At 50.2% G+C, this 141,713-nt stretch overlaps 3 protein-coding genes across 7 annotated transcripts; 2 read left to right on the forward strand and 1 right to left on the reverse strand.

Moving 5' to 3' along the window:
- The first annotated feature begins 7,240 nt into the window (after positions 1 to 7,240).
- DSTN (destrin, actin depolymerizing factor) lies at positions 7,241 to 32,023 on the forward strand. Its single transcript, NM_001015586.1, has 4 exons — positions 7,241 to 7,294; positions 26,999 to 27,306; positions 29,831 to 29,907; positions 31,728 to 32,023. The coding sequence occupies exons 1-4, from the start codon at positions 7,292 to 7,294 to the stop codon at positions 31,835 to 31,837; spliced, it is 498 nt and encodes a 165-aa protein (NP_001015586.1). The 5' UTR covers positions 7,241 to 7,291; the 3' UTR covers positions 31,838 to 32,023.
- A 4,757-nt stretch (positions 32,024 to 36,780) lies between these two features.
- RRBP1 (ribosome binding protein 1) lies at positions 36,781 to 84,986 on the reverse strand. Of its 4 annotated transcripts, XM_025001027.2 has the most exons (25): positions 84,775 to 84,986; positions 78,291 to 78,398; positions 61,494 to 63,882; positions 52,378 to 52,526; positions 51,215 to 51,337; positions 50,510 to 50,662; positions 49,801 to 49,919; positions 48,808 to 48,961; positions 47,240 to 47,378; positions 45,589 to 45,758; positions 45,428 to 45,462; positions 42,768 to 42,858; positions 42,303 to 42,395; positions 41,847 to 41,939; positions 41,681 to 41,764; positions 41,470 to 41,559; positions 40,960 to 41,052; positions 40,552 to 40,623; positions 39,992 to 40,087; positions 39,486 to 39,569; positions 38,923 to 39,009; positions 38,317 to 38,400; positions 38,058 to 38,156; positions 37,585 to 37,728; positions 36,781 to 37,320 (listed from the first exon to the last, which is right to left on the reverse strand). In XM_025001027.2, the coding sequence occupies exons 3-25, from the start codon at positions 63,859 to 63,861 to the stop codon at positions 37,285 to 37,287; spliced, it is 4,656 nt and encodes a 1,551-aa protein (XP_024856795.1). In that variant the 5' UTR covers positions 63,862 to 63,882; positions 78,291 to 78,398; positions 84,775 to 84,986; the 3' UTR covers positions 36,781 to 37,284. The 4 variants fall into 4 exon arrangements, with proteins under 4 accessions (XP_024856795.1, XP_024856794.1, XP_024856797.1 ...); XM_025001026.2 differs by lacking the exon at positions 78,291 to 78,398; XM_025001029.2 differs by lacking the exons at positions 78,291 to 78,398; positions 84,775 to 84,986 and adding an exon at positions 76,903 to 77,075.
- A 21,455-nt stretch (positions 84,987 to 106,441) lies between these two features.
- On the forward strand, positions 106,442 to 132,659 carry BANF2 (BANF family member 2). Of its 2 annotated transcripts, XM_025000758.2 has the most exons (4): positions 106,442 to 106,720; positions 117,933 to 118,003; positions 126,707 to 126,838; positions 132,369 to 132,659. In XM_025000758.2, exons 3-4 carry the CDS (start codon positions 126,713 to 126,715, stop codon positions 132,513 to 132,515), a joined length of 273 nt encoding a protein of 90 aa, XP_024856526.1. In that variant the 5' UTR covers positions 106,442 to 106,720; positions 117,933 to 118,003; positions 126,707 to 126,712; the 3' UTR covers positions 132,516 to 132,659. The 2 variants fall into 2 exon arrangements, with proteins under 2 accessions (XP_024856526.1, NP_001035649.1); NM_001040559.2 differs by lacking the exon at positions 117,933 to 118,003 and having other exon boundaries at positions 106,659 to 106,720.
- The last annotated feature ends 9,054 nt before the right edge of the window (positions 132,660 to 141,713 follow it).

Genomic DNA, 141,713 nt, shown 5'->3' on the forward strand with positions numbered 1-141,713 from the left:
AAAAAAATGCTGGAATCCAACACAGCATTTACCAGACCACATACACACTTTCTTCTGCATTGAGGGTCCTTCTCTGAGACGTCAAAGCCATTTAAGCTGTGCGGCCTGCTGCCTGGACCCTTCCTGCTCACCAGTTCAGAGCCCTGGCTGGAGAGTGCGGGGGGAGATGGGCGGGAGGGAAGGAGAGCAGGCTGGGGCTGGGAAACAGAGGAAGCTGAAGTTTGAAGCCAGGAAGTGACTCACTGGCTCACAGCACGAGAAATACAAATGAGCAAGTGATTCCTTCCAGCTCCAGCATGGAAAACCTTGCCAGGGGACCACCTCTCAATGACTGAGCCTGAATTTACTGACCAAAAAAATAAAAATAAACAAATGACTGTATGATGTGACATGTCAGCCTCTCACTGACATGGATGAGTACGTGACATTAATGCTATTTTCTCCCTTTGTGCCAATCAGCTCCCTCCCCCTAGGTGTGGCTGCCTGAGAGAAGCCCATGAGGCCACCACCTGGACAATTATAACAACTTGTTGATTTTGCTGTAAAAATAGGCCCTGTGTCAAGAGCCCAAGGCCGAGTTTCTCAACCAAAATTCAAGGGTCTGCCTTAGTAACACCAGAACAGGATATACTCTACAAATGGCTGATACTGCACCAGACGCTCAATAAATCTTCTGTTTAGTGTAGGCATCACATTTTTGAGCTAAAGAAATTAAACTAATCAATACCTTGTTTGCAGGTGAGGACAAGGCAGCCCGGAGAGGGGCACTGTGCAAGGGGTTACACAGCCAGTCACAGCTGGAGCTGGCCACAATGGTATCAAACACCGCACTGAGAGACTGATGGCAGAAATACCGGTGTCTTACAGTAAAAGACCCTCGAATGTCACATCACAACTACGGTCCCTCAGCTGTTTCCCGTATGGGAGCTGTCATAGAGCCTGCCGCAAGCTCCTCATTGGGCAGACCTGGGTATCTTTGGCTGAATTATCAGCTGGCATCCTTCTTCCCATCCCCAAAGGAAGGGAAAACTAGGAAGCACAGCAAAGCATCCCCTCGGTGGGGGGGAAATCACATTTATATCTATCTAGGTATCTTGGTCTGTGGAGTCTAACATTTTGGTAGAAAGGCTTTGTGTTTTTTCCTTCCAAACATCAATCTCTGAGCGTCCCCTCTGGACTCGTGTTCCCCAACCTCAGTAAGAAATCATGTTGGGAACAAATGCTTTCTTCGTCTCTCTCTGGATGCCTTTGCTCATTAAGCTCCAGTAACATCTCCCTGCTATGATCTGCCTCATCAGTGGGAGTTTGAGAATTCCCAAGAGATCCTGGGTGGCGTTTATCTTGGCATCGATCTGTTCGCACTCGTGATCTCCTTGTGGCAGGGCCCATGACTTATTCATCTTCTTGTTCCTGGTGGCAACATGGCCACAGCTGGCAAAGAGTAGGACCCCAGTTGTCAAATCTAACTGAAAAAAATGCAAAGTGGTGTCCTGCTGTGAATGCAATGTTTTGCCTCCAAACACAAACTTTCATTTTTTAACACCTCTTTTTCATGAGAAATTCAGGTGGTGAAAACAGATGGGATGGTGCAAACATCCTTTCAAAAGGCCGGCTGCTAGGACTCCTACTTGGTTGGTGTGCATTAGGCTGAACCATAAGAAAGTTCTGTTTTTGTAAGTCAGAGGTAGTTGAGTGTTGCCCATTTTCTTTGTTTAGACTAACAGAAGTGAAAAGAATATAACTGCAGATACATTGCTTTTTACTTTTCACCAGACTCTTGAAGGGAATGTATAGGCCAAGAGGGATGAAAACTCACTGATCAGAATAATTGTGTGACATTCTACCCCATTTTCTCTAGTAGTACACTATCATCTGAAAAACACATGTCATAGGTGTTCAAATTTTATGTTATATAGCAGTATATGACTTTAAGGATTAACAGAGAAATCGATAGTGTTACCATGTGGGACTATCCTGTTCCGATGAATACACAACAATATATTTAGCGCTTTTCTAAAATAGGCCCTTGGGGCTGCCTGGACCCGCAGAACTAGGCTACGGTAAAGGAATGCCCAGAATGCCATTTGCCTTGGTTTGTATACCCCCACCCCCTGTGGTATTTAGGAAGCAGCAAAGAGTCCCCAGTTCTCTTGTTGGCACCACTGTGAGTGATGTCATGTGGCCTGATGATAATAAACAGACAACTTACTCCTCTGGGCTCCTAGAGACCATCTCCTCCCCTCACCACATCTGTAGAACAGGACTAACAATTGTTTCTACCTGTGCCCATCACCGCTGTCACCTCCCAATGTTCCCTTCTTCCTCAGGAAAGGAACTCCAGCTTCTTAGCCAAGCGCATTGCTGCTCAAAGAAAAGACCACACTTCCAGACTCCCTTGTAGCCATACAACTGAGTTCTCGTTGGTGAGATAAAAGGAGAAGCCCCGCCTGGCACTTCTGGGAAGTTTCTTTAGAAGGCAGAGGTAGATGTCACATTTCTACTTCTGCCCTTAAGGAGCCTGGAGGCTGCCACTCTGTCCTAACCACAAGTCAGAAGCTGGACAGACTACTCTCCTTGGATCCATAAGAGAGAGAACTGGGGCAAACCGCTGCCCCTCAAACTGGAGACAGACAGGAAAACACAGGGAGCTGTGGCTTCCAGATCAGAAACTCACAAGGGGAAACCGCCGTGGGAACCAGTGCCATGTGGGAAGCTCTGAACTGTGATGGACATGTTGCTGGAGGCTCAGGGTGGACAAGTCTGACAGTGAAAAACTCCAGAGACACTCAGTCACAGGGGGACCCCCACACCCTCTGTTTGCCTCCTGGAGCTCCACCAGATTCCCACAGTAAATATCAGAGAGAAATTCCCTCCTGCTTGCAGTTGGGGATGGGGAAAGGAGCCACTCTGAAATCCTTCAGAGCAGCGGTCCCCAACCTTTTGGGCACCAGGGACCAGTTTCATGGTAGGCAATTTTTTTCCATGGACTGGGGAGATTTGAGGATGCTTCAGCACACTACATTTATCGTGCACTTTATTTCTATTATTATTACATCAGCTCCACCTCAGATCATCAGGCATTAGATCCCCAAGATTGAAGCAGATCCTTGCTCCAGAGCATTTTCTTCTTCTTTTTTAAAACATTTATTTTGGCTGCATTGGGTCTTATTTGCAGCATGTAGCACAGGGGCTTCTCTTTAGTTGCCTTGCGGCATGTGGGATTCCAGTTCCCTGACCAGGGATTGAATCCAAGTCCCCTGCACTGGAAGACAGATTTCTAACCAATGGACCACCAGGTAAGTCCCACTTTGTTCTTCTTCACAAGGCCTGCCCTCAGGGTAAACTAGTTAACCAGACCTTAACCAATCAGGATTGTACTGAAGCCTAACTCCTCTGGGTTAGGGAAATACCTAACTGGACACAGCTGAGCTAGAGAACACAGCAACAAAATCCTCAAAACCAAAAAGGAAAAAGAACTAAGACTGAAAAATACAGAACAGATAATTCAAGGACAGAGGGACAACAGCAAAAGGTGACTTACAGGTAATGAGAAAACCAGAAGGAGAAGGAAAAGAGAAAGGAATACAAGAAACAATAGAGACTGAGAATTTCCCCTAATTATTTTCACCAAACCACAGACCCAGAAAGCTAAGAAAACACCAAGTGGGATGAATAACAAAAAAAACAAAACCAAAAACCTACATCTAGGTCTATCATTTTCAACTTACAGAATATCAAAGACCAAAAACAAAACAAAACAAAACACAACACACTGAAAGAAGCAAGGAGGATAAATCTTATCTGTAGAGGAAGAAAGATAAGAATTACTTTTTCCACAAAGCTCATTCAAGCAAGAAGAGGGTAAAGGGAAATATGTAAAAGTGTTGAGAGAAAAAAGCCCACCAACCTCAAATTCTGGACCTTGCAAAATTATCCTTCAAAAGGGAAAGAGAAGGGATTCCCTGGCAGTCCAGTGGTTGACTCTGCACTTTTTCACTGCTGAGGGTCTGGGTTCAATCCCTGGTTAGAGAACTAAGATCCTGCAAGCCATGAGACACAGCCAAAAAAGAAAAAAGTGAAGCAGCAATAGACTTCCTCAGACTAACAGAAATTAAGAGAACCTGTTGCCAGTAGATCTGCCTTGAAAGAAATGTTACAAGAAATTCTTTAATGAGAAGGTACAGAATAGAGGTCAGGAACTTGGATCTATATGAAAAAAGAACATCAAAGAAGTGAAGGGAAAATAAAAGGTTTTATTTTTCTTATTCTTAATTTGATCTAACGATTGTCTGAAATAATAGCAACAATGTATTCAATTAAACATGCTTTTGTATATATCATATGCATGCCTATCTATGAGTATCTACAGATGAGATGAATCACAGGAATAATATAAGAGGCGAAGGGCAGCAGGATTGTTACTGCCAGGTGCTCGGTGTGGCTTTACTTGAAAGCAGACCTCACTATGTGTCTTCTGAGGACGAGTACCATGTGAATCACCTGGGGCATATGAGACCCCACTTCTAAACACCTGAACTTGCATTTTAACAATATCTTCAGGTGGTCTGGATGCTTATCAAGATTTGAGAAGTGATGAACTGTGGTACTAAAGAAGGACCCTCTTTTTTTTTTTTTAATTTCAATCTTTTAACACCAAAAAATATTTTGTATGGGGGCATAGCCAATGAAGAATATTGTGGCAGTTTCAGGCGAACAGCGAAGGGACTCCGCCATAGGTATACGTTTATCCTTTCTCCCCCAAACCCCCCGCCCCCGCATCCACACAGGCACATCATCACACTGAGCAGAGTTCCCTGTGCTATACAGTAGGTCTTTGCTGGTTATCCATTTTAAATATAGCCGTATGTACATGACCTTCCCAAAGTCCCTAACTATCCCTTCCCCCTGGCAACCATAAGTTCATTTTCTAAGTCTGCGAGTCTCTTTCTGTTTTGTAAGTAAGTTCATTTGTATCACTTACTAAGGACCCACTTTTGATCCCTTGGAAAGTGGTCAGAGATCTCCAGACTCCTGGAAACATTCCAGGATGAGACTGGCAGGCCTGTGATCATGACAGAGTAAGAAGAGTTCTGGAATGAGAAGTTTAGTTGGGAAGGAAATTGGGAAATTTGCAAAATGTGGAAGACAGGACAGAAAAGGTAGGCTGAGGCCAGAGGCAGGAGGGCCGGACTGACCTGCTGAGATTTCTGGAGGAAGTCACAGAAAATTTTAAGCATTAAAGAAACAGGATCAAATTCTTATTTCTGGACGGAACTCTGGTGGCAGCGTGGAGGACAAAAGACATAAGAGAGGCCGGAGCAGGCCTGACTTGTGTCCTTAAATGAACACGATTCAGTTTGGGACTAGAAAGGAAGTCTTCGAGGACTCAGAGGTGGAGGGTGACTCCAAGTCCCAGGCCAACAGGGTTCCAGACACAGGTTCCAGTTTCAGGTGGATACAGGTGGGTTCTTTCCTCTCAAAGTGCTAATACCCAACAGCCACATCAGCATCACCCAAGAATCCTTAGAAATTCCTGGGTCTCACCTGAGATATACTATCAAGAAACTCTGGGATAGGGCACACAAATCTGATTTTAAGTTCTCTTTCACGTTGAAACCCACTGCTCTAACCTGCCAAAAATTCTGCAGTAGCTGCTAAGGCTTAAAAATTGCCACTTTTAAAAACTTTTCCTTAAAAACAAAACCAAACAAAAAAACAGAACAGTAATGAGAAATGGGTTTCTATGCCAAATGGGCAGAATAAAAAGCTACATATTATCTAGACCTTATATAGTGCCCAGGAAAAACAAAAAGCGTATTGATTATCTCGTCCAAAAACCTAACATTGGGAGAATTAAAATAGTTCTGGTAGAGGCCTGCTGGGGCTTCTCTTGTGGCTCAATAATAAAGAATCTGCCTGCCAATGCAAGACGTGCGGGTTTGATCCCTGGGTTGGTAATGGCATGGCTGAGCGACTAAGCATAGCAAAGCACATAGCTTCCCTGGTGGCTTAGATGGTGAAGAATACGCCTGCAACGCAGGAGACCTGGGTTCAATCCCTAGGTCAGGAGGATCCCCTGGAGATGGCAATGGCTACCCCTTCCAGTATTTTTGCCTGGAAAATCCCATGGATAGAAGAAGCTATTGGGCTACAGCCCATGGGGTCGCAAACAGTCGGTGGCGACTGAGCACAAAGCACATAGGATAGGTGCGTTATGCTCTGGGGAGCCTAAATTAAGTAAAACGTCATCATGCAGGTTGTAAATTCTCTGTTCCCTTTATCCTCCATTGAAACGCCCTCTGAAAAAAACGCTGGGATTCCTTCTGGCCCTCTGAAAAGTGTGTTTCTGATGCAACTGCCCATGAAACAAACGGAATCCCAAATTAAAAAACCCCCAAAGCCGGGCAGCGGGGCCGGCGCCACCCTCCCTAGGCGAGCAGGCCGTTTCCAGCCGCACCCTGCGGGCTGCAAGGCCTTCCTTCCCCGCGCTGTTCTCGAAGATAAATAAATCGCTCCTTGTTTTTTTTTTTTTTCCAGACCTGAAATTAGCGGTGACTCAGAGAACTCAGGGCTGCCACAGTCGCCTTGGGAAGGAGGAAAAATGCGCAGACTTTACCCCTCGCCCGAGGGCCTGACGTGCCGGGGCTGGGCCAATCATTGGAGGCTGGCGGGAATCGCACCAAAGTAGGTAAAAAAATGCGGGACGCGCCCCCCATGAGGCCGGCGCCGGGCTCCAGCGGACCCTCCCTGCGGTCTCCACAGCCGCGGGCCCCGCCCCTCTGCCTTCCTCGGCCCTCAGGCCCCGCCCCTCGGCCCTCCTCGGCACCCCCCCCCTCGGTCCCGCCCCTCGCCGCGGCGCACACCTGGCCAGGTGGCTACTTCCATGTAAGGACAACGGCAACGCAGTGGGCGGGGCCCACGTGCCCCGCCCCCTGCTCAAGCTCCGCCTCCTCGTCCGAGCTTGGGGAGGACCTCGTCAGCGCCCCTAATTGATGAGGGGTACTGGGTCCACCCCCCGGTATCCGGAAGCTGAGGAGGACCCCGCCTGCCCGGAGTCAGAGGAGGCTGAGGGATGGAGATGGGGGAGTGGGGCGGGTCCGCGGGGACGGGGCGTTGCCAGGCCGGCCGGTTGCCTAGCAACGGTGGGCAGCGCGTGACGTGCGCAGCCGCGTCGGGGCCCGCGGTGCCCGCCCACCCCCGGGAGGCTCGCCCGGGCTGCGGTGAAGAGGACGCTCCGTAGACTCGGCGCCGGCCGGCTCCCTCTCCGCGCTCTGCGACCGCCGCGGCGAACATGGTGAGCGGGATTCTGGGGCGCCTCGAGGTCGGGGCGGCAGGGGAGGGAAGAAGGGACCCCGGCTTCCGCGACCCGCCGGGCCGCGCGCCGGGGCGACTCGCCGGCCTCCACATTCTCGCTGTCGCCGCCGCCGCGAGGCCTCCCGCGCGGCCTCGGCAGCCCAGCCGGGGCCGATCGCCCGGCGCCCCGGCTTCGCCGCCAGGGCCCACCTGCCCTCCCTCCAGTGGAGGCTTCGTCGGCGCTGGTTTGGCCGAGGCCGGGCGCGGGCGGTCAGCGACTCGGGTGGTTTCGGCCCGGTAGGTCTGTGCATCTAGAGAAAGGAATGAGGCCTTGATTGAGCCACCTGGGGCGGGGGAGGGGGGGCGCGGGATGACCACCTGGCCTGACCCTGGTGATTCTGAACCTGGCCTGTGGCACTTGACTGCTGCCCCCGACGGTTCGGTCCGCGTCCCTCCGGTCCGGCCGGGCGGTGGCCTGTCTGGCTTCCCCGTGTGGTCACAGATTTTCTTTTACCTGCAGGCAGGTTGGTTCTGCCAGCCCTTGGCGTACAGCGGGGTGGCCCTGACGCTGGGATGCTAATAAAAATAAATGAAAAAGCTTTGTCAAGTCTATCAAGTTATCCGAGTTGCTTAAAAGTAAACAGATGTTCTGCATATTCTAGATGTTGGACCTTTTGTTTAATGTACCTATTTTTCCCTCCAAAGTAGCATTCTAGTTTGCTGTAGAACCGTGGTATTAACTGGACAACCAAGTAGAACGTTTAGTCATTTTCTTTAGTCCGCGCACACTGTTACCATTTTTGGTCAATGATTTGCAGGCGAAGGCTTACCAGACTTTGTTAGAAATATTACACTGTTATTGCATCTGTCTGCCTGAAAGCAGCTAGTACCAGTTCATCTGCATACAAAATGTTTTCACTGAGTAACAGTTTGGATTTTCTTAAGGTATTCTTTCATAGTTATGCCGAGTGGCTCATTAGTGGAAGAAAAAAGATTAACCAGTAGTTTCTTAATGACTGAGAATACGGAGTAGGAATTTGCTGTTCGATTTTTGATTCTTCTTTGGTTTAATTCTGTGAGCTACAGAGAGGATCAGCATCTTACAACTTTTTAACTGCTTTAAGATTATACTACTTTATATATTACTCTACACTAAAAGACTTCATCCAACGGCTTTGAGTTTTCATCAATTTAAGGCCATCCACTCCAGTGAAAGTGCTTTGAATCAGATTGGAGCCTGCTTTAGTGCTTTCTGATATGATGTAGCTTCATTTTCTGTTTGAAAAAAGAATCAAACCTTTTTACTTTAGTTAAATGCTTGAATTTTAAAGCTTAACTTCATTTCTGTACATTCAAATAAAATGGTCGGTTTTATTTATGGCTCGAGGAGGAGAAATAAAAATCAAGATGGGTGGAGTCTGAATACGTTTCAAACTTAGGAAGAATTTATGAACTACTCTTGTTTGGATGCTTTCAATGTGAGTTCAGAATGCAGATGACTATTTCTATTTTTTTAATTGTGTAGTTGATTTACAATGTGTTAATTTCTGCTGCCCAGAAAAGTGCTTCAGTTGTACATATATATATATATACACACACACATACATACACATGTATACATTCTCTTTTTAAGTATTCTTTTCCATTGTGGTTTGTCACAGGATATTTGAATATGATTTATTTTGCTGTACAGTAGGACCTAGTTATCCATTCTCTGTATAGTAGTTTCCATCTGCTAGCCCCAAACTCCCACTCCATCCCTCCCCTAACCTCCTCCCCCTTCACAACCATGAATTGAATTTGTTCTCTGTGTCTGAGACTCTTCTGTAGATAGGTTTATTTGTGTAGATGACTATTTTTAAAAGTTACTGTTCGATTTAGGCTTATGAGCACAAGAGCATCCTCCCTTCAATCCAGCTGTTAAAGAATATAGTGAAGATTGAAAAGATTGAAAGTTATTCCAGACTGTAGCACTTTATGTCTGTGTTTGAAACTATTTAGATCTGTTGGTTAGATGCTTGCTTCCAAGTTTCTTAGCTTTTTTTTTAGGATTAAGTATTAACTGCTGATGAGTTTGTTCTACATTAACAAAATCACTTCCTGGTACTCACTAACTTCTAGAAGCACTTGGGAATAAAGTAACTTGAAACCAACCCCCAAAATCACCCTGGGCACTTTAAAATGAGATTTCATGTTTGCATAGTCTCACTTTACAGTGCCAAAAAAAAGAAAAAAACAAAAAACACCCCATAAGCCTGCCCTTCACAGGAACCATATACACACTCCAAACAAAACTTTGGTGTGCATGTGTACTGGGTGTGCCAGCTTCCTCATACGAAGATTATTTACCAGCCTATCATCAAATTCCTAGGGTTATCTGCTGAGTAGTTCTTCCTGTTGGGTATGGATTGACACATCACAGGAGACTGGCCTAGCTACTCTTGTGATAATGTAAATGCATTTGCAGCATAGCTGTGTGGCTCTCTGGCCAGTCAGTGTAGTCTTGCCCCCGAAATAGTAAAGGTCTGCATGATAATCTCACCCTTCAGTCGCTCAGTTGTGTCTGACTCTTTGCGACCCCATGGACTGCAGCACAACAGGCCTCCCTGCCCATCACCACCACCTCCTAGAGTTCACTCAAACTCATGTCCATCGAGTCGGTGATGCCATTCAACCATCTCATCCTCTGCCATCCCCTTCTCCTCCTGCCTTCAATCTTTCCCAGCATCAGGGTCTTTTCAAATGAGTCAGTCAGTTCTTCCGTCAGGTGGCCAACGTATTGGAGTTTCAGCTTCAACATTAGTCCTGTTCCAATGAATATTCGGGACTGATTTCCTTTAGGATGGACTGGTTGGATCTCCTTACAGTCCAAGGGACTCTCAAGAGTCTTCTCCAAAACCACAGTTCAAAGGCATTAATTCTTCCTTAACCTCACCCTGATCAGAACTCGGCTCTAACAGACTGAGCTGTTGGCTCAGAATGAATTATAAGTGTATCCTGCCACCTGATGATTAGCAAAAACGTTTTTACTTACAGCCATCCAGTAGAAAAGGCTGGTCATGTATTATTCCTATGCCTGTTTAACATATTTGAAAACAGTCTGTAAAGGATTAATTGACTTGGGGCCTTTTCTGCTCCATATCTGGTTTTAAAATAATTTAAAAACTGATTTTGAAACATTTTAAGCAGGAAGGTACACAGAATTAACAGTTTCCTATGTACAAAAGAAGATTAACTTTTTGCCATATTTCAGGTTTTTATGTTAGATAAATTATGCATCTTCATCCCATTTCCTTCCCTCCCTAGAGGTAACATCTCCTTGTCAAAGAAGTAATACACTTACTGGCCAATTAAGGAGATTATTTTTGCAGGCTGTTGGGATTGAGAGAACATTAATTAAAATGAGGAACATCTGCAAAAAAGAAACCTGGGGCTGATAAACTGAGAAGGGCAGGGTCATTTTGTTACCCTGAACACAAAATGATGGGAGTGGATTTCTTAATCATCTCTGCTTTCCAGGAGCACAGGGCTCAGGTACAGTTCAACATGGTCACCTGCAGCTGATTCATTTGATTCTCATTGATGTTCCACACTTTGAGCTGTACATGTGTGTATCTGTATTATGTTTCCTTGATGTATTGTTAGTTTTTATATAAATGTTACCATGCTTCATGCATCCTTTTGCAACTTTGAGAAAAAGAGCTTTGTGAGGTTTAGTTCTAGTTTGCATCCCATCAGCCAGTTACTCTATGTCTTTTCATTACTTGGCATTATGTGACCTTGAAAACCAATCCAGTAGGTGTGAAGTGGGTTCTCATTCTTTTAATTTGTGTTTCTCTCATTAGCAATAGCTGAGTATATTTTCATTTTTTACACGCATACATTCTCAGTGAGCCTGACATTGTTTAAATACTCCTCATGTCTTCATCTCAGCTCATTTGTGGATCCATAAAATCCAGCCTTAAAAGAATATTAATGAGACATTTCAGAACCAGACCTGCGTAATGAAGACTGATGTCCCTCATCTCTGGCACCTGCTTTTCTTTAAGCTCAATACTCTTAATTCTAGCCAGCTGCCCTTGTGAGGCTCTGGTAGTGGTAGAGTGATCCAGAAGAGAGTTCTATGTTTGGGTGTGGAGATTAACATCCTCTGCTTTATCCGTATCCTTTTCTTTCTTTTTTCCTAGGCAGTATATTTAGCCAAGATATTTTAAAAAGAAAAAAGAAAACAAACACGGGGATAGATGGAAAATCTGTACTTTCTGCTCAATTTTGCTGTGAACCTAAAACGTCTCTAAAAAAAAAAGTTTATTAAAAATAAGCAAAAATAACCATTATCGTTTTTCACAAATAGAACTGGTTTAAGTCAAAATGATGTTTTTAGTATATAGGAAGACTAAACATTTGTGTTTTTATGACAATGTAGCTATTTTCTTTCAGTAATAATTGAGCTGAACTCAATTTGAAATTTAAAAAAAAATTGAAACTCTTTAAAAACTGTTTTTTTAAAATGTACATTGTTTTTATCTGCAGAGTGACTGATCTGATCTGATCTGAAGGCTCTAGTCTGAATAGCCAGGTCTAGTCTCTGTTGGACTCTTTGGTATTTGCATACCTAAATAATGCTTGTCATTTCAGCATCTTGAGCTTCCTACCCACATAGCATAATATTCCTCTCCAGGTTGTCCATGAGAGATATACCCAAAGATTTGTATTATACATCGCACTCAGAAATGTTTTAATTCCTTTTTCTTCTGTCCCTGCCTCCTTGCCTCAATGTTACAAGTGAGTTTCACTTGGAATTGTTCTTCTAAAAGCTGTCCCCTATTCATTTTGCTTGAAATTTTACATCGGGAGAAGCATAGAAGAGAGACGTCAGATTGGTCCATCTCAGTAATGCTTTGACAAACTTGTTGCTTAATTCATCATGGACTCTTCTGTACAAGGACTGCATAGAGTTGAGTGATCTTTAACTCTTTTAAGATTGCCTTCTAGTAGCTGACATTGTAATGCTTATGTGCTGTTTACCCTATTTCATGATGTGTCTGCTGTGTTAAAATTGAAGAATCTATTTTTTGGTAGATCTTTAAAAAATACCCGATTTCAGTAAAAATGCAATCAAAATTCTTAAAATTCATATTTTAATTTGTAGTGTGAAATAACGAGACTTTGGCTTTACTTATTTTTGACCTGACAAGGGACCATCAAAGAACTCTTATCTTACACTGTTACAACAAGGTTTAGGATGAGTGCTTGAAAGATGGAAACTTCAGTGCATACTATAGCAGGAAACCTAATTTAAAACTAATTTATCTTTGTTTGTGCTTTTGGATCATGTTAAGGAAAGACTGTTTACTCCTTTCAACATTTTTGCGTTACTTTATAGGTTGTTGCTACTCTTTGTCTTATCACAGAAAAGAAAGATGAATTTTCTACCCATATTCCTATCTTGATCTGTTTTCAGGAGATTGCCAACTTGTAAATGTAATTAGTGTTTATTTTTTAATTGTTTCATGTAGCCCATTTTTGCTCATAGTTTTTTTTTTTTGGTAGTAATAGAGCTGAAAGTAAAGCATGGGCAAATATGGGTAAAACTTCTCTAGGTTGCTAGGGAGCAATCTTATAAGTCAGTTGTCGAAGCTCTGAGGAATTCTCAAATTTCTGTGTTGAGAATGTTTTAAGTCATCTTTAGACCAGTGTTGTTGAATAGAAATAAAATGTGAATTACTTACGTGTTTAAATTTTACAGTAGCCCCATTAGAAAAATAAAAAGATGAAATATATCTGAAATATGTCAACATTTAATCAATGCAAAAATGAGACATTTTACATTCTTTTCTCATACAAATTGTTTGAAATCCAGTATATATTTTTATACTCAACACATCTCAATTCAGACCCTCAGTTTTCACTGGACACATTTGGTATATATTTAGATATAAACTTTACAGTTGAAAAAGTAGATTCACATACCTAAGTTGCTCCAAGCTTATTTGGTTTTCCAGTAATGGAATGGATAATTGATTTTAAATTTTAAGTTAATTAAAGAAAGTAAAAGTGAAGTCGCTTATTTGTGTCTGACTCTTTGCAACCCCATGGACTATAAGCCTGGCATGCTCCTCTGTCCATGAGATTTTCCAGGCAAGAATACTGGAGTAGGTTGCCATTTCTTTCTCCAGGGGATCTTCCTGACCCAGGTATCAAACCCACGTCTCCTTCATTGCAGACAGACTTCTTACCGTCTGAGCCACCAGGGAAGTCCCTAAGTTAATTAAAGTGAAATATGGTTAGAAATGCAGTTCCTTGCCACACTGGCCATGTTTAATGGACTCAATAAACCACATGTAGTGGCTAGTGGCTACCTTGATGGACCAGTGTCAGACTTTGTAAGGGGAAGTTAATGTGGATACCAGCACTTTTGTTAATTCTCTGCATGTTTGCATATGACTGCTGAGATAGCACTGTTACTGATTGCACTGTTTTATGGGACTTGTTAAGATGTTTTGTGGAACTGGACCGTTGAGCTCCGTAAGACAGGATTTGTGTGTTTCAATAGCATGAAGTCTCTGCTAGTAGGCCCGCAACAGATGTTGTTGAATGAAAGTGAATGAGAGGACATTCTTCGTTATGATGGGGCAGGTTCCCATAGAGATGGATTGCTTTGATTTTTATGCTTATTATTCTTCCTTACCTTTTTTAAAAAAATACAATGAAAATTGAGTTTTAAGTATCTTCTCTTTGTATAGTGTTATAATGTAATTTGAGTCTTACAGTGAAAATCCTTTGAGATAGATAAGGCAAGTATTGTCCAGAGTGGCAGCTTTGATACAATTCTGGCATACAGAAGCCCCATCAGCAGTGCCAGTTCCCTTCTCTTAAAAATGAAACAATGATATTTGATGCTCACCGAGGTATCCTGAACCATAGAAGAGCACTTGAAAGCTTAACAAAGAACAAGAAGTAATGCTGTCTCAGATAACTTATAAGTATTTACTGTGTGTCGGGCATTGTGTTACTGTATCTCACTCATCCTTACAGCAGCCCAGGGAAGGGGTATTGTATCATAGCTGTGAGACTACACCGGGTCTGGCTGTCTAGGTGTTTTGACTCTTGCCACTTATTAACTATATGACCTTAGACACATGACTGACTGTGCGGTGTCTCCAGCTCATCATGCTTCCAGATGGGGATGGTAATAGTACCTGCCATCCCAGCATTCTGGGTGAGGTGTGTATGTAATAAACTAAAGCATACCTGGCACATGGTTAAGTGCTGCTTATCAGCATTGGCTGCTGCTGCTAAGTTGCTTCAGTTGTGTCCGACTCTTAGCGACCCCATGGACTGCAGCCTACCGGGCTCCTCCATCCATGGATTTTCCAGGCAAGAGTACTGGAATGGGGTGCCATTGCCTTCTCCGCAGCATTGGCTAAAATAGTAATATTAAACCACCTTTGATCCAAATTACATGAATAGTCTCATTTCTTTATATTCTGATTACACTAGTGCATACTTAAGTTTAATTGTAGATAAAATGCAAACAGTGGGTGAGTGCATTAAAACATGTCTTTTTAATTGTTTATTATATTCTTTAAATTCATGTTATTTTGCTTGGAATCATTATACATGATCATTTTTTTATGATCAACTTTTTAATTTGACTTTTCAGATGACTTTGATTCTAAATATAAAAAATCTTGTCTTCCACTCATATTTTTCCTGAAGTAATTAATGGAGATTGAAACACAGTTCTTCTTGGCCCTCAAGGTTTACAATGGAAGTGGAAGTGTTAGTTGCGCAGTCATATCCAGCTCTTTGCAGCTCCATGGACTGTAGCCCACCAGGCTCCTCTGTCCATGGGATTCTCCAGGCAAAAATACTGGAGTGGGTTGCCATTTCCTTCTCCAGGAGATCTTTGCAACATAGGGATCGAACCGAGGTGTCCTGCATAGCAGGCAGACTCTACCATCTGAGCCACCAGCGAAGCCCCAATGTTTACAACATCAACAGTTTATTCAGTAAATACTTAAGAAATTATATGCCAAGAACTGACCTCAGCACTTAGGATACAGTTCTGGGTAGAGGGGGATTGTGTGTATGTGTTAGGCAGAGGACATTGATAAAGATACCAGAGTTAAGTGGTGTGTCATTGTGATTTTGTTTCCTTGATGTTGAACACCTGTTCATGTGCCTCTTGGCCATTTGTATGTCTTTGAAAAAAACATGTATTCAGAGCTTCTGCCCATTTTTTAATTGAATTTTTTGTTCCTGAATTGTATGAGTGAGTTCTTTACATATTTTAGATACTAACCCCTTATCAGGTACATGATTTGCAAATATTTTCTCCCACGAGTTCAGTTGGATGGTTTCCTTTGTTGTGCAGAAGTCTCTTCATTGATATAGTTCCACTTATTTGTTGCTTTTGTTGCTTTTGTTCTTGTAGTCAGATCCAAATAATCATCACCAAGACCTGTCAAAGAGTTCGCCATCTGTGTTTTCTTTTAGGAGAGTCACCATTTCAGATCTTACATTCAAGTCTTTAATCCATTTTTTGAGTCATTTTCCTTATGTTGTAAGATTCTTTTGCACATGACTGTCTACTTTTCCCAGCACTGTTTGTTAAAGCACTGTCCTTTCCCATTGTACAGGTGACCCTTGAATAGCACCAGTTTGGGTCCACTTAGCCACGGATTTTTTTCAATAGATCTGTGCTGCGGTACTACACAATGTGTGGTTGGTTGCATCCACCAATGTGAAACCACGGATTCAGAGGGCTGACTGCAAAATTATATGCTTCTTTTCAGCTGCACTGAGGGTCGGGCCCTCTAACTCCCAAGGTATTCAAGGGTCAACTGTATAATCTTGGTTCTTTTGAGGTAAATTAATTGACTATATATACATTAGAATATCAGTTATAAGAAAGAAATGTTAATAACAGATGTGGGTGAGGATGTGAAGAAAAGGGAACCCTTGTGCACTGTTTATGGGAATGTAAATTGGTGCAGTCATTATGGAAATTGGGCTTCCCTGGTAGCTCAGACGGTAAGGTGTCTGCCTGCCATGTGGGTTAGGTCTGTAGGTCAGGAAGATCCCCTCAATAAGGAGATGGCAAGCCACTCCAGTATTCTTGCCTGGAGAATCCCGTGGACGGAGGAGCCTGGAAGGTTATAGTCCATGGGGTCGCAAAGAGTTGGACACGACTGAGTGACTTCAGTTTCTTTCTTTCTTTTCTTTTTTTCATTATGGAAATCAGTATGGAGATCCTCCAAAAGTTCAAAAAGAACTACCATATGATCCACTTCTGGGTATTTATCCAAAGGAATAAAAGATGTATGCAAGCCCTTGTTCATTGCAGCGTTTTTTACAGTAGACAAGACATAGAAGCTGCCTGTGTTCATTGATGGATGAGTGGATAAAGAAAATGTGGCATATATATGTGCACTTATAAATACATAAATGTAATATTACTTAGCCATAAAAAAGATGTTTTACCACTTGCAACAATATGGATGGAGCTTGAAGGCAACAAGCTAAGTGAAGTAGGTAAAACAGAGAAAGACAGATACTGTATGATCTCAATTATATAAGGAGTCTAAAGAAAAAACCCACACTCACAGATAAGAGAACAAACTGATGGTTGCCAAAGAGGATGGTGAGCGAAATGGGTGAAGGGGATCTAAAGACACAAACCTCCAGTGTCCCCGGGATGTCATGAACAGCTTGGCGACTATAAGAAATAGTACTTACTGAATATTTGAAAGTTGCTAAAAGAACAAATCCTTAAAAGTTCTTATCACAAGAAAGAAGATTGTAAGTTTATGTTGATGGAAGTTCACCAGACTTATGGGGACTGTTTCACAGTGTATACAAATACTGAATCATTACATTGTACTGTACACCTGAAATTAACAGTTTATCAGTTATAGCGCAAAAAATATCTTTCAGTTTCACCATCTTCACAAGTACTTTCATGGATCCTTGATGTGATATGCGGTGAGTTGTCACTTATAAAATCAAGCTATGTGAAATTTTTCCTTCTTTAAAAGTTTTTTTTTTTTGTCAATCAGTTATGAGGAACCTAAAAACCAAACATAAATTTTTGCAAAAAGCATTCAGAGGACTGAAGTTTTGTGTCTTTAAGAAAAAGACAAGAATAGCATGTCTCATCAGGGGAAAAAACAGTCCAAGGGAGATCAATGGAAATTGCTAGAAGTGTTTTTAAAGTGAAAGTGAAGTCGCTCAGTCGTCTTTGACTCTTTGCGACCCCAGGGACTGTAGCCCGCCAGGCTCCTCCAGCCATGGGATTTTCCAGACAAGAGTACTGGAGTGGGTTGCCATTTCCTTCTCCAGGAGATCTTCCCGACCCAGGGATTGAACCCTGGTCTCCCACACTGTGGGCAGACTCTTTACCATCTGAGCCACCAGGGAAAAGGAAATTTAGAAAGGAAATTCCTTTTTTTAAAGGAAATTTAAAACAAAAATTATTTATTTGGCTGCGCTGGGTCCAAGTTGTGGCATGTAGGCTCTAGTTTCCTGACCAGGCATGGAACCCAGACTCCCTACTTTGGGAGTGAAGAGTCTCAACCTCTGAACCCCTGAAGTTCTGCTTACAAGTTTTTTGCTCTTTTTTTCCCCTTCAGGAGACCCTAAAGTTTTGAGATACAATCTTTTCATTGGTGTAAGAATTGTACTGTAAAGGATGGGGAAAAACATGTTGAAGGGCATTTCATAAAAATGGAAGAATCATTTTTCAGAACCTAATCAAGTAGATGATATTTCTTAGGTAGAATAGTTAGTTCTTCCCCTTAAGGAGTGCAGTCTAGAGAAAGTTGATCACGTCCTTGGTGATGCTGTGCTAGGAATGATTATCCTCTGTCTTGGCAGATGGAAGCCTTGAGTCACTCGGGTTCAGATGGTGGTTGAGGGACCAGGTAAGCCTTGACTTCCCAGAGGAGATGCCTGAGCTGAGCCCTAGAGGCTTTGCCAGAGGAGAGGAGGAAAGTAAAGCACCACTCGTGCGTGGCTTTGCCAGAGGAGAGGAGGAAAGTAAAGCACCACTCATGTGTGTGGTGCATTCAGGGAGTCACAGTTGTGCCTGACTGCAGTTACGTGGTAGGTGTCGGGGAGAAGTGGGAAAGGAGACTGGAAGGTTACGGCATAAAGGACTTGCGTGGCATGGGTTTATCCTGAAGGAAATGAGACGCTTGAAAGAGAACAGGAAAGACCTAGGACTGCTTGCCATTGTGCTCGCTGCTGCTTGGTGTTCCCCCTCCCGCTCTTCTGTCTACATTTTGGGAGTGGGTAGGAGGGGAATGGGGACTTTTATTTTCTCTGTCAGGTTTATTGTTACTTTTTTTTTATTGTTGTTTTTAAATTTTTTGTTAATTTTATGTATTTTATTGTTGTTGTTAGGTTTTATTTCTCTGTCCGGTTTGTTATTGTTCCTCCCCACCCTCTCTGACTCCCTGCTTCCCAGCTTGGGTGAGGAACCTGTTAACCCTAGTCAGATTGTCTGTATGAGTGCAGGCAATCCGAGCAAGAGAGATTGATTATTTTTTAGCAACTGGGCTTTTATTATGTCTAGTCTACTTTGGTGTTGAAATAATTTTTCTGTAAGATTTGTTTTTCTGGTGAGGTTATGGCTGGTGGTTCAGAGAATTTAGGTTTTTGAAGTAGAGGTTCCCCGCACCACCCCCACCCCCCGCCCAACTAAGTAAAGTGTATCCATAAAATCATTTTTGTGCACCTCTGAATTTTACCATATAGCTGGTAGAGTTGCTGTTTGATCTGCATAGACTGTCTCAAGGACATGGTTTGTTTCGCTGTGAGGTGAAGAAGGACTTGTACAAGTGGTAATTGGCTATCAATTTAACGCTGTTCGGTCGCCCTGGTTTGGGGGAATGAACCAGTGAGTTAGGGCAGGGAGTTAACTTGGAATGTTTTCTGGATCACTGATAGTCTTTGTAGTGACTGTTTAAATGAAAGAGTGGCCATCCCTCGGGGTGGTGTGGCCTTGGGAGACAGGCTGTCCCACATCGAGGGCCTATGGGCACCTACCTATCTTGGCTAGTGGGACAGGAACTTAACTAGCTCCTTCTTGCGCCCTTGGTCAGGCCCCCATGAGCAAGGCACAATATATAAAACCATCCTCAGCAGCTCTGGACAGTTTGGACTTACCAAGGGATAGAGGATGCTGTGTGTCGATGGTCTGATCTATACTTACTGGGCAGGGACAGACTGTAGTACAGAAACTGTTAGCTCACCCCACAGGTCCAAGTTTTCATCCTTGTGAATTGTGGTTTACTGATGTAGGTCAGGTTTATAAGTTTTAAATTATCTGGTTGTTTTGACTTTTTCCAAATTAACACATGGAATACACCCCTCTCAGAGAGTCTATTATCTGAATTCCCCCCCAAGATTGCCTCCTCACCTCCAGCAGTAGTTGGCTATAATTGTTAAACTCAAGTTGAAATCCTGACCCTTGGAGGCATTATTTTACTGCCTACTACAGTAACTGAGGTTCCTGATGATACGAGGCATCCATAAAGCTAAATAGTTTTTCCAAGACAGAAAATGACATAATAAGCTATATAAATTTGTTTACCCAAAATGTACTGTTTTAGTATGTATTGAGTAAATTTTTTGTATGTTTTATATTAAGCTACTTAAAGTCCTCAGTTGCATCAGCCGTAGTTCACATGCTCAGTCACCCGTGTGGTAGTGGCTGCTGCGTTGAACAGTGCAGACGGAGAACGTCTGTGTCATCACAGAAGGTACTATGGCTCAGCACGGCTCTCTGGAACAGTGGACTGCAGAGTCAGAGATGCCTGGTCAGGCTTCAGGGCCTGGTGGTAGAGTGACACCTACACATGGCCACCTATTTTCCTGTTTTCGGCGTGTTAACTGAGCCAGAAAGACTCTTCTGTTGACCCTCGCCAGAATTCCTGGGATGTGGGGTGGCGGCAGAGTGGCATTCAGGAGGAGACCTGGGCACCTAAATCCTTCTCAGACTTTCATTCGTATTTATTTGAACATTCAGTGGCATTTTGGTAGGGAGACAGATGTACGTGTTCAGCACCCTTCTTGACCCAGAATCTGTGAGGCTTTTAAACCTTACATGTAAAAATGTCCCTGACATAGTTGTCACTCTCATTTGTTATCTCAACATTATTGCTCCGAGGCACTGTGTGTAGTAGGCAGAAGCCTAAATATTTTGTAGTCAGTAATTTTCTGTTTCTCCTGGCCCTTGTGCAAGGAGAGTGTAGGTAAAGGATATTCATGAACCCATTTAAAACTCCCCAGTTCCTTTGATTAGCATTTATGCTGGGTGTTAAGAGTTGGCAGGTTGAGAAAGGACGTAATTAATGCCTTTTTTTCTGCCAGGTTTTTGTAAATTTGAAATTGTATTTGTCTGCTATGCAATATCCTACTTTCAAATATTTCAGACTCTCTCAGCTTAGAGAAATAATTTTTTAAAATATAATAATTTTCGGAGGTAAGACAGTAGCTTTCATTCCTGTTTTCTGCAGTGAGGGCTTTGTTGGGTATAGCTGACATCAAGTTTGGAGCCGGTCAGGCGTCGTCCTTGCGTTTGGTGGTGTAGGCATAGACCACTGTGATATTCTGGGGAAAGATGGGCTGCTGTGAACCATCACATTTTAGCTGGTTCAATTGTTTACAGTAATTGAATCAGAAACTTGAGCTTCTTTCGAAGCTTACCACCCTTCCACTAGAATGGAGAGAATTGATGTTTTAAATGTGTTCACTCATCTGCAACTTTAAAATACCCAGTGTTTTACAGTCTTTGTAGCTTTTCCTTCCCTCTCTGTTAGTAAAGATAAGTTTTTAAAAACAAGTGTACATTGAGTGTATGTTGAGTATAAAAGGCAGTGCCTCCATGTATTCATTTAGTCTCTGAATCAGTGTTTTACAGAAGCTCTTCTAGAGATGACTCAGGTTTGAGATCCGTTTCAGACGGTAAAGAATCCACCTGCAATGCAGGAGACCTGGGTTCAATCCCTGGGTTGGGAAGATACTCTGGAGGAGGGCATGGTAAGCCACTCCAATATCCTTGCCTGGAGAATCCCCATGTACAGAGGAGCCTGGTGGGCTAAGCACTCCCATGCTTCAAGAACAAGTTAAAACTGGTAGCCACATGAGATAAAATACAGTGAAGTTAATCATTTAACAGCAACTATTTTGACATGGGGGTGGAGTTCTAAGAGCAACTGCTAATTCTCCAGTGGTCACTGATACAGAACAGAGAGAAACTCAAATCGTGGATAACATATCTTTTTAAGGTAATCACAAGGCTCTTGTTGTAATAGCAGATCTATTTTTGCTCTCAAGATTTTCTTTCCTAACTGCAGCAGATTTTGGTCCTATTTCAGAGTATCCTTTAAAGGTCTTTATTGTTAAAACTTTGCAGTTGAATAAAAATAACTCTCTAGAAATAAATTTCCTTTTTTTTTTTGGCCTTGCTGGACAGCATGTGGAATCTTAGTTCCCCAACCAGGGATCGAACTGGTACTCCCTGCAGTGGAAGCACGGAGTCTTAACCCCTAGACCACCAGAGAAATTAATTTAGAATCCCAACTGAGCTTGGTTTTCCTTTTAAAAAAAAAATAGACTTTGGATGTTTTTTATGACAGCTTAGCAGTTAATATGTTAATAATTAACATTTTAGAAAAATACTGAAAACTGATACTTATGGGAGAGGATCTTTTCTGTTAGGTAAAAACACAGTAAACAAGTGGTTGTGTGTATCAGGGTTACACCTGCTTTGAAGATTCCTTGTAATGTCTTTTTGTGGTAACAAATCCAGGGGACTTACTACTCATAGGAATTCTTAATCTTTATGATAGATGGACCATATTTCAGAATAATTGGCTTCTTTACTGCTGTGTCTTCTGTTTGAAACACCATGTGGAGAAGGGACCCCTTTAGGCTTTACAAGGAGACCGTGTTCCCAAAAATGCTTTGACTTTGGGCCTATTCATTTTTGTAATGTACTCTTATCTCTACTGCTTCATTATAAAAATTAAACTTGTAGGCAGAGAAGTAAAATAGCAATGAGTGCTAAGATTTTATCATGTTTCTTGAAACTTAAAGCAGCAGTGTATCAGTCTTCGCCTGGAGTTTATTGGCCATGTAAGAATCTCAGAGTCTGCCCCAGATACTCTGAATCGGAATCTGCACAATCTGCATTTTAACAGGATCCCCAGGTGATAATACTGATCTAATAAGTCAGCTGAGGAACTCGTTTACTTTGGAGATGTTAAGTGACACACCCGGGGCGACGCAGCTGGTTGTGGGGAAGCTTGGGTGGAGCTGTTGCTGTCATAATTCTGATACTTTAATTTCAAGTTAGCTTCTTTTGGCCTCTAAAAAGTTAGTAAACTATAGTTACTTAAGGATTAGTTTTCCTTTTTTCCATCCCACCAGTCTCTACCCCAGCTTTGCAGTTGGCTCCCTGTCGCCTGCTGATGGAAGGCGGAAGAAGAGCCCTGCTGGTGCCCCGAGCCGTAGCGGGTGCGGGTGGGGGGCGCGGGCAGAGCCAGTTGGGCTGGAGGAGTAGTGGTTCCCTTGCCTTCTCAGTCGGCCCTTGCGGTTTTTGTTTTAGTTTAGCTTCATAAGAGTCATTATCAGGGGTCTAGGGACCAGTTGTTTAATCTTCCATACCAAATACATTCCAAGTATACGCTAAGTAAACCAAAGTCTAACATATTGAAGCGTATTTTATTCATTACAATTGAATCAAATAAACATGTTGCCTTGTACATTTTTTAAATTACTTTCAAGGGCAAAAGCTGGTGTTACAGCATTAACTCGTCACAAAGAGATTGTGCTTGTATAACGTCCGGTTAGAGAAGATGAGTGTTTCGTGATGTTAGTCAGCCTCCTGCTGACTAAATACTGATTCTGACTCACTCCTTCCGACCCTCCCTTCCCAGCCAGGGTGTGGTGCACAGGTGACTGTCACCTTCAGCGCGTCCGCCTACCCTCCTCCCTGCGTGCTTCCCCTTTCCCTGATGAGGTCTTCATCAGCTCTTGCCTTGCTGACAGAATCAGCCTTGCAGGTGATGGTCTTGCCACAGTTCTCTTCCTGCTTGGTTGTCTTATGCGTCTCTTCATTATTTTCCAAAAGCGCAGCTCTGGTCACCTTTATGTTGAAAATATCCAGTGCCTCCCCCCTCCCCCTGCCCATCCCCATCTCAGTCCCCTCTTCTCGTGTTGTGCACGCTGGGTCCTGTTAGTCAGAAACTGTCTTTTCATCCTTCCAGTCCCTCAGAAAGAGTGACTCACGAGAGAGTGGAAACGCTCCGTGACTTACCTGTGTCCCCACCCCACCCCCAGTTTGCCTGCTATAAACGCCCTTCTGTTGCAGTTTATCAAGGAATAATGAGTGTTTTACCCCTGTCTTCGTCTTCTCCATCAGTGCATGTCCTTGAGAATCTGATTCATCTTTGATTTCAAGGGAATATAAAAGTGAACAAGACAGACTTAAGAGTGTTAAGGCACTTACCACCCCTTTGGGGAGACAGTCAAATAATCTTACAGACAAGACTTGAAACTGTAGTGAGTGTCATGGGTTTGAGACACATGGAAGTATGCAGTAGTGGTTTTAACTCAACTTGGTTTTAGAGAATTGATCTGAGGTATAAAGAGTGAATGAGGCAGAGAAGGGTAAAAAATCAAAATAAAGATTAACTTGCTTTACATAGATGACTGTGACGACTGGAACAATATTTCTCCTAAAGCAGTAACAGAAGGTTTAAGAAAGTAGTTTTTAGAAGTGGGAAAGTGATATTGTGCGACTTTTGAGGTAATTTTCTGGCCTTAATTTTCTGTATCTATGTGGATCAGATTAGTTAGGACTGAAGTGAATATGGTTAGATTTGGATTAGATCAGGTGAGATTGAGGTGAATTATGGCTTCCCAGGTGGCTCACACAGTAAAGAATCTGCCTGTGATTCAGGAGACCTGGGTTCAATCCCTAAATTGGGAAGATCCCGTGGAGAGGGGAATGGCTACTTACTCCAGTATTCTTATCGGGAGAATCTCACGGACAAAAGAGCTTTGTGGGCTACAATCCATGGGGCCGCAAAGCGTGGGACACAACTGAGCAACTGACACGTTAACTTTAGTGATTGGATGTGGATTAGATTAGGTGGGACTGTGGTTCAGTTGCTCAGCCATGTCCGACTTTTATAATGAATGAATGATTAAATGGCCCAGTTACCTTAATACTAAGTAACTGCTAGGATCTTTGTGTATTTTAACCCCCAGAATTCTTACATGCAGTTTTAAGTAACAGCTTTATTGAGAGTCAGTTCATAGACCTTAAAGTACAGTTCACAGATTTTCAGTTTTATCTCCAGAGTCGTGCACCCATCACCACTGTCAAATTCCACAACATTCTGTCTCTACAGAAAGAGGCTCCGTAGTCACTCTCCATTCCCTCTCCAACCACTCATCTACTGTCCATGGATTTGCCTGCTCTGAACATTTTATGAAAATAGAATTGTGAGATATGTGGCCTCTTACATCTGGTCTTTCATTTGTTCAGTTGCTCAGTCGTGTCTGATTATTTGCAACCCCATGGACTATCATGCCTGGCTTCCCTGTCCTTCACTGTCTCCCGGAATTTGCTCAAACTCATGTGTATGGAGTGATGTCATCCAACCATCTCATCCTCTGTCGCCCCCTTCTCCTCCTGCCCTCAATTTTTCCCAGCATCAAGGTCTTTTCCAATGAGTCGACTCAGCTCTTCACGTCAGGGGGCTAAAGTATTGGAGCTTTAACATCAGTCCTTCCAGTGAATATTCAGGGTTGATTTCCTTTAGAACTGATTAGTTTGGTCTCCTTGGTGTCCAAGGGACTCTAATTAGAGTCTTCTTCAGCCTCCCAATTCAGTCTTTCACTTAGCATAATCTTTTTCAAGGTACAGTTTGAAGTGTAGCAGGTGACAGCATCTCGTTGTTATGATGAGTGAGATTCCATTGTATGGATATGCCACGTTTTGTTTATCTGTTCACCAGCTGATAAACATTGGGTTCTTTCTACTTTTTGGCTGTTAGGAATAATGCTGCCATGAACTTTCAGGTACAGATTTTTGTATGGACATTCACTTCCTTTGTATATACAACTAAGAGTGGCATTGCTGGGTGTTAACTCCATGCTTAATGTTTTGAGGAACTGCAAGACGGTTTCCTGAAGCATCTGTGCTGTTTGACAGGTTCTTTCAGCAATGTTTAAGGGCCCTGTTTTATCAACAGCCTCACGAAGATTTGTCATTGTCATCTTTTTTTGTTAACAGCCATCCTAGTGTGTGTGCAGTATTTTTTCATTATGGTTTTGACTTTATTGCACTTTCCTAATGACTAGTAATGTTGAGTATTTTTTCGAAGTGCTTCTTGGCCATTTTAAAATTTTCTTTAAAGAAATGTCTATTCAGATCGCTTGCCCATTTTTAGATTGGGTTGTCTTTTTTTTTTTTTAAACTGTGGTTATAAGGTTTCTTTTTATATTCTAGATACAAATTTCTTATTGGATGTATCGTTTGCAAATATTTTTTCCTAGTGTGCGGGTTATTTTTTCATCTCACATGCATTTTAACTTCTTAAAAACTTGATGTTAATTTTGGGTATCATTAACAATTGGTATTGTTCAGTAGTTAAATTCCATTAAGTTTACAATTCTTGTTTTAGAAAAGCTAACATGCAAACCAAAGTAGTTAATGAAGCATAAAAAATTGTAAATAAAGTTAATGAGAATAGCACATTCCTTAAGATGAAAAGATCAAAACCCAGTTTTAGATCTTCTGTTACCAACATCTTGTGTGACCACTTCTTCATTTAGGGATAGCAAATATTATATGATAAAAGGTTGTGTGTTTTCTTCTGGTCAGTACAATCCCGAATTAAGTTATCCTCTTTGTTATAACAGTGAATATCTACTTTTAATTAAGATAAAATTGACATGTAACATGTAAGCTTAGGGTTTACAGGGTGTTGGTTTTTGATACATTTATGTATTGCAATACAGTTATCACTGTTAGTTAGCTAATACTTGTATCACATCACATAAATATTTCTTTACTTGTGGTGTAAATAGTTAAGGTCTAGTCTCCTAGCAATCTTACTTATTCTAATTTTAATTTAAAAGTTGGCGATTTTTTAAGTGAAATTTTAAAGGTATGTGACTGATACATTACTGGATATTAATCATAATTTTGACATGTGAATAGAACAAAAACCTTTAAAATATTAGCAAAGGGTATGCTGTAGAAGTGGAGTTTTCCCAACCCAGCTACTCTGACCATCTGTTACTCGTTATGAAAAGAATTTGGGAGGGGGTGTTAACACCTGAACTGCAGAGGGAACTCCCCACAGTCTGGGCTCTGAGCAACCTCTGTGAGAAGAAACTAGCCTACCACCCCAGGAAGCTCTGTCTTCCAGGTTCTGGGGTCAGAGGAGCCGCTATGGCCACATCTTCCCTTACTCCCACGTAATGTGATGAACGGCTTTGTACGTGTCATCTTTTTAAAGTTTAATGACTGCGATTAGTGTTTGCAGCTCAGATTTTCTAGTCTTCCTAGTAGATGACATGTAAGTGCATACCAGTCTATAACCAGAAGTCATAGTGTTTTTTATTTGGCATGATAAAGGTTGTACCCCTTTAAGATGTTCTTTTCTTCTCACTCTAGGCCTCAGGAGTGCAAGTTGCCGATGAAGTATGTCGCATTTTTTATGACATGAAAGTTCGGAAGTGCTCCACGCCAGAGGAAATCAAGAAAAGAAAGAAGGCTGTCATCTTCTGTCTCAGTGCAGACAAAAAGTGCATCATCGTGGAGGAAGGCAAAGAGATCTTGGTGGGAGATGTTGGTGTCACCATAACCGATCCTTTCAAGCATTTTGTGGGGATGCTTCCTGAAAAAGATTGTCGCTATGCTCTGTATGATGCAAGCTTTGAAACAAAGGAATCCAGAAAAGAGGAGTTGATGTTTTTCCTGTGGTAAGCATTGTTAAAAATATCAAGTTTTCATAAACTCAGAGTTAATCTCTTGTTGTCAGCTTAGCTCCTCTCCAGAGTCTTCAAGACACTGTGCCCAGAGCCAGCCCTCTTCCCAATTGATTTGTGCTTTTGAAGCGGGTGCGGTCGTCATCTCTGATTGGGATTTGTTCTTCGTCCATACTCTCCAGGAGGGTAGCTGCTGGCCTCTTGGGGCTATTGACATGAGACAAAATCAGAAGTTCGGCTTTAGTTTGAGTCGCCACATTTCAGATGCCCAGTAGTCACGTGTGATGAGTGGCCGCCTCGTTAGGCAGCGCTGAGACAGAACATTCCCATCACTGCAGAAAGCTCTGTCAACAGTGCTGCTTTACACAGCGGGAAAGAACTGTAGAGCCATTTACATGGCCTTTTTCTTGAAAGGCTGTTTAAATTATTCTGGTCTTTTCAAGTAAATTCATACTTGAGATTAAGTTTGACTTGAAAGTCACCCTGATCCTCACTTAATCATATTACTGTACATCCCATGATATGGAATTGCCACATAGTGAGAATCTCTCCAGCTTCTAAAGGGGCAGGTGGTAATGGCTTGTGATTTGGGGAGCAAGGGTGGGCCCTGTGGGTCCTCTTGATCCTTTGGCCTGAGCTGGGCAAGGCAAGCAGGGGTTTAGCTCTTTAGCTGTGTGCCAGGGGACTGGGAGATCAGAGCATTCTGGTTTCAAGGAATGTGACTCTAGGCCACCCCTAGTCCACTGCGGCCCTTGGCTGCACCTGGGGAAACAGATGCCATGGGGTTGCAGAGATGCCTTGGGGTTACAGTCGTGAGGTCATATTGGGCTCTTGCTGTGGAGCAGGCCTGGTAGCCACAGACACATGCTTAAAGATAGTACTGAGTATTAACACTGAGCATGTTGAATGAAAGTGCATCTGTTAAACTTTTATTTCTGCTGCATGCCAGGTGTTGTGTTAGGGCTGGGAAAGTAGCTGTGAAAAAAGCAGGGAGAGCCCTGGCCCCTCTGGAATTTACTCTGAGCCGCAGATACGGCAGGTAAAAGTTTAAGCTTTTAAATTGGTGAATATTTCCTTTATTTGCACTATTTTTATCCTGGTTTTTTATCCCTTTTTTTCCCCACTAATAAAATGATACATTGTCATTAAAGAACATTTGGGAAATGAATGAAGAAGAGAAAATTCCAGTGTTAGTGCTGTGTTTTATTTTGCATTGTTACTTTTTAAAACATAAAACCTTATTTTAGGAGTTTCCTGTAAAAGGCTCTGTTTAGGGCCCAGGGAATGGCTCTTAAAGTATTTTAAAGATCTGGTTAGAGTAAAATGAGAACAGCTAAAGCTTTTTTTGTCCCTGACCTATTTTGCATAAGAAACGTACCCACTGAATTTTGTAGCTCGTGTATCTGAGGTCCACGTTGTGGCTTTGCCACCCTCCTTGGACCCTAGAATGGGGAGGAATGCGCATCTTGTTCCCAAGAATAGACTTGGCCTGCTGTTGGCAGGCATCAGACTAGGTGAGGGACACACAAGTCCATGGTGTTCATGATTGTTGATGTCCTGGAAATGTGGCCACTAAATGGAGTTGTTAAGTGCTTAAAAGTATTTAACTACACTCCTTTTACCCTTTGGTGTCATGTAGTGTAGAACGCAGGCGGGCCTGAGGTTCAGTGGTGCAGTGAGAAATAATGCATGTGTGGATATGCAGTTTGAGGAGATGAGATTTTTCTGTGGGTTGTTAATATATCTGTTGCTTTTCAGTATTGCTGCTAATGAATGTGGTAAAGCGTATGCAGTATTTTTTCAAGAGGGGGAGGCACTGAAAAATCTGTGAATGTAACGTAATAGTAATATTAGCAAGACATCATTATCGCTGAACTTCCATTAAGCTTAGAAGAAGAAATCTTTGTGTTGTGTTTTGTGACGCTAGACCGAGATGGAAAACAGGCGCACACGGTCAGAGTTTGCTGCTGGAGTGGACCTGGGCACAGTGACCAGGAGGGCAGTGTGGGGACTTGGACTTCACTCACATTCTTCTCCCGAAAAAACCTGAAGCAAAAATTGGGAGCATTTCTTAATTCTGGGTGGCAGATACTTGATTCACAGATTATTCTCTATACTTTCCTGTATTTTGAAAGTTTTTCCCACCAGAAATTATTAAAAAACCTCTCACGAAGATGGTGGTTTATTAGCCTGAACTCAATCCTTTATTGATACAAATGATTAAAAAGGTATTTTCAAGAAGACAATTGATAATACAGTGAATTATCCAGTGTTGTTTATTTTCACTCCATTAACTGAATCTGATCATTGGTCCCTGACTTTTTTCCTTGGTCAACACAAGTTGCTCTATGTATGCGCGTCCGGCACAGTCTCGGAGCAGAACTGGAAAACCGTGCAGTTGGAAAAGTTCTCCCAGAAGGCTGAGGGCCCTCCCCCATCTGATGCAGTTGTGTAGCGCGATGTTAGTTGTGCTTTCTCTAAACTGGTTTTCTTCTTTTGGGGCCCCTCTCCTCTCCAGGGCACCAGAACTAGCTCCTCTGAAGAGTAAAATGATCTATGCGAGCTCCAAGGATGCCATCAAAAAGAAGTTCCAAGGTAAGGTCTAGCCTCCGCCAGGGGTCGGGTGTGGCAAGCCAAGGAGTGGGGCTTCATTTCAGAGCGGCGCCTCATCTCCTTGGCAAACCTCCACACAGAGCGAAGGGCACTGCTTGTTCTGAGGACACCCGGAGGCAGAGCCGGCTCTCAGCACGTCTCTGCCTCCTGCAGGCCCTTGGGCCGGGAGGCCTGTGCCTGATACTCTGCCCTCTCAACATTGTGTGTGTGTGTGTGTGTGGCTTGTTCAGTCTGGTTTGAAACTAGTTTCAGACGTTGCCAAGTTTCTCTCAGGGCAGGTGGAGACAAATTGGTTTATATCGGTCATAGTAAGTGATAAATCTGCTATTACCTCTGAACGTAGCCAAGTAGCAAAAAGGACGTGTTCATAAATGGGAAGGGATGCTCTTATTGCTGGCTTTTCTTTGGAATGGTATGGTTTTTAGGTTATTGACTCAACTGTGTCCAAAGGAGACTGGCCAGGGCTGGCCGGTTATATGTGACTTGCCGCTGGGTCACGGGGATCCTGAGAAGATGGCCTGGACCTACTTTCTGTCTCCAACCAGATGGAGATGCTGGTATGATGGACAGAGCATGGGGCCAGTGCCCGTAGCCCACTGAGGGCTGAGCTTGTCATCTAACTGCTGTGTGGCTCAGCCCAGACTGCATAACCTCTGTGGGCCTGGGTCCTCCCAGCTGAGGGTGGGAAGGTGCCCGCCTTCCTGCTGTGACTGGCTCCAAACCGCTGGGCGAGCCAAGGTCACAAGGGCTTGGCCCATGGTCATGTTCATTTGGTTTCACTGTGACTGGTTTTATATTCTTGCAGTAGGGCAGATTTGCCTTAGCTTGTTTTACGTGGGAAAACAAAATTCTCACTTCCTTCCCTGAAACCTGGTGCTGCCTCATTGCATCCCTGCCTGGCTCCGCACGTGCTTGTTTGGTGTGGGATGTATCCCGGCTCTGTGTTGCCGTCCCGGAGAGGAGCTGCTCTGTGGACACGCTCTGGTGACTCGCAAGGCATCCCCCTCCTGCCCTTCTCCCCAGCGAAAGCATCTCTGGCTTTCTCCCGGTGGTCCCGCGTGGTCTAGAAGTTGCCCCTCTGTGCTAAAAGCAGCTCAAGAAACAGTCTCAAAACTACGGAAAACCAGAAAACAAGGCAGCTGTTCAGAAGCGAGCAGCTGTTTGCAGAGCCTCTGCTGTACACGGGACTCCCGGTGCCGTGCGCTGTCCTCCCGAGAAGGCCATCACTAGGCCGTCTCTGAGAGAGCTGCCTGGACGTGGGGTGTGCAGCCACCGGAGGGCTGCTTTCTGGGCAGAATGATCCCCTTTGTGCTCTTACTCCTCAATCCAGCTGGCTGAATCAAAGTGTCAAATTCATGTATTAACGTACGTTTCAAAAACCAGGAAAAAGGATTCCTACTCCCGCTTTTTAACTTTTTTGTTGAAAACAGCCTACCTATGGAAAGCGTACGTGAAGCATGGTTGTCTCCTGATCTGATGACCAGCATCCCAGCCTCACTGCTGCCCCTCCCTGTCCCCTGCTCCTAACAGCGCAGAGTAATTCTGGCTGATTTTGTTATGTGAGTGGAAGCGTCTAGAATGTGCGCTGCTAGGTCTGGCGCCTCTTTGTCAGCACTAGTTCGAGAGTCTCTCTCGCCGGTGCCCGTGCTTTCAGATGACTCATCACCGTGTACTCGCCCGCGGTTTGCTCTGCCACAGCTGTCCCACCCCTGTTTAAACCGGCCTTTTAAAACAGTTGCTGTGTTAAAGAAATAGGTAAACCGCCACCATAACTAAACATAATTGTTTTCTTTCCTCCCTAGGCATAAAACACGAGTGTCAAGCAAATGGGCCAGAAGACCTCAATCGGGCTTGTATTGCTGAAAAGCTAGGTGGATCCCTAATTGTAGCTTTTGAAGGATGCCCTGTGTAGACCATCATCTGGTGCCACAAATCGAAAGCTTCTGTGTTTAATGTTATCCTCTTGCTATGTATGAGTAAAGCAGATAATGTTTAGGCTAGGGACTCACTGAAGGGGAGCTGTCTTGTCATTTGTGGGGGTAAACTATTCTATGAACATGTGCAAATGGCCCTAAATAAATCTACACTCTAAAACTTTATTGGTGTGAAATTAACTTCTTACTGGCCAAATGCCTGTTTGGATGAGTTGGCTTGTTATAAACATTTTTGTTAAAGCTCGTAATTTTTAATATTTAATAGTGCAGTTCACAAACCAGTAGGTGGCCACATGAAGAGAATTACTGCATCTTTGTTAACCTCACCAGGTATTTACTTTTTTCTTTTTTGCTTAGAGATTTGGTCATAATCTGGTTGTAATTTTGGCCCAAATTTCTTTATTCTGTTGAGCTAAACTGAATCATGGAAAGTAGTTCTCCTCACAACATGTAACAGCACTAAAGTCCTAACTTGGTGATTCTACTGAATACATGGTAGAGACTGCCTTGAAAGGTGTAGGCTTCGAACCAGTGCTGACCTTGCAGAGCGCTGTTGCAGCCCATAGTTGGCAGAGGAAGCCACTCGCGAACCTGGGGCCACTCACTCACAGGGCTGGTCGGGAGGCTGTTCTGAGAGTGGCCTTGCACCCTGGATTCAGGAGAGTGTGCACCATCTTATAACAGCGAATTGTAAAGCAGACCTGGGCTCCAGCGTAACCCACTTTGTTAATGAAAAACGGTGAGGGTGGTGTATTGACAGACTGTGACTCTGTGCTGTCTTTAACTAATTATGTCTCCTTCAGAACTTTGTTGCTTCTGGTATGATAAAGTATGGAAGAATGTTACTTTTACTCTAGGGCCCGGGAGAACTTCCTCTCCTAGAGTAGCTTGCAACTGTACATGCGGTGTGGAGCAGGTATGATGGACGACACGGGAAGCCGCGCTGAGCACCCTGGAAGTGACTGTCCTTCACATCACAGGCATAACACTGAGCACCTAGAGACCCACAAACGGTGGAATTTAGAAGTAGCAGTACTGGCTTTATGTAATAAAGGAAGCATTTTTAACTTCTCTCCTGTGTAATTATTCACGCGTGACTTGGGAATAAAGGATTTTGCCTTCCACATGTGTGGTTAGGTGGGGAGGCTTGGCTATTTCAGACAATTACAGTTAAGATCACGGCTCCTTCCTCCTCTGATTGAATGAAAAGGTTGGTATATATTTGGAAGTCGTTCTTATTCCAAATGTTTATCTAAATGCCAGGCTGTTATCTCTTCTCTTGTTTGGGAGCCAAAAAAAGGTTATGCTTTGATCAAAATACTTCTTTCCAGATTATCTAGAAAACGGTGCTGGCCACTGGTGACATACAGGCTGCTTGTCATTCTTTCATCCTAAATTTCTCTACTGCAAAGCAGTGCTCTCAGTGACTGTATGGATAGGCGCCCGAGAAGCACTGCAGGCCCCAGACGGCCTTGGTGAAGAATCAGCCTCGGAGGCAGAGCCAGGAGGTTCAGGAGACAGTCTTCTCTGTGGTTTCACCTTGTGACGTGTGGAGCCGCTTGTATGAGCACCTGCCTCCGTGCAGGTATGTGTGTGGGGTGCTGTGGGGAAGGTTTCGAGCAGTGCCCGGGGGTGTGACATGTAAATAGCTCCTGGCACTCAGCTCCAGAAATTGGGAAATGCTAATAGTCACTTCTCTGTCAAGGAGCTTCTAGATTCCTGAGGTTGGGGCCCTAGATTCTCGCTCACCAGCACTACAGGTAACTCTGTTGCAAAATGAGAGTCTTGGACCTCAGCTGACCCTGGTGAGGAATACAACTGCAGGTATTGTCTGCTTCCAGCACATTTACACTTTGACAGGTGCTCACACATTGCAGAAGAGTGGGTGGAAAGCTGACTCAGGGTTCATTGAACGACTGCTCTTCTGCCCCGAGGCAGTGGCAGCAGATACCACCACTGACTTTTAGAGCTAACAGACATTTAGAGGTGGGCTGTGAAGTTAGTTATTCCGAGAATATTAATCTCAGAGAAAACCATGAACACAGTGACGGGTGGAAAGATGGGGCTTGGTCGAGTGGGTTCCTTTCCTAGAGCCCCTCTCCCCTCAGAGTACAGCTGGTCCACACACACCTGTGTGACTTCCACTCTTTACCAGCTCGTCCTTGGACTCTCAGAGCCTAAATGGGCCTGAGGACAGACATGTTGATTGGTCACGATTTGGGGTATTTTCAAAATGTGGAAGCCATCTCCAGACCAAGTTCTAGCTGGGCTGGGGCTGGAAGAACGGTCACTACATGGTTGGGGAGGGGCACTGAAAGGGGACTTACTGAGCCAGGGCCTCAGCCAGTCCAGAGAGGTAAAGTAACTTGTCCAAGGTCATACAGCACTCGGGTCTCTCCCCCCCCCCCCCCACCCCGCCAAGGTATTCCCATCACACCCCTGGTGAGTTATTTATTTGTAAAATCTGGAATTCTGAGTTAGGTTTTGTTCCATTTGAGGCTGGAAGGAAACCAACTCTTCTTTTGGGCTCTGCGTCCTATTAGGCATTTGTGGAGCATGTCTGGTGGTTTCACTGCCTGAAGGCCAGGCATCCCAGGGGTTGTGCATTTTATTGACCCTCCCACGCAGGTGACCAGAGGTAGTCCAAAAAGCTGCAATGGGGCTTCCAGGTCTAGAGGGGCTGCTAATGGGCAGCGAGACCCTGAGCTTCAGGTCAACCCCGGGAGCCTCTGAACTTGGATGTTTTCAGAGCTCCCAGCTCTTCTGTCACCTGGGGTCTGGGGTAGGTGGCTGTCTCTCCACGCCCCCATCTACCCCTGACCGCCTCCCCCATCTTCTTGAGCCTGAGGTTGGACCTGGCCCCTGGACAGCAAGGTCTGCAGGCTCCCCCTGCTGGCCGGGAGCTGCTGCTGCCAGGCCTCTGGCTGCTGGGCCAGTGGTTGGCAGGTGTGGAGGCCCTCACCCTGCCCATCCCCAGACATGGATGCTGGAGCCCTCCAGGTGGTCTGAGGATGGAGCCCACAGGCAGCAGCTTGGCACCCCTAGGGTCTTTTGAGCCTTCCTTCCCCAGAGGTGACCCCGTTCCTTTAGCCTAAGTTTAGTCACTCAGTCATGTCCAGCTCGTTGCCAACGCCACAGGTTGTATGTAGCCTGCCAGGCTCCTCTGTCCATGGGATTCTCCAGGCAAGAATACTGGAGTGGGTTGCCATTCCCTTCTCCAGGGGATTTTCTCGATCCAGGGATTGAACCTGGGTCTCACCCGTTGCAGGCAGAATCTTTACCATCTGAGCCACCTGGGGAGCCCTGCCTAAGGGTCCCCAGCTTTTCAGCCGCGTGGTGGGGGAGGGGAGCTTAGTGGAAAAGCAGACTATAGAGGACCTGAAGGAGGTCCTGCGGGTGACCTGGTACAGGACATAAGGGCGGCTGTTCACCAGAAAATGGCCCTGAACCACTGCCCTTGGGTGAAGGTTCCTGTATGTGGATGAGTCGTGAGCCCTGCCCGGAGTTAGGAGCTCACAGGGGTGTGGGGTGAGGGGCTGCTGGTCACGGCTTCCACAGTCACAAGCCTCCCTTCCAGCCAAGGCAAGGCCCCAGGCCTCCAGACTTCAGCAGGTATTAGAGGCCGCCTTTCACCAGGTGAGCTGCTCCCACTCCCTGGGGGTTCATTGCAGGATGGGGGAGGTGCCCCTTCCACGAGCACTTGAGATGTCACATGAGAACCGAGCCTGTGGCCTGACAGGCATCATCAGTCACTTTTTCCCGCTGAGGCTTCTGGCCAGAACCCTTGGCCTGTGTCCCCCGGCCCTTGGGGTTCCTTTCTCCACTTAAGCCGCCTGCAGGGGTCTGGAACAGGTAGGTCTCATCTCCCTTCCTGGGAAACCTAAGTGGCTCCGGTGCCCTGCCCATTCAGACCCCTTGCCTTCATGACCCAGCTCCACGGGGCCCTCTCACCCACCCTGGCCCCTCATCCCATTTTTCTGCACCCTGTCCCCTCGGCCCTGACCCCTCCTCCCTCCTGGCAAACTCCAGGTCCTGCTCTGTCTCTGGGGAACCATCCCAGAATTTCCAACACCATGATCCCAACACAGTCACCACACCTAAGGCCACTCAGCAGTCAGGTGGCCCACGGACCTAGTGCCCTCTGCAAGCCAGCACCTGGTTTTGGTCATGCAGCCTGAGGTCAGCACTGCCCAGCCCCTGGCCGCTACTTGTGTATGTGGCCCAAGGCAGCTAGAGGAACCTTCCCTCCCTGAGGTCTTGAGGTGCTGGTGACAACCACCCTGGAGGGAGTCAAACCCAGCCTGGAGGTGTGGGATGCCGAGGCTCTCAGGCAGGGGTGAGACCCCCCTCCCATCTGGGTGCACCTGCCATCCAGGTGCTTGTCTTCCCCCAGCCACACTCAGCCCATCAGACCCCTCTCCCAGGCTTCTGAGTCTTGGGACTGAGCTGGAAGTACCACAGAGACCCCTGGGGGCTGCTTCAGTTCAGCTTCTGTTTCTGGGTTGATGCAACCACTCCCATGACCCTGCCTCTAAATCCACTTTTGGCTTAAACTCCAGGTTCCTTACGAAGCCCCCAAATCACCTCTTGACCAGACTCAGATCCCCGAAAACATGAGGGTCCAAGGATCATGGCAAGTTAAGCTGGATGCCGTCTACAGCCCTCCTGAGGAGTGGATGTTTGCCCGGGTCCAGCCAGAAGGATAGAGAGTCCCTTGTTCACTCCTGGAACTCACTTCACACTATGGCCTGGGCCATCCGCAGCCCTGCTCCTCAGGGTGGGGACCAGTCCGTGCATCCATCAGGCCACCAGGTATCTCAGGCCCTGCTCCCTCACCCTGCCCAGTGGGCACTGGGGGACCAGAAACCACACTCATTCTCTCCTGGAAGGAGCCCCCAAGGAAGATGGGACAAGACCAGAGTGCCGGGCGACACGCGGGTTTTAATGGCATTAACACCCAGGAGTCACGCGTCGGTTCTGGGGGCAGCATCTTCCGGGGACTGGGGCTGCTGCCTCGCTGGCTGTGACCTTCCAGTCTGCTCTGCAGCCTTAGGGACTCAGCACTAGAACCACCCGACCCCCAACCCCGCGAAAGACACAATTGCACTGACTGACATACAGACCCCGGGCCCGCCTCCCAGAACAAGCCCTGGGTCTGTCGCACGGCTGACGAGGGCTTTGGCGTCTGCTGGCTGGTGGTCCAGGGCCGGGCCAGGGCGATAGTGTTTCTCGAATGTGACAAAGGTTCTTCTTGTACAAACTGGGTCTGGAAGATCTACTTCTGGTGCTAAGAAACTCTTGTCTTTATGGCTTCTCAGAGCTACCGAAGTTGGGCCCGGATAACGCTGTGTCGGTTGGTTTATTTGTAAGGAATGTGTAAGGCATTTTGGTAAGTTGAACAGTAATTTCATTTTCTGCAGGAGACTCAGACAGAAGTGCCTTCCTTTGAGCTGCCGTCCTCCTGTGGACAGAGGGTGAAGGGGAGAAGCTGGCCGGCGGGGGCACACTCACCCCGGCTCCTAACCCACCCTAACTACGGCCTGCAGCCCAACACCAGAGTGGCCTGGGGCTGGAGGAGACACCGAGGGCTTGGCAGGGGTCCAAGGTCAGCTTTCAGGAATCTCTGTTCTCACCCCTCCAGCCCCTGAGTCCACATCTCCTCCTTGCTGGCCTTCCCCAGGGTCCTGTGCACCCCTACCCCCTGCCCCTCGGGGTCAGCGCTCACTGGTCTGTCCAGCCGCTCCTGCAGCTTCTGCACCGTGTCCTTCTCTTTTGCCAGCTGCTCCTGGGTCGTCTTCAAAAGCTCCTGCAGCTTGGTGGCCGCACGTCCCAGGTCACCAGTTAACTTCTTCTCTTTCTCTAGCCTCTCCTGCGGTTGGAGGGTTGAAGGGGATCAGCCTACACATGACATGCAGCAGGACGGGCCCCCTGGCTGTGCCTGTGGGATCACACCAGGCCCAGGAGGACACGGTCTCCTGGCCACAATCAGGAGTGTCTCTACAGGGCTGTTCGAAGCTGTAGCCCCTGGGGTCACGTACTGGCTGCTGAGCACTGGCCTTAAGTTCTACTTGATCCAGTTGTCTGTGATACTGGAGGCTCAGGAATACTCCCCCACCTCACCTTCCCCTAAACTAGGGTGGACTGTGCCCAAGGGGCCTCCAGGGACAACAGGGAGCGTGAAGTGATGGCACCCAGTACCTTCAGCTGTGCAGCCTCCTCCACCTCCGAAGACCCAAGGGCGCTGGTGCAACGGAGCTTCTCCAACTCCGCCTGCAGCTGACTCGCCACGAGCTGAGCCTGGGGGGGTTGGTGGGGGTGGGGGGCGGTCAGGACCCATACAGAAGGCAAGTGACAGGATGTAGTGACAATCCCCCAGGTGGGTTGCGGCTGGCCCAGCCCTGCCACCCTGACCCACAAGGGCCCTGACAGACAACTGTCAGCTGAGCAGCACCCTGACCTCCTCAAACTCGGCTGTGAGTTTCTGCCGCCGCGTCTGCTCGTCCCCCAGCAGGGCTTCCGTCCGTTCCAGCTGCGTCTTCAGCTGCAGGCAAACACGTTTGGAATCTGGGGCAGGCAGGACCCTTTTAGGCACCCAGGGCCCCCCACCCTGCCCTGCCATGGACACGCGGGGTGGCCTGGGCTCTACAGCCAGTCCTGACTCCCCTGGGTCCCGCTCCCCTGGGGGAGGCGGGACCCAGCAGCTGGGGAAGGGAGCTGGGTGATGGGGGAGAGATGCCAATGGGATGCGGGGTCCTCTGTTGAGACCCCAGGACAGAGAACATCAGCCCTGTGCGAGCCCTGGCCCAGGAGGCCATCCCACCCTGAGGCCACCACCACCATGGGGAGGCTGTTGATAGTTGGCTGGATCAGGGGTCCGGAGGGTGAGTGCCCCACCAGACACCCCAGCCCTCGCCCTTCCTTCCACTCTGCATCTCTTCAGAAGCAGGTGTCTAGGCAGAGCGGGGCTGGTGATCAGCGAGCGTCGGGGCTGCTGTCCCCGCCCCGCACTGGGTGCAGGAGCCCGCGCAGCGTCAGTGACCAACACCCGGCTCGCCCTCCTAACCTCGGCGGGGTCCTGCTCTGCTCGGGGGGCCTCAGCCACGTCACCATCCTCCACATGGCTCTTCATCTCACTCAGCTGCTGCCTGACCTGGAACAGGGAGGCTGGGTTTGTGTTGAGGCATGGCTGGATGCACGCAGCTCCCCAGGAGGACCACAGGCGCTCTCGGCAGCCACAGCCCCTCAGGGGACCTGCTCTGATGAGCATGGCCTGTGTGGGCTCCCCTGCAGGTTCCTGGGGGGCGGGAGGCCAGCACCGAGACCCTTTGCTAGAGTCAAACTGCAGCTGAGGGACCAGACTGCCCTTGTGCACACACTCCACTCACTGCAAGGCCAGTGGCATGGAGCCCAGTGACTCCCAGGGAATGTGGTACATGCGAGACAGAGGTGCGCAAAGCAAGGGAGGGGACCTCCCAGGCCACACTGTGGTCCTAGCAGCCACAGGCCCAGGGTCAAGCAAACGTGCCAGCAGCCCCTCCAGCAGCCCACCCACATCCCCTCTGACTGGGCATGGGAACATGCATACCCAGCCCCCACAGAGCAAGCAGTCACACCATGGCCACTCACCAGGGCAAGCTCGTCGCTTTGTTTCTGGGCTTCACTTTTGGCCGCATCCAGCTGAGACTGAGATTCTAATAAGAGCTGCCTCAACTGAGAAAACAGAGCCGGGTGGCGGGAGAAAAGAAGAGACAACCAGTTCTTGTGAGCACCTCTCAGGGAATCCAATACATGCAGGCACCCGCCCCGGGAACCTGCAGGGGAGGGCAGGGGGAGGCAGCCTCCAGCAGTTTCTGCTGTTTTTAAGACTTGGGAAGCATGGCGTTCAGGACATGGCTTCTCCCAGGCCTTCACAAGTTATGGAGTGTCTTACAAAGCAAAGGTAGAAGTCTGAGATCACTCCAGAATCGGGGTGCTGAGCTTGTCCTCTCTGCTGCCTGAACATGAAGCCCTGTCACGTTTAAATGCCTGCCCATAAGGATGGCGTCGCTGCACCAGGTGGAGGAATTCCCGCACTGCCAGGCTGGCCGGCCTCACCCAGCCCTGCCTGCGGGGCTGCCTGGGACAGGACTCACCCCCGCCACCTCCTGGGCATAGCTCTGGCACTCGGCGCTGGCAGCCGCCACGTGCTTCTCCAGCTCGGCCTCCAGGCGCCAGGTGTGCTCCCTCACCTGGACAGGACGTGCGTCAGAGGCCGCAAACGGGTGGGATGAGAAAGGGACGACCACGGGATCAGGGCTGGCCGGCTCGGGGACAGGGGCTGGAGGGGGCCTCCACGGCCCGACGGTTCCAGGAGGTGCCCGGGGCCAGACCCCTGACATGGTGCCACACACAGGCACCCCGGGACAGGATGAGCTCTCAGGCCTAGAGATTTACTTGCAAGGTCGGTGCTGGGGGACCTGCTCCAAGGCCAGGGTGGATGGACGAGTGTGGCGGGGCTATCCCGCACCCTCCTCCCACAGTTCCTGAGGCCACGGCAGAAGCCACGGTGCACCACCCTGGGCATGCTGCCTCCGGCCACCCCGAGGTCATAACCGCTCACTAAGGAAAAGCAGGGACACGTGGACCAGGAAAGAAAACGACCACAGGAGCCTCCGTCAGAGGACGGCGCTCTCTGCCCAGAGCCCCCACGCACCTGATCAGAACTTTCAAGTTCCCCTTTGAGCTTCTCGACAACCTCTTCGAGATGTTTTACGGTGACCCGTGACTACAAAGCACAAGGAAGGGGCAGTCAAGCATGAGCCCTGGGGGATCTGACCAGGGATGCACTGCTGCGTCTCCTCACAGCTGTCCTAGGACCCACCCCAGGAAGCCCATGGTGCCCCTGCCCCACAGAGTGACCAGCCCCTCTTCCTAGGGCTGGGGTCTCCTAGAGACCAGGATTCAGCTGTCGAGTCTTTCTGTGACCACACTTCATGTGGCGTGACCGAAACGACTCCCCAAGTGACCCAGATGACCCTGTGGGCGTCCCCCTGGCACTGATGGCACTCCGCCCTGGCAGCCTGCTTGGGCAGGTGGACCCTGGGTGCCTCGGGCACCGTACCTCCTGGAGCTCCTCCTCCGCGGCGCTCACCCGGGCCTTCCACACCTGTTCCTCCTCCTCCACGCTCTTCTGCAGTGCCTTGAGCATGGCCTCCTGTTGGGGCAGCCGTGAGCATGGCCTGCAGACCCCACATACATCCCCCAGCTCCCTCCCTGCCCCAGCGGCCACCCTGTTCAGATCCCAGCCCTGCCGGCCACGCAGCGGGGCTCCCCCAGCCAGCGTGCAGAAGACAGAGCCGTTGGGACTCTCGTCTCTGATGGGTCTGCAGCAGGTGGACCTCAGCAGCCCAGGAAGGGCCAGCCCCAGCACAAGGGCTGGGCTCCTGGTGTCATAGGAGAGCCAACCACTCCCCTCCCGCCTCAGACTCGGCCCAGACCTTCACCCTGAGCACCCCTCTTCGCCATTCAGCCACAGGAACAGGGCCCAGAGGGGGGCCGTGCCCACCCAAGGTCACAGAGCCAGCGACCCGGTCGGGCCCCCCAACCGCTGGACTTCCCTGCCGGGCCTCACCGTCTCGGCCAGAATGCTGCGGTACTGGTCACACTCGGCCTGCAGGCCACTCTGCGTCTCCTCCGCCTCCCTCAGCTTGGCGGCCAAGTCCTGAGTGCGGAGGCAGAAGGGGAGGGGTGAGGGGGGCTGGTGAGCCAAAGCCTGACGACCGGCTCCAGGCACCCCCGGGGGACAGGGCAGGCTGTGAGGCTGGATGGCTGTCCGTGCTCACCGAGGGCTCCGGGCTCGCCTGCGGCCGCTTCGACAACTCCAAACAGGCATTCTCTTTGAGCTCCTGCAACCACTCAGCGTAACTCTGAAACAGAAATGTTTTGCAGTTGGGCGGGATGCACCCCTTCATGGGCGGGGGGACCCAGAGGAGCCACCCCGCCTCCTACCTGGTTGGTGGAGGTGGGGAGCCCCGGGAGCAGGGCCAGCAGGGCCTCCTTGGTCTGGGCCTCCGTCAGGCTGAGTTGCTTCTCCGATTCCTCCTGTGGGGAGTCCGGGCAGGGGTTGCGGGGGGAGTGCAGGGGTCAGCCTGGGCGCTCAGGGGGATCGTTCAGACAAGATGTCAGGGCAGAAGAGCAATACAAACAACATCCACGCAGACAGACCAAGCTTGGGCCCCCGGTGGCCTTGGAGGGCAAGGCCCAGCTGAGAAGCAGCACAAAGGATTCACTGCTCCCCACTTCTCCAGGGGAAACAGGCGGGAGGGTGGGCAGAGAACACGTAAGAAGAGGCAGGGATGGGCCCCGGATGGACTCCGGAGCCGGTCTGAGCCCAGGGCTGCCCTGCCTGTGGCTGCAAGCTCTGCTGACCAGCTTGACTGACGCCAGCCCGGAGCCCACACTGACCTTGGCCTGAGTCAGGGACCGCAGCTTCTCCTCGCAGCTCTTCTCGGCCGAGGCCAGAGCCTCCATGGCCTTCCAGTTCTTCTCTCGGAGGTCCTGGCAGGAGAGGGGCATGGTCAGCATGCCCAGCCAGGCTGGTCTCTGCAGGGCATGCAAACCCCCCTGACCTGCCTCCAGACCCCACAGGGGATGCTGGGCAGCACTGGCGCCTGATGGCTCGGGGTGACCCGGTGCCTTTTAGAGAGAGACTCGTCTGTGGGGCTGGGGGTGGGGAGATGAGGGCAGTCACTGGCTCCTCAGTGAAGAGCTTCCAGTCACCTGGAGGCCGACTCTGGCCCAGCCAGGCCTCGGGAGGCGCGGTCAGAGGCTCTGGAAGACGGCCTGGGCCAGGATGCAGCCGAGGCCCCTGTCCACACGGCAGGCGGCCCCTCCCCATCCACACGGCAGGTGCCCCGGCCCCACACTCACATTGTTCTTCGCCTTCTGCTGCTCCACCGCCTCCCTGAGCTCCGTGGCCTCCTTCTCCAGGCACCACACCTGTGACTCCAGCTCCATGAGGCTGGGGACAGACAGCAGGTCACTGTCTGGCTCTGAAGGCCTGCAGCCCCCCCAGGGCCTGTCTCGGAGCCCCTCCTTGTCCCAGGTGCCCAGGGGCACACATGGGGTCTGGGACGAGGGCCAGGCCCCTCCCTCACAAGGCACAGGCTTCAGAGGAGCTTGGGCAACTGCCCAGGCCCCTTCCCCGAGAGCCGAGGGCCCAGAGGCCACCAGAATCCCACTTGGGGACACAGCTGCTTGGACGGAGAGGTCAGAGCAGCCGCGTGGCAAGTGCCAGTACAGGCCCTGGACCGTTGCTTTTTGGGGTGCTCTTTCTTTTGCTAAGGGCTTCCCTGATAGCTCAGTTGGTAAAGAATCCACCTGCAATGCAGGACACCCCAGTTCTATTCCTGGGTCAGGAAGATCCCCTGGAGAAGGGAAAGGCTACCCACTCCAGTATTCTGGCCTGGAGAATTCCATGGACTGTACAGTCCAAGAGGTTGTAAAGAGTCAGACACGACTGAACGACTTTCACTTCACTTCTTCTGCTGCCTGGTCCCGTTCTGTCCCACAGCCTGCGGCCCTGGCCCTTCCCTACGGCCACAGCTGCCCTGGAGAGACGCGGCTGGGCCTCCTGGGAGGACACCAGGCAGCACAGTTGCCCGCAGTCCATCAGGAACATTCCTGCTCTTGGTGGTGCCCGGCAGGCCCTGGCTCCCTGCCGCGACCGCCCTGTGTCCAAAACCTGGCTCTGCCAGGACCCGAAGGCTCCCCCTCAGTCCTGCACCTGGGCTCTGAGACATTGGCCCGAGAGGACCTCAGACACCAGGGGAGCTGGCAGGACAGCGGCACCACCTCCTCACGCTTCCCTCCAGACTCAAGGCCATGTGGTTCTGTCTGCCCCGTCACCCAGATAGCTCGGGGTGGACACTCTAGAACGTCTCTGGCTGTCCTGAGAAAGAGGCTGCAAATGGACACTTTAACATGTCATCTTTTGAGTCTCGATTTAGAACAGGACAGGAAGCCACTAGTGCTGACCTGAAGTAGCACAACCAGGACCGCTTAGGGTCAGGAAGGAAGTCCCTCCGAGGACGCCCCCGGTGGGAACATGTGTTCTGATTTTCTCACCAGGGGCCACAGTGGACAGCTTTTTTGAGGACCGCCACCCTAAGGAAGTGTGTGAAGACAACACCCTCGGGGAGGGCTGTGCGCTGCCTGCCCTGACCCTCACCTTCATTCTAAGTACAGTTTGCACCCAGCCTGGAAGATGGCCGTTGTGGACTTCTAAGATGCTAGTTTCAGCCCACAGAACCTGACCCCACCCTCAAAGCACCACTGGGACCCCTCACAGCTTCTCCGTCAAGCCGCCGGCATTCTGCAGCAGCTGGCCCCCTGCAAATCCCTGCAAGAGCACCCCCAAGGAGGAAGACACAGCCGGCGGGTGACAAGGACACGCTGACAGTCACCCCACTTGGTGGCCACTGCCCGAAGTACATTCCAGAATGTATGGGGTTGGATCACTCACCTCCACCCCAGAATAGGATGGCCTGGCCTAGTCACAACTTCCAGATAAACAGTCTGAGAAGAAAATTTTTAAAAACCCCTCATTCTGTCAAACGTCTGCAGGATGCAAAATACTAGAATCAACCCTATTTACAACATGACCTAAGTACCTAGAAATTAGCAGTGTGGTCCAAGAATCTGATCCTAAAATACAAGAACAAAACACTAAATAAACACAACCTCTCTACCCCCACAAATACCATGAGGAACAAAGTTGCCCTGAGCTGTCTGGAAATGTGCAAGGAGAGGGTTTGCTTCTAAGTCTCCAGCAAGGCGCTGTGGGGCCTCCAAGAGGCCAGCTTCCTTCCCCAGCCTTCAGACCTGAAGCCGGGAATGCGGGTCGTGGTCTAGAGGCACCAGGGAGGTGACCCACCGGCGGCAGCAGCCAGAACAAGGGAGCCTGGTCAGCAGACAGCCCAGGACAAGGCCAACCGCCTGCACAGGGACGGACAACATCGCCAGGCCTCACCCCACATGGCTGCCCTGAGGGCCTCCGGCCACAGCAGCCAGGACCACCCCGTGAGCCCGCAGGCACCTGTTGAGGGACACACACTTGGAGGCGATGGTCACTCCAAGGGATCCAGCCCCCTGGCCTGGGGCACCTCCCCCAGTCTCGGTAGCCTGGGGCTGGCCGCCGACGTCACCCAGTACCAGCCCGTGTCTGGTCAGCTGGGACCCTGCACCATGGCCAGAGCTGTGCCAAGGTCTGGGCAACCTCCAAGGTTCTCCACTCGGGGAGTGTGACCCATTTTCTGTTTGAGTTATGACTTCAAGCCCTAAAATCCCTCTTCCCATAGACATGGAGAGAAACCCCCAACCAGCCAGTCCTTCCCTTCCAGAGATGGATGGAAAGATGAATGGATGGACAGTAGGAGGCCCGGCCACTCTCCCCACAGGCTGGGTCCTGCCCTCTTTCCTGCTCCCCACAGGCACTGGAGGAGGGGTGGGGATGACAGGGCTTCTCAGGGGTCCTCCCCGGGATCCGGGGAGGGATCCCACACCCAGACTGGGCCCCTGGCCCCTCTTACCGGGCCTGCTGCTGGTCGGCCTCCACTCGACTGGCCTGGAACGAGAGAAGAGCCCCACGGTCACCAGGACACATGCCTCAGACGGCAGGTCGTTGCGGGGGGCGGAGGGGGGGGCGGGGCTTGTGGGGTGGGTGGAGGGGCCCCGGGAGAGGGGTGCTGACCTGGGCGTCCTGGGCCTGGCTGGCCTCCAGCAGGGCCTCGATGGAGCGGATCCTCTCCGTGAGCTGCGAGTTCTGCGCCCGGGCCTCATCCAGCTGCCCATGGAGACCACGCAGCTCCTCACACTTGCCCCTCACCTCAGCCTCGGAGGACTGCAGCTTGCCGTGCAGCTCTGCAGAAGGGGTGGCAGGTGGGTCAGGGGTGGGGGGTCACTGACACAGACGCTCCCAGGCTGCCCAGCACACACCCATGGGCTCGAGACACACGGCGCACCAGGGGCAGCCCACCAGCTAGCTGGTGGAGAGTCACCACCAGGCTTCTGCACACCAGGGGACAACAAAGTGCCCCCACCACTTGGCAAAGATGGGATCTGAACGGGTGTCTGCTGCAGAGTCTAAACTCTGCTCCTGGGAGATCGGCTCACATTGCTGAGACAAAGGCGGGAGCTCCTGGCGTGTCCTTTCCCCTTGGCGACCTCCACAACATCCCACCATGGCTCAGAATGCCAGCCACGTTCATCTGACTCTGCACAGCCCCTGGCCCGAGGCTCGCCCCACACACACAGGGCTATGCTGAAGGTGTCCTCCTCCCCACCCCTCACTCATCTCTGAGGCCTGGGGATCCACATCCACTGCTGGCCCAATCCTCTGGGCGCCTCTGTGGCTGCCTGGCCCAGCCCTGGTCCCCGGGCCATTCTGCGCCTCGGTCCTTTCTTGGGCCAGAGCCGGAGCATCCGGAAGGACAAGTGGGGTTGGTCCCTCCACCCCCACCCACACTCCCAGCCCTCATCACTCCACAGGATGGTCACCTGGGCCTGCCTGTCTGCCCCCACACTGGCCACTGCTGCCATCTCCAGCCTTGCGCGCCGACCTCCTCGGTCTGTTTCTTGTACAGTCCAAGTTCAAGTTTGTCCCCATTCCTCAGGGGCTCTGTGCCGGGCATTTCTGCCCTTTCCTGGCCTTTGTGAGGCAGACCTCTTCCAGTCATCCAGACCTCTCTCCCCAGAGGCCTCCCCTGACCACCTGAAGCTACACCAGGCCCATCACAGCAGGGGGTGGCAGCCCAGAACCCTGAGCCATCCCAGCCTATAGCCTGCTTTTGTCAATAGAGCTTTCCTGGCCCACGGCCAAGCCTGTCTGTCCTGGGCTATGTGGGCACTGTGGCAGCAGAGCTGAGCAGCTGTGACAAACACCATCTGGCCTACAAAGCCGAGATCACTACTGCGTGGCCCTTCACAGACATAACTGGCCGCTCCTAGGACCTGCTCCAGGTCACAGCGGCCACTTGGAAGTCTGTCGAGCACAAGGCTGTGCAACCTGGTCACTAGACCGCCTGCCCTGCCTCTCCAGGGGCCCTCAGTGCCCTGGGGGTCTCACCACCTCCTGAGGGGGCAGGTGCCCTGAGAGCATGGGGGACCATGACCCACTTCCAGACCTGGCCCTGGGCCTTACTGAGCTGGAGGAAGGAGAAGGCCAGCGGCAGCCCTCGTGGCAGCGTCTTCCACCCGAGCCCACCTCCCATATCCAGCCCCCACGGCCAGTCCTCCAGACCCCAGGCCTGATCCCAAGCACCCCCGTGTGTCCCCCGACAGGTGCAGGAGTCTAGGGTCCCAGGTGTTCTTGCCCCACGGGGCTGGCCCCCTACCGCCCTCACCTGCCATCTGCTGCTGCTGCTCCCGGGCCTTCTCGGCGTCTGCCCGGAGGCTGGCGTGGCTGCTCTGCGCGCGGCACAGCTCCCGGCTGACCTCGTCCAGGCGCTTCTGCAGGGCCTCCTCGCTCTCCTTGTGAGATGCCTGGGGACCAGCCGAGGGAAGGGGGCTGTGAGCGTGTGAGCGGGAGGCTGGACTCTCTCGGCTCTGCCGTCCAGAGCTCTTCACTCCCTGCCGCCCCGTACCGACGAAGCAGAAAAGCTGCCTAGATATCTGGGTCAGTTCACCCCCTAGACAAGGCCAGGGAGCCATCCTGACCCCTGAAGAGTGGGCACCCACGGAAGACGCTGCAGATGAGACCAATAGTCGCCCCATCTTCACCTGAGTGGGACCTGGGAATGGTCACAGCTGCTGAGTGTTTCTGGGCAAGGTGCTGTCGAGGCGCCCATGTGTCAGCATGGTGAGTCCCGGCCACCCCAAGACACAGGTACCACCATCACACCCACGTTACAGGTGGAAAAACCGGGGCCTCAGGGTCAACACTGTGGGGACTCTGTGTGACTGAGGATGGCAAGACTGAGCAGGAGGAGATGCGCAGAGCCTGGGGCTTCCTGACAAGAGTGACGATGACAACTTGGAACCGGAGGGGTGGCTCCAGCCCTGGGAGCATCGGGACCACCCAAGGGCTTTCAGAGCACACGCACCAGGCTCTCCCTAGGGGTCCTAGTCCCATCTCACTAGGGCCAGACCCACTTTACACCAAACTACCCACCTCAATTCCACCCAAACAATCCCCCTGTTTATCTGTGCCTGTCCTGGGTCCCCTGCGCACATAGCAGTCTCAAAAGAACCTTCTAGTCCTTTCCGTGACACAGTACAACGTGCTACAGCCGAGCTTCAGCGACGAGCAGAAACAGGAGCCAAGCCGTGGGGGTCTCCTGGGTTCATGTGTTCTCCCCAAGAAGTCACACACACAGAGGGGTGACAACTGCCCCGAGACAGGCTGGCCGGGGGATGTGGGGCTCATTCGGCTGACAGGGAGCTGCCCGGTGCCCTGTGGGGGTTCCTCCCTTCAGGGAACGGGTGTCCCCCTGGGTAACTATGAGCTCCCAGGCCACACTCAGGGCTGAGAAGGGAAGAAGCCCCACCGGGTGCTGAAGCCAGAGGCTGTGCGGGGACCTGTGATGACACAGGGTGGGTGACTGCCTGGGGGCTCGTGTCCTGGCTCCAAGTGAACTGGGGGGCCTTGCTTAACTCTTTGCCTCCCGTCCCTTCTGGAGAAATGGCACATAATACCAGTATCTACCCCATGGGGTTACAAGGAAAATTAGCTGAGAATTAACACTGGTGCGTGTTTAGAACAAATGCCAAGCACATAGATGGCGCCCACTTGACGCTGACCAGGCATCACCAGTAACAAGACCAAGGCTGAGGGTTCCAGTCCCAGCCCTGCCTGGGTCTCCGGCAGCCACAGTCACAGCTGAGGACAGACGACCCCAGGTGGCCGGATGGGCCAGGCGGAGAGGCTTGGTGGGCAGGATACACGGGCACGAGGGGTGCCGCCGCCCCTCACCTGCAACTGCAGGACCTGTTTCTCCACGGCGGCCGCCTTGGCCTCCAGGGCCTTGCGCTGCTGCTCCTCCTGCCGCACGGCCTCCGACTTTTCCACCAGCTCCTTGCTGACCTTGCCCAGCTCCTGCCGGAGCTTGGCCAGCTCTGTATTCTGCCTGCAAGACAGTCACCAGCCCCCAGAATGACGGAGAGGAGAGGGCTGAGTCGGCTCCCGTGTACCCTGAGAGCTGCCCAGGGTGATGGGGACAGATGGCCCTGAGCCATCCTCTGGGGCCCCAGCTCTTTCTTAAGTCGTTGCCCGAGTCTTGGACCCCACCCTGCTGAAGCCCCTCTATATCATTAGCCACATGGGGTGAGATGTGTTTTGTTGAAAATGGTATTTCACGAGCAGGGTGGGTGGGGTGGCTCAGTGAGAGCCAAGAGCAACACGGGCCTGAAAGCAGCCCACAGAGCCAACAGCAGCGGCTGATTCCTCACGGCTGATCTGGGCCCAGACGAGCCCTGGGAGACAGGTGGACGAGCCTCTCCACCCCGAGGGCAGGGCCGCTGGCGGGCTCAAGTCCACACACAGGACTCATTGGCCAGAGGGACCACGACCAGGCCGGGAGGCCACACAAAGCGGGAGGCTGTGCCATTTTACAGAAGAGACCCCTCAGTGCTGCACAGAAGCTGGGTCTCAGGACCAGGCAGGCAGTCCGGGGGGGCAGGTCCAGGCCCACCTTTCCCAGCGTGAGGAGGTTGTCAGCCTGCCACCTCCTTCCCTGGCACCTCCTCACGGCAGGACTGACTGTCCAGCCAGCGACAGTGACAGACCAGGTGAAGTGGACAGACAAAACTGTCCCCCAACCCTGGGAGGCAAGAAACCTGGCCAAGACCAGCTCTGCTCTGCTGACTGGGGGGCACAGACATGGCCCCCAGCCCCCGGGGCTGCGGTGGGAGGCCAACTGGCGGGCTCTGGGAGCCAAGTGCAGCTTGGGGTGCATGCAGGGCTTACTTGCTCTCCACCTGGCTCGTGGCCTGGTTCAAGGCGTCCCTCAGGATGGAGTTCTCCTGCTGCAAGCGGGCCAGCTGCGCACTGGGGCCATTCTCCAGCTGCTCCTGCAGTGTCCGGATCTAAAAGGGCATCCGAGGGGCATCAGAGCCTCGCAAGGACAGCCACTTCAGGAGCAAGGTCGGCAAGCTCCCAGCTCGCAGACAAAAGCACCTAGCAGAGAGCTTAGCCCAAAGCCCAGGCGTGCTGGTTCACTCGGCTGCTGACCAAGGTCCTGAGACAGCACAGAGCCCACAGCCACCCCGAGGACGCCTGTTTCCTACTCTCTGACCCCCTGGGCGCAGCCCCTGCCACCCCAGGGGGATAGAGGAGACAGTGCAAGGCTCCAAGTCCTCAGGCCAGAGCTGGCCAGGCCCTCCGCACTGGGACCGTGCAGATTTCAGGCCCCTTGTTTTGCTGGGTCCTCCCAATCTCGTAGGGAGAAGGCAGAGCTAGCAGGACTCCAGGGTCATGGAGAAGCTGCGAACTTGACCCACAGGCCCCCAGAGTAAGGGATGGTCATGTCCCAACATGACCACTTGGGACCAGAGTATTTTCAGAAAGTGCTCTTTAAACGCATGCACGTCTCACCAGCCAGAGAGAACAGCCCCTTGCCCCGCCCCCAGCCCCCAACAAACCAGGCTGGGAGGACCCGCCCCGTGACTGTGCCCACCTTGCCCTGCAGCTGCTGCACCTCCTTCACGTGCTCCCGGTAGCTGGCCTGCATGCGCGCCTGCACGGCCGTGATCTCCTGCTCCCGGGCTACCAGCTGCTTCTTCACTTTGGCCTCCCCAGCGGCTGCCTTGGCCTTTTCTGCTGCCAGCTCCTGGAGAAAGCAGAGGGCAGGGAGGTAGGAGTTCATCAGGTGAAACCAAGGCCAGCACCACCCAGAGCATTTGATAAGCCCCCCACTCCGGCTGTCTGTCCATCCATCCCCCACAAAACACACCATCCCCCCTGGCTTGGAGCCAAGGCCCTAATTCAGGACAGAAACTCGGACTCCTTGTGAATGAAAGGATCCAGGGCTCAGGGCCCAGGGTGCCGTGAGGCCCCGGCCGCCTCCCTGCACCTGCTGCCCCGCAGAGAGGCTGGGCACGGAGAGGAGACGACAGCCACACACAGCACTTTGCTGGGAAAGCACGGCTGTCACAAGACAAGGGGTGTTGCCAGCCCCTCAGGGACCCGGGCTTCCTCCCCAGGAGAGACGAGGGCAAAAAAACCCCAGGTGAGCTGTGACAGGAGCAGCCATGTGCCAACTGCCCCTGAGCAAGACCCCTACCCCGTGTCGGGGTGGCCCAGACCCCCAAGACTGGAGCTCATGGGCACACCCAGGCTCTTGGAGTCCTGGGTCTTCACTGGCCCTAGACCCCGGCCCCACCTTGTTGAGCTCCCGCAGCTTGCTCTTGGCGACGGCTGCATCCTCCTGCTCTGTGGCCAGCAGCTTCTCCTTCTCTTCCAACTGGCGTTTCAGAATCACTACGGGGTCGCCCTTCTGAGTGGCCTGGAGAGGCCCACAGAGCCACATTTAACAGGAGGCACGCAGATGCGGGGTTTGAGCCCCAGTCCAGCCCTCAAACCCTGACCCACGAGCAGAGCCCTGGCTGGATGGTGTAGGAGTGGTTCCTTGCCAACCACACACACACACGGAGGGGAGGTCCCACCTCAGCTGCCCGGCCCGTCAGGCCTCGGGCCCGCGGGTGCAGGAGCTGCTTGAACCCAAAGCTCTGGACCCCGGGGGCAGTTGTGGGGAGCATGGCGTTTCCCTAACCCAGGTTGATGGTGGTCAGGGCCTCTCCCTGGCCTGCTGGAGGCTATTGGCCATCGTTCCCGGCTCAGTGCCCAGCCCTGAGCGGCTGTGTGGGGCCAGCTGAAGTGTGGAGGCTGGGCTGGGGGTGGGGAGGGTGTATTCTGGGTGTACTGGCCTGAGGCCAGGCCTCTCTTGTGGAGGGGTGTGGTCAGCATGACATCCAGCCACTCAAGCCCAGGAGACGGACAGAAGCTCACTGAGCAAAGAGCTCCTGTGACCCCAAGGCCCGTCTCCCCTCAGCGGGGGCCAGGGCTGAAAGAACCCAGTGGCCTTGGGACAGGGACCACCAGGCTGGCTTTCAGAACACTCCCCAGACATCTCTCACCTCCGAGGCACCACAAAATCCTCTAGCAAAATTACCTATGATGCAGGCTCTGTGTAAGGAACAAACGTGCCCCACAGCACTTCCTGGGGGCAGCTCGTGGCCTCTGCACCAGAGAGGGAAAATCCAGACAGGCAAGCATCTTCCCTCCTGCCCCCAAGCCCTGGCCACAAACCAGTGGGCCAGCTCCTGCGCCCGCCTTGATGCCCCTCCTGTAGTGGCAGCTGGGCTGACTCACCCAGCCATCCCAGGAAGGGGCAGCGAGGAGGCAGGTGGAGGGGTTTCAAGGACCTTCTGTGCAGCTGGACAAGCCCCAGGGAGGCCGGGGCCCTGGGACCACGTTGGGTGTGGGGGTGGCCCCTGGACAGCTGCCTGCAGCTGCAGTGGCACCAAATGTGGCAGGGGGGCCCACCTTGTGCCACGTGTCCTGCACGATGCCCGCCTTGTCGGCCAGAATCTCCATGAGCCGCTGGGCCTCTCCCTCGCTGAGCACCATGCTTCCAACAGCGGAGACCAGCGTCTTGTAGGGCAAGTGTAGAGTGCCATTGGCATCTGGGGGCCCTGTGGATGGAGGGGAGGGTGGGCATCACACACGGGCACAACAGCCAAGCCCAGCATACCCCGGAGCAGGAGCCAGTTGGGGTCCTGCCCAGACAGCACAGAGATGGTCCCCAGTAGAGAAACACTGAGCGTCCCTGGGCTGGAGGAAACAACCCCTGACCTTTTCATCATCAGGAGCAGACGTGGGCAAGGCACACTCTCCCCAGCCAACGGCCCGGTCCAGCTCGGGCTCTCACCACCCAGAGAGGCTCACAGCCCTGCCAAGACCGCCCACCCACTCCGTGGCTCTCGGGTCCAGACTGACCAGCGAGCCCATCAGCCCGACGGCTGCAGCCCCACACTGAGGAGGAAGCCACCTCCCACGTGTCCCGGTCCAGACCCTCTATTTGCAGCTCTCCCCGGATGAAGAGTAAGGCAGGTTCCAGGAGGGATGGCTGGGCCAGCCTCATCCAGGCCTGGCCACCTGCTGGGCTGGGAGCACCTGACCTGTTAGAGGACACAGTGCCAGGTGCCAACAGCCAGCTGTCACCCCTGGATACCCCCAACATCCCTACAAGAGCTCCGCTTTCTCACAGGCCCTCATGCAGCCCCAAAGGCAAGAGGGGGTGAACAGGGACGCCCCTGTTCTCATGCTGCGGCTCCAACCTGCCCTCGGCGGAAAACAGGGCCCCAAACGAGCCGAAACAAAGCAGAGTGGCTGCCTACAGCGGCACCTGCCGCCAAGCCCACCTCGCCGAGGATGAGCGAGGCGGAGGTTTCCATGGCAACACGAAATTCTCTGCCTGTCACAATATTTTCATCACACGTGAAAACACTTGGCAGAATGCCCTTGTAAAGGGGACGAGGGGGTGGGGGTGTGTGGTTGCTACAAGTACCTTCACTCAGAACTTCTTGACCCGCAAAGCTCGGGAATGAAAGATAACCAGACTAACATTCAGGCCTAGAGCTCAAGGTGTCATGGAAACTGGGGGTGGAGGGGTAGCGCCCTTCAGTCTTCACAGTTGTCACTGAAATATGTATGTTAAATAATTTTAATGGAGAACTTCTGCACCCAAGGGGCTTCCGTTGCGGCTCAGCTGGTAAAAAATCTGCCTGCAGTGCAGAGACCTGGGTTTGATCCCTGCGTTGGGAAGATCTCCTGGAGAAAGGAAAGGCTACCCACCCCAGTATTCTGCCTGGAGAATCCCACGAACAGTATAGTCCATGGGGTAGCAAAGAGTCGGGCACGACTGAGCACCTTTCACTTACTCACTCTGCACCCAAGAGACAGCTCGAGGACAGCTAAGCCCAGAGAGAAGGAACGAGTCGGATGAAGACCCCACAGTCAGCGCCTTGGTCTCTGGGCTTCCTCTCCTCTGGTCAGCTGGAAGCCCGATGTTCCTGCCTGGGTTCTCCAGAAGAGGGCGCCCACTGGGTCAGACCTGCCAGGACAGCCTGGCTGAGGCCGGCCACTCAAACCTCCTTCCTGCTCTCTGGACTCAGAGAGGCAGGCCTGCCCCTGAACTGCCCACACGCAGCCACCAGCCTCGCGGGCACCTGCCAGGGGGCTGGTGGTGGGAACAGGAGTGGTTCCCGGAGGGGCACACACCAGATTCTGAAACCTGGTATGAAAAGAAAGAATGTCAAGGATCTGCAATAATTTTTCATACTGATTGCAAGCTGAAGTGATACAGCATTTGGGGTAAACTGGGTTACGTGAAATACATCATTAAAGCGAATTCCATTTGTCTTTCGTTCACCTTTCTTAATGTGGCTCACAGTGTATTTCCACCGGACAGACTGGCTACTCTGTTCCAGCCTTGGGGACCCCAAGCACTGCCTGCCCCAGACTGCCTGTCTTCCCAGGCCCAGGAGTGGTCTGGGGAAGGGGACTCAGCAGCTGGACGATGCAGCTATGTGTCCATAAGGAACACCTCTCCCTTCACAGTGTCACCCCAGGGGTCTCACACGTGCGTCTCTTCTGGAGGGCCTGCTGCACAGACTGGGAGAGTGTCATCCTAATACATGTCTGTTAAAACTGTCTCACGTAATTACACTAAATTGTATTAGACTTCCTAATCAAACAAAGTAATACAAAACTTGTAAAGCTATGCAATAGTGAAGTTTACTTCCCCTTGCTCACCCCAACAGAAAATTTCACGGCCTTCTCCACCCCCATATAAATACTTCAAAATTATTTTCAGAGACGTCACGTTATATTTCTCCATTAAGGCTAAGGACGGTACCATTTCTAGTCTCCCCAAATCAGGGGAAGTAAAACTGAAAGAAAAGAACCGAGAAGCAGGAACCTGAGCCCCACGTGAGTGGCATTTATTTCTGGGTTTCAAGGTCTTCTGGCCAAACCCCCAGCCCTAAGCTCAAGCCCACAGGGGCCGGGGACTGGGTATGGGGGGCGGGCGGTGGGCGGCACACTGACCCACACATGGGACTAACATTCCTCCAGCAAACGTCCAAGGCTAGAAAGAATCCTTGGGGCTGGGAAATCTTAAGGCCCCGAGATAAATCTCTCGAAGACTCAACATCTGTTCTGTGAAGCCACGGGCCTCACCAAGACCATGTGGCCGTGAATTCCCTGAAGACAGGGGCAGCCAAGGCTTTGCGCACGATGGTGCATCTGAAATTCCAGGTGCGGACAGGCCGGAGGCCTAGGGGAGAAAGCCGGTGGCAGGAGGGCAAGGTCGCCAGGCAGGGCCAGTGTCTCATGGAGTCAGTTCAGGGCTGAACCTATCCACGGGCCGGTTTTAGTCTGCAGGTCTGCAGGCAGTGGGTACCCTGTCAGAACAAGGGCCCTGGAGCCCTGAGCTTGAATTCTGGCTCAACTCCTTGCCAGCTGGGCATCCTAGGGCAAGCGGCTTCACCTCTCTGCGCCGATTTCCTCATCCATGAGGAAGGGTGACAATCACTCCTCCCCCACACGACAGGTTAAATGGCAACGCGCTGGGCACAGGGAAAGCACCGCAGGGTCCATGAGCAGGGCCGGGCACACCCCAGACCCGGCCCCTCCCTGAGCAGACAGCACCCCAGGGGGGACTTGTTCCAAGGGGTCCCCTTCCTCTGCCCCCCGACGATCGCCACAGACAAGTCATGCCAAGCCAGCGCCATGGCCTGTGCCCCTTTAGCCCCTGCCTTGCACACAAGGTCACGGGGGCAGCATGTTTAGAAAAGCTAGGAGCCTGTGTCTCCTTGGGCCCTCAGCCCCGAAGCACACACCACTCGTATAACATGCACAAGCCTCAAATTCCAGAACTGCACTCCTGTCTGTGACCACGCTTGGAGGCTTAATCACCCAACATCACTCCAGTCCTGCAGAGGGCATGGAAGTCTCCCTCTCAGTGTCGACTGAGGGGTCCCTCGGGGAGAAGCCCGTGAATGGTCTCAGCCAATGGGCGCTCGGTGGGCTCCCCACGCTGCTTCGGTCCCTGGAAGCCCTGCCCTGCTCATGCCCGGCTCAGCCCATGACAGGGTGACGTCGGAGCTGCTCCAGGAACCGCACTTGCGACAGACAGCTGGGATCCAGCTGGGGTGGTCGCCAGGCCCCAGGATGGTCATCAGGATGTGCCAGCTCCATGCCGGCCGCTGCTGCAGGTTCCCTAAGCCCTGCCTAGGGGGTCTCCCAACACCAAGTATGCATCGACTATGTACCCTGCAGTCTGCAAAATGCAGGTGGGAGGGAAGGAGGCAGGAGAAGGAAGGAGACCCCAGGCACGGAATCAACAGAGCCCCAAGGACCCCTAGGGAGCGGCCATGGCAGCAACGCTGAGAGGGCTTTTATCGCAGGAGATGCTCATGCCAAATGCTCTGGGCAGAGAGCAGTGAGGGCTGGGGCTCCAGGAAGGGAGGGAGCAGCAAAGACAGGCACCAAAGGCGGCAGAGCAGAGGCAGGCAGGGCTACAGTGGGTCCCAGGCGTCACGGGCCCTGGGGATCCAGGTGTCACCTCGTGGGCAAGGGAGCATCACTTGGGAGTGAGCCGGGTCTGCACCTGAGGATGCCGGGGGACCAGGCAGGTCAGGGACGAATCCAGGCCAGGGGCTGAGCGTGCTTAGGAAACTGGGCGGCGACAGAGACCCCGTGTTAAGCCTGGGGCTCTGAGGGCGGGACACACGGTGCAGTGTCAGGGCGGGGGGAGGACATCCAGACCAGTCCCCAATGCCTCTGCACAGCTGTCACCCCAACTGTGTGGGTGGGGGGCCGTGCATGGTCCCCTGGACAGGAAGCCAGAGTCCAGCCTCGGGAAGCCCTCCAGGACATCCCCAGTCACCTGAGCCATACCCAGGCCACAGGCCCAGGCCCCCAGGAAGGGCCCCCTGCCCTCCTAGAAGCCAGCACTTCTCGACCAATCATGAGACTCAGAGACAAGACAAGCTCCTGACTCCCGCTGACCCCAAGGGCAGAGGGCGGCCCCCATTCAGAGTGGCCGGCAGGCCACCCATCTCCAGAAACAGGAAACTGAGCCAGCACCATCACGGCCCCCACCCCCCAGGAGCACGGACAGTGGCCGTGAAGGATTCTCCTGAGCCTTCAGGAAAGGGGTCCCCCCCAGGCCCTCAATGGAAGAGCCCCCAGATGCGGCAGAGGCGCAGCTGTGGCTCCGGCCGGGCTGAGACTATGGCAGTGGACGGGCCCTGGCAGCACAAAGATGGTCGACTGCAAGCCCGTCTCAGGCCAGAGCCCAGCACCACCCGGGCCGTCTGCCCTGACAGGGTGAGGGCCCTGCACGGTGGTGCACTGGCCCCGGGCACCTCGCATCTCGAGGGCACTGGAGCAAAGCACAAGTAATGTCGAGAGCAACCGTACCGGGGCCTCTGAGTCAGGCCTTCTCATCTGGTTAGAGACAAAAGTCATCTGCTGATAGACTGGGAGCTTGTCCATATAATGATGCCTCATGGAATTTTTTTTTTTTAATTCTACAAATTGAATGACTTTATTTTTCTCTTTATATACTTTTTGTTACCCCCACACCAATTTTAATAAAATCCATTTTAGATCTGAAAAAAAAAAAAAAGAACACATCACAGTATTTCTTTAAGAAATACAACCCTGGAGGACCTGTGGGCGAGATCCTTCCTCGGGCCTCAGACAGCCATGAGGTCTGACCTACGGCCGGCAGAAAGGACGGGGGACGGACAGCCTTGGGCCCCTGTCCCGGCAACGATGGGAGACCTGGTGCTGCCATGTGTGAGAGGGCTGACCAGGAATGACCGGAAAGCTCTGGAAGAACGTCTTCCAGCAGCTTCTCTAAGGCGTGACAGTGCCGCACTGACACGAGACTCGCCTCCCCAGGGGATGTTTTGTTCTTTTGAAAAAGAAGAAAAGGAAAAGTTGGGTTTGAAGAACTTACACAGAAAGTGAATTAAATAAAGGCTCATGAGCCGGTAGTTTTCTTCAGAGCTTCCGACCCTGAGAAACCGAGTTTAGTTTGAAAGAGAGGATCAAGCATGGTCTCACCAGCCCCCATATCCTGGGGAGAGGGGCGGGCGCAGATGGAGACCCAGGCCCAGGGTGCCTCACCCCCCCACCCCTTCTGGGAAATCTCAAAACAGACTTGAACTCTAGTTACTGCCGTCAGAGAACAGGCAGAGATACAAGCCCACCTTATAGAACGCTGGGGGATAAACGCATAGAAGGACCCCTGCCCTCACCCCAGGCTGGGGTGCAGCAGGACCCCGGGGTGCAGTTCCTGTCCAGTCATACAGCCTGAGATGGGGCCCTGCAGACTACACACACCTGGAGTGATGTTCTCCCGGCCACTTTGGGTCACAGAACACGGCTCCAGTCCTGCGTTTCCCGGGGTCTGGCAGCAGCAGGAGGCCTCTCACAACACGGAGTTGATGGCCCCAGGATGCAAAAACCTCCTTTCTCTCTCATCCGACCTTAGTGCCCACCGTCAGCTGGGTGCCCAGGGGTGGGGACACACTGAGAAGGACTGGCCGCTTCCTTCCTCACCCGGGGCCCCCAAAGAAGCAGGAGGCCCTCTCGCTGCTCAGAGGCCACTTGGGGTCCTGCGGTCAGGGCTGGGCTGCCTCTTGACACCCAAAGGGGTGCAAGCTCCACCATGGTCCAATGAGGGCCTGTTTCCTCAACTCATAGACCAATGTGGAATTTTTCTCTCCCACTAACAAGAATACATGTTATAGAAAAACTAGAAAGTGTAGATGGGTGAAGGGAAGAAAATAAGTCACTCACAGACCTCCCCTCAAAGACGGCCTTTCTCCCACGTAGACCTGTGAGCATATGACTCGTGGGGCCTAAGGGCATCTCCACCTCCCAGAGGCTGGCGGGGTCCAGCTGGTGTGGTCTCTGGCCCAGGGTTTAGGCCCAAGTCTGCAGGATGGATGGCATTTGGCATAAAGCCAGGGCACAGAGTCTAAGAGGAGGGTTCCCCAGGCGCCCTCCTGCCCCCCTCCCCGCCTCAGTGACACCCACAAACCAAGCCCCCTGGCAGCATAAGGGCTCAGGCCCAACTCAGAAGGTGCCTCCTGTCCAGCCCAAGCCCGTGTGTCCGGTTCAGGGGGCCTGGTCTGCGCCACGTTCACGTGGACGCAAGTCCAGGAGCTGGAGAGACAGTCCTGTCAAGAGGGTCCCAAAGCACAGCCACAGCCACACACTTCCTGGGCAAGAAGCTGCTTTCCTGACCAACGCAGACGCTAGCTGCGGTGACTCTCAAGACAGCAAACCAGGGGAGGCCTGGACGGTGCCACCAACGCTCGGGAGCTTCAATTCCAGAAATTTCTACTTCACAAGGATTCCATGAATTCCCTCTTCTCCAGACAGTGGCAAGAGAACCCAACTTTCTGTTTCATAACCAAGTGCTTTCCTCTAGTCCACACCTGGGTTCCTAATGGCCTCCAACGTTACCTGCATCTCCACACAGCCACGTGAGATGCTCACGTGGGCTCATCACTGAGGGGACCGTCCGCCGTGCCAGGCCTTTGGTGGGCAAGGTGGATGGGGCTGTCTCCCTAAGTTAAAAACGCACCTGCCTTCTGATGAAGCAGCAACACATCTAGGACCTGATGCTATGGAGACCCTCACCTGGTGGGACACGGACGTCACTGAGGCAGTTAATTTTAGCAGCAACAGAAGGGCTCACTGCTTCAGAGCATTTAAATACATTACATTATGCTCAGGCCATGGACGACAACACAGTCTATTCAGGACCATCCTTCTTCCTGACCTGCTGGCCTCGGGCCAGCACCCTATTGTCATTCCAACAGTTTGAGAAAGTGTTCACATATCAGTCAGAACCAGCCTTCCAACAGTCACTTAAAAATCTATTCAGTATTCTTACTTATTTTTCCCTCAAGAGGCGACTTTCAAGCCCATTGAAATTTTGGCAGGAAGAATAATAAACTACTAAGTAACCAGGGAGTGATAATCATTCTATCATGTATAATCTTTCTTGTCCTGAACCGCAGTATTTTTTCCTGTTCAAACTTCCTCTTATCCTACACCTCAGGTGAGCGGCTTTGTGGGTTCACACAGGTCAAAAGTTAGGTCTTCCTCCCAACAACGCTTTTTGTTACCTGCCAATTCTGCCTTCCTTTCTAATGTGAAGTTTCTGTTTCATACCTTATTTCAAATGTCCACGGCCTTACAGGGTCATGATGATCCCAGGAAGCTCTGATACAGGAGAAGCCAGAGAACAGACCAGCTCTCACCTACATCTCTGCCGTCTGCCTCCAGGGCCCTTGGCCCCGGGTCAGGTACAGCATTGCCTTGAAGACAGGGAAGTGTGCTCCCTCCACCCGTGGGGCCAGGGCCAAGGCTGAGTGGGTTTTTAAAGGGCCTGAGAGGTTGTCATGACCTGTGGGGCAAACGTAGGCTGGTCCCTGAACCTCACACAGAGCACAGTGTGGTCTGAGAGAATGTTCCCCCAGCAGAAAAGCGGATACAGCTTCAGAAAAAGACAAGAGAGGGGAGACAGCTACAAACAGAGGGCTTGCCTAACTTGGCAGAGACCCCAACATTTCAGGCCCCTAAGATGCCTCACCAAGACAAATGCAATTAATCTTCCGAGTTGACTAATGGCTAATCTAAGAAAGAAAGAAATCTAGCAAGAGAAAAAGAGAGAAAGGGGACGGAGGGAGCAAGGAAACACTGGACTACTCTATCAAGTGAGGGGTGGACATGAAACAGGAACTCACAGGTCGAGTTTCTACAGTGATCTGCTCTGAAAAGGTAATGGGAAATCCATGTTCTATGCATTATCTAACAACATGTGTATCTGATACATAATATCTATTTTAATGTTCTATAATGCTCCCTCCCACAACTGGGATGGGAGGTAGCAAAGAGGGAAACCTGGAAGGCAGGGGGTGTGGACACCACTGCTTCTTAGGAATAGCATCCTGCTGTCATTCACTCAATAAACATGGAGAAAAGAACAAAGCTATGCTAAAGCACCGCGGGAGGCAAGAATGCAGAACAGGCTGACAGAACGCTGCCAGACTTTCAAGAGAGACTGCAAGACACAGAACTGTTCTCGTTCTTGACAGTGTGGTAGAGGGAATCGTCACCTCTTCCGAACTCACACCTTTCCCCACTGGACTTCCTCTTGTTGACTCAGCCTCAGTCTCACAACTTGCTCTAGGCAACAGGACCCTGGTTTGAGAAGTGCCTTTTTACAGCTCTGCCACAACCATGAGAAGGTCCTCTGCCCTCGAGAGTCACTGATGCCTTGGCCTGGGCCCCAGAATGAACACGTGGAAGTTGACCCACAAGTCAACCTGTGGCAGGAGCCAAACTAGTTAGAGGTAACACAGACCAGTCAACTTCCACCCAAATCAACAGAAACATGAGCAAGAATGAATGACTGATGCTGCAGGGCCCTCAGTTCGGGGATGTTTGTTATGCAGCCTTGTTGTGGCAATAGCTGACTGATACAGATGGCTTCCCCACAGGGAATCTACAAGCCACTTAGAGACAGCTCGTCTCTCCACATTAATAAAGAAACCAAAGCTACTTACCAGGCTCACCCTTCTTCTTTGACCCAGACTTCTTCTTTGCAGGAGCCTCTTGCTTTGGTGCTTCCTGGCTCTGGACCATGTCTGCATTTTTGCCCTGGGTAGGAGCTGACTCTGCCTTTTTACCCTGATTGGCAGATGCATCCACCTTCTTGCCCTGGTTGGGGGACCCTTCTGACTTTTTGCCTTGGTTTGAAGTTCCCTCTGCCTTTTTCCCTTGATTTGGGGTCCCATCTGCTTTTTTCCCCTGGTTCGCAATACCCTCCACCTTTGTGCCCTGATTAGCAACTGAATCTGCCTTTTTGCCCTGATTCTGGCCTGCCTCCACTTTTCTGCCCTGGTTCTGGGCCCCCTCTGCCTTCTTGCCCTGGTTCTGGGCTCCCTCTGCCTTCTTGCCCTGGTTCTGGGCCCCCTCTGCCTTCTTGCCCTGATTGGGGGTCCCTTCTGCCTTCCTACCCTGGTTCTGGGCCCCCTCTGCCTTCTTGCCCTGGTTGGGGGTCCCGTCTGCTTTTTTACTCTGGTTTTGAACCACTTCTACCATTTTGCCCTGGTCCAGGGTACTCTGCTCTTTTCTGCCCTGATTCTGGTTCCCCTCTGCCTTTTTCCCCTGATTCTGGTTCCCCTCTGCTTTTTTGCCCTGGTTCTGGGCCCCCTCTGCTTTCTTGCCTTGGTTCTGGGCCCCCTCTGCCTTTCTGCCCTGGTTCTGGGCCCCCTCTGATTTCTTCCCTTGGTTCTGGCCCCCCTCTGCCTTTTTGCCCTGGTTGGGGGTTCCCTCTGATTTCTTTCCCTGGTTCTGGTTCCCCTCTGCCTTCTTGCCCTGGTTCTGGGCCCCCTCTACCTTCTTGCCCTGGTTCTGGGCCCCCTCTGCCTTCTTGCCCTGGTTGGGGGTTCCTTCTGCCTTCTTGCCTTGGTTCTGGGCCCCCTCTGATTTCTTGCCTTGGTTCTGGGCCCCTTCTGCCTTCTTGCCCTGATTTTGGGCCCCCTCTGCCTTCTTGCCTTGGTTCTGGGCCCCCTCTGCCTTCTTGCCTTGGTTCTGGGCCCCCTCTGCCTTCTTGCCTTGATTCTGGGCCCCCTCTGTCTTCTTGCCTTGGTTCTGGGCCCCCTCTACCTTCTTGCTCTGGTTGGGGGTCCCCTCTGATTTCTTGCCTTGGTTCTGGGCCCCCTCTGATTTCTTACCTTGGTTCTGGGCCCCCTCTGCCTTCTTGCCTTGGTTCTGGGCCCCCTCTCCCTTCTTGCCTTGGTTCTGGGCCCCCTCTGATTTCTTGCCCTGGTTCTGGGCCCCTTCTGCCTTCTTGCCCTGGTTCTGGGCACCCTCTACCTTCTTGCCCTGGTTCTGGGCCCCTTCTGCCTTCTTGCCCTGGTTCTGGGCACCCTCTACCTTCTTGCCCTGGTTCTGGGCCCCCTCTGCCTTCTTGCCTTGGTTCTGGGCCCCCTCTGATTTCTTGCCTTGGTTCTGGGCCCCCTCTGATTTCTTGCCTTGGTTCTGGGCGCCCTCTGCTTTCTTGCCTTGGTTCTGGGCCCCCTCTGCCTTCTTGCCTTGGTTCTGGGCCCCCTCTGCCTTCTTGCCTTGGTTCTGGGCGCCCTCTGCTTTTTTGCCTTGGTTCTGGGCGCCCTCTGCTTTCTTGCCTTGGTTCTGGGCGCCCTCTCCCTTCTTGCCTTGGTTCTGGGCCCCCTCTCCCTTCTTGCCTTGGTTCTGGGCACCCTCTCCCTTCTTGCCTTGGTTCTGGGCCCCCTCTCCCTTCTTGCCTTGGTTCTGGGCCCCCTCTCCCTTCTTGCCCTGTGTAGAGCTAGTAGCAGGGGCACTACCTTTGGCGCCCACTGGGGACACCACCACCATAGGCACCTCCTTGGGAGCAGCTTCCAAGATGGCAGCCTTTGAGGCAAGAACCTGGATGGAATTCACTACAGAGCTGACTGCTGGTTCCACCTTTGCCACTTTTTTCTCCTTCTTCTTTTTGTCCTTTGGGGAAGAAGCCAGCTTCTCTTGAGGCATGGCTGATACTGTGGCTACAGGGGCAGTGACCACAGGGGACTGGACTGAGGTTGGAGCCACCGCCACTGCAGGTGCCCACACTGGGTCCTTGGGGAGGATGGTCACTCCAGGGGTGGGCTCATGGTCAGGTATCTTCCCGTTGGGCTTCTCCTCCTTTTTCTTGGTCTTTCCTTTCTTCTCCACTGTCTTCTCCTTCTTCTTCTTCTCCACTTTCTGGTGGTTGGTCTTCGCCATTTCCTTGCGCTGGTTGGCCAGAGCTTCTTCATACGACGTCTCCTTCATGGAGAAGGTTGACACGAGGAAGATGCCGATGGCAGAAACAACCATGAATCCACCAAAGACCACAACCCCCAAGGTCTGAGTGTCGTAAATATCCATCCTGGCTGGTTTTCCTTTCACCTGCCAAATACATACACGGCAGTTACTTTCTGTAGAAACCGAGGCATTTGACAGTCACCGTCCCCACTCGCAGCACCTAACATATGGTTCCACTAATCCTTCAGACTGATAAAATCAAAGAAGAAACAAACCAGGCAATCTCTGCTGTCACCTGTTCTCCCTGCCCCCTCAGAAGTGAGCAACTTTTACACAAGCTGGGACACATGAAGCCATGGAGAGATGGCAGCAGGCAGCTCCATGACCAGGGCATGTGGCGCCCATGCAACTCAGGAGCCGTGACCCCAGGTCAAGATGTTCTCCACCACAGGGTCAAAGATGCACATGAACACAAGCACGGCCAGTGTTAGGTAACTGGAAGTGGTAAGGACTGTGTCAGAGTGCCAACTACATCAGGAGCAGGAGTCACCCGGTCACAGGTGATGACTGTAGAAACGTGAGCACTAGGTTGATGTATCTTTTGCCTTCTCATATCAGGACAGATTTTTCCCCTCCTCAACTCAAGTTGACTGATATTAAGAATACCATGTGAGTCAAATCAAACACAGCTGCTGGCTCTCGCTCACAGCATCCAGGCCAGCGGGTCTCATGAGCGCTCTTTCTCTGCTGCCCCCTTTTCCCCAGGCCTGATAAACACAAGTACCCACCCAGGGGCAGAGATGAGAACCTGCACATTACAATCCCAAAGGTGATCAACATGTGGTGAGGAAAATCGGAGCCTGTGAATCCGCACATTAGGAAACAGGAAATATCAGACCTCAGGTCTGAATTCCACATCCAGAGGCTGCAAAGAGGGAGGGGGACAGCGTCACCAGGTCCACTCCTCACCTTGGGGAGAGGACCCTTTGTCTGATGACACACTCCCAACCACGAGTATGAACTACCCTTCTCGCTGGCTGGGGACCAAAGTCCACAAGGTTGGAGGTGGCCAGGTCCACACCCAACAGCTGTCAGCCGGGCTATACCTGACTTCAGCGAGGAACTCCAAGGGGTCCGTTTCTTGGATACACTCAACGTTTACCAACTAATTTTGCTGCTGGTATCATAGTTCCAGTGCCCTGACCTGGGGTCAGACCTGACCTGCTGACCCAGGAGGACCAGCAGTGCAGTAGCTATGGGAACGCGTGTGTGAGAGGCTGGGGGAGGGCAGGGGCAAAGGAGGAGAGCTAAGCGGTTCCCCAAATCTCTGGAGCTGGGATAGGCCAGGCCCAGGCTTCTCAGTGGCTTAAAATGAGATTTCTCTTCCTGTGCGAGTGGGGGCTTCTAAACAGCCATGGAATCCAAATTTTGACATTAGCGGGTTTGAGAGGAGGGACTGAGCTCAGCATCCTATTCTAAGGAAAATCACTCTCATTGTAGGAAAAACGTATGACTTTGCTGTCTTTCTACGAAACCCCTGCAGGAGGAGGGTGGACTATGTATGCCCTGCTCTCCAGGGCAGCACCTTCCTCAGGGGCAGCTGGACACTTACCTCTCCCAGATTGTTGCCGGGGGCTGCAGCTCTGGGTCAAACTCCACATCCTCGTCCACAAGCCCGAGGGGGCTCATGGAGCCTCCAGGTCTTGGGGCAGCGAGTTCTGACCTCTGGCCGTGGGTGCCACACACACAGAGGTCAGGAGCCTCCGGGACCACACTCACAGCTGAGTGCAAAAAGCCTGGAGGGAGGGGCCCAGGAGGTGGGAGGGTGGGGACAAGAAGCTGGAAGGTTCCACCATCCCCTTCTAATCCCTGCTGTTCGGTGGGCGTCCACAACTGAAATGCTGGGTCCTCACAAGGACCCCTCAGAACTCTGCCAACATGGACATGCTTCAGGTATGAGGCAATAGCATAATCATGACATCCATCCTATTCAGGTGACAAAAATCCTCCGACCTACTGTGCAGCACAGGAAACTCTACCCAATATCCAGGAAAAGAACCCGAGAAAGAGTGGATACAAAACCCCTCTGCAACACTCTTCTCCAGAGGCAGCACCTGGCCAGGGGCCCGGGTCATGCGGCTGCGGGTCTGCAAGCCCTGGGTCCCCAACGTGCCCTGGCAGGCAGGTCCCATGGAGGCCCTGGGCCCCCAGCCCCCAGGACAGGCATTGCCCTGCCCCATCTCAGCTCCCCCACCACTGCCACCCCCAATTTCATCCCCTTTCTAGCACCATGGATTCTGCAGCCGAGTGGTTTGGGCAGAAAAGCCATGGATGAAAAGCTGGCTTTGGCTCTCAAGTTAGGCAAACACAGGATACAAGATATTCTCTGTCGGGGGCAGAGTGGAGAGAAGCCAGCTGCGAGAGTATTTCCCTCTGCATGGGCAGACGGACATCTGAGGCCATCACTTCCTACGCTTCCAAATACACTCAAGGTCAGTCTTCGAGGTTAGCCTGCCAGGTGCTCCACACACAGTCAAAGGACCCTGGCAGAAACCTCCCACAAGGTTTTCCACTAGACTGTGCTGTGTGCCGTTGCATCCCGAGTGGGCTGACCACAGAGAATCTGTGCTGTCGATCCCAGAAACTTCTACGAAATGTACACGTTTATTTACAACGGCTGATCTGCTTAGTGTGTGAAGCAGAAGGCCAGCCAGCACAGGGAGCAGACGGCCGGCCCGAGGCTCAGGAACCACTCCCAGGCTCCATGGCTGAAACCCTGGGCCCACCTTGGAGGTGCTGAGGGCATGGCTTTCTTCCGCTCCTGGGAGTAAGGACTGGGGAACAGAGGTTGTGTGGACACCCCAAGCATGGACTACTGTTGCTGATTCACTCAGTCTGACCAGGCTAGTGCAGTTTAGCGAGGTCAGTCCAATCTGGCAACAGGGATTTGGGGTGGTTCTGCAAAAGGACTCTCAACAGCACTCCTGGGGCTGGGTCGTGTCACCACCCAGCTGTGCCATGGGGGGCCATGTGTGGGCACTCCGAGAAACTATAGCAGGGGGTGGGGAGGGGGGTGTCAAAGAGACCCAGCCCCATTTCCTGGGTGTAAGGTGACTTACCAGGAAGGCACAAAACTAAAACAGAATGACAACAGAATAGGGACATTAGCAGATATGACTGCATCATCAAGTATCTCAAATATACAGAAGATTAAGAAAAATACTCTGAACGTCCATTTATCCACCACCCAGGTTTAGCAAATCCAAACGTTTCCCCCATTTACTTTAGATAAACATTCAGTGTCTCATCTTTCCTTCCACAGAGGACCAACACCCAACGTACTCCCAAGCTCACCCATGGGTGCCCACCGGTCAAGCCCAGGACCACCCTGGCAAGGGCTGCATGGGACCAGCCCTGCGAGTGTCACTGGGCAACATTTTATCCTCCAGAACACACCATTGGCCCAGGGTGGGCACTGTGCCACCAGATGCTGCCAACTGCTCCCTGGGGCAACACGAGGCCCCATCCTCCCCTCACCCTCTAGACATGTCCCCGCCAGATGCCAGTGATGCTGGGCCTCCCACGGAGATGAGCATTTCACACTTCTCCTGTGATGTAGCCTGCTCACATGCTTGGCCTGTCTTCTGAAGGGCTGCCTTTTTCTTTGATTTATAGGTGTCCTTTACATAGCTTGGATATGAACCATTTGTTGTTTTCAATGTATCCAAGTCTGTGGAACTGACTCCTTGGGAAACACCCTGATGCTAGGAAAGACTGAGGGCAAGAAGAGACAGCGGTGGTAACAGAGGATGAGATGGTTGGACGGCATAACTGACTCAACAGACATGAGTTTGAGCAAACTCCAGGAGATGGTGAAGGACAGGGAAGCCTGGTGTGCTGCCGTCCATGGCGTTGTGCAAAGAGCTGACGTAACTTAGCAACTGAATAACAAGTCTTTGGTTTCATTTTCAACCATCTTGTTTTCACAGTGTTTTCTTGTATCACAGCTATTGCCTCAGAGTCTGGGGCTGCCCAGGTGGCACTAGTGGTAAAGAACCCACCTGCCAATGCAGGAGATGTAAGAGACGCAGGTTCAATTCCTGGGTCGGGAAGATCCCCTGGAGGAGGGCATGGCAACCCACTCCAGTATTCTTGCCTGGAGAATCCCATGGACAGGGGAGCCTGGTAGGCTACAGTCCATGGGGTTGCAAAGAGTTGGACACAACTGAGCGACTTAGCACACCAGCCACAGAGTCAAAGATAATCTGTTTCCTTTTTCTTTTAAGGAAAAAACTTTTGCTCTCCTTTCAATCTAAATAATCACTCAGTCGTGTAAAGAGGCAATGCACTCCCAGGGGCCAAAACTTGAAAGGCACAAAACAGCTGATACAGAGTGAAAACCTCCCTACACCCCTGCCTCAGCCACCCAGGTCCCAGCCACTGGGAGAGAAGCCCTTTACTGTTTTATTTTCTGCCACACACTTCAGAAAGCTTTTCGTAGTTTGGTTTAATCACCTGGGATTTACTCTGGCATATGACAGGAAACAGTGTCAGCTTCTCTCATGGCTTAAATTACCTGGCACCCCTTCTGAACTGGTCCACTCTCCTCCCTTCTCCTCCTTGCACAGTTGCCTCTGTGCCACCAGGTCTGATGGACTTACACTCTGTCCCACCTGCATACTTATCTGTGCCCAGCATCAATACCACATTTTGGCCCACACATCCCCTCCAAATCCCAATTCCATCGGGATTTTTGAAACAGACTGAATTTACAGATGAAGGTGGGGACAGCTGACTGTACACCATGGGAACTGTCACTGAACAGAGCGTGTAGCACTCCACTTATTTAAATATCCTTTTATATTATACTTGCAAAGAGCTTTAATGATCTCTATAGAAAGTCTTACACGTCTTTTTTGTTTTTAAGGTTATTGCTATTTTTAAGTGTACAAGAAAAAGATACCTTTTTCTATTTCTAGCTACAGGCATCCAGCAAAGTTATTCATATTTGCATGTGTGTTGTTTACCCAGATATTACGCTAAACTTTCCTCAAATACAGGAGTTTATGGATTCTCTTCAAGAAAAAAAAAAATCACCTATGAAAAAAGACAGCCGTTTCTTGCTTTCTAAGCCATATCATCGCATCTCTTTTTCTCATGTCCCTGAGCCCGGCAAGAACTCTGAGCAGGCTTGCTGGTCTTGTCGCTGAGTCTCCATTTCTGATGTGTCACTATTCGATGCTGTGTTGGTAGAAAACTTTTTATGAGTATCAGGTTAAGCTGTCTTATATTCCTAGTTACCTTTCCTTTTTAATAACTGGGCATTAAGTTTGAACAAGTGCTTTTTCTTTATCACTCGATATTTTCTCTAATCTGAAATGGGTTGAACTAAAATAACATACATTCTAGTGTTAACTCACAGATGGTTCTGAGTGTGTAGACACTTCTTGATGGTGAGTCTTTTCCTTCATAATCCCTCACTAGATTTGGTCTGTTGACATTTTTCTGGGGGATTCGGGGGGGTGAGCTCTCATGTGAGGGGAGGCAGAATCGTCCTCAGACTGTGCTTCCACAGTCTTGGCAGCAAGGTCGCCTCAGTCTCATAAGCTGAGGATCACCCCTTTCCCTCTGTTCTTTGCAGATTCAGAAGAAATGGCCTGTAAAACCGTCAGAGTCTGGTTTTTCGCGATCTGTTCCTGGAGGGGGAGGAGTGGGTATAGAGCTGCTTTTTTAAAAAATTGAAATATAGGTGCTGTATAAGATTATATAAGTTACAGATGTACATCATAGTGACTCACAATTTTTAAAGGTTTTTTAAGTATAAAGCTGCTCCATCCATAGTTATTATAAAAGATTGGTTATGCTCCCCATGTTGTACAATATACTTTTAGGGCTTGTTTTATTTCATTTTATTTTTGTAGCTTATTTTATACCTCTTAATCCCTTTTCCCTGTCCAGCCCCTCCCCCTTCCCATCCCCCCACTGGTAAACACTAATTTATTTCCTATTATCTGTGAATCTGCTTCTTTTTTGTTATATTCACTAGATCATTGTATTTTTTAGATTCCACATATAAGTGATAGCACGTGGTATTTTTCTTTCTGTCTGACTCATCTCACTTCACACAATACCCTCTAGGTCCAGCACCCTCTAGGTCCACCCATGTTGTGGCAAATGGCAAAATTTCATTCTTTTTCTAATGGCTGAGTAGTATTCCATCAGTATTTCACTATATATAATATACGCATCTGACATCTTCTTTATCCATTCACATGTCTGTGGACATGCATGTTGTTTCCCCTCTAGACTATTGTAAATACTGTTGCTAGGAACACTGGGGTGCATGTGTCTTTTTGAACTAGTGCTTTTGTTTTCCTTCTGATACATACCCAGGAGCAGAACTTCTGGGTCATATGGTTGTTCTATTTTTAGTTTTTTGAGGAACCTCTATACTCTTCTTTTCCACAGTGGCTGCACCAATTGACATCCCCACCAACTGTGTATGAAGGTTCCCTTTGGTAGAGAGCTGACTTTAACTGCTATTTCAATTTCAGTGATGATTCCAGGACCCGTTTATGGGTTTGTGATTCAGTCTACATAATTAATTTTCATCACTCCTTCTTCTAACTTTCATTGGTTCCTTCTGTTCTTTCTAACTGCTTGACATGAACATTTATAAACTTTCAGGGCTTTTTTTCTTTTTTCTTGTAGGAAACATTTAAGGTAATAAGTTTTCCTGTAAAGTACTACTGTAGCTTCATCCTCCAAGCTACAATGCACTATTTTCATCGGTGCTCAGTTTGAAGTATCTTCCAGTTCCCAAAAGACCTCTGACTCACCAAGTGGCAGCGTTAACTTAACATTCCTAACATTCTTAACATTTCTAACATGTGAGGGCTTTGAATTACCATCAACAATCCTAATTCAACTGCACTGTCCATCAGAGGATCCATTCTGTGTGATACAGGTCGAAGCTTTTACACTTGTAACCATGATCCAGGAAGATAACTTGACCCAGGACACATACATGCACCCTCTTATATGCACAATATGTATGAAAGTGAAAGTGAAGTTGCTCAGTCGTGTTCGACTCTTTGTGACCCCATGGACTGTAGCCTGCTAGGTTCCTCTGTCTATGAGATTCTCCAGGCAAAAATACTGGAGTGCGTTGCCACTTCCTTCTCCAACAGTACGTATGTTGCTGCTGCTGCTGCTGCTAAGTCGCTTCAGTCGTGTCTGACTCTGTGCGACCCCAGAGACGGCAGCCCACCAGGCTCCCCCGTCCCTGGGATTCTCCAGGCAAGAACACTGGAGTGGGTTGCCCTTGCCTTCTCCAATGCATGAAAGTGAAAAGTGAAGTCGCTCAGTCGTGTCCGACTCTTAGCGACCCCATGGACTGCAGCCCACCAGGCTCCTCCGCCCATGGGATTTTCCAGGCGAGAGTACTGGAGTGGGGTGCCATTGCCTTCTCCAACAGTATGTATATGAACATATAAATAATAAGACTTTCATGAAACAGTAACTCAATATTTGCATGTGTCATGCACTGGTATCTACTAAGCCATCAACATTTTTTTAAAGTTTTTCACAACAAATTAAATTGACTTTGAGGGTCATAACACGCTGGGCCTGCAGTCTGATAAAGCACTGGCTTGGATTATGGTGTTGGGGTGTTTTGCTAGATTGTGGTCAGCTTTTACGAACATGTCCTATGGCAAAGACTGCAGGCAGAAGGAGAAGGTGGTGGCAGAGGATGAGATGGCTGGATGGCATCACCGATTCAATGGATGTGAACTTGGGCAAACTCCAGGAGATGGTGAGGGACAGGGAGGTCTGGCGTGCTGCAGTCCATGAGGCTGCAAAGAGTCGGACTGAGAGTGACTGAACAACCACAATGTACCCTGTGGACTGAAGGCCGCATGTTCCAGTGTATAACCTTCTGTAGAACCCCATTCATTTTCTGTCAATTTAATCTAACAGCTATTGAGAGCTTTAAGAATCTCCCTCCATGAGCATGGATTTGTCAGTTTCTCCTGGGAATCTGTCAATCTGTGCTTTATTGGGAGGGCATCTTATTAGAATATAAAATCACCCTGCACACGTGAGGGGCTGCAGTCAGCGTCTCCTCCAGAACCGGGCGCCCTGCTGCCCACCCGCACCACTTCTCTGGCCTCTCCGGCGTCCTGCCTGGTGGCTCGGGGTGTCTGCCCTGGTGGTGTCTGTGTCAGCAGGCACGGGAGCCACCGGTGACACTGTCGCCAGAACAGGTCGGGCCGCCGTGTCCTCCTGCAGACTCGGCTCCCCTGACCTGCCTTCGTCACACCATTTGCTTCAGAAAGCTGAGTCAGGGTTTGGATCGTTCCCCAAGGCCACAGGCCCATTTCTGACGCTGGCGTTAGTGTATCAGTACAGGGAGCTCTGAGGATCTCCGTGGCCATGTGCTGTGTCCATCACTTGAAGTCAGTCTTGTGTTTGTTCGTTTGGGGTCAAGGAAGGTTTTGTCTTGAACAAAACTTATGAAGAAATGCACTGAAGGCGGAGCTCTCCTAGGCATGTTCACCCCTGTGCCCACTGTGGCTGTGACTCAGAGTGCAGAGCCACAGTCCTGAGCATTTGCCTTATTTTAAGTGTATGATGAAGACCCTTCTTCAGTCATTAAAGAATGTGTCTTTAATACGAAAAAAAAAAAAAACAAAAAAACTCAGAACTGTGACATCTTCCTAATAAAGTGTCTACTATTTTATCCTCTATTATAAAGTGATCCTCTTTATCCCTAATGATTTTTTTTCACTTCATTGTCTGATTATTTTAAAAGTTACATCAATTTCTGGGGAGGGTTAATATTGGCCTAGAATCATTTTCTGTTCTTCACTTCCAACCTTTCTGGGGTCATGTTTTAAGTGGAACTCTTAAAAATAGCATATAGCTGGATTTTATATTAAGACGAGCATGGCAATTTGTCTTTGTAACTGGTAGGTCCAGTTCATCAACATCTACTGTGATTTGCTGTGTATTTGGACTCATTTACACCTTCATCTTGTTATTCTTGTCTACAGTACTTTTTCTTTGCTTATTCCTCACTTATTTTCTTATTTTGCATTCCACTAGACATCTTGTCCTCTGCATTTGAAAGTTACACTCTTCTGCTTTTGTGTGTGTCTATGTGCAAGTGCTCTTTTAAAAAATTGTGATTAATAAAAAAAAAATGTGATTAAAATGCCTTTTCCCCTTACATTCTCTTAACACACACACCTGACAGCAGACACTTCCCAGCAAAGGGAGCGCCACAGAAGGCTTGGGTCTGGGGCCTCCATGAAGGGGGGTTCCTTTCCCCCCAAGCTGCTTCTCCCTCACACACACCTGGACCACCTGCAGGTACTCTGCAGTTCCAGACACTCATGCTTCTATTTCCCAAATGGTCCCCTGTCTGTCTGCTAGTCACTGCTTCCTGTGTCGCAGGCCTCCTGCATCTCTGAATCTCCCCAAAGCACATCCTTGACCACCTGGTTCATCAAGAATCTCCTCTTAGCAACATTCTCAGTTCTTGCAGCCCTGAAAGGATTTCTTTCCTTCACTGTCATTCACCATGAATGGTTAGCTGAGTACAGAATTCCATGCTGAGAGTTACTTACTCTCACCGCTTTGAAGATACTGTTTTATTTCTCTGGCTTTTTTTTTTTTTTGGTGGGGGGGAGGGGCGGACGTGCTTAGTATTAAAAGGCATGTTGTCAATTTATCATTTATAAGACCTTTTAAAAAAAAAGATCTCATTACTTTTAAGATCCATCTTTTGGGTTCTGAGGATTCAACAAAACCTTTAGGTATGTAGTTATTTTTAATCATCTAATTCAGGCTCACCATGCCTTCTCACGTTTCATGGGTTCTGGGAAGCAATGCTCCTGCTTTTCTTCAGTAACTCCTAACTGCACCTCAACCTCTGCCACCACTCAGGAGAGATCCTCGGACTTGTGTTCCACTTCACCGATTGTCTCTTCAGCTGAATCTAACCAGCTCTGTAATCAATCAGTCCTTTGAGGTTCTTTTTTTTTTTTTTTCCCCAAGTTTGCCTTGTTTTTTCCCTGGTGCTATTTTTTCCCCATTATTGGTTTTCAGTACTTTTATACCTCTTAATAGTGTCTCTGGGGGGATTTTATCAGTGGTAATCCTGTCTGGTCTGAATTTCAGGCTTGTCTCCAAAGAGCTATTTTATCTCTGCTTCAACAAGGCCTTAGGAGAAAGCAACAGTGAGGACAGAGTTTTAGCGGCAGCATCATCCCCAGCCAAACATTCCCAGCCTCTCCTGCCTCAGGACAAATCATCTTATCATCTCCATGCCACGCCCCACCCCAACCAGCAGCCCTTTTAGCGCAGGTTTTACACGGGAATATGGAGGAGATTCCGTTCCCCCAATACAGCTCCCACCTGGACGTAAAAGCCAAAGACCCAAGACCCAGACTCTGGATGATGACACCAGCTTACACCACAGGGCCAGCTTGCCTCCGTGTCCCTGCCACTTACCCCCTCCCAGGGGGCTTATGGCCTCTGGCAATCTCTTTTACTACCCTGCAAGCCCAGCTATACTTTTTAGAGAATGCTTATTTGGGCTTCTCCTGTGGCTCAGCCGGTAAAGAATCCATCTGCAAAGTGGGAGACCTGGGTTCCATCCTTGGGTTGGGAAGATCCCCTGGAGAAGGGAAAGGCTACCCACATCAGTATTCTGGTCTGGAGAATTCCAAGGACTGCACAGTCCATGGGGTCGCAAAGAGTCAGACACAGCTGAGCAACTTTCACTTTTGGAGAAGGAAATGGCAACACACTCCAGTACTCCTGCCTGGAAAACATGGACGGAGGAGCCTGGTAGGCTACAGTCAATGGGATCACAAAGAGCCGTACACGACTGAGCAACTTCACTTCCCTTATTAACTCCATCTAACATGAAATCTTCAGATCACCTCATCTTAAATTTTAAGGGCAACCTCTAATTCTTTTTTTTTTTTTTAAACCCAGAAAAACTAAGAGAAAAATCAGTAACTGAAAGATATATTCAGAAATAATCTATTTCATGTTCTAAGAGGATGGAAATAACTGACTTCCTATTTTCAAGAAACAATGCTATTCATTTTAAAGAAAGCTAAAACACCAAAAATAGAACTGCACTCTATTCCAAGCCTTGGCTTATTCATTGGCCATTTCAGATTCAATTTCTTTGCCTAAGGAAAAATAAATAAATAAATAAACCACTGACATGTTTTTGTGTTTCTCCAAAATAATAGTCTTTGGAAAACTTAGGTACATAAATAGATCTAAATCTTCTTGCCTCATCAGTGAAGACCATACCCCACAAGGTAGGAATCAGGAACCCCGACTCCTCAAGACACACACAGGCTATTCAGACATGCAGAGTTCTTTCTGCAGCGGACACGGGGCTCCCAGGGAGTGGGATCAATGGTTTCCCACTGCGTTCAGTCTAACCCCAGCACATCCATGCTCCTGAGCATCTCTGAATGCAGGTTCTGTTAGGGGAAGCACACTGACTGAAACCGCCCACCCTGGCCAGGCCCTTTAGTAACCATTCACACAAGTTGTTTTATGACAGGAGATCCTGGTAAGGAATATGGAACTAAGCCACCACCATCCAAAAGAGTTCGGGAAAGGTCAAAAGGAGACACTGCGTGTCCGTCCTCTTCCCAGAATCCCTCTCGCTAGCATCCATCTTGGCTGAGCGATGCGTGCGCCACCAGGAAAGACTCTGAATTAGAATGATTGGCCAAAGACCACTCGGAAAACTAATCCCATCACTATAAAACCCAAGACTGCGAGCCATGTAGCAGAGCAGTTCTCCTGGGTTACGTTACCCTACTGCTCTCCACCCGGGTGCCCTTTCCCAATAAAATCTCTTGCTTTGTCAGCACGTTGTCTCCTCAGACAATTCTTTTCCGAGTGTCAGACAAGAGCCGGCTTTTGGGGCCCTGAAGGGGGGGCCTCCCCCTTCCTACAACAGTTCCACTAAACATCGGTCAGGCGGGAACCATATCGCAACAGCACAGGTACCTTGGTCGGGGAAGAGAACACATGCCATGCAGTCTTACTGGGGAAAGGTATTTTTTTTTGGTTTTTCCATTTTTACACTATTGCACACATTGCCTCTCTTAAGTTTCCTTCTCTGTTGCTGGTGACACTGACAAGTAATTGATCTCTGGTGATTCTTGCCCACCCCTCCACTCCAGGCAACCTTGCCTGTTTCTACTAAGAGTATAGATTAAAAAATTTTTCGACACATGTAAGCATATTGCCTGTAGATCCTGTTCCTTTCTTTCCCATCTTTCTATCTTCAGCTTCACTTTTCTTGAGTGTTGGCACAGGGCAGGACTGCCAACACTGTGCATGAGAGGAGTGTCAGCAAGCACCCCATTCTTTCTCATCTCAAAGTGAAATACCTGGGTGTCTTGCTATTTAGTGTGATGCTCAGTATAGAGCTCCTGAAGGCACCCCTTTCATCAGGTTCTTGGTTGTCTTCTTAGCTGTGTTGTTAAATTACGTTTTCCTAGAAATTGACTTATGTTGCTAAAAGTTGCAAAATCATTGCCACGTTGGGATGAAAAAAGATGTCTAGTATGTACAGTGTGGTGCAGCCTCCTCCCCTGGATCCTCCAGGTTCTAATAAACACTTAGGACACTGGTAGACTCTTACTGAGCACAAGTTGTTCATGAAAACCACTCATCTTTTCAATGTCACCACATCTGTAGTGAAGTCCCATTTGACACTCAATATTATTTTCCCTTTCCATGACCAGTTTTGCTTGATACGTGTCACCCTGACTTATCTTTTTTAAAAATGAAACTCTGGCTTTGTTGATCTTCTCTGCGAGCTTCTCCCGCATTTACAGCAAGGGGCTTCCTTTCTGCTGGGACAGCATTTGCTCGTGGGCAGAAATGCCATGGATAGCGGAGCCTGGTGGGCTACAGTCCTGGGGGTTGCAAGAATCAGACACGACTTAGCAACTAAAACACCACCACTGGTAAAATCTGACCCTTCCACAAGGCTTTTGCAAAGGCTCATCTTTGATGAAGAACTCCGCAGCCAAGGACTGCCACCTCTAGGACAGGGTGAGGGTGGCGGGAGGCAGGGACCTGTCATCAGGAGAAGTGGTAACTCAGCCTCACCTGGTTCCTTTCTGCAGTCAGCCACTGTGGACTACAGTCCAGGCTCTACAACGCTGGCAGGGGTACAACAGAGGACCAGCGCTGGGGGGAAGAGTGCACACTGTCAGTCATCAAAGTCAGGGGCAAGACTACACTTTATAATGTAATTTATTATATATCGTAACAGAAGCCCCAAGTTGGAAACTACCTGAGTGCCCCTCCAGAGTGACACATGGAGAACACACAATACAGGGATGACCCACCACAGCCCCAGAGCACGGACGGACCTCACGTTCACATGCATCGTCAAGTGGAGACCCAAAGAGCAACACGCGTGTGAGTCCATTCCCCCTGAGTTCACCTGGGGGCGGAGGGACCCGCGAGCTAAAGGTCAGGAGGGCAGTGACCCTCCAGGAGGGGCAACAGCTGAGGGGCACCAGATGAACTGCTGGGGGATCACATTTCTTAGTCTGCTGGTTAAACACGGTGCTGCCCCATGGACCTTTATTAAGCTGTAGACACAGTGGTGCCTTTTGCGATATTTGTATTTTACTTTAGTACAGAGTTTTACTTTAGTAAGGACTTTCTGGTGGCTCAGACGGTAAAGCGTCTGCCTACAATGCGGGAGACCCAGGTTCAATCCCTGAGTCGGGAAGATCTCCTGGAGAAGGAAATGGCAACCCCACTCCAGTATTCTTGCCTGGAAAATCCCATGGACAGAGGAATCTGGTAGGCTACAGTCCACGGGGTCGCAAAGAGTAGGACATGACTGAGCGACTTCACTTTAGTAAAGAGTTAATGCATATAAATATACGTATGCCAATGTGGTAGGAAAATAAGTCCAGGTGGCTCTGGAAGGAGCATCTCTGATGCCTTGCGGGTCTGTACCGGCTCAGCCACTCCTATACCACTCAGGTTGCTCACGTGCTCTGACCATGCAGCTCCCATGAGAGGGGAAGTGGAGACCAAGGTCCTGCGGGCGGGTACTTCCTGCCTTAACTCCCCACAGCCCATACTGTCCCTGGTGGCTTCTGACACCAGACTGCTAAGGCCTGGGGCTTCCAACCTAAGAGGGAAGAGGTGGCTGGGTCTGGCCATGGCTACTGCCGGCCCGTCCACGCCCCAACGTGTTGCTGAGACTGCCGGTTCGGCATCGGTCACCCAGTCACTCTCCTGTACTGACCCCCTCCCCCGATCACTGTGGTTACTACAAAATTCCCCACAGGATTATCTTTCTTTCTTATGACTACAACTGGTCTAGAATTCCTGGGAAATGAAAACATACTCAACAGAAACAAAGTTACCTTTAATTCCTATGCAGGGTGAGTCTTAATTAAAAAGGAAATCGGTTTTGCTACAGTTGAGTTGAACCTTTTAACCACTGAATGAAAAGTGCCAGGAAAACTTACCACCTGGGCTGAGGGCCAGAACCTGATCTCTCACGGTTCTGCGTGAAATGAGTGGGCCAGTTCCTCCCATCAGAAGGGGTCGGAGTCTAGGATCAACTGTTTCTCTGCCTAAAAGCAAAGGCAGGAGGAGACGAGGGCTGTGGACTCAGCCTGGAAGGGGCTACGACCAGCCCGACCCCCTGCTCAAGCACCCCCCTCTCAGCTCCCATGCCCCTGCCCCGAGGACGCACGGTTGGGGAGGCAGGAGGTTAGCCTCATCAAGCCCTTGTGCTCCTCGGCCCCACAGAGTTTGTCTAAAAGGAGCGGGGATGGAATGTCAGTTAGCCTCCTGCCACTAAGGAACACTCCTGCTCACAAAACATAAAATCCACCTCTTTTCAGAGGCAGCACATTGTTCAAACCAAAAAGAGTGTTTTGGCTCCTAGTAAGGGTACGTCACCGATATGCTCGGCTGCCCCACGAGCCAGTCTAACTCCTCAGCTAGGTCGGGAGGTAAGGATGCTCATGGCGAATTCTCCTCCCGGAACGAGCAGAGGCACCTGGGAAGGGCCCGGTCCAGCGAGGCCCCGCATGGGTGACAGACAGCGGAGAACAGGTGGCACCGAGGCCAATCTAATGGCCTGCAGGGCAGGGTGCTGGGGGGACAGCAGATGCCCGAGCCCTCTGCTGAGGGTCACTCCAGAGCCCTGGGCTCTGCTGACCAGAGGACGGCCCACGTGCGGCAGCGTGGCCACGAGTAACCATCAGCTCCCAGCAGGAGCCAGGCTGGAGGGAACCCCACCGTCACTTGGCTTTGGAATTTTATGTTTCATGTTTATATTTGATGCTTAAGCAATCCAGGCTACTTGAGATGGAATTATAATGCACTCACAGAACTCACGCACTAGAAAATCACCTCTCCATTAGCCTGGCAGGACAGGCATCTACCATACGTTGCTGTTCTAGGCGCCAGGGCTGCCCGGGGAAACCGAGCAGACACGTCCCTGCACTGGGAGAGCTTATGCTCCAGGAACAGAAGTGACAAAGTCAGTCACACATGCGACACATCAGGTGGTGATTGTGCAGAGAAGTGGGACAGCCCCATGAGCCGACCTGAGGACAGTAGGTAGAGTGGCCACGTGGCCGTCTGGGAACCAGTTCCCCTGGGAGAACCACAGTGCATGCAAAGGCCCTGAGGCCAGAGCACGCCCAGGAAACAGAGGGCAGCGGTGTGACCAGAGCGGAGGGTGGGGCCGGCAGTGCGGCAGAGGAAAGGCGGGGCCTTGGAGGGTCTTAATGCAGGGTGGCTCGACCTGCCCTGGGAACAGACCAGAAGGCGAGGGTGAAGACAGAGCAGGAAGACCATCCAGAGCCCGTGAAATACACCAGGGGATGAGGGTTCGGCACCCAGCCAGCCTGGGGGGGACGGGGTGAGTGGACAGAGCTGGTAGGTTTGCCGGCATGAAGAATACACGTATGAGAAAGCACGGAGTGAAGGATAAACCAAGGTGTGTGGCCTGGAAGATGGAGCCACCTGGCCTAGTTCCATTTTACATGAGGAGGAAACTGAAGCCCCGGGAAGGCAAAGTCATGTCCAAGGTCATACCACTTACTCTGGGGATTAGAACCCTTCCCCCGCCACCCCAAGCTGCAGCTCGGGGGAGACCCTGGTGGACTACTCCGGTCACAGGCAGATGCCCTCCGGCTTCTCTGAGCTCTCAGAGGCGGGAGCAGACAGTGCCCCCAGGGACCCAAGCAAGGTATAGTGAGGGGTGGGGGCTGGGAAAAGAGCACAGGCCCTGCTCAGGGAGGCGACTGCAGTCCACGGCTGCCACCAAGAAACAGATCCCGTGGGCCCAAAAATCCCCATTGTCCCCAAGAAAGCTCCAAAATCTAGATTTTTAACAACAGCTTCTCCAATTTTAAAAGGTGGCTCAGTGGTTTAGCAACATGGGGCTGGACAAACCTCATGTGCTGGCCAAGTGCCCTCCATGCAGGTGTGGCCCCAGCCAGGAACCAGTCTCAAGTCAGCCCGAAACACACCTGGTTCACTCACACCTCAGCCAGGGTCAGGGCACGACATTAAAGCCCTGAGTCTAAGATGGTCTTTTATTCCAACTTTGAGGCCAGCCGATGATGTTCACGATCACAATAGCTAGGTGATCACTTCCAGCATGGTCTCTCCGACCAACACGAAGGCAGCTGCCAGTCACTCTGGGATCTCTGTTAACTGGATTGATGCTGCTCTACGTGCAGTACTGACATGAGGCCGCTTGCTCAGAAAAATTCTCTCCAAATACTAACCAACAATCCTTTCGAAGTTACATGGAATATAACAGAGCGCGGCCAATAGCCAGGGCACACCTGATGCCAGTCAAGCAGGCAAACACCAGGACACTGGACTAGGCAGGGTTCAGAGACCGGCTGCTATTGCAGCCTTGCTAAAATAATCCAACGTAGAAATTGCAAAACCTTCTTTATAAATTACAGTTGCTCTGAGTTGCTGAGCAGGTGGGAGAGACACATCACACAGGGCACTTAAAGGAAACAGGCCATGTGTGCCTGGCCTTTGGCCATGGGAGTCGGCCTGCCGGTCTCAGGAAACTCACCTGAACTTTTGAGTCTAAGGAAACAGCCTCCAAGGAAGTCCCCAGGTTAATTTTCGGTAATGTCAAATGGCCCTCTTGCCCAGGTTCTCTGACTTAGAATTAAATATTTACTTTCCCATATGCTTTCTGCACAATATCTATTTTCCATGTCTGTTACACTGGGTCATTTTGATGGTGCTGCTTTTAGGCAGGAATCTCTCCAGAGCAGGACCCTGCTTCCTGCTTCTTGCCCTGAACATGCAATTTGTAAGGTGCACCCGAGTCAGTCCAAAAGTACTTTCTAAGGTGACATCTCAGTAGGTGGACACGCATGAACTGCCATTAGTCAACTGTTCCTGACCTACAGAATGGGCACTTCACAGGGTTCAACGCAACACTGTCTCTAAATGATCAGGAAAAGCAGAGGCATAATGTTCAAGGGGGAGAAGGCATTGGCAACCCACTCCAGTACTCTTGCCTGGAAAATCCCATGGATGGAGGAGCCTGGTAGGCTGCAGTCCATGGGGTCGTGAAGAGTCAGACACAACTGAGCAACTTCACTTTAACTTTTCACTTTCATACATTGGAGAAGGAAATGGCAACCCACTCCAGTATTCTTGCCTGGAGAATCCCAAGGACAGAGGAGCCTGGTGTGCTGCCGTCTATGGGGTCGCACAGAGTCGGACACAATTAACGTGACTTAGCAGCAGCAGCAATGTTCAGGGAACACCAGCCACCTTCAGACCAGCACTGTTCAGGACTCCCTGTGGCAGGGGAACAGATTGAAATCTGCGCTGACCACCATGTGGCACTGGGCACTGAAATGTGGCTTTGTGACTAAGAAATGAACTTCCATTTTATTAAAGTTTAAATACTTCTGTGTGGCTACCCTACTGAACAGTTCTAGACAGGAGCTTTTGCAGACACGCGTGAGATTCACTTGTCTTCGGTATATGAAGGCCCGGCACACAGGAGATGGTGGAGAAAGATGTGAGATGAAAGCATGGTCTTCACACTCACTGCCATGCTTCACACTGACTCCCCACCTTCCTTCCACTGAAACTCTTCATTTTCAGATCGAGGTGCTCCCTTGGAGTGTGGAATTACAAGGCCTGTTGGTGAACATTCAGAAGGCTGTGCCCACATCACCCAGCAGCTGGGCAGCAGGAACTAGCCTAATGACTGCCTGACCTGCTGGGCCTCCATATTCTCACCCATTGGATGGACACCCGAGATGGAGATCAAAGTTGTGAATCTGTTTCTAAACGGTAAACCTTAAAAATCAAGTTGGGCTGAGCTTCAGTTGTCCAGTGAGACAGCTGGAAAAAATGTACCAGGTTGCTCGTCTGCCTCATTTCATCCACATTTACTCTGTTATGTTCAAAGCGTTAGTTGCTCAGTTGTGTCCGACTCTTTGTGACCCCATGGACTGTACAGACCAGCAGGCTCCTCTGTCCATGGGATTTTCCAGGCAAGAATACTGGACTGGGTTGCCATGTCCTCCCAGCTACTAAATAAACCAGTATTCCAATCAAATTGTTTGCATTCAACCACTTACAAGGAATTTGGTGCTGTATCATCACTATAGCCTATTGACCCTTTAGCAAAGAACATAATTGCTCAAATGTGACTCAGTGATTCAAGATTTATTTAAAACTCTCCCATCACCAAAAAATATTCATGCACCAAGATACCAATCTAATCCCTTACTCTCTGTAGAGACGTTCAAAGGCAGACTCCTAACTCTGAAAGGAAAAAGTTCTGTTACAGCATGGTACTTCCAGTTCTACACACAGGACACGGTTTCTAGTCCCAGAAACACTTTTCTCATCCCCCTCTCTGGTCCTCCCTCCAACCCAATCTCAACTGGCCCAGAAACCCTGCATGGCTCCACCATCTGCCTCCAGCTTTCCTCCTTCACTTAAATAGAGAGGGATGTGGCATGTTTAGGACCTCAGAATTGGAAGCTTCTTCCTGGAAGGAACACGAACTGGCTGTCTGTGGTGGGGCTGACCTCTGGAGAGCTCACAAAGGAATGGAGACGTCACCAGAGAGCAGCTCACTGCAGGGTCACCAGAACTTCCCAGTGTCAGGTTAAACGGAAGTCAAGATGACCCAGCACAGTGGACAGCATCAGGGGACGTGAGGTGCTCCCCAGCCACGTGGGTCGTGAGTAAAGCACACAGCTGCCCTTCTGGACAAAAGACCTGGACCAAAGACCTGAGTCTCTGGGGACATTCAACAGTCAAAAAGCTCCAATAAGCTCTCTGGCTGTCCCCAACTCCAGAAAATGCCCGGACAGTTTCAGCACACAAGGCAAAACCTGGGAGGTTCCCAAGAGCCTGCAAAGTTTCATTTCCTTGGTGCTTCCTAGGCTGATGACCTCTGACCTCCAGGAGTTATTGCCAAACTGCCTTCGTTTGCACAAGGTCCCCATATGTCCCAGCACCTACCAGGAGCCTGCCTGACCCCATTGTGAGTGGGTGGTTCTATCACCAGGCCACAGATAAGGAAATCCGAGTTCAGAGAAGTTGAGAACCCTGAGCAAAGGGTCTGTGGCGTGGCAGGGGGTGGGACCCAGATTCTGGGACGTGGCAAGGCTGCGTCTGCAGCGGGCTGGCTGGAGGCAAACCCAGACCCCACCTCCCTTCAGGCCTCTGAACACTCTAGAAACTCATGCATCAGTAACCTCTCACACCTGTGGCCCACTCCCACGAGTGCTGGGTCTCCACGGCTTCTCTCTTCAGCAGCCCCTCTTTCCGACGTGGACCCGCACCCCGGAGTTTAAACAGCCTGGCCGACTCTCCACAATGGGGGCTTGCGGAAGTCAACCCCTTGACCATGATACCACCCAAGCTACCGATTTTTATCTGCCATCTGGGGAGGGCTCCCCGAGGCTTCCCAGATGCTGCACTGGAAAGCGCGTACCCCAGCCCGCCCTCCCCAGCCCAGAGCGAGGCTGGGTGCCCCGGGCAAGAGCCAGACCGTGTGCCAGCGCCGGGCGGCCGCGCCAGGGATGCCGCTTCCTCCGGGCCTGGCACTGCCGGCCCATTCATCGTCCCCGGCCGGGCGCCCTCGCGCCGGGTCCTCGCGGCCAGCCAGGAAAACGGCGCTCCCCGGCCCCGCCGCCAGGGGGAGCAGGGAGTCGCTTGCCACCCCTCCGGGAAGTTGCCATCGCGGCCCGCCGGGCGTCTGGCCCTGGACGGTCCAGGTCCCCGCACGGCGGGCCACCCCACCTCCGCGGCCCCGGGCCCGCCCCGCCCCGTCGGTGCCGATCGGCCCCGCGGAGCCGGGGCCGCAGCCCGAAGTGGGCGCGCTCAGCCCCGGCCCCCATTCAATCCCGCCCCCTCTCCCCGCCGGCCTCCGCCGCCTTCCGCCACCACCGCCCCCCCCCAGCCCGGCCCGGACTCCAGCCCGGCAACGTCATCCGGCCGCTTCCCGAAGCTTAACCCCTTCCTCTGCCAGCTGCGCGCCGCCCCGCCCCGCCGCCAACTTTCTTCGCCCAACTTCGGAGCTCGCAGGCCGGCCCGACGGCCAGGCGGAGACGGAGAGAGGGAGGGAGCGGCGGCCACGTCGCGCCGCGGGGACGCGGCCGGACCCGCCGACGGCGAGGACGTGGGGTTCACATCGCGGGCGCGCTCGGCCGACGCCCCCCGGCATGGGGTTCGGGCCCGGCACACGCCCCCCCCCAACCCCGGGGCCCACCGGGACACCCCCACCTCGCCCAGGTCCGCGACCGCGGCGACGGCGGGCGGCACCACCGCCGGGGGAGGGGCCGCCAAGGAGACGTGTCACTCCCGGCGCGGCTCGGCCCGGCCCGGCCCGGCCCGGCCCCGGCGCCCCGACGGCCCAGCCCGCGCGCCGCCGCCGCCGCCGCCGCCGCCGCCGCTGTTGCAGGGCCCGGCCAAGTTTCTTACCTGCAGCCGGAGACGCGGGAGGGAGAGCAAGAGGGCAGGAGCCGCCGCCGCCGCCGCGGAAGCGGGAGAGAGAGGAGCCGGCCAAGCCTCCGCCGAGAAGCTGCCCCCTAAGCAGCTGCAGGCGCCTCGATCCCGACGCTGCCCGCCCCGTCCGCCGTCCGCTCCGGCCGCTCGCTGGCTGCGTGCGCGCGTGTGGAGTCGTGGCACTTTCTGCCTCGGAGCTGGCGAACGGCCCCCTCCGCAGGGATCGCCGCCTCCTGCCTTCCCCACCCGGGCCAGCCATTCATCGAGCCGCCTTTCTCCATTGGCTCGCACCCCGCCACTCCGCCGGCCGCTGGCCAGTCAGAGCGCCGGCGGCCGAGCCGCGGCGGCGCCCATTGGGCTGGGAGGCGGGCCTCCACCTCGGCCAATGGGAGAGGGGAGGCGCTGCGGGGGCGGGGTCGGGGTAGGGGGCGGGACGGGGGGCGGGGCCGCGTGGTGCGGCGCTCGGCCCCTGCGCTGGGCCGGGGCGGGGCGGGGCCGGGACGCTCGGCCACACGCAAGGGAGGGGGCCCCGGCCGGCCCCGCCCACTCCGGGCGCCTGCTTCGCGCGCCGGCGCCGACCCGGGCCAGGCTCTGGGCCGACGGGGCCGCGGAGGTTCGAATCCAGGCGGCGCTCCGCCCGCGCCCCTGGCCCGCTCCGGGCTGATGTGGCGGTGGGTGTCGCCCTGAGCAGATGGTTGCGCAACACGGGAACCGTAGGGAGAAATGCTTCGTCTAAAAACCAGCTAACTTACCCCCGCAGCAGCGCCCCCTCCGGGCGCTGGATGAGAGGACAAGTCCTGCCGGCGGTCAGTCCCGAGAGGGCTCGTCCCTGTGTTCATTGCAATCGGCCCCAGAAAGAATTTTCTCGAGTAAATGTTGGATTGAGGGCGGAAAGGGCGGAAAGTTCAGACGACGCGCAGAGGAATGGAGGGCGGGCCTCACTTGCACCCATTTTCAGGGTGGTTACATCGAGGCACAGTCCAGACCTCAACTGGCAGCAGGGCCGCAATTGCAGTTCTCTGTATGACTGCAAGGAGATCCAACCAGTCCATCCTAAAGGAAAGCAGTCCTGAATATTCGTTGGAAGGACTGATACTGAAGCTGAAACTCCAATCCTTGGCTATCTGATGCAAAGAACTGACTCATTAGAAAAGACCCTGATGCGGGGAAAGATTAAAGGCAGGAGGAGAAGGGGACGACAGAAGATGAGATGGTTGGATGGCATCACCGACTCGATGGACATGAGTTTGAGCAAACTCCAGGAGTTGGTGCTGAACAGGGAAGCCTGGCGTGCTGCAGTCCATGGGGTCGCAAAGAGTCGGACACGACTGAGCGACTGAACTGAACTTATGGCATTTACGCCGCGCTGTGGGGAGGAGAGAGGTCTGAGCCAAATAAACTCGCCCACTTCCCAGAAAACTGAGCAAACGGCTTCCTTTCGGGACTTCCTCCCTGACCCCCATCCTAGCCCCATATAAGCCAACACTCTCTCTTCATACCAAATTAATCTTTCAATTAAGATAATTTTAGGCCTGGTGTTTAACCATGATATCAGTGCCGCGTAAAAGCCAGCTCTTTAAACTTGAGCCAAAGCCAGTTTCTTTGAAATTAAGGTTTCTGAGAGGCCAAGGGGTCTGCTGGAGGCTGTTCTGCCCCACACCGCTTCCCCTGCCTCCCCCACCCCTGCGTGGCCACCGCATCCTCTTCACAATATCTGTTTCTTGGACAATTCACATACTCCCTCCCCCTTTGTCACTGGTACTGTACACGTTGTTAGAAAGATGTGCAAAGATAAGCCATCAGAGAATAAAGAGGGATTGGGTTGAAGTTAAACCGTTCATTCCTATTTTTAATCTCAGCAGTTCCCTAGCACATTAATGATTAATCAAGGGGAATTAACCTGGATTAGCTTTGGACAGTCAGTCTTTTTTCCAGTGGTGAACTCCAGCTCCACATAAAAGTAAAATATTCCAGTTTCCTGCTGTTGTATGTTACCAGCTAGTTCTAGTTGACCATGGGTAAACCAGTTAAGCTCTCTGAACATGGGTGTATCTTGTAAGACAATCACTACCCACTCTGGGTTTTGGAGGTTCATTCTTCCATTATTCTGTTCATTCATTCATTCACTGGTGTTTGTTGAGTGCCTGGAATTCATTACCAGGTTGGCAAACAGCCAGGAGTGATACACAGACCTGGTAAAGACCCCATTACCCTGGGAAGCCTTGCTGTGGGCAGAGATCTCCTTCTTAAGACTCATTCATACTGTTTAGATTTTCCCAGAAGCAGATCCTGAATGGGAGGGTTTGGATGCAAGGGACTCACCTGGGGGATGATCCCAGGAAACACTAGTAGGGACAGCAGGATGGGAAGGGCTGATGAAAAGTAGTGTCAAGCAAGTGACCTCTGCAGGCAAGCAGGGCTCAGCTGGGCACATGGGTGCCATGTGGAACTTGCCCAGGGGTGTCCCTCCTACAGGGTGGGACTCCCACCAGTCCTTGTGGGTGGAGGGCTTCTTCTGGAAGGACTTTAACTCACCCAGAGTTAAAGCCAGAGACAGCCTTTCAGCAGAGAGAAGCAGCTGTTTGCAGCAAGAAGCCCTTGGCAGAGTCTGAGTGCCTGGGGCATCTGGGGTCCAGACGAGCGTCTTCTACTAGCTGTGGCCCCAAGGCTGAGACAGCGCCTGCACAGAGTGGGGGCTCCGTAAGTGCATGTTCCATAAATGTTGTTAAATGAATCACAGGGTTACAAAGTCCCTGCGAGTGAAGGGTGTTTACAAATAAAGGAGCTTTCTGTCTGCTCCCTCCTGTGATTGATGTCTGGTTTGGCCCCAGTGCAACATATGGTTCAGCATGGACGAGTGGCCCTGCCTTTGCCTTCTCCTTTCTTCAGTCCCTGCCCCTTGTCCAACCTCCATAAGGAGGTCACCCCAAAGCCCCAATGCACCCCTGGTCCAGCCTGACCTTCCCTCACGGCCACTGCTGTGCCCATGGACTTAGCCTCAGCCTGGTCCCGCCTCCTCAGTATATCTCAGCCCAGTGGCATGTCTGCGGAAAAACAGGAACTGAGCCAGAACTTGATGGATGGGGGTGCTTATGAGGGAGCCAGGGGCTTCCCCAGGCTCAGAACCCCTGGCCCTGCAGCAAACCCAGAACTATCAAGTCACGTGGGAGGAGACAGTCGATCGCACAGCACAGCCTCCGGGGCCTATCTGCTCAGGGCCAGCACCAGGCCAGAGCTCAGGAATCAGGTCCCTGCCACCCCCTAGGATGACAGTCCAGTGAGGGGCTGTCACATGCAAGCAAGTCAGAGAGATGTCAAGGTGCACTCAGACAGAAGAGCAGAGGGTGACAGCGGTAGCTTGAAAGAGAACGGAAAGCCAGCCCGACCAGAAGGTGGGAAAACAGGACAGAGGCCTGTGATCTAGCCTGGCACAGTGCACAAGGGGTCCCGCGAGCTGTGGTGTTTTGCCAAAGCCTGGAGGGTGAAGGAGAGGGTCAAGAGAGATGCATCTCAAAAGGGAGCATCACAGGCCCAAGGGACCCATTTAGAGGTGATTCGGACATGCTGCACCTTGGTGATGGTGACAGTTATGCCATCAAATTATGAGCTCCTGAAGAGGGTGAATTTGGTTTGTAAACAAATTGTTCTGCCATCAGCCTAACTCTAGGAAAAAAAAAAAAAAAGATGTCCTTTTGGATCTTAGTTGTATATTAAAAACAAACATTCTTATTAGGAAAAACTAAACATACAAGAATAATAATCTTGTATGGCCCATTAACTCACCAGGGCTTTGCTTTCTAACTTGCAAGGAATTATTTTTTTAAGAGTAGGCAGAAAGAGAAGAAGATACCTTACAGTGTAAAAAGAGGTTTTTCCTTTATCAACAACTATAAAAGGGTGATAAATGACAAACAGAAGGAAAATGTCACATAAAAAAGAAAAAAATGTGGCAGAGCACAGTGTCTAAGGGCATTCGGGCTTCAGGAGTTGCTGTTTCTGGGCTCTAGAATACAGGCTCAATAGCTGTGGCACATGGGCTTTGTTGCTCCACGGCACATGGGATCTTTCTGGACCAGGGGTGGAACCCTTATCGCCTGCATTGGCAGGCAGATTGTTAACTACTGGACCACTAGGGAAGTCCTCCGGTTCCTTATTAGAGCTCACATGCCTATGGGTCAGCTGAGGCTTGGCTAATCTTGGCTGGTTCCTGCATAGGGTGGGCTGGGGGGAGCGGTACACCTCTTGTCTGGGTTTGACTGGAGCATTTCAGATGCTGCTCCACTTGGCTCACTCCTTTTCTGGGATATCAGAGGCTAGAGAGGGGGTTCACTTCCACAAGGTCCCTGGAAGGCTTAGAGCTGTTTTGTTTTCTACCTCATTCTGTTGGTCAAAGCACCTCACATGGACAAACCCAGGTTCAAGGGAGGAATAAATACGAACAGGGTGAAGAAAAGGTGCCGCTGGTGCAACCTACCACTGAGTCCAAGAAACATGAGGAAAAGGTGAATCAGGAGAAGGAGGGGTTGCGGAAGAGAGAGTTTTAAAAAGTGAAGAATGGTTAATGCAGCCTGGAGATTCAGCAAGATGAAGACTGAAGTGTGTATCAAACGTGGAAACTCAGGAATCATGAGGGACCTTCACAGAACAGCTTTAGAGGAAGGGGCAGGTGAAAAGGTGGCCACCAAACTGTGGGGGCTGAGAAACCAAAGTGAGGATGAAACATGATCCATTCATCCAACAGATGAATTCAACTCGGTACCTACTACATGTCAGTCCTATTCCAGGTGCTGGGGAGACAGCCTTGAATATGGCAAAGGGTTCTTTTCATGGAGTCCGCATTCTAGTGGGAAAAGAAAAAGACAACTGATAAATAAGCAAGGTGAACAGAGATGGTGCCAAAGGCTGCAAGGAACGAGAGGGGGCTCATGTAGTAGAGGGGTGGGCCTTTGGGAGTTGGGGTGCCGAGGATGCAAAAGGGTGGTCAGAGAAAATGCTTCTGGGGAGATGATGGCTGAGTTGGAAAGAAGCTGATCTTATGTAAAGAAGGAAGAATGAGTGAAAAAAGTCAGTTTTGTGCCCTGAAACAGGAGCTTGGCAGCTGTTTCAGGGGACAAAAAGAAGGCTGTGTGGGGACTTCCCTGGTGGTCCAGTGGCTGAGATTCTGTGCTCCCAGTGCAGGGGTCCCGGGTTCAGTCCCTGGTCAGGGAACTAGATCCCACGCGCTGCAAGTAAGACCCAGTGCAGCCAGATAAATACATACATACATATATTTAAGGCTGTGTGACTGAAGCTCAAGGAGGAAGGGAGAGGAAGGCAAAGGCCATGAGGCAGAAAGGTGCTAGACAGGATAAGGGGCCTCAGGATCCATCCAGCCAGGGGGAGTGGGAACCTGGAGCAGAAGAGTAAGGTCATCTGATCTGCATTTTAAAAGGAACTTTCCTCGAAGTCCTGGAGGTTAAGATTTGCACTTCCAGTGCAGGGGGTGCTGGTTCAATCCCTGGTTGGGGAGCTAGGATCCCACATGCCTCTTGACCAAAAGCCAAAATATAAAACAGAAGCAGCAATACCATAACAAATTCAATAAAGACTTTTTAAAAGGTCCACGTTAAAAAAAAAAAAAAAACACTCTTAAAAAAAAAAGATCTACTTCAGCCCTGGAGGGCAGAATCATTAGGATGTGTGATAGAGGATTCAAGGACCAGTTTGAAGGCTTTTGTGAGATTCCAGGCAAGATACGGTTGATGTGCTGGTAAATATTTAACAGTTGGCTATGGGAGGTGGTGGGTAGGGAAGCATTCCTAATTTGTAGCATTTGGCAGTTTCTGGGGTGTGAATACTCCCATTGGATTTGATCTGAAGCTACTGAGTAATGGAACACAAAAGTGGAAAGAAATTCGAGGTAAAGTACTATTATAAATCAGATAATCTCATAAATAATCTTAAAGGCAGATATAATAATAAAATGCAGTCAGATAATTAGGATGTGATGAGGATAGGTGTCTATTACTTTTGTTTTTAATATAATCTATGTCATTGTAAGTTTACATGATAAAAATGTTTAATAATGACTGTATTTAATGAACTGCTTAAAAATTTCTGAAAATGCAACAAACAACTCTTACCAGGCAGCTGACTCCTTCACACCACTGCATATAACAGTAACCTGGGGACTTCCCTGGAGATCCAGTGGTTAAGCCCTCACCTGCCAATGCAGGCGGTGCTGGTTTGATCCCTGGTGGGGGAGTTAAAATTCCCACAGGCCTCCTGCCCCACCCTACAAAAGAAACAGAACAGAAACAACAGAAGTAAAATTGTAACAAATTCAGTAAAGACTTTAAAAATGGTCCACATCAAAAAAAAAAAAAAAAAAATCTGAAAAAGAAACGAGTCACCTGGACTGGAATGGAGGGTGTGTGTGTGTGTTTGTGTGTGTGTAAGACAGACTCAACAAGATTTGAAAATGTCAGGAAATGAAATAAGGCATGTGCTTATGGTGACATTTCAACACACATCTCACACCCTCTCTGAGCAGTGGACTTGGAGGCAATAGCTTGTTCTGATGGATTCTTGTGTTCCCTGAACCCCTAACCCAATGCCTTGATTCTAGTATTTAAAAAAAAAAAAACCACTTTAGATTGGCTCTCCTCCAAAGAAGACCTTAAGAAGAAGATGCGAGTGAAAGCATTTTATGTGGAAGGTGATCCCAGGAATCAGTAGGAAGTATGTGGAGAAGTGAGCTGGTGGAGGAAGACAGCCGGTAAACAGTGTGTCACCAGCAAATTTCCACCCCTGGCATCTGAAGCTTAATCCTGCTGAACAGCCCTGGGAGACAGGAAGCTTTATGCCTCAGAGGTACCCAATCTGAGAACTGAGGAAGCCAGAATACTTATTCACCAGCTCCCACCCATCGCTGGTTGAAGACTGCTCCTGGCATTTCCAGCCCATGCCCCTAGAGAAAAACCTGAGAAAGGTTGCTGGCGTTTGCAATCAGAGGCTGTGAATATACAAAGGAATGGCAGAGGAGATGTGAACAGCATACCAACTGAGTTGATCCAAAACTGATAAATATTTCTTGAATGAACAAATGAATGAATGAATGTAGCTCCTTTAAACATGAATTTAGAATTTAAAGGTTTTGAAACAGTAACACTCCACAGTCAGCACATTTATCTTATAGTTTTGCAAAATCTCGAGCAGGGGACCTACGACATCTCAGACGATTTAAATTCTGCAGCAGCATTACTCAAAATCAGAATAATGTTGTTATACACTTACCAAAAAAACCTCAATAGATAGATTATGTGAGCATACTTAGTCGCTTCAGTCATGTCTGACTCTTTGTGACCCTATGGATTATAGCCCGCCAGGCTCCTCTATCCATGGGATTCTCCAGGCAAGAATACAGGAGTGGGTTGCCATTTCTTCCTCCAGGGGATCTTTCTGACCCAGGGATCAAATCTGCATCTCTTACATCTCCTGCATTGCACGTGTACTCTTTACCACTGAGCCGCCAGGGAAGCCCATAGATAAATTATAGTAACTGGCAAAAGAAAACTTACACAAAGAAAATATATGGCAAGAGAGATCCCAAATTACCAATTTTTATGCTGGCTAGTGGTAGTAAAAGATAACTTGAGTCAAAAATGTTTGGTTTGTTGTGTGGCTGATGTTGGAAGTGAGCTTAGAGATAGAAGCTTTTGTGAAAACGAGGACTGTTCTGATGCTGGCTTAATCCCCAAAGAAAATATGGAGGGGAAATAGATGAATAATATTTGCCTGGTACTTTCCTATTTCCAAAGTGCTTTGCAAGCGATCTTTACTAGAACCACGAGAAGGAAGCGTTACTATTACTATCTGCTTACAGTAAGGTAGCTCGTGTTCAGAGATGTGTTAAGTAGCTCACTCAAGACATCGCACTTATAAATGACAAATTTATTGCTGTGGAAAAGCCAGGGGGATAATGAGCAGGTATAACAGACCCTACAGGAATTAATGAAACCTTCCTCCTGTCAACTATTCTTCTGGGATTCCATGCATTCCCCGTTAAGCTTGCTCCTCAGGTAACAGCAAGCATTTGGTGAACAGCAAACATTGCTCTACTGAGCTGCTCAGGTCCGTTGTCCTAGGAATCCTGGAATCACACCCCTCTGTCTCAGGTGGGATGCACCGATCATAAGCAATACCTCGTGGCTGTGAGGTCACCTGGCTTGACTAGATGCCTCACACTGGACATGCAGATTCACAATCTGAGGCCCGTCAAGTCGAAAGGCTCTCCCTGAGCAGAAAGCCTCCTTAACTAGCCTAGCTCGTTAGACACCTTGATTCTTTTCTTCTAAGATTACCAGTGACAAAGAGCTCAGGATGTCAGAACTTTGTCCCCACCACCTGATTTTATTCCTTTGATAAACATTTACCGAGCCCTGCTGCTCAGGGCTGAGAACTCAATGGAGAACAAGAAAAGCAGGATCCTATGCTCAGTGAGCTTGTGGTAGGCGTGGGGCAGGCAATCAATAATTCATTAGACTAACGTCCAGCTTGAGGTAGATGCTCCAAAGTAAACAGCATGAAGTGTGTACAGAGCCATGAAAGGTCCAACTGTGTTCTCTCTTGCTCTCTCTCTCTCTTTCCAATCCATCCCCTCACTTTGAGCAAACGCAACCTTCTGAAACCACTGTCTCCATCTCACACCTGCTTCACCTTCGGGAGACTCAGATGGTTCCCATGATGTCAGGTCTTCCTTTCTCTGCCTGACTGGTGTGGATTCCCCAAAGCCGGGTGCCCCAGACATTCAGCAGGCCCTGCCCCTCACCGCCTGTGCCCATGCCGTGCCTCTGCACAGTCTCACACCCTCCCCTCCTGCCCCCTTTCAAAGGCTGTCTTTACTCCTTCATTCTGGAGCCATCACTGCATTCTCCAGACCTTGCTTCATGGTGGGAGCAGAGCTGGGTCAACTCTGGTTTCTCTCTTCCTTTGAACAGTTCATGGAACTACTTCCTCCACCAAACTTCTGAATACATTTTTCCCTCTCACTGGCCCCCTGGAGAGGCTGCCCCAACACAACTGAGCGCTAGTTTGCTGGCAGATTCTGTGTACAGGAATCTTTACTGTTAGTATAACTTATAAAAGGCCTGAGTCATGTATTAGTCCTGCTGAATCCACTGTGATCTCTGATTCTGCCAAGGATCTGCTTTTTGCTTTGGGAAGTCCTTTCTCGTGTCTGTCTTAAATCCCTTCTACGTACTTTTGTCTAAAGTCTTATTCATCTTGGCTTTAGGGCACAGCTAAGGCGTGCCAACGCGACTCCAGTGTCTGTTCAGTGTTCATGGAGTGCATATTGGTTGATTAGTGACTTCCTGGCCCTTAGTAATCATTATTCCATCCCCTCCTCTGGGTTCTTTTCTCCAGGCCTAAAAACTGCAGCTCCTTAAGCCTGTTTTCCCCTGTGTTTTTTCCTGAATCTCTTAATCATCACGTGGCTCTTCTTGAACTCTGTTAATCAGCTTCTTCTCCTTTTTTAATCATTAGTGAGAGTTTTGAAAAACGTCTTTAAACCAGAAGCAAAAAAGAAAAGAAAATCCAGAAAGGGCCTACGAGGGTGACTGGGCTCGGCTCTCTGCCTCTGGCCTGGCAGGCCCTTCCACCAGCTAATAGATGAAGCAGACTGTCTCAGATCAGCCCAAGCATACAGTCTCCAATCTGAATGTGAGCAGCAGACAAATTAGATCTGAAGGGATGAGAACAGAGCCTGTGGCCCCATTGACACTCTTCTTTAGACTGCTGCTGGCCCCTGAGGGCAGAAAAATCCAGTCCTTGGCAGAATTTCGTTAGCCAGTTTAATTTAGGCAACTTTTATTCCTTCTTCCATTGTAAGTTCACAGACTCTCACAAGAGTTCTGGGTGCCACCTGTGGCATGTGTGTGTCTGTGTGTATGCCTGTGTGTGAGAGAGAGAAAAAGAGAAGGAGATGAACTCAGAGTAATTCACACTAAAGTATTACTGGCTTACCATGCAATGCCCCTAAAGGCAGAGGAAAGTGAAGGCAGGCAGTGAGAATGGGGCACCAGCCTCTAACCCATCTGCATCAGGAAGGCATTCAAGTTTATATTAAAGATCCATGTGATTTTTGCATTCTTCTTCTCCACAACATATACACAAAGGCAGATTTTCTAAACAAGAATATTGTTTCATTGAATGCTTAAAAAATCACCTGAAGGGACTTCCCTAGTGGTCCAATGGTAAAGAACCTGCTTGCCAATGCAGAGGACACGGGTTCGATCCCAGATCTGGGAAGATGCCACATGCCATGGGACAAATGAGCCCATGTGCCCTCACTACAGGAACCTGGGCGCCCTGGAGCCCGTGCTCCATGACAAAAGAAGCCACTGCAGTGAGAAGCCCACACACCTCAACTAGAGAGTAGCCCTCGCTCTCCACAACTACAAAAAGCCGTGCACAGCAATGAAGACCCAGTGCAGCCAGAAGTTAAAATAACTAATTAATTAAAAATAAGCTAGGCACTTAGGAATCTTCTATTAAAAAGAAAAAATCACCTGAATTCCCAAAAAAATCACCTGAATACACAACCCTCCCTGTGTGACATTGTCCACTTTTTCCCTTCTACACTATTTTCTTTTATTTTTAGAATTTTATTTATGTTATTTATTTTGGGCAGTGCTGGGTCTTCATTGCAGTGGCTTCTCCTGCTGCAGGGCCCAGGCTCTAGGGCACTCGGGCTTAAGTAGTTACGATGCATGCATGGGCTTAGTTACTCCATGGCATGTGGGGGATCTTCCTGGATCTTCCTGTCCCCTGCATTGGCAGGCAGATTTTTTACCACTGAGCCACCAGGGAAGCTATCCTATTTTCTATTAATGAATACAGATAGTTTGTTTCAATACATATTAAATATTTAACATTATAATATACATTTCATCTATATATAAATAAAATAAAGTTTTACATTATTTTCTGCTATGTAAAAAGATCCTGGCAATTTACACAGTGGTGTTAGGTCCAGGCAGGGGAGACGGCTCACCTGACCTCAGGTGTGAGCCTTCCAGGAATTGTGCACATTTTAGAAGGGGACGGAAGAGAGGGCAGAGGACTTTCTGGAAATGCACTGGGTGGGCACTTGCTCAAGGCCATCAGGCCACTGCAGGGGGCAGCCTCTGGTATGGACAATGCCCGGCGCTGGCCAGCCTGTGAGCTCTGTGGGTCCGCTGCGTTTTTCCCTCGAATGACCCACCTACAAACCTAGATTCATCTCCCTTGCAGAGACATCTCACTCTCTAGCAGAAAGCAAAATCCGCCAATTCCTAAAGAAGTGTTTTCTTGCAGGCACGAAAGTTAATGAGCTCCATCTTTGGCCTGGGTTAGAAAATTTCACCGTGGCTTTGGCAAGGCTCGCGCCAACACCAAGACGTTAAAGAGAGCCCACGTTGAGAGCCGGGAGGAACAAAGGTAAGGCTGGCTGGCCTGGTTTCCTCGCTCACAGTCGGGAGACAAAAAAGAGAGAGGAACAAAGCACCTGGCTACAGAGGTGCTTCCCCAAGCTGTTCTGGAACCATCCGTCTCTGCAGGCAGCACAATGCCCTCCTTATTCCCTGGTCATCACCACAGCTGACGTGGAGCCTCCCCGGCAAATGTTCAGACCTGCGGCCGCCAGCACGTCTCAGGCAGATTCCTTCAGCCACTGGGGTGGTTCCCACTCTCAGCAGAGGAGGAAAAAGCCATGTTTGCCTCACAGTCTTTGGTTTTCGGAAAACAGTTGGCAGACTGACTGAATAAACACGACGTGTCGCCTAGTTATCAATAAGTATTTGTTCATTCTCAGTATGTGGTTTTTGAGCACCACCTATGCTCCAGAGGCTGGAGACATAGCTGTGAACAGAACAGACACAGACCCTCCATGAAAGGAAGTTTGGGATGGCAGGGGTGACCATCGGCATTAAACAACCAAAATAATTTCAGGTACTAATAGCACAAGACAGTAAGACAGAGGGTGTGTGGGGGGAGCTTGTCTTAGGATTCTCAGTGGAAGCTTCCAGTGACACTGTCACTAAAATCAGAATCACCTGAAGGAGCAGCGGAGGGAAGAAACGGGCACACCAGTTTTCCAGGCAGAGGTTGTGCAAAAGCCCTGAGGCAGCAACATGTTTGACAACTTCAGGGAACTGAGTGAGAGCTGATGAGGAAATGGTAGTGATGAGCACCAGGCAGAGACCAGGTTTATTAGAGGAATCATCACGTCTAACATTGTAGAGTGTGTTACAGTTTGCAGAGGGCTTTAAACATATGCTATCTCCATTCAGTCATTTTCCTTATTAATATTCCTTACCAAACAGATGAAGAAACTGATGCTGAGGAGGTAACTTCCTCACGGTCACAAACTAGGAGGTGGTGGGACAGAATTCTGACCAAGGACTCTGTTGCACAACTCCAAAGGAGCTATCCACGCAGCCGGGGGAGCCGTTTGTATCTGCTTGGAGCTTGCGCAATGCAGGCCTGTGCCACTGTACACTGTGACCCTGTCAGCTCAGGTCTGTTTTCTCCAAATTTCTTTTTTTTTTTTTTCTGTGCTGATGCTATTGAAAATACAAAGAATAAAAAATATTATTTTAGCTGTTGATGAGCACAGGATGTAGTTGAAGAGAAAAAACATATAAAAAGGTAGTGGGTAAGAGACAGTATTTGTTCCAGCAAAGATATTATGGGTGATTTGGTAGGGGCTGTGAGGTTTGTACCTGGTTTGAAGATTTTGATTGGTGGACATATAGGCAAAAAAAAAAATCACAGGACTTCACCACATGAACATGCAATGAAATCTCGGTCTGTTGCAGACCTTCACGAGAGCTGGTCTCCAGCAGCTGCCAATTTTTTTTAAATGAGCATTTATTATTCTATCAAGTAAAAAATGAACCATACAGGCAAAATTTTGGCAAACCTAAGAAGAGGAAAGAGTCGGACATGACTGAGCAACTGAACTGAACTGAAGAAGAGGAAAAAAAAATCATCCATAATCTCATTCATGAAACAACTACTTTTCACATTTTAGTATAGTTCCTTCTGATTTTTTGCCCAGGGAAGTGATTTGTGTGTGTGTGTTTATGTATTTATACATATAGAGAGAACACCTATATATGAATGTGTGTATGTGTGTGTGTGTGTGTATTTATGTATTTATACATATATAGAGAGAATACCTATATATGAACGTGTGTGTGTGTGTGTGTGTGTGTGTGTGTGGTATGGGCTTCCCTGCTGCATCAGATGATAAAGAATCCACCTGCAATGCAGGGGACCTGAGTTCAATCCCTGAGTTAGGAAGATCTCCTGGAGGAGGGCATGGCAACCCACTCCAATATTCTTACCTGGAGAATCCCATGGACAGAGGACCCTGGCAGGCCACAGTCCATGGGGTCGCAAACAGTCGGACACGACTGAGTGACTACGCACATTATATGTAATATGTGTTGTATATACACACACTACGAGTACAAATACACACATAGGCTCACCTTTATTGATGTATAATTTATGTACTTTAAAATTCACATATTTTAAGTGTGCAGGTTGATAAGTTTTGACTTTGTCAAGTATGCACCTGAGTAACCACTGCTGTGCTAAAGACTGGAGAGCTTTCCTTCCCCCCAAAGGTCCTTTTACCCTTTAGCCCATTCCCCCCGGGGCTCCCTCCCTCCTTCAGGTAATCACTGACTCACATCCATAGCCTTGAACTAGTTTGGCCTGTTCCAGAACTCCACATAAATGCAGTCAAGTGTGTGCTCTTCTGTCTCTGGCTTCTGTCACTCAGGGTGTTCTTGAGGATTATCATGTTAGCATGTATGCACCAGCAGTTTATTCCTTTGTATTGCTGGTTAACATTCTGTTTAAAGAATACATAAGAATTTGTTTATTCATTCACCTGACATGTGGGTTGTTTTTGGTTTCTGGTCTGGAGATATTTTGAATCTAGCAGCTATGAACTTCTTGTGCCAGTCTCTTTGTGATGCTTTCCTTTCCCTTGGGGAAACACCTGGGAGTGGAACTGCTGGGACATAGAGTAGGTCTGTATGTACCACTTTGTGGAAAACTACCCAACAATTTTCTAACTGGTGCAGCATCTTCAATGGATGGAATCTAAGCGCCCCACATCCTCACCAGCACTTAGTATGGCTACTTTTTGATTTTAGCTCTTTCTTGGAGTTTATGATGATGCTGGTTTAGTTGCTAAGTCGTGTCCAACTCTTGCAACACCATGGACTGTAGCCCGCCAGGCTCCTCTGTCCTTGGGATTCTCCAGACAAGAATACTGGAGTGGGTTGCCATTTCCTTCTCTAGGGGATCTTCCCGACCCAGGTATCAAACCTGGGTCTCCTACATTGCAGGCGGATTCTTTACTGACTAAGCTACAAGGGAAGCCCCCTTGGAGTGTGTGGTAGTTTTAATTTGCATTTCCCTGATCACTAATGATGTTGAGCGTTGTTTCACAGGCATGTGTTTTCATAGTTGTAATTCTTTCTGTTTGCTGCTTTTTAAATTCACACTTAATATTATCATTCTTTTCTGCTACCTTATAGTGTTCATGATCATTGTATTAATGGCTTCTAATATTTCAACTTTACTAGCATGTGAGATGAGTGCAGTTGTGCGGTACTTTGAGCATTCTTTGGCATTGCCTTTCTTTGGGATCGAAATGAAAACTGACCTTTTCCACTCCTGTGGCCTGATGTTCAAGCTGGTTTTAGAAAAGGCAGAGGAACCAGAGATCAAATTCCAACATCCGCTGGATCATGGAAAAAGCAAGAGAGTTCCAGAAAAACATCTATTTCTGCTTTATTGACTATGCCAAAGCCTTTGACTGTGTGGATCACAATAAACTGTGGGAAATTCTGAAAGAGATGGGAATACCAGACCACCTGACCTGCCTCTTGAGAAATCTGTATGCAGGTCAGGAAGCAACAGTTAGAAATAGACATGGAACAACAGACTGGTTCCAAATAGGAAAAGGAGTACATCAAGGCTGTATATTGTCACCCTGCTTATTTAACTTCTATGCAGAGTACATCATGAGAAACGCTGGACTGGAAGAAACACAAGCTGGAATCAAGATTGCCGGGAGAAATATCAATTACCTCAGATATGCAGATGACACCACCTTTACAGCAGAAAATGAAGAGGAACTAAAAAGTCTCTTGATGAAAGTGAAAGTGGAGAGTGAAAAAGTTGGCTTAAAGCTCAACATTCAGAAAACGAAGATCATGGCATCCGGTCCCATCACTTCATGGGAAATAGATGGGGAAACAGTGGAAACAGTGTCAGACTTTATTTTTTTGGGCTCCAAAATCACTGCAGATGGTGACTGCAGCCATGAAATTAAAAGACTCTTACTCCTTGGAAGAAAAGTTATGACCAACCTAGATACCATATTGAAAAGCAGAGACATTACTTTGCCAACAAAGGTCCGTCTAGTCAAGGCTATGGTTTTTCCTGCGGTCATGTATGGATGTGAGAGTTGGACTGTGAAGAAGGCTGAGCACCGAAGAATTGATGCTTTTGAACTGTGGTGTTGGAGAAGACTCTTGAGAGTCCCTTGGACTGCAAGGACATCCAACCAGTCCATTCTGAAGGACATCAGCCCTGGGATTTCTTTGGAAGGAATGATGCTAAAGCTGAAACTCCAGTACTTTGGCCACCTCATGTGAAGAGCTGACTCATTGGGAAAGACTCTGATGCTGGGAGGGATTGGGGGCAGGAGGAGAAGGGACGACAGAGGATGAGATGGCTGGATGGCATCACTGACTCGATGGACGTGAGTCTGAGTGAACTCCAGGAGTTTTTGATGGACAGGGAGGCCTGGTGTGTTGTGATTCATGGGATCGCAAAGAGTTGGACACGACTGAGCGACTGAACTGAACTGAACTTATCACTAATGATGTTGAGCGTTGTTTCACAGGCATGTGTTTTCATAGTTGTAATTCTTTGTGTTCGCTGCTTTTTAACTTTACACTTAATATTACCATTCTTTTCTGCTACCTTATAGTGTTCATGATCACTGTATTAATGGCTTCTAATATTTCAACAAGGGAATTTTATACAGCTTATGTAAACATTCCTCTATTAGACATTTATGGACTTTCCTAGTAGCTCAGTTGGTAAAAAATCTGCCTGCAATGCAGGAGACCCCAGTTCAGTTCCTGGGTGGGGAAGATTCGCTGGAGAAGGAATAGGCTAACCCACTCCAGTATTCTTGGGCTTCCCTGTGGCTCAGCTGGTAAAGAATCCACCTGCAATGCGGGAGACCTGGGTTTGATCCCTGGGTTGGGAAGATCCCCTGGAAAAGGAAAAGGCCACCCACTCCAGTATTCTAGTCTGGAGAATTCCATGGACTATACACACCATGGGATCACAAAGAGTAGGACATGACTGAGCAACTTTCACTTTCTATTAGACATTTATAGGACTTCCAGCTTCCCACATTTCTGAATAACACTGAAATTAATGTGTGAGTACATAGATTTTCTCCATATTATAATTATTTATTTTATATTAATAAAAAAATAAAATGACCAGGTCCAAGGCATTTTTGTGGCTTTGGGAGCGTAAAATATGAATTGAACATCAAGACCAGTGTCTTCAAAGGTACAAGCTAAGCCCCCTTCCCATCTCAGCTCTGGGCTGGAGTCTCAGAAGGGGACCCCTTTCATGAATGCAATCCTTCTGTCGAAAGGCAGAGCTGAAGGCAGCTTTGTAGCCAATTTTTTTTTTAATTTTTTATTGGAGGATAATTGCTTTACAATACTGTGCTGGTTTCTGCCATACATCAACATGAATCAGCCACAGGTATACACATGTCCCCTCCCTCTTGAAACTCCCTCCCATCTCCCACCCCATCTCAGCCTTCTAGGTTGTCACAGAGCCCTGGATTGAGCTCCCTGTGTCACACAGCAAATTCCCACCAGCTACAGAGAACAATGTGAAGATTCCCTAAAACACTAGGAATAGAAATACCATATGACCCAACAATTCCACTATTGGGCACATATCCTGAGAAAGCCATAATCGAAAGAGACACGTGTATCCCAATGCTCATTACAGCACTTTTTACAATAGCTAGGATATGGGAGGAACCTAGACATCCATCGACAGATGAATGCACACTGAATTTATGGTACATATATACAATGGAATATTACTCAGCTATAGAAAAAGAATGTGAGTCAGTCCAATGAGGTAGATGAAACTAGAGCCTATTCAGTTCAGTTCAGTTCAGTCGCTCAGTCGTGTCCAACTCTTTGCGACCCCATGAATCGCAGCACGCCAGGCCTCCCTGTCCATCAAAAATTCCTGGAGTTCACTCAGACTCACGTCCATCGAGTCAGTGATGCCATCCAGCCATCTCATCCTCTGTCGTCCCTTCTCCTCCTGCCCCCAATCCCTCCCAGCATCAGAGTCTTTCCCAATGAGTCAGCTCTTCACATGAGGTGGCCAAAGTACTGGAGTTTCAGCTTTAGCATCATTCCTTCCAAAGAAATCCCAGGGCTGATGTCCTTCAGAATGGACTGGTTGGATGTCCTTGCAGTCCAAGGGACTCTCAAGAGTCTTCTCCAACACCACAGTTCAATTCTTCGGTGCTCAGCCTTCTTCACAGTCCAACTCTCACATCCATACATGACCGCAGGAAAAACCATAGCCTTGACTAGACGGACCTTTGTTGGCAAAGTAATGTCTCTGCTTTTCAATATGGTATCTAGGTTGGTCATAACTTTTCTTCCAAGGAGTAAGAGTCTTTTAATTTCATGGCTGCAGTCACCATCTGCAGTGATTTTGGAGCCCAAAAAAATAAAGTCTGACACTGTTTCCACTGTTTCCCCATCTATTTCCCATGAAGTGATGGGACCGGATGCCATGATCTTCGTTTTCTGAATGTTGAGCTTTAAGCCAACTTTTTCACTCTCCACTTTCACTTTCATCAAGAGACTTTTTAGTTCCTCTTCATTTTCTGCTGTAAAGGTGGTGTCATCTGCATATCTGAGGTAATTGATATTTCTCCCGGCAATCTTGATTCCAGCTTGTGTTTCTTCCAGTCCAGCGTTTCTCATGATGTACTCTGCATAGAAGTTAAATAAGCAGGGTGACAATATACAGCCTTGATGTACTCCTTTTCCTATTTGGAACCAGTCTGTTGTTCCATGTCTATTTCTAACTGTTGCTTCCTGACCTGCATACAGATTTCTCAAGAGGCAGGTCAGGTGGTCTGGTATTCCCATCTCTTTCAGAATTTCCCACAGTTTATTGTGATCCACACAGTCAAAGGCTTTGGCATAGTCAATAAAGCAGAAATAGATGTTTTTCTGGAACTCTCTTGCTTTTTCCATGATCCAGCGGATGTTGGAATTTGATCTCTGGTTCCTCTGCCTTTTCTAAAACCAGCTTGAACATCAGGAAGTTCACGATTCACGTATTGCTGAAGCCTGGCTTGGAGAATTTTGAGCATTACTTTACTAGCATGTGAGATGACTGCAATTGTGCGGTACTTTGAGCGTTCTTTGGCATTGTCTTTCTTTGGGATTGGAATGAAAACTGACCTTTTCCAGTCCTGTGGCCACTGCTGAGTTTTCCAAATTTGCTGGCATATGGAGTGCAGCACTTTCACAGCATCATCTTTCAGGATTTGAAATAGCTCAACTGGAATTCCATCACCTCCACTAGCTTTGCTCGTAGTGAGCCTATTATACAGAGCCTATTATCAGAAAGAGAAAGTCAATTACGTTTTGAGTCCTGGGTGTTGCTGAGAAGGTGCAGACTCATTGACCCCACGTGGCAGTACAATGGGCTTTGTTCTCCCTCCAGCCACAAGGAAATGTGAGACAAGAAGAACTCTGGGTGCCTCGTCCCCTAAGAACCATCTGTGCAGTCGCCCAGCCAAACGGCCACTGGGCTCCTCAGTGGGAGTTCCAGAATTTCCATATGTGAAGTGTTCGAGTGAGGGGGTGAGAACTTGCATCGAAGGGTATTTTGATGCCAGGCACAGTGTTTTCATTCAGGCTACATGTTTGTTTGGGGGACCCTGGGAGGACTGGTAACAATGCGGAGGGGTGAGAGAAAGGAACTGGGGGGACCACAGCCCCCTGCAAAAACAGCCAGTTGATCCTGCCTTAGTGTCGGCATGAGGTGGGCACCCAGGAAAGCATATTCATCCCATTGGGTCAGCAGAGACTCTTATCAACTCCCCTCCAAGCATCCGAAAGCTGTCCAAGCCTAACAAGAGCCATATTTAATATGGTTCCAGGTCCCCTTCCAAATTCTTCTTTCAGGAAGAATTGTCTAGGAAGGTGAAAAGCAGGAGGAATTTACACAGCAACTCAGTCCCCTGCGGGTACCACATTCAGGCCTCCTGAGCGGAAAAAAAGACCTCAGGCCAGGTTGCCGAGTCCCCTTGTCCCCACTGGCCTCCCTCGGAGAGTCTCAGCTGAGCTCCTGCGCTTCCTCAGGGCACCCTCATGACGCCCCAAAGGGCCACCAGCAGACCACCTGCCTCTGCCCTGAGACCCGACACCTGCCAACAATTCCCAAAAACTCCCGGTGCTACTCAGCCAGTTTGTCTTTCCTCCTCTCAATGTGACCTTATCAAGGACAAAAACCATTTCTTGTTCATGATGTCCTAGTCTGGGTTCCCCTCAAGCAGATCTTGAAATGAGGATTCAAGGGCAAGTCATTTATTTAGGGGGCTGGTCTTGATGGGGGAGGGTGGAAGTGAGCCAGGAGAGGGAGCAAAAAGACAGGATGTATAGTCAAAATGGTTCCCTGTAGGCTGTAGGCACCAGGGGCTTCATCCTGGGGGACCTGTGGGGGATGGTACACAGCAGTCCTCCAAATGACCACACCTGAGCAGAAGGGTACCAACCGCCAACAGTCATTGGTTAAGAATGTCCTCAGGGAGACTTTAATCCCTGGCCTTGCAGCTGCATCGCCTGCAGGCAGGGTGGGCTCCAGGAGCTGGAGAAAGCCACCCATCAAAGAGACACAGGTGCTAGCAGCTGGAGGTCAGGCTCCCTCAGACACTGAAGGAGTAGAACCAGGAGGCCACGTGGTGCTGTGCCTCCCTAGTACAGCTCAGCACCAGTGAGGAAGAGGTCCTCATCGGGGCAGGGTGGCTGAGTCCAGAGGTCTGAAGGCTATGTGTGCTGTGCTGTGCTTAGTCTCTCTGTCGTGTCCAACTCTTTGCGACCCCGTGGACTGTGGCCTGCCAGGCTCCTCTGTCCATGGAATTCTCCAGGCCAGAACACTGGAGTGGGTAGCCATTCCCTTCTCCAGGGGATCTTCCCAACACAGGGATGGAACCCAGGTCTCCTATATTACAGGAAGATTTTTTTTACCATCTGAGCCACCACAGAAGCCCAGGAAGCCCATGAAAACTGGAGTGGGTAGTCTATCCCTTTCTCCAAGTGATCTTCCCAACCCAGGAATCGAACCGGGGTCTCCTGCATTGCAGGCGGATTCTTTACCAGCTGAGCCATCAGGGAAGCCCCTCAAAGCTATAGCTCCTGTCCATTCTCCTGCAGCCCCTCAGAATGGCCATCAGCCAGCAGCACTACTTTAGGACCAGACCCCAGAGATCAGTACCCTTTACATTTTTGAGCAATTGATTCTTAAAGTGTAGTTCCTGGACTGCCAGCAACACCCGGGAACTTGTTAAAAATGCAGATTCTTCAGTCCTACCCCAGCCCTGCTGCATCAGGATCGTCAGGGGTGGGGCCCAGGAATCTGTATTTAACAAGCCCTCCACCAGGGCTTCCCTGGTGGCTCAGAGGTTAAAGGGTCTGCCTGCAATGTGGGAGACTGGGGTTCGATCCCTGAGTTGGGAAGATCCCCTGAAGAAGGAAAAGGTAACCCACTCCAGTATTCTTGCCTGGAGAATCACATGGAGAGAGGAGCCTGGTAGGCTACAGTCCATGGGGTCGCAAAGAGTTGGACACGACTGAGCGACTTTACTTTCACTGCTGATTTGATTCCACTCCCCACCCCCCAGTTTTGAAATCTACCATTTGAGACTCTAACATCGAGGACAGTCTCTAAGGCAAGGCCATTTGCCCTTTGGTTAGACTGTTCCCCACTCCCAGCCTCCAGCAGCAGAGGCAGAAGGAGATGGAACCACTAGAAAACTTGGAGACTTCGGCCCCTTTTTTGTGTGTTTTCCTTTTCTCTTTGGGCTTATCAGACAGAAGTTTTACCTGATTACCAGTGACCTCGAAAGGAAAGCGGTGAAGGCGTATGTACTATGCAAGCCAAAGGTCTGTGCTGGATTTAACGAGAGACAGAGAGGGTGGGGGATGCCTCTGCTTCTGTTTGTTTTCCTGAGCTAATATTTAAATTCCTCTGCTTGTCCTCTGAACACACCAGGTGGGCAGTTGGGGGAAAAAACCAGGAGTTGGCTCTGTATATTTAAATCAATCAGACAGGACACAAAAAGCGAAGAGGTAAAGGTGGGAGGTACCCCCTGCAGTCAGTTTATGTGGGAAATTTTATGTATAAAGGAAGAACTTGGTCTAACCGTGTTGGGAAATTGGTCTAACTTTGTTGACCCTGGCCCGGAGAACACGTGGTGTCGGAAGGTTTAAAGCTGCTCCCAAGCTTGAGGGGCAGACACCTCACTGCTTCTCAGCAGAGCTGGCCTAGGACGGCACCCAGATGGGGTTCAGTTCTAGGTGGGGTTGAGGAGAATCTTCTGACACCAGTGGGGACAGCAGGTCGGGTGGAGGCTGCCCCAGGGTGTGACATCACAATGTAGTCCATTCAGGGTCTGAGGGTTGACTTGCCCCTGGGCTGGGGTATAAGCTGACCCTGCCCAGGGCTGGCCCACACTTAGAGGCCAGGCCACCCAGATACACTGACCTTCAGCGCCGAGTTCCAGGCACCCTTGGTGAGTACCGGGTGGGCAGGGTGGGCCAGGCACTGGGGGAGTCTCGCAGGGTCACAACAGCATCATCCACCCTGGGGACCCTTCCTGGGAAGCTGCTTGCCCAACCCCTCACCCCCTTTCCAGCCTCTGCCTGCGGCGTTACCAGCTGCAGGAAGTGATATTCTAATCACCTCCAGGCCGCTCTGCCACCTGCCCCAGCTCCCTGGGCAAAGGCCAGCCGTGTCTTGATAGACGCCAGGGGCAGGGAGGCAGGCTGTCAGATGGCAGGTCCACCATTGGATGGCAGCACCCCTTGACCTCCCGGTCCTGGTGAACGGAGGTCATAGGCCATCTTCGGTCAAGGACATACCTCATGGGCGCTGAGCAGATGGAGCCTTGGGTGTGCACCGGATGCCAAAACCACTGCCCTGCCAGAAACACGCACCAAGGCCCTTCCTCTCTGAACACTCTGAGTCTCTGAATTTTTTTTAATTAATTAATTTATTATTCTTGGCTGCACTGGGTCTTCCTTGGTGCTCAAGGACTTTTCTGTAGTTGAGGAGAGCTGTGATGCACACTTCTCACTGGGGTGGCTTCTCTTGTTCTCTTGTTTCGGAGTGTGGGCTCTAGACACAGGCTTAGCAGTTGCGGTGCACAGGCTCAGTGGCCCCACGGCACGTGGATTCCTCCCAGACCAGGGATGGATCCCGGGTCCGCTGCATTAGCAGGCAGATTCTTAACCACTGGACCACCAGGGAAGCCCTCTGCAGGCTTTAAATCCAACTCGCCACAGCCCTCGGCTGTGTCAGGTCTCCTCCTCCCCTTCCAGGACAATGAGGGAGATCTGAGACAGTGGTCGGAAGAGGGTGGATGGCTCAGCACACCAGGAGAGCAAGCAAATCAGAGGAAGGTGATGGGGACTGGAGCCACCTCTCCAAGGGGACCCTGGCTCTTCCAGCTGGGCCACCAGCCCTTGGCTGAGGATGGTCTGCAGCCAAGAGCCAGACTCCATGCAGGGACCCCAGAGCGCAGGGCCAGCCTCGCCGTGCCACCCCACGCTTTCGCTCTGCCCCCAATCCATCAGTTTCAGGCATCAAGACGGCCACTCGCCTTCTCTGACGGGTGCCCGCGGGCCGGTTGTTCTGGGGACCGTGGTTTTCAGTGGCTTCTGGCTTTACCTGAGTGTGTCAGGCAGTAAGCGAGGAGAGTTGATGGAGAGACCTTTGACCTTGAGGCTTTGCCATCCCGCCTTCCTCTTCCTGGGATGGCTGACCCAGATCTTGATGTTCACATCTCACACTTGGGTCCCAGGTGTCAGTTGTCAACAGTCTGCTGAGAACGCTATCTCCACCCGAGGCCCAACGAACGGGAAGTATAGTCTAGGGGCCAGAGGGCCCCGGGGGCCACCTGTATCCCCACCTCCCAGTTGGAGAGGAGGGCGGGAACACGTATGAGGCACCCATTGTGTATCAGACCTGCCGCCCTTGCTTTAAATCCTGCCACCAGGAAGGTAAAGCTTGTAGACACGGAAACCAGGAACGATGTTTTAAGAGGGGTTTTAACCTAGATTTTATATATACTCCATGTACAGGCAAGCTGTCCAGCATGAGAGAGCTCTGAAAATAGAATGAGCTGCTTTGCAAAGCAGCCATTGGAAGCGTCTAGACAAGCTGGGTGCCTTCTGCCAGCAGGGCTGGGGTGGGACCCTTGTGATCAATCGGGAGCTGGACCAAAAAGATCTTGAAAGGCCGATCTGTATCTTGGATTCAGGATCTGGGTCTCAGCACCTGGCTAACCTTCCATGTTTCAGTCCAACTGGGTCAGGCCTCCCAGGGCGGCTGCAAACATGGTTAGCGGGGAGAGCTTGAAGGAACCTGAGGGATCAACTCCGCTGGGCCCCAGGTAGGAAACTGGGGCCCCAGGCTGGTTAAGGGGAGAGGTCGCAGACAATCTGCAGAATGAATGCTTGTTGAATGAATGAAGGAGTGACAGCGCCAGGTTGGAACCAGCTGCACATGAATCGAACATCCCGCAGCCCGACTCTCCTCTCCCAAGACTCTTGCCTGTCAAATCATGATTCGGCCGACACTCACTGAGCACCTCCTGGATATCAAGTGTGTGCACAGACATTATTTCATGCAGTCCTCCCTAGCCCATCAGGTGGGTGTCCCCACCCTTTCTCAGAGGAGGATGGTTGGGTGCCTGCCCAGAGTGGGGTGACCCTGCGGAGACGTCACAGACGCTAAGGGCCGTGCAGTCCTCTAACTCGACGGAAGGCCTGCTCTCCTCTTGCATCTCCGCCTGCATCTCCACCTGCTGCCCCCCAGGTTGGGCAAGGAAGCACGGTTCTTCCTACCCTTCCAAATAACAAACTGCCCCCAACTTGCCCGGTTCCTCCAGGGCTATCTTAGCCCCGGCCTCCAACTCTGAGCTGGCTGACATTGGGCCCCCCATGGACCCGCCTGGTTCACTGCCTGTGCGTCTGGCTCTGATGGGACCCCAGCAGATGTTTTGTGCTGAGGAAGAAAATATGGCTAATCGAAAACAGCTCCAACTAATTGTAGCAATTTCCCTTCTGCTAGTTGCCCTGAAATAGTAGCCACACTCTGTTTTGTTTTGTTTTTTCACATCAGGGAGCCCCAAACTGGCAGCTTCAATGAGCTTGCAAAGAAGGCTACTAAACAGCCTCTTTGCTGCCAGTTACCTGGGATAAAGCCTAGAATGTGCTCTCCAGGCGACACCCCGGCTCCGCTATCCATGGGCTTGGCTCTTGCTGGGGGTCATAGGGCTGGAGGAACCTCATTGAAACCCATTGAAACCCAGAACCTCACAGGAGATAATGAGATACCAAGCCCCAGAACACCCAGTATGAGCTTGAGCAAACTCCAGGAGATGGTGAAGGATAGGGAAGCCTGGAATGCTGTGGTTCCTGGGATCGCAAAGAGTCGGACACCACTGAGTGACTGAACTAAACACCCTAATCACCTCCCAGAGGCCCCACATCCTAACACCATCACATGGGGTTAGGATTTCAACCAGTGAATTTGGAGGTGACACAAACCAGATACCCTACATTGGGTTTGTGTGTTCTCCTGTCTATTGCTGTTCCTGGACAAGAATGTCAGTCCTGCCAGAGCAGGGTGCTATCTGCGCTCACCTCTCCTCCCTACATCTGGAATGGCACCTGGCAAACAGGAAGTGCTCAGCACAGTGTCTAGGGCAAGAGAAACCCTGCAGAAGGCCGGGCAGCCATTCCTCAGCTAAATAACAAAATAACCCCTAACTTAGTGGCTTGCTGTTGTTGTTCAGTTGCTCAGTCATGTCTGACTCTTTTTGACCCCATGGACTGCAGCACTCCAGGTTTCGGTGTCCTTCACTATCTCCCGGAGTTTGCTCAAACACATGTCCACTGAGTCAGTGATGCCATCAAACCCTCTCATCCTCTGTCACCGCCTTCTTCTCCTGCCGTCAAACTTAGCCAGCATTAGAGTTTTTTTCCAATGAGTCAGCTCTTTGCATCAGATGGCCAAAGTATTGGAGCTTCAGTTTCAGCATCAGTTCTTCCAATGAATATTCAGGGTTGGTTTTCTTTAGGATTGACTGGTGGCTTACAACAGCAATAATTAGCTATTTCACCTGATTCTGTGGGTCAGCTATTTGGGCAAGGCTCCACTCCATGTGGGATTTGTGTGTGTGTGTGTGTGGCGACTGTGGCACTGTGCAAAGGTGGCCACCTCTCAGCCACCAGCCACGCTGCAGCTGACTTCTGCCGGAGGAAGCAAAGCCACCAGACCACTGGAGAGCCAAGCATAGCCCAGCAGCGCCACGTTCAGCACATCCTGTTGGCCCAAGCAAGTCAGGATGCAGCCTGAATAAAAGAGAGGAGGCCACATGGCCATAATCCCATGTGGCCCTTGTAGGCTGAAATCTGTACCCAGACCACATGGGGTCTTGTTAAAACACAGATCCTGATCCAGTGGGTCTAGGGAGTGTCCTGAAACTCTACATTCCTCTACAAACTCCCAGGAGGTGCCAAGTCTGTGCAGGTCCACACCCACATGTGGAGTAGCAAAACTCTCTTTGAGTACAGCCCAGCAGGGTACAGGCAAGGGCTTCAGGAATGGCTGGATCCAGGCCCTCAGAGATGCCAGAAAATTGTCCACATCTTCAGATCTGCCTCTCTTGAGATCTCACTGGCAGACTCCAAAGTAAGGGAGAGATGCCCCCCTCCTCTCGCCTTGCTTTGCCCCTACAGCAGGAAGGAGGCCCCACTTCTTCCCTGATCTTTCTGGCTAATGTTCCAGAGTTCTTTCTGGTTGACCTCATGGGGTCCCCATAATCATGGCCAGGAGGCTGTGTCACCTTGCAACCAGGCCTGGGTTCCATGTTGGCCCTTGGAGCCAGGCGGTGAGGCCTAGTCCCCTTGAGCTACGTGGGGTGAGGGCAGGAAAGGGGAGATTCTTCGTGGAAAACTAGAAAGGAGGGAACACTGCTAGGAAGCCAAGACATTAGCATGGTTGGCAAGAGACAGGTGTTCTGTGATGGCTGGGGAAGCAGAGGGCAGGCCCCCTATCAGTTCTGGAGAACTACCCAGGCCTCCTATCTCCCAGCATGGACTCAGAGGGGCTTCAGATTTAAAGAACTTAAACTCCAGAAGAGACTTGAAAAATAGCCATGGCAGTTTCCTCATAACCTAACAGTTAACAGGGATGCTAACTGACATTATTTCAAAGGCCGAGTGGTCCAGGAGAGTCAGGAGACAGTGGGTTAGGCCACGTCAGCTGTTCCCTCTCTGTGCAGGACTTGTCAGGGCCTTGAATAAGCTGGCGGACACTGAGAATCTCTAAGGGTTGGGGGAAGATTAGATGCCATAGTCCTGTTAAGCGCACTTTGGAAAATTAACCTAACTCCATCCCTCTCACCTGATGGACGAAGCAGCTGAGGAAGGGAAGTGACTTGGACAAGGTCACGTCGCTGTTTAATTTCAGGCTGAGTCCCAGCTGCTGTCTCAGTGACCTAAGTGATGCTGTATAGAAGCATCACCTTGTACCTTGGGGGGCCCTGTCTCCAGCCCTGGGGTTTTTCCTTCCACTGGAGAGTGTTCTTTTTCCTCCCAGACATCCCTGCACAAAGGTGCTTTGAGGGGCGGCAGGCGCCCAGAGGACCTCCTGTGCCTGGGACCGACCCTAGCATTGCAGACCTGGACGACTGCAGAAACTGCAGGAAGCCCGTGGCCACCTGACCAGCAAGACGCCCACATTGTGAGGCTGAAGAGGCTTGATGCCTGGGCAGATGTAGAAGAGTTGGCCACCACCAGCAGTGCCAACCAAGTGAGCCAGGCAGGAGGGCCCTGAGGGAAGGTCACGCTCCGGAAACAAGCATGCACTCTAAATCCAGAAATGGCTGTGCGTCACGGCCGAGGAGCGCTGACATGCTTGACAGCTACAACGACGTCGTTGTTGAGGACCTGGTCCCAGCCCTTCTCCAAGACTCATGTTTATCAAGAAGAGAACACAGCCGTTGGTTAGTTGGTGGGGCTCGCAAATATTAGCCACACAAGAAGGAGCCATGCTTTTCTCCCTGCTGAGCATACCATCTTGGCTGTGTTATTAGGCTCTCTAAGCCTCAGTTTCTTCATCTGTTAAATGGAGCTGAAATGCATTCCTGCCTCCCAGTTTTTTTGGGAGGATTCAATAAGATTTCGGGCATGCTAAGTCACTTCAGTTGTAGTCACACTTTTTACAACCATTTGGATTGTAGCCCACCGAGATCCTTTGCCCATGAGAGTCTCCAGGCAAGAATACTGGAATGGGTTGCCATGCCCTCCTCCAGGTGGATCTTCCTGACCCAGGGACAGAACCTGCATTTCCCGAGGCTCCTGCATTGCAGGCAGATTTCTTTACCGCTGAACTACAGGGGAAGCCCTTAGTAAGATTACGCCTGTGAAACAGGAACGCTCCTGGTCCATCCACAGCAAGGGCTCCTGAAGGGATGGCGGGAACAGAGAGGTGGGATCAGGGCCAGCTTCCCAGGTGCTAAGGGGCAAAGCTAAGATCAGACCACGTCCAGCCAAAGCCTTGGTGTGGCTCCCTCCTGCCCTGGCATGGCTACTGAGAGAGGAGCAGCATTCACGAGAAGATGGCAATGGCTTGGAGCCCAGAAAGGACAAAGGGCTGATCTGAGTCTTTTTCTGTATACGGGGCGGGGTGCGGGGGGTGGAATATGTGTCTCTGGTCACTTCGAAGTGATCTGGTCCAAAGGCCAGGCAGAGAAGCAGATGCCGTGAACAGAGTAGGGAGTTTGTATCTGACCTCTTAGAGCAGAGCCAAGCGCCAAGCATGGCTTAATGGGCTTTGGCCATCAGCACTCAAGGCTGCCCAGAGGGCCATGCCTTAGCATTTCAGGCCTGGTTTGCAAGCCCAGGAAGTCAAGGCTTCGCTGGTGGATGCTTTCGGGTGAAAGTCGCAGTGGGGTTGAAGGGGAGGTGCTGGGAGCATCTAGCCATTGAGTGGAGAAGGGAGTAGAGGCAGGCACGGTGGTTACCTGCTTGAGGATACACTGCTTGGGGAAGGTCAGACATGTCCCCGGGAAGCCACGTCCAAAGTTGAAGATGAATGCCATTCTCGTAAGATCTGAGACATGGCAGCAGAGGTGCCCAGTCTGGGACACTGGTTCCCAAACCCTGAAAATGGACATCAAGTTTTCTTTCTATGTGCAAGTGGGGCATTTTTCTGGATGGAAGGAAAGTCTATAGCAGGAGAGGCAAGCTGGTGGCACGGCTCAGCCTTGTTGGGTCCTCACTGTGTTTCAGTGATGTGAATTCAGGTCCAACACTTAAAAATTAGGAACCTATACATAAAAATAAAAATTTTGGTGTCTCTCGAAATAACTCCCAAGCTCTGGCCACCTGGGACCCACACCCCTGAGAGGGGCTCCCTGGTTGAGGTGGGGGTGGGGTCCCTGGTGGGGCATCTGCACCTTCTGTGGCCTCCCCGATCAACCCCAAGCATCAGCCCACACTTACGTCACCCTCACCTTGCTTTTTCTCTCGGGTTTATTATGTTCACTTGCTTGGATCCTCTGGCTTTTGCATTTGTAACCTCAGTATGAACTTGGAATAGAGGCTCCACATGGTGTCTGTTTTCAAACAGATCTCAGTTTCAACTGAGATCGCTTCCAGCCGAAACTCTTCCCTGATGATCCAGGATGAAGACTGACGCTTAGTAGGGGCAAATTACAGCCCTGCCGGGGCATTCAGAATCTCTTCTCTTTAAGGAATGTGTGTTTACAAACGGGCAGGCTTATCTCGGGATGCCTACGAAACACCCAAAGGTGTCCAGAAATTCCTGAAACTAGTCTCTGCAAGGGTTCTATTTACAAGATAGGTAGTTCATGTTCTACTCAGATAATCAAGCAGTGAGTGAAACCAATGGTAACTTTTGGGCAATCCTTTCTTTATGACTTTTGAAAGGGGACAGATCGGAAAGCGAACAGAACTCTCTGGCTGAGAGCAGCTTTCTGAAGCCAGAGTTAACAAGACTCTGAGTCTTGAGCATGCATGCTGTCACTTCTTCAGTTGTGTCTGACTCTTTGCGACCCTATGAACTTATAGCCCACCAGGCTCCTCTGTCCATGGGATTCTCCAGGCAAGAATACTGAAGTGGGTTGCCACGCCCTTCTCCAGCGGATCTTCCCAACCCAGGGATTGAACCCGAGTCTCATAAGTCTCCTGCAAGTTCTTTATCAGTAACGCCACCTGGGAAGCCCTGAGTCTTAAGCAGGACTTTGCATTTGGGAAGATGGAGCGAGTCACTCACAGCTAATTTCACACTGAGACTCACAGGAGCATAGACCCCTCACAGCTAATTTCACCCAGGCTCACAGCCCTTGGAAGGGGCTGGACCTGCAGTGCTGAGGACCAGACATGGGCAGGAGCACACATGTGAGCCAAGGGATAAAGAGGAGTCTTGGACCAGAACCTGGACTAGAATCTAGGAATCTTGCCAAAGGGCAAGTGGAAGACGCATACACGCGCGCTTTGCGTGTCTTAGAATGGACTGACTACACGGCCCCCAACGCAGCACATCACTGCTTCCCTCCTGTACCATGGCTGACTGCTGCAGACCTCACTGGTATGTATCTGCACCCAAGCAGAGGAATTCAGTCCAGAGCTGGGGGGTAGAGAGTGACTGTCCAAGAATGCAGCAGAAGCCTTTCTTGATGACTCAGTGTTTGGGAACCAGATGTTAGCTTGAGCACACGTGGCTTTGAGGCCTCTCGGTGCCCAGGGCCAGTTCATGCATTCTTATCTATAAAAGGGGATCATTGTAGACCCTACCTCCACACCCTGACAAGGAGATTAAGTGAGATGATATAGGAGAAGAGTTTCAAACACTGGAAGCCAGCTGTTAGTTAGCAGTCACTGAATCTGATTTAAATGCCATAAGCCATTTGGGAGGGGATGCGGGGATGAGGAGTGAGGGCAGAGGCGCCCGGGAAGGGAGGGTAGGAGGCTTGTATGCTTGCTCAGTCATGTGCGACTCTCTGCGGCCCCATGGACTGTAGCCCGCCAGGCTCCTCTGTGCATGGAATTTTTCAGGCAAGAATACTGGAGTGAGTGGCCATTTCCTACTCTAGGGGATCTTCTTGACCTAGGGATTGAACACACGTCTCCTACTTTGGCAGATGGATTCTTTACTGCTAGTGCCACCTGGGAAGCCCACAGAAGGCGGAGCTGCGTTCAGAGCAGGTGGCTGCCTGGGGCTGTCCACCTGCAGGGGTTGGGGGGGGTGGGGGGGTGGGGAATTGGGTGTTTATCTACCTGCAGGTCCCTGCTGTGGAAGCTTCGAGCCCCAGGGGATGTGGGTGGGGCAGGGACTGCTTCTGAGAAAATTGCCTTCATGGTTCTGATTCCTCGAATTCTGATCCTGGAGCAGCAGACCTCAGCTCACATCCCCTCCCAGCCCTTCACTGGCTTCGTGACCCTCTTTGCCTCTCTGGGCCGCAGTTTCCCCATCGCTCAGAAGGGGAAGAGTTCTCTAGTGCTGCCAGGTTAATTCTGAGGATTAAGTGTGACCGTGACCGTGAAGAGGCAGCAGGTGCCCAGCAAACATGAGTCCCTGGGTTCTGTGTCCCTCACTTGCCCACCGCGGACACTCTGTTCCCGCCCCAGGGGGAGCTGGGCTGGCACTGACCGTCTCTCCAGATGAGCAGGACAAGCTAAATCCAGACTCATGTTTGCCTCCGAGGCGACTTCTAAGTGATGGGTCATCTGTGTGCTCAACTGCAATTATCTCCCCAGCCATGTATTATCAGTTGGCTTCCCCTCCAGCTCCGTGGTCTATGGCTTTCAGATGCAGAGAGAGAGGCAGAATGCTGGCCCAAGGGAGGCCAAGCCAGGAGCGAAATCCCAGCCGGAAGAATTCCTGACTCTGCAGCTCACTGGGCAGATCAGGGGTCAGAGTGTAGGCAGATGGAGGGGTTTCCATGGAGTCAGAGGTGGGGAGAGTGTGGCTCAGAGACATGTGGGAGGCACCGGTAGAATCTGACTTTCAGATAAACTACACATAAGTTCTTTAGAGTAAGTATACCTTGTGAAATTCTTGGATCAGGCTTATACTAACAAGTTATTTGTTTATTTGGAGTTTAAATTAAACTAGGCACCTGTGTCTTTGTTTCCTAAACCTGGCCACCCTCGTCAGGGGGGCACAAACCCTCACCGATGGTTTGAGTTTGAGATCAGCCCAGCAACCATCCAGTTAGCCCTGTAGTCTGAGGCAGGTGGAGAAGGGTCATCGGCCGCCTGAGAGCGTCTCTGTCTCCAGGGGCCTCACCCAGGGCCTATGAACCCCTCAACCGGGTCACCATGACCGTATTGTCGTGTGCCTGGTGTGCTGCAGTCCATGGGGCACAAAGAGTTGGACACTACTGAGCGACTGAACTGAACTGTCGGTCACAAACGCACTCCACTGCACTAGATGTTCAGAGAAAATGCACTTTGTTCTTCCACACTGGGATCCAGGCAAACAGGCTAGAGGTCAGTTCCGGGAAGCCGACCTGAGACCAGGATGCAGGTGCACCTGGCCCAGGGGAGGAGGAGGGGGAGGAGTGAGCAGGGCTGGGAGGCTGACCTCGCAAGAGCCCTGGAGTGGGAGCCATGCCAGTGAGCCGGCCCCGCCCCAGGACGAGGGCACCGGGCTTTGTACTCAGTGTCAGGGTCGCTGCTGCCCTCAGCCTCCCTGCTGCCCTCAGCCTCCCAGGCGTCTCTGGGTGTGGTACATCCTCTGCGGGCAGATAACCCCGGGAGAGCCTCTGCTGAGTGTTGGAGACAGCACTTTTAGCAGCTGGGCCGGTCCAGGGGATCTGGGCCTGGCGCCAACTGCACCTAAGGCACATTCTCTGTTCAAATTCAGGCTGTGTCCCTTCAGTGTGGGCAGTCCACTGTCCAGGCCAATTTAAAGGGTCTCTTTTCGGAGACAGTCTTCTTACGACTGCTCTCCACCTCTCCAGCCTCCCTAAGGAGTTCCGGGCTGTGGGGCTGGGATGACACTTACAGGTCTTGATGGCAGTGGTTGCGGGGGCGGGGAGCTCTGAGTCCTCGTGGTATCTGCAGGATGATGGCCTGACCCCTGAGGTCTGCAGGGGTGACCAGCCCCTTCTGGTCTTCTAGGGATATTTTGGCACCCAGTGCTGTAGTCTATAGCTTGGCCATTTGCCCTAGTTGTTAGGTCCCTGATCCTGGGAATGCTTCATCCTGACGCCAGGCTTTGGCTCACCCATCAGCTCTTATGGGATCTTCTGCCTGGTGCTCAGGCTCACCTACCCAGCCCTTGCTCTTGGCTGCTGCACCCCTGCCCTGACCCTTGGGAGTGGCCTGTTCTCGTCATCTGCTGGGAAGCCCAGGGAAGCAGGCCACTGGGTCTCATGCAGTATCACCATGGCCCGGCCAGTGAGCCAGAACTTTCCCTCTGGAATCCAGTGTGTCTGCCCACTTTGAGAATTTTGTCCCTTATTACCTGTTTCTCAAACATCCCGTTTCCTCTGGTGAATAATGGGGTGAGCTCTCTTTTTCCTCTTTGTAAAATCTTCTTCCACCTGGGGAAGCTCCTCCCCAGAAAGCATTGCTGCCCCCTCCTCTCTGGGGTTATTTATAGTGGCAGTGAGAGGAGGAATCTGAAAGCTCTATCCATAAGGGGGTATAAATTAAGAAGTTAAAACAATGTGTCTGTTACAGGACACCCATGTTCATAGCAGAATTATCCACAATGGCTTGAAGGCGGAATCAACCCAGAAGTCCATCAACAGGTGAATGATTCTAAAGTGTGGTCCATGCACACAATGAAATATTGTGATTCAACGTTAAATTCTAACACATAATACAGCATGTGTGCATGCGTGCTAAGTCACTTACTTAGTCGTGTCCAACTCTGCAACCCCATGGACTGTAGGCCACCAGGCTCCTCTGTCCATGGGATTCTCCAGGCAAGAATACTGGAGTGGGTTGCCAGGCTCTCTTCCAGGGGATCTTTCTCACCAAGTATCGAGTCTGTTATGTCTCCATTGGCAGGTGGGTTCTTTACCACTAGAGCCAACTATTTGGGAAACCCAAATAGATGAACTTAAGGACATTAGTTGAGTTGAGTTCAGTCACTAAGTGTCCGACTCTTTTTGACCCCAGGGACTGCAGCATGCCAGGCCTCCCTATCCGTTACCAATTCCTAGAGCTTGCTCAAACTCATGCCCATAGAGTTGGTGATGCCATCCAACCATCTCATGCTCTGCCATCCCCTTCTTCTCCTGCCTTCAATCTTTCCCAGCATCAGGGTCTTTTCAAATGAGTCAGCTCTTCGCATCAGGTGGCCAAAGTATTGGAGCTCCAGCTTCAGCATCAGTCCTTCCAATGAATATTCAGGACTGATTTCCTTTAGGATTGACTGGTTTGATCTCCTTGCAGTCTTTTCCAACACCACAGTTCAAAAGCATCAATTCTTCGATGCTCAGCTTTCTTTATAGTCCAGCTCTCACATCCATACATGACTACTGGAAAAGCCATAGCTTTGACTAGACGGACCTTTGTGGGCAGTAAGGACATTATGCTAAGTGAATTAAGGCAGCCACAAATACTGTTCGATTCCACTTCTGTGAGGTCCCTAGAGTAGTCACATTCTTAGAGACAGAAACTAACACGGTGGTTGCCAGGGCCCAGGAGCTGTTGTTTAATGGATACGAAAAAGATTTGAGAATGGGTCACACAACAATGTGAATAGACTTAACACCACAGAATTGTACACTTGAAAATTGGCTAGGATGGTAAATTTTACTTTTTTTTTTTTTAACCATAATTAAAAATTAAAAGTGAAGGAAAAAAGGCATCTGTAGCCAAAGCAGATGTCTTGTCCATGGAGGGTAACTAATATACTCATCTATTCATTAGGTGATTTTTTTTATTAGATTATCCCGGGATCCTTTGCAGAGAACAGGCCCCCAAAGAAGAGGAAATATTTTCATGAAAGAAAAGTGTAGCCAGGAACAGTCCCAGCTAGAACCACCCCCAGACAAAGGCTGTGTGGCAGACAGGATTTCAGACAAAGGGGCAAGTATTTTTAGGGAAAGGGGGTTAGGAGGCTGAGAGTCATGGACAAGAGAGGTGATGTCTGGGTGGGCCGGGGAGATAAGTGTCTTCGCCAGGGGACTATTGCAGGTGGTCTGGGCTGCAGGCAGTGATCTTAGCTCAGGGTCTGTAAAGCCTTTCTCAGAACCACTGCAGGTGGAAGTTTTGGGGGATTCAGATTTTTTTTTTTTTGGATTTTAGAAAAGCAATACAGTGCCTATTCTGTGCGTCCGAGACCGTTCTCAGTGGAGTCTGGCTCAGTACACTGTAAACAAAGCCATTAATATGCCTGTGGCAAAATGTATAAATATTCACACTAAGTGGCATAATAAAGACTATAAATAGCCTCATGTCAGTTCAGACTAGGTTTTGCTGCCAAGAAATTAAAAAAAAAAAAATCTAGTTTCCAGAGCCTTTTGGATTTGGGATTTGAAAATGGCAGAATAGGGATTGGAAACCTTTGTGAATTCCGTACCATCCGCAGACTGTAAATTAACAAAGACACACCATGCTGGAAGGGACCAGAATGGTGTGTTTCAGTGAACCCAACATTCTGATTTTATAAATATGAAATGAAAGTTTCTTGCTCAGGCTCACACTGCTGCTCATGGGCAGAGCTGGGCTGAGACTCAAGTAAGTCTCTGACACCCAACCAGGGTGCCCAGCAGGGGGCTAGCCATGGTCTTCGGACCCAGATTGCCTTTGGAGTGGGGTCTGCAATCCATGGAGCCAACCCTCCTCCTCCTCTCTAGTTCCTTTAAGAGGGGCCCTCTTACCTCGGGGAACAGCCTATCTTATTGCTAAATTCACCTTGTTACACCTCCCAATGGGCCAGTCAAGTTTCCTCTGGGCAAGGTACCTACAGGAGGACTTGTCCTACAGGTTCATAGACAACTCACAGAGCCTTGCATACACATGGTGCTCAGTAAAGACCTGTGAAATCACTGAAGTTATTTGGGTATGCATCAGGGGTAGACCCATCCAGAGAAAGAGCTATAATTAAAAGGTCATGTGTAAGACAGCCACCAAAGATGTTTGCTATTGTAGAATTAGAGCTAAGGGCGAGGCTTTTAAACTTTTTTTTTTTTAAGATCTGTTTTTGACCTGGACCCTTTTTAAAGTCTTTATTGAATCTGTTACAACATTGCTTCTGTTACAATATTGCTTCTGCTGTTTGTTTTGTTTTTTGTTTTTTGGCCGCAAAGCATGCGGGATCTTAGCTCCCCAACCAGGGATTGAACCCACACCCCCTGCATTGGAAGGTGAAGTCTTAACCACTGAACAACCAGGGAAGCTCCTCACCATTATTTTTGAATGATGAACATTAATGGTCATTGAAAATGATCTTTCCATCCCTGATGCCTAAGTCATGGGACTGATTCTGCCCTAAGACTGGGCAGAATGAAGATGCTTTCATTATAGTAGTACATAGCACATAGTAAAGTGAAAAAGTGAAAGTGCCAGTCGCTCAGTCATATCCAACTCTTTTGCAATCCCATAGTCTATCGCCTGCCAGGCTCCTCTATCTGTGGAATTCTTCAGACAAGAATAACTGGAGTGGGTAGCCATTCTGGTCTCCGGGAATGGAACCCAGGTCTCCTGCATTGCAGGCGGATTTCTTACCATCTGAACCACCAGGGAAGCCCCTGCTGCTGCTGCTAAGTCGCTTCAGTCGTGTCCGACTTTGTGCGACCCCAGAGACGGCAGCCTACCAGGCTCCCCCGTCCCTGGGATTCTCCAGGCAAGAACACTGGAGAGGGTTGCCATTTCCTTCTCCGGGGGAAATTCCCGATCCAGGGGTTGAACGTGCGTCTCCTTCTTGGCACGCAGGTTCTTTACCACTGAGCCACCAGGGAAGCCCATTCCTGCCTTGTGTCCTCCCCAAGCACTTGGAGATTCAGAATGAAGTCACTGGAAAGAACACCCTGTAACACAGGAGTCTTTGATGGGACGGGGTTTTGTTAAGGCATTTGCAGTGGTTTTGTCACATGATCGTCTAGCTCTTAATCAGACCCTACTGGAGCCTCCACTCCTGACCTCCCCCTCCACCCCTCCCCACTGCCCAGAAATACCACTGACTAGAAGGGGATGCTCTTCTGGGGACCAGAGCCAGCCATGCTCTGCTGGGTGCGTGGTCTTGAGCTGGCTGCATGCATTTTGGGGCCTCTATGTTCTCATGAATTGGAGAAGGAAATGGCAACCCACTCCAGTGTTGTTGCCTGGAGAATCCCATGGACAGAGAAGCCTGGTAGGCTGCAGTCCATGGGGTCACACAGAGTCGGACACAACTGAAGCGACTCGGCAGCAGCATATTCTCATGAGTGAGATGAGGGGTTTAGGCTGGACAAGAGAGGGACCGGGGGCAGTACCAGGGGACCAGGCCATGGATCCGTGTTTGGGGCAGGTGTTGGTGTTCTCGGCTGTTCCCAAGTCAACAGAGTAATTCTGCCTTGATCTATTTTATATAAAAAGGATTCCAGATAAAATTTCCTTTCAAGTAAAGATCTCCCCTTTTTTTAAGTTTGAAAAAGGGGGTATAGGTCATTATTGAGATCTGCTTGCTCTGGAATTCTCTGACATCAAAGCTGTCAGTGAAAGTTACTCAGTCATGTCCAACTCTTTGTGATCCCATGGACTGTAGCCAGCCAGGCTCCTCTGTCCATGGAATTCTCCAGGCAAGAATGCTGGAATGGGTAGCCATCCCCTGTCTCCAAGGATCCCCTGTCCTGACCCAGGGATCGAATCCAGGTCTCCTGCATTGCAAGTGATTCTGTATCATTTGAGCCACTGGGGAAGCCCTTCAAAGCTGTCAGGGTCACAGTTAAATCTTCCTGTTGATGGCTAATGAGGATATGATGTCTGGTGATCGGGGCAGGGTGTAGACACTGCTATTGTGTCATCGCTCTTAGGCCATCTAGCAACACAGATGATTCAGAGACCTTGGAAAAGCCTCTTAGCTGGAACCCCATCCTCCTAGAAAACCTGCTTATAATTTTTGAGAAAGAAGCCAATGACAAGGCAGAAGTAATTCTCAAACTTTGCAGCATACTGAAATCACCTGTGGAGTTTTTAAAAATTCCAACATTCAGGGTACACTTCATGCTAATTAATTCAAATGTGGAAGGAGGGGCCCAAGCATCAGTAATGTGTCAATTTCCCAATGTGATCTAATGTGCTGCCAAGTTTAAGAATAAATGCCATTGGTATAGCCAATATGGGAGACAGGATGATGGTTCTTCAAAATATTAGACATAAAATCACCATGGAATCCAAAACTCCCACTTCTGGGGACATACCCAAAAGAACTAAAGCAGGGTCTTGAGACGCTTGTATACCTGTATTCGTAGCAGTGTTGTTCACAATACCAAAAGGCAGAAACAACCCAAGTGCCCATCAGTGGGCACACCCTACTTGCACATGAAATAAAACTTGAACAGACTCCCCCCCAAAAAAAGAATTTCAGTTTTGCAAGATAAGAGACTTCTGGAAATCGGCCACACAAAAACATAAACATATTTAACCCTACTGAACCCTTAAAAATGGTTGAGATGGTAAATTTTATGCTTTGTGTATTTTGCCACGATTAAACATCAAATAACATGAAAAGGATAAGTGGCATCACATCATGCTTTGCTGCTCAGTGTGACGTGTGGGCCCCTGTATCAACATCTTCCAGGAACCAGTTAGAGATACAGCATCTCATATCCACCCCAGACCTGCCGAATCCAAACCTGCAATTCTCAACAAGACCCCCCATGTGACTGGCGTGTACCTTAGTTGGTGTGACTATTAGTCCAGGGTTTAGAATATGGAGCCAACAAGGTCATTCGTTTACCTGGGTCCCACCTCTTCCCTTTCTACTTCCTGGAGAACACAGCGTTCTCCAAGGGGCCACATGCTCGGGAGGCTGACCTCATCCCCCTCTTGGGGTCCCCCTCCCCTGGCCAGTGACTGGTTCAGGGCTGGCATGTGGTCTGGTTCTGGCCAACAACAGGAAGGGAAGTTCTGCTGCAGAGGTGCTACGGACATCCAAGCAGACATGGACCCTCTTTCCTTTGGATTCTCTCATGTCAGGATGGGTCCCAAGCAAGTTCTGTAGGCATCCTGGGACCTTGGGGCCAAGCTAACCTAGTTCTTGAGAAACAGAGCCTGGGTCCACCTCACCGTGGGTTTCTTGGTTATGAGATTAGAAATGTACTTATTGTTTAAGACCGTTCAAGTCAGGGTTCTCTGCTCCTTGTAGCCCAGGGTTCCTCAGCCGCGATGCTGTGGACATTTGGGGCTGGATGATCCTTTGTTGTGGACAGGCTCTGCAAGCATTACAGGGTGTGTGGCAGCAACCTTGACCTCTACCGTCAGATGCTGACCTTTACCGTCAGACTCCAGTGGCTCTTCCCCCCTCAGCTGTGACAGTGTCTCCAGACACATTGCCAAGTGTTGGGCGAGGAGACAATTCACCCCCAGTTGAGAACCCCTGTTGCAGACAAAGCCTCCCTAACAAATGAAAGGACGTTTTCTCAGTGAGCCTGCTGCTGCTGCTGCTGCTGCTAAGTCGCTTCAGTCGTGTCCAACTCTGTGCAACCCCAGAGACGGCAGCCCACCAGGCTCCCCCGTCCCTGGGATTCTCCAAGCAAGAACACTGGAGTGGGTTGCCATTTCCTTCTCCAATACATAAAAGCGAAAAGTGAAAGTGAAGTCGCTCAGTCGTTTCCGACTCTTAGCGATCCCATGGACTGCAGCCTACCAGGCTCCTCTGTCCATGGATTTTCCAGGCAAGAGTACTGGAGTGGGGTGCCATTGCCTTCTCCGCTCAGAGAGGCTGGGGAGGGTAAAAACCACCACCTATGCACCAGTGTCTTGAGGATCAAAGTGGAATCAGGTGTGCGAGAAAAGCAAACACACAGGTACTGCTCCTCACTGGCTCTTTCATGCCGCTGGGGCTCTGATAACAATGTTGTACTTTCCGTGTATTCTTTAAATAGGCAGAGATGTTTAACTTAACAGATGGCCAGTGCAGACAGTGAGTGGAATTTTCCCTGGGCAAAGTGGCTGACCCGGCCTGCACTCTTGGGCTCCTCCTCCTGCTCGGAAATTCTGTGTCTCTCTGCCCTCAGATGAGAAGAACAGCGACCCTCGTGGAGCAAAGCAGCAGGTTCTGGTGGGCCCGCTTCACCCTGTATGAAGACCTGACCCCTGGAGATCTAACGGGGTACTCAGGATGCTGGCTACCTCTGCATCCTCACTGAGACCCTGGAGGCTCACATTCAGGGGAAGGTGGCCCATTGGAAAATGCAGAGAGATGAAAACGCAGTTTTGTTAGGAGAGGGCCTTTCTACCTGTGACCTGAGCACGTCCTGTTGGGTTGGGAAAGGTGATGTAACCAACTAAAGTTAGAACACGAGGGACAAGTCAGGTGACTCAGCAAGAGAAAGGATGGGGGAGCCCAGAAGAACATTGCCCCCCGTTCCCAAGTCTCTCCTGAGAAATCTTGTCTGAAGGAGGTCACACTTGATAAATGGGCCACTTGCCTTCCTGTGAAGATGCCCCCTAGGATGCAGGGGGGTGAGGAGGAAATCTGGGGTGCCTCCCCACCTCAGAGATGTGGTCAGATGTGGCCACGAGTCTGAGGAGCAGGATAGCAGGCAAGGCACAGAGCGAGGATACAGACCTGTCAAGACCTCCACCTCAACCACCAGCCATGGCTTTGGACAGAAGAAACCCAGTTAATGAAGGGAGCTGAGATGCCAAAGGAAGTGGCCAACTCGTGACCTCAGATGGCCTGTCCCTCGGGCCAGTCTCTGAGCTCGTGCCCACAGAAGTAGAGTGCTACCGCAGTGGCTCTCCTTGGGCAGCATCGACCCCAAGCCCATTAGGACGTTAACCAGGCAGTGGACGCGGGAAATCCACCAACATCCAAACCTGGGGGCTGCCCTCTTGTCTGATGGAGGAGCTGCCTTTACTGTCAGGGCAAGCAACCTCCAGTATCAGAGATGCTATTGACCAGTGGCAATGGAGTATGTCTCCCGTCTTCTCCTTCTCCAAAGGGAGAATTCTCCCCAGAAATCTTTGGTGCAGATAGCTTGGTTTTCCCCAACACTGCTGACTATGCTGATGACTGTGAACTTCAGAACTTAGTTCATAGGTTACCATCCTGTGAGTAGATACTTCCAGACATGATGGGGAGTCTGATGCACCTCCCAGAAAATATGAACTCGAATCTGAATGCAGTAACTGAATGAATCAGGAGTTTCACCCTTTGGGGGAGGGGGCAAGTCTATTTAAATACCCAAGTGTGGGTATTTCTGATGCTTATGTAAGGGAAAGTGAGGGTACCAACATTAGTTTATCAAAGGGGTGGATCATATGGGACATTATGGCTACAGCCTTCACACCACCTGCCCCTCTATCCGTAATAATCCTGATTTTGTGCAGGTAGCTATACTTGAACTCACAGCTCATACAGCTTAGGGAAAGCTGACTCCACCCCCAGATCTAGGACGGGGAGTTCAGCTGGATGAAGCTTGCTCGGAACTGCTAAGAAACACGTCCCCTCTCTTTTGAAACTTCTTTTAGAGCAGAGATGTTGGTGGGGATGGTGAAAATCTGAGTGCTGGAGAAGCCATTTCACCACCATGAGGGGAACCAACTCCAACTGAAACCAAATTGAAAAACTCAGAGAAATGGATCCACAATCTTGATTGTACCAGACCCAATCTCACTCTTGGGCTTCTGCCTTATATAATGTCTCTTTTAATATTTGACCCAGTTAGAGTTTTCTGTTCCTTGCAACCAAACAACCAGCTATTATAGAGTGTGGTAAAGGCTAAAATAAAAATATGAAAAAAATGTTGGAGAACATAGATTAATTAGCTCAGAGAAGCAAGCTGTTTCTTCGAGCATTTAGGGTGGGAAGGTTGGAAAGGAACCCAGCAGAGTTCTTAGCATCAGGGGTCCCCGACCGCCGGGATCTAATGCCCAATGATCTGAGGTGGAACAGATGTAATAATAATAGAAATAAAGTACACAATAAATGTAATGCCCTTGAATCATCCCGAAAACATCCCCTTTCCTCCCCCAGTCTGTGAAAAAATTGTCTTCCATGAAACTGGTCCCTGGTGCCAAACAGGTTGGGGACCCCTGCTTAGCATCCAGCCCACCCTTTTCATGGGGAGTTACTGGGCTCATCTGAGGCCACTGCTACCCCTCTCTTAGTCCACGCAGGTGGGGATGGGTATGGAAAGGCTTGTGAACAGGGCATTGCTCCTGGCATCTAAAAATTTCCAGTAAACACTGGATGGTGGGAGGACACCCACCATCACTGGCCCCAGCCCCCCGCCCTCGGAAGTCTGAGGGTGTTCCCCAGCCTCCTAATGCCCCTGCCTCCACTGCTGTTACAGGAGGACATGGACCACATGTCTCCCAGGCTGAGAGCTTTCCTGTCTGAACCCATCGGAGAAAAGGATGTTGCCTGGGTGGACGGGATCAGCCATGAGCTGGCAATCAACTTGGTCACCAAAGGTTTCAACAAGGTAATCCCTCTTTTCCAGTTTCTCCACCTTCTCCTCCCAACCCATCTCCCCCAACCTGCTAGGTGGCAGCGGCTGCCACGCGTCCCTGCCAGCGGCCATCAGAGAGCAGAGCTGCCACTTGGCCAGGTGCCACAGGCTTCAGCGTCACTGACCCGTGTGCTTAGGCAGCCACCAGGGTCCACAGAAAATGTGCAAACTGAATCACTGTGACTCGGAGCAGCTGGGCTGTGCAAGGTTCACGTGGCATTCACACACCCAGGGGTCGACAGAGGCGAGCCGGCCACAGAGTCTGGGGCCAAGATGTCAGGATGGGTGACCTGGGTGATCTCCCCACCCACCTTGAAGAAATTCGGATTGGGGAAGCGGGTCCCTCGTCTCCTATTAGGCCTTGGCAGGTGGAGTAATAGCAGCCTGGCATCTACACCCGAGTAAGAGGAAATGAGTTGTTGTAAGATGTCACTAGCTGTCCAGGTACGGCCTCGAGGGTGGCCGATGGAATCAGAAAGGTCTATGTACGAATAATTGTTTCTCTGATGCTGTTACAAGGCTGTGTGAGCCTTAGGAAGGACAGGGAGCTCTTCGCAGAGAAAGTGGGCAGGCGGGAATCCACAGGCTCTTGGTCAACAGAGGCCCCACCAGCAGGGCCACAGCTGATCATTCCCTTTAGCTCTGAAAGTCGGTCCACGGCCAGGGCAGGAAGAGGCTGCAGAGACACCCAGGGACACTGGCACCACTGTGTGTGTGACTAACAGTCTGGTTTGCACCGGCCCAGTGCATGGCTGTGTCCAGGGACAGTGGGACAGCTGGTTCTGTAGTTTTCTAATTGACACGCGGCCCTGAGCCATTCGTTAAACACTCTGAATGCCACCCCAGTCTGCCACAATTTAATGTCTTTTAGATGGGATTGTCAGGAAGGTGGAGAGAGGTGAATTTGCTTCTTTCCTTCCTGATAAAGGTGGGAAGGGCATTTGGGAGCAGGAATAAAAGCAGGCAAGTCTGACTAGGGGAGACATTTGAAATTATAAGTTATTTTTTAGAAGAAATTATTATCCCTTTGACTTTTCTATTGTGGGGTATCACATCCACACTGATGTGATGGTTCAGCTGAGTGAGTTTTCACAATAACACACCTGCACAGCCCCACCACCCTCATCCAGTGATCAGGCTCCTCCACAATTCCAGACAGTTGCCCCCCGTGTCTTCCAGGTCAACGTCACCTCCCCACTCCCACAAATAACTGCTATTCCGGCTTCTACCACCATTGGCTTAATGTCTCCATAATTGTGAGGTTTTGTTCTTGTTCAGCCATACTCGGTTCAAAAAATATTTAAATTTACATGTGGTAAATTTCACCCTTTTTAGTACCCAGTTCTGCAATTTTTGACAAATGCTCACAGTTGTGTAGCTATGACCAAAATCAAGATCTGCAGCAATCCCACCGCGTTAAAATATTTCCCCTTACCTTTCACATTTCTCACCCTCAGTCCCTGGCAACTACAGATTTGTTGTCTGTCCCTATCGTTTTGCCTTTTCCAACTTGTTTCAATTGAGATAGATAGGATGACAGGCATATTAAAGACAAAGGAATGAATGAATAATGGGAATTTTCCAGGTATCTGAGAGCTTGATACACAGAGTTAGGGCTACAGGGGAGACGGAACTGGCTAGGTCTCTGGAGACCTGCTCCTCTGTGTCCCCGACCTCCTGGCTTGCTGTGACCGGCTCTCCACATCTACTCACTGCAAGGGCCACTGATTCCAGGCACTAACGCCAGGGGTTTCACCTTCTGCCTTAGTTTTGAGCCCCTCAGCCAGCCATGAATGAGATGAGAGGTTGCTATCTTCACTTTACAGGAGGAGACAGAGGCCCTGGAGACTGAGTGCCTTGATCAAGGTCCTGAGTGAGGACAGAACGGCCATGTGTTATTTCATAAAAAATCACACAAGAAGATTGCTGCCAGGAAGTTATCCCAACAGGGAGGGTACTTATGCTGGGATTTGGTGGTGAGACCCTGTATCACCTCCTTGAGCCTGGCTGAGCCTCTAAGAGGATCCAGGAGGTGACCCCAATGTAGCATCTACAAGATGAGCAGGTGCTTCGGGGGGGGAGGCCAGGTCTGTGGGTGGGGCCACAGGTCTGTAGAGGGGAGGGGGCTGTGGGCAGCCAGCTCAGATGCAGCAGCAGAAAGTCAGACTCCTGCAGTGCTTTCCACAGGCTTTATCTTTTTAGAGCAGTTTTAGGTTCACAGCGAAATAGAGCAGAAAGTTCAGAGTGGTTCCAAATACCCCTGTGCCCATCCAGCCTCCCCCATCATCAGCATCCCCTTCAGAGTGGTAGCTTTGTTACAGGAGAACCTAGATGGACATGAACCCTCCCAGGCGCACAGTTCACAGCAGGGCTCGCTCTGTGTCATGCATTCTATGGGTTTGGACACACGTGTGATGACCTGTATCTACCATGAAATGAAAGAGTTGCTCAGTCATGTCCGACTCTTTGTGAGCCTAGGGACTGTAGTCTGCCAGGCTCCTCTGTCCATGGCATTCTCCAGACAGGAATACTGAAGAGTGTTGCCAGTCCCTTCTCCAGGGGATCTTCTGGACCCAGGAGTCGAACCCAGGTCACCAGCATTGCCGGTGGATTCTTTACCATCTAAGCCATTGGGGAAGGCTAGTATCTACCATGGTGATGTCCCACAGAGTCATTCTTCTGCCCCACAATCCTCTGAGCTCCTGGGTTTCTGTGTCCTGCCCACAGGAGGCCTGGGCATGGCAGCCCCTTCCCCAAGCTGGGGATCCCCAAGGTTCCTTGGCTGTGAACAGAAACCCTCTCAATTTCTACCTCTGCTCGTGGCAGCTTCCTCAGCCATGTCCTGTGTGAGAGTTGGGCCATAAAGGAGGCTGAGCACCGAAGAATTTATGCTTTCAAACTGGTGCTGGAGAAGACTCTTAAGTCCCTTGGACTGCAAGGAGATCCAACCAGTCAGTCCTAAAGGAAATCAACCCTGAATATTCATTGGAAAGACTGATGCTGAAACAGAAGCTCCAATACTTTGGCCACTTGATGCAAAGAGTCGAATTATTGGAAAAGACCCTGAGGGTGGGAAGGATTGAAGGCAGGAGGAGAAGGGGGAGACAGAAGATGAAATGGTTAGATAACATCACTAACTCAATGGACATGAATTTGTGCTAACTCTGGGAGATGGTGAAGGACAGGGGAGCCTGGCGTGCTGCAGTCCATGTAGCCGCAAAGAGTCGGACGTGACAGTGACTTAACAGCAACAGCATAAATGTAGCATTTAGTTAGAGAAAAAGTTTTTGGTTACACACAGTGCCTGGTGCTGTGAAATGCATTCACCACAGGCGCTGAGGAGCTGGGAGCTGGCAGGGGAGTCAGGCAGACAGAGGCTGAGACTGCATGTCTGTACTTGAGAAGTCTGGGTGTTCTTGTGGAGACTGAAACATTGAATGAACGTTGACCAGGACCAGCTGCTAATTTGCCGGGCCCAGTGCAGAGTGAGGATGGGAGGGCCCTGCTGCAAGTTCATTAGGAATTTCAAGATGGCGCCAGCACAACAGGAAAGCAAGTGGGGCCTCGGAGTACGGGACCTGTGTGCCAACGAGGGTCACCTGCAGGGACCCCAGACTCAAATATCACTGCTGTTGAGCAAGGAATGGGCATGCAAGCTAGAGCCTGGTCCAGACCTGCTCACGGTTGGGATGAGGCATTGAGGGGACATCTTCCCTGGAGCCACCATCCCGCCATGTGGGCAAAGGCTGGCGTGGGAGAGATGGTGGGAAATCAGGGTGCCCGCATCCCTTTCCCTGCAGTCAGTTTCCTGTGCTCCCAAGGAGGCAGAGGGTGGCTCCCTGGGTAGGAATTCACCCTCTGGAGCCCGGAGAGAAACCAAGAAGGCTTGGTTTCTATTAGGGCCATGATGAGGGCCCACGACTCCAGCTTCCTTTGGGAGCAGAGAGAAGCACGCTGACTTCCCCAGCTCCAAAGGCCCTCCTGCCTGCAGGCTTTCTGGAAAGTTCGCCTCTGGTCCTGAGAGCCACACACTCCCTGGCATCCTGGCTGCCGAACACAGAGGGACCTGGAGACTCTGAGGACCAGAGCAGCAATGGATGCCAGCAGATGGCAGAGGCGCCAGGCCAGGCGGCAGACAGTCGCGTTGTGCTGGAATGGGGCCGAGGACAGGAGTCCTAACCTTCTGGGTTCTAAGTGAGTCCATTCAGAGGATGGATGAGATGCAGGAAACCATGTCAGGAGCCTGCTGATGAAGTTCAAAAGGGCCTCTTACTATTATCATCGAGTTCTCTTTCCTGGGGCAAAGCTCTGTGTTTCCCAGTCTTGCACCGCCCACACTCATTGAAGCAACGGGCTCAATCAATATTCAGTAAATGTTCATTTTTTTAAAAAGTTGAATTAAAAAAAAAACTCAGTAAAATCACCCTTGAAAAGATGAGGATACTGATAAAATAAAATGAGGTGATTCTAAGCAATAACACTACTTTTTACAAAAGATGATTAAAGTACCAGATAAAATGACCATGAAATGCTGGCCTTTGTTTCTTGTGAGAAACTGGATCTAGGCTAAAAAAAAAAAAAAAAAAACAAACTCCAATGCTTGGGTATAGTTTACGACTAGAATTCAGCTTTTATTTAATGTCTTTTAAAAAATTCATCCCTTTAATAGTCCAAATGAAGTTTGCTTGGTTTTATGTAAGTGAAATACCCAGACACCAGCAGGTTTTCCTGGAGAGGGCCCAGGACTTACGGCCTGGACACTGGTTCCCATTCACTCCAGGCTGGAAAGCTGGGCACTGGATGTGGCCTTAAATCTCCGGCCTTCCCTGTTCAGTGGCTCGGCCAGTCTGTGGATCTCAGATGTCTCTTTCTCCATGTGGTCCTCTCCCCTCAGTAGGAACAGTGATGAAACAGAGTGAGAGGAATGAGAAGCTGTGGGACCAGGACTCAGAAAAACAGAGAACACCCTAGAACTTTGTCTAGTGCATTTTTCATCCATCCACAGAGACTCCTCAGGGTGGGAAGAGGGGCAAGGCTCAGCGTGCTCCATTCCTTGTATGTTCCTCCCATGGACGAAAAGGAGTTTGCATTTCTCCATTGGTCTCACTGGGGCTTCCCAGGTGGCTCTAGTGGTAAAGAACCCGCCTGCCAATGCAGGAGACAGAAGAGACGTGGGTCTATCCCTGGGTCCGAAAGATCCTCTGGAGGAGGAAATGGCAACCCACTCCAGTGTTCTTGCCTGGAGAGTCCCTTGGACAGAGGAGCCTGGTGGGCTACAGTCCAGAGGGTCGCACAGAGTCGAACACGACTGAGCACGCATGCAGGCATCTCTCACCCAGGGCCAGCCTCTGGTCAGGATCGAGTCCCCATGGCCTAGGTTAGGATTTCAGGGACGGCCACTGCCCCTTGGATCTGACCTGTGCCCACTCCTTGGTTTTCTCCGGTGTCCTCGCACTGGGGGAGGAAAAGCATAGCTGAGTACTTTCCTGTGTCCTCCCCACAGGCTTACGTCCTGTTGGGACAGTTCCTCCTGATGCACAAGAGGGAAGCCGAGTTTCAGAAGTGGCTGATCTGTTGCTGCGGAGCCACCGAGTTTGAGGCCCGGGAGTGTTCCAACTGTCTGAAGGAATGGTGCTCCTGCTTCCTGTAGACCCAGCCTGGCCCTGAGCCGCCTCCCGGAAAACAATGCCACTGCATCGACCCCGGGCTCCAAGTCGTTATTTCTCTTTTCCACTTTATTGACACAGGTTTGTTATAAAAAGCAGCTCAAGAGAATAAAAGAGGACAAACACAAGCACGGTGACCTCCGGATTCCGCCCAGAAACATTCGCCTTATGCCGATATCATGCCAGCTGTCTCTTAGCATACGCTCATCTCCAGGAATGGATAATTTTATTTTAAAATGGGAATTCAATTTTAAGTCAGTGTAGTAGTTATCAACTGCTGCAGAACAAAGGAACCCAAAATGCAGCCGCTTAACAGGAATAATCATTTTATCTCACTCAGTTTCTGAGGGTCGGGAACTGAGAGTTGCATGGCTGGGTGGGTCTATCTCAGGGCCCCTGTGAGATTATAGACTGTGGGCCAGGGAGCAGGTTGGCCTGGGCTGGAGAACCCACATGGTTTCTCATGTAGCTGGTGGCCTGAGACCTCGGCTGCTCTCTGAGGTGGGGCCTCTCTCAGGCTTTGATGACCTGGCTTCTAGGGTCGCCCAGAACAGGTGACCCAGGAAGGAATAAGAGGGCAGGAGGCCACCGTCTTTCATGACCTCAACTCTCACACAACCTCACTTCTGCCTTGATTTGTTTTTAGAACCAAGTCCCTACATCCTCAAGGGAGAATTAAACTTTTCTTGAAATAGCAAATAGTTCAGTTCAGTCACTCAGTCGTGTCTGATTCTCTGCGACCCCATGAACTGCAGCAAGCCAGGCCTCCCGGAACTCCCGGAGTCCACCCAAACCCATGTCCATTGAGTCGGTGATGCCATCCAGCCATCTCATCCTCTGTCGTCCCCTTCTCCTCCTGTCCTCAATGTTTCTCAGCACCAGGGTCTTTTCAAATGAGTCAGGTCTTCGCATGAGGTGGCCAAAGTATTGGAGTTTCGGCTTCAACATCAGTCCTTTCAATGAACACCCAGGACTGATCTCCTTTAGGATGGACTGGTTGGATCTCCTTGCAGTCCAAGGGACTCTCAAGAGTCTTCTCCAATACCACAGTTCAAAAGCATCAATTCTTCGGCGCTTAGCTTTCTTTATAGTCCAACTCTCACATCCATCCATGACTACTGGAAAAACCGTGGCCTTGACTAGATGGACCTTTGTTGGCAAAGTAATGTCTCTGCTTTTTAATATGCTGTCTAGGTTGGTCATAACTTTCCTTCCAAGGAGTAAGCGTCTTTTAATTTCATGGCTGCAGTCACCATCTGCAGTGATTTCGGAGCCCCCCCAAAATAAAGCCATCCACTGTTTCCACTATTTCCCCATCTATTTGCCATGAAGTGATGGGACCGGATGTCTAGTATGCAAACATTTTTAAGAGCATCACAGACAGGTTTTCGAGATACAATTTACATATGGTTTAACTTGTCCTTCTCAGGTGTGTAGTCCTATGAATGCTGACAAATGTGCTGTCCTGGACCACCACATCTTCATCCATCCCCAGAGAGTTCCCTTTAATCACCCCTCACCCCTCCCCAGCCCTTGGCAACCAAGGATCTGTTTTCTGTCCTCAGAGTTTTGACCTTTCCAGAAAACCGTGTAAATGGAATTGCACAATATGTAGCTTTCTGAGATTGGCGTCTTTCACTTGGCATAATTCAGCGGGGGTGGATCCATGATACAGGTTTCTTCAATTTAAGAAACTCAGCAGCTGCTGTTGGTGTCCAGCTATATCCTGTGGACAATCACTGTCCTCGGGGAGTCCCGAACTTCCCTCAAAATCACCGAAATCTCCTCGGCCAGAGGGGGCCTCTGGCTGCAGGAGAGGGTCACCCCATGCACAGGGAAGAGAAGAAATGCCAGGAAGGTAACACCAGGGGAGCCCTCAGTCTTGATGGAAGTTGAAGGTCGAACGCCCCAGGTCCTCTCCCCATGGGTGGGGCAGTTCTGAGGAGGTTCCCCCAGTTCCCCAGTGGGCTGAGCCAGGTTCCCCACAAAAAGCGGTCCCCTCTCTTTGACACCTAGCCCCACTTCCTCCCCCCTACATCCTGCGTTTCCAATCCCCTTGCCCAGGCTTCCTGTAACTCCCCCTCCAGCCCGACACACACACACACACACACACACACACACACACACACTGAAATACTCAAATTTAGAGTCTGCTTCCAGAAGAACCCAAACTAAGACAACCGTGTTAAGACTTAATTTTAACAGAAGAAAAAAGGTGGAACAGAGCTGAAAGAATTGCTGAACTTTACTGAATTTTTTCTTCATCACTAGATATAGTCATTTCTAAGTTCATTTCTTCTGAGTTTAAAGAATAATGTGAGGCAAACAGTTAGAGAGAGGTTAGCATCCTTAGGTTTATTTTAAACTCTGTTTTTCAATATTAGACAGTATAAACTTCCACTGGGTGGGAGGGAAAAGGAAATCAACACTCTCACTTCTTCCCTTTCATTTTTGAATTGGTTTTATTGTTGCTTTAAAAAAATTTTTTTTAATTGTGGTATAGTTATTTTACAACGTGTTAGTTTCTGCTGCTGCTAAGTCGCTTCCGACTTAGCATGTCCGACTCTGTGCGACCCCGTAGACGGCAGCCCACCAGGCTCCCCCGTCTCTGGGATTTTCCAGGCAAGAACACTGGAGTGGGTTGCCATTTCCTTCTCCAATGCGTGAAAGTGAAAAGTGAAAGTGAAGTCGCTCAGTTGTGTCTGACTCTTTGCGACCCCATGGACTGCAGCCCACCAGGCTCCTCCATCCATGGGAGTTTCGAGGCAAGAGTGCTGGAGTGGGGTGCCATTGCCTTCTCCGGTGTTAGTTTCTATTGTATAGCAAAGTAGAACAGCTATGTGTTTACATATATCCTCCTTTTTCTGAATGTCCTTTCCATTAGGTCACCACAGAGCACTGAGCAGAGTTCCCTGTGTTGTACAGCAGGCTCTCATTCTGTTTTATGCATTGTTGTATATTTGTGTCAATCCCAGTCTCCCAATTCCATCGCACCTCCCTTTCTCCCCTTGGTGTCTGTGTTTGTTCTCTATGTCTATGTCTATTTCTGCTTTGCAAATAGGTTCATCTGTACCATTTTCTAGGTTTCACATTTATGTGTTAATATAAGATATTTGTTTTTCTCTTTCTGACTTCACTCTCTATGACAGTCTCTGGGTCCTTTTAATTTCTCAAGGTTTAGAATGCATATATGTCCTTCCCATAAGCATAACTCCTATAATTATTCAGTCTTAGTTTTATATTTAAGAGCTTATCATCAATCTTTGTTAGTATCATCATTTTAAAAATCATAGCCTTGTCATTCTCAAATTCTTTATTTTGATACATTTTTTTGTTGGTTGAGGTGGACAGAATCAATCCACCTCAATTGGAAAAGGTCACAGTACGCTGTGGGCTTTGTAGGTGGCGCTAATGGTAAAGAACTTGCCTGCCAATGCAAGAGACATAAGAGACATGGGTTCGATCCCTGGGTTGGGAAGATCCCCTAGAAGAGGGCATGGCAACCCACTCCAGTATTCTTGCCTGAAGAATTCCATGGACAGAGGAGCCTGGAGGGCTACAGTCCATAGCGTCACAAAGTTGGACAGGACTAGCGTCAGGAGAGCTCTGATTGCGGTACTCAGGTACGTGGGAACTCCCTTTCAATGCCTGCTCCTGTGAGGACCATGGCCATGGAATGGAGACCTGGTGAATCACTCCCTGTATTTCAAAGTCTCTGCCCAAAGTGGTACATTCCACGGATGCTCACATTTCATTGGTCAAAGCAAGTAACATCATCCCTAACTCCAAGGGGCCAGAATTCTTCTGCATTCAGAAGAAGCAGAACTATTTGGTGACAGTAACAACCAAGATCACTCTCATTCAATGAAGCTCATTATTGTTTCTCTGGATGCCTCCCAAGTGTTATGTTTCCTAAATTCGTAACATGATTGGGGTCTTTCTATTGCGGTCTGAGTAACTCCTTCTAACTCTGCTTCTCTAGTTGTCCTCAAGGAGAGGCCAAGGAGGATTCCAAGTAAGCCAACGGGTTGGTCCAAAGACAAACAGCTGTATCTCCTGGGAGCTCAGGTTCTGACTGCCCAGAGTCTGTCCCTGTTGCCGCCTACACAGCCCACCCTGAGATCAAGTCTCTGCTGAAATAGTCACGGTGTTTAGAAGTCACCTCCCTGCGCAGGATGGGAGCTGGTTGGCTCCAGGGAAGGAAGAGGGAAGTAGCTTACCTCTCACTCCCTCCCACTCTCCTCTGACACTGATGAAATTCATCCCTTTCACCAGGTTGGTGTCCAGGATCCTGTAGGAAGGTTGGGAGCTGAGAAGCCTAGAGGAGATGAGCCCCAGGCCAGAGGAGACTCTGCAGAAGGACCTAGCCCAGTAGACTCGAGTAGCTGTTCCCTGTGTGGTGTCATTGGTGGGACATCTGGATGAACCCTGTCCCCTCAGATCTTCCCCATGAACACCAGGGATGCTCTGCATCAACCATTCGATTCCTTCCGTTCAGTTTTGTCTTCCTTGTAGGTAAAATTACTGGCTTCAGTTCTTCACTTATCTCGGTATTTCTACCCCCATTATGTGATCTTGCAGCCTCCCTATTAGAGGAAGAGTAACTCCCAGCCCCCTTGGGAGTTATTCTCCCCAAATTTGTAACTCTCCCCGCAAAACTACCATCCAGTGTTTTATTGTATTTCTTTCTACTCTTTCTTCACTTGAATAGGTGTCCATTTGTTAATAACAGGTTTATTGAAATATATTTCACACATCATCAAATTCACTCTTTCAAAGTGTACAATTCAGTGGCCTTTCGTGTATTCCCAGAGTTGTGCAGCCACCACTGCTATTCAATTTCAGAATATATTCATCACCCCCAAAAGGATCTCCCATTAGCAGTTCCATTAGCCATCACCCCTCCCTGCCCTCCGGCCAGCCCCTGGCAACCACTAATCTACTTTCTGTCTCTATAGATTTGCCTATTCTGGACATTTCATAAAAATAGTATCGTACATTCTGCAGGCTTTTGTGACTGGCTTCTTTCAGTGAACATAAGGTATTCAAGGCTCATCATGGTACAGTAAGTGAGGGTGTCCATTTAAACAATAATGGAGATCTCATCAAACATCAGGAGACATCTTACTTCCTTCATTTATACGTTTAAAATTTTTTTCCTCATTATTAATCTTTGAAAAATACTCTTTAGCAGTTATATAACAATTCATCAGATCTATATGCAATAATGTATTGAATTGTTCCTAGTTTTGGACTTCTAGGGTTTCTATGAGCAGGTAATCGTGTTTTATTGAATGGGTGAATGATTTATTGGATGAATGCATGAATGAATGGATGAATGAATGGACGCTTAAACATGAATCTTTGCAGCATTTCCTATTTCTCCTTTAGCAAGATGCTGAGAAAAAGATCTACAGTAGAAAAACAAACATTATAAAATTTTTCATTCTTACTGCAACTGCTTTTCTAGAAAGTTCGACCCAATCCACCAAACAAGGCTTTGAGTTCGTCTGACCACATCTCACTCCATGCTGCTACTGCTGCTAAGTCACGTCAGTCGTGTCCGACTCTACGCGACCCCATAGACTGGACTATGCAGCCCACCAGGCTCCCCTGTCCCTGGGATTCTCCAGGCAAGAACACTGGAGTGGGCTGCCAATTCCTTCTCCAATGCATGAAAGTGAAAAATGAAAGTGAAGTCGCTCAGTCGTGTCCAACTCTTAGCGACCCCATGGACTGTAGCCTACCAGGCTCCTCCGTCCATGAGATTCTCCAGGCAAGAGTACTGGAGTGGGGTGCCATTGCCTTCTCCATCTCACTCCATGAGTAAAACTGAATTCCTTATCGTGGCCCAGGAGGCCCTGCAGTCTGGCCTGTCCCCTGCCTAATCCCTTCTGTGTCTGCCCCCAGCCCCCGCCCCAGCCAGGTTGGCCTCCTTTTTGGTCACACCCACTTGCTGGCAGTGGGGCTGGTGGCCTCTGCATATCTGTCACCTGTGCCTGGAGCCCTTCCCCAGGCCCTCAAGGCTCATTGCTACCCTTCAAGGCTCTGCTTAAGAGACACTTCTGTGCAAGTTCCTCCTGTTCAAAACGTCACCCCCAGCAGCCCTTGTCTCCTTCCCCAGCTTAATTTTCTTTTTCTCCATAGCACTTACCACCATCTAATATACTGCATAATGTGCTTATTTTGTTTATTGTTTCAACCCCCTAAAATGAACAATTTGGGCCTGGCCCAGTGTCTGGCATGGGGAGGCGTTCAATAAATAAGTGTGAAATTGAGTTGGCGGCCAGCATGGAGGGCTCTTCCTATTAAATCAGGTGCCTCTTCCCCTGGAGGCTCTGTCTTCCACCAAGTCCTAGTCAATGTTCTTTCTTGACTCAGCTCTGGAGCCAACTGGCCCGGCCACTGCCTTCAGGACTGTGGATTCTGTCCTGTAGTGAAACCTGGAGGAGGCGGCCCCTGACAGACATGCCCCAGGGACTGGAGAGCACTAAGGCGTGTTACTGGCAGGAGCCCAAACCTTCCTGGGGCCCACACAGAACAGAGAGCACCAGTGACCACACAGCCCCCTGGCCTTGGAGCCGCCTATCAGGGCCTGGTGTCCTCACCAGCCTCCAGAGAGCAGCTCCAACCCAGACACAGAAGGGAGCTCCCAGTCTCTGCAGAGCAGGTGGCTTCCTGGTGCACACAGCATGTTAAGGGCGGGGAGAGGAAGCCCCCGTAGTTAGCTGGGACTCCCCTCTCGGCCAGACTGGCAAGGCAGCAGGGCATTCCTCAGGGGCCTCCCATTGTGGGCCACTTCCGGCCAGGCTCCCAGGGGCTTCCAGGGCAGCCAGAGGATCAAAATCCCCAAATCCGCACGGTGATGTTTTTAAAGGACCCACGAGTCAGTGAACGCCTGACGCTGCATCATTTATGGACTCGGGGTTGGTCCTGAGCCAAGGAAGCACATTCAGAAATGGCCCCAACCCCACAGGTGCCCCCAGCTCACCCCTGCCAGCAGGATGGCCCACCAGGAGGGCCAAAGGGCTTCCCTCCTGATCTGCCCCATAAATCCACTGCCCACCCAGACCCCGCTGCCCAGCCCCAGGACCCAGCCACTGTGGAGGGGGCTGCTTGGTCCTTACTGGGAACATTTCTGGAATTCGACCTTCAGAATGACTATTAACCCTCAAGATATACTCTTAAACATTCCCAGTGGATCAACTCTGCATCTTCTGAAGGTCCATTTGAATTTGGGGGAAAATAAAGTTATTTAGAGCAGAGTCTGGTGAATAGGATGAGTGATTGAGTTGTGGAACACGATTGCTTTAGAATTCCCCATTTAAGTGTGTAATGTACACACAGAAAGACACACAAATTATAAATAGGCAGCTTGGTGAGTTTTAGGGAATGGAATGCAGCCCAGGTGGAGAACAGGTTTCTACCGGCAGCCAGGAGGCCCTTCAAGCCCCTTCAGACAGGTCTACCTTCCACAGGCTATCCTGACTTCTAGCAGTAGAGACAGTTTAGCTTGCTCTTGAACTTGACGCAATGGGAGCCTGCAATGTGTACACCTCTGTGCCTGGCTCTTTCCATGTTTGTTTGCAGGATTCATGCATGCTAGTGAAGACACAACTCTTTCTTTTTCGTGACTATATACTATTCTGTTGTGCAACTGGACTAGCTTGTTTATTGACAAATAGTGCTGCAGAGAACATTCTTGTACCTGTCTTTTGATGGATGTATTCTCATTTGTCTTGGGCATATACCCAGAGCGGAATTGCTGGCTCACAGGGCATATGTGTTTTTAGCTTTCCCAGACACTGCAAAACATTTCATTGTGAGACACAGTAACATAAACATTTCTTGAGAGACTGGGACCTTGGGATGGGCACAATGTACCTCTCATGCTGGCATTTCAGGGTCCCTACAAATAATTTCAAACTCCCTATCTCTCCCTAAATGCCAAGATTTCAGAGCACCCATCCAGGGAAGTCTTCATTTAAAGTTTTAGCTCTTTACTCATCATGGATTTTTTGTGTCACTTTCGAATTTTTAAAAAATCATGTTAAAATGTTATTTATCCAGACTCCTGAGGTTCTAGGTGCCCCTTCAAAGTGGAGCTCAAGGCAAGTGCCTCCCTGCTTCTCAGCGGCCACAGCCCTGGCCTTGTCTTCTTGTCAAAGTCCCTCTTAGCAAACAGCCTGGCCTTGGGGTGGTGTCCCCCACCAAGTGAGGCTGAGTGAGAGGAGAGGAGGGGTCCCATCATTGTGGCCCAGAGAACTCCACAGTCCCTTCCCTCTCCCCCACTCCCTGAGGCCTGCCGGGCTGGGAGGCGCTGTTGAAGAAGCATGGCCCTGGGCAGGAGGCTGGAAGTTCCCAGCTCACCCTCCCAACCCTCCCCGAGGCTGCCCTCCTCCTCCTCCCGCCAAGCCTCCTGCCACCTTTGAAATCCGCCTGGGGACCGGATTCATCTCACTTTCCTGGAGTAATTCTGAGCTGAGTCCTGTGAATCTTCCAAATTGAAGGCACGTTTCACAACAGTTTGGGAGAAAACAGAATCGTCACCCATTTGAAGCTATAGATTTTTCCCCAGAGCTGTTCGGTTTCACTTCACTGTCCCCAGGTTCCAGGTTTCATTCCTTTTTGCTCTACAGCTGCTTTTCTCTGTCTCTCCCCACCCAACCCCTGCAGGTGCTGCTGCCCAGGGCTCAGTTGGGAGGGGCTCTGGCAGTTTCTGTGGAGGTCAAGGCGTCAAGGGAGACAACAGCTTTCTTTAAAATGAAAATGAGACTATTTCCCAGCCTAGTAAGACAGCTTGCACCCTGACAAAGACCAAATGCCTCAGAAAACTGTATACTGCTGCTCCCCTAAGTAAACAAGCCCTGTTCTATGAATTCGTGGAAGCTGACCTACTCCTTCACCCCTCACCCCATGGCCCCACAGTCCCCTCCCAGATGCATGCTGAAGGGGAAAGCATGAATCACAGCCCCCACACTGGAAACCACTCAGATGTCCATCAGTGGCAAAATGGTATGTTTTGTTGCTCGTCGCGTTCAGCTCTTTACAACCCCATGGACTGTAGCCCACCAGGCTCCTCTGTCCATGGGATTCTCCAGTCAAGAATACTGGAGTGGGTTGCCATTTCCTTCTCCAGGTAAAATGTTTTTTTTTTAAAGGCAAAAATAAATAATCATCAA

This window comes from Bos taurus, chromosome 13 (assembly GCF_002263795.3).
Source record: "Bos taurus isolate L1 Dominette 01449 registration number 42190680 breed Hereford chromosome 13, ARS-UCD2.0, whole genome shotgun sequence".
Lineage (NCBI taxonomy): Eukaryota > Metazoa > Chordata > Mammalia > Artiodactyla > Bovidae > Bos > Bos taurus.

Coding starts and splice junctions, on each gene's coding strand:
- BANF2 (XM_025000758.2), top strand. CDS start 126,713: ATGGACCACATGTCTCCCAGGCTGAGAGCTTTCCTGTCTGAACCCATC. Junction 126,839..132,368: donor TCACCAAAGGTTTCAACAAG/GTAATCCCTCTT, acceptor TCCTCCCCACAG/GCTTACGTCCTGTTGGGACA.
- RRBP1 (XM_025001026.2), bottom strand. CDS start 63,861: ATGGATATTTACGACACTCAGACCTTGGGGGTTGTGGTCTTTGGTGGA. Junction 49,920..50,509: donor TGCAGCAGCTGCAGGGCAAG/GTGGGCACAGTC, acceptor ATGCCCTTTTAG/ATCCGGACACTGCAGGAGCA. Junction 41,940..42,302: donor GGTCCCTGACTCAGGCCAAG/GTCAGTGTGGGC, acceptor GACTCCCCACAG/GAGGAATCGGAGAAGCAACT.
- DSTN (NM_001015586.1), top strand. Junction 27,307..29,830: donor GAGTTGATGTTTTTCCTGTG/GTAAGCATTGTT, acceptor TCTCCTCTCCAG/GGCACCAGAACTAGCTCCTC. Junction 29,908..31,727: donor CATCAAAAAGAAGTTCCAAG/GTAAGGTCTAGC, acceptor TTTCCTCCCTAG/GCATAAAACACGAGTGTCAA.